Genomic DNA, 144,179 nt, shown 5'->3' with positions numbered 1-144,179 from the left:
ACCTGATGTGATCACTTCCTCAAAACAGGACCGAATTCTGTCTGCTGTGGAAAGGGCTGTGCGTGAGAAGAGGACAGCAAATACCTGAAAGGAGAGCCTGAGAAGTGGCAGAGCCGGAAAGGGGATGTACAGGGGACAGGGAGTCTAGCGGTCAGAGGTATGAACCTGGGCCTGGACCATGGGGGCTGGTGGCTCCACTTCCTGCCTTTGGGGCCATAGACAAGCTCATCACCATGGCTCCCCTGACTAACCCCCTCTCTCAGGAGGGTAATAACGGTTACCTCCCTCCTAAAGCTGTGGAGAGGATACACAAATCGACACTCAGAGCACTTGGAAGAGGGTCCACACACAGAGCAAGCACCCAGAAAGTGTTAGATGACTCTGTTTATTTGCGGGCACCTCTGAGGAACTTTGGAACAAGCTGGGGGTGTGCCATTTAAGAAAAGCAGGGGGCTTCCCTGGTGGCGCAGTGGTTGAGAATCTGCCTGCCAATGCAGGGGACACGGGTTCGAGCCCTGGTCTGGGAGGATCCCACATGCCGCGGAGCAACTGGGCCCGTGAGCCACAATTACTGAGCCTGCGCGTCTGGAGCCGGTGCTCTGCAACAGGAGAGGCCGCGATAGTGAGAGGCCTGCGCACCGCGATGAAGAGTGGCCCCCGCTCGCCGCAACTGGAGAAAGCCCTCGCACAGAAACGAAGACCCAACACAGCCATAAATAAATAAATAAATAAATAAATAAATAAATAAAATTTAAAAAAAAAAAAAAAAAAAAAGAAAAGCAGGGACTTCCCTGGTGGCACAGTGGTTAAGAATCCGCCTGCCAGGAAGATCCCACATGCCGCGGAGCAACTAAGCCCGTGTGCCACAACTACTGAGCCTGCACTCTAGAGGCTGCAAGCCACAACTACTGAGCTCGCGTGCCACAACTACTGAAGACCTCACGCCTAGAGCCCGTGCTCTGCAACAAAAGAAGCCACTGCAATGAGAAGCCCGTGCGCCGCAACAAAGAGTAGCCCCTGCTTGCTGCAACTAGAAAAAGCCCACGCGCAGCAACAAAGACCCAACGCAGCCAAAAAATAAATAAATAAATAAATTTATTAAAAAATAAAGAAAAGAAAAGCATTAGCCTCTGCTGTGTCCTTTAGGTGCATCACAGAAGTTGCGGCTTGCCTTTGCCTTCACAACTTCTGCGATGGCAAATCTGTACACACTGGTAACGAAAAAAAAAATGTTTTTACTCTTTTTTGTTATTGCAGTAAAATATACATAACATAAAATTTACCATTTAACCATTTTTAGATATACAGCTCAGTGGCATGAAATACATTCACATTGTTGTGCAACCATCAGCACTATCCGTCTCCAGAATTGTTTCATCATCCCAAACCAAAACTCTGTACCCATTGAACAATAACTTCCCACTCTCCCCTCCCTGCAGCTACTGGCAACCACCATTCAAATTTCTGTCTCTATGAATTTGACTACACCAGGTACCTCACGCAAGTGGAATCATACAATATTTATCCTTCTGTGACTGGCTATTTCACTTAGCATAATGTCTTCAAGGTTTTTATCTATGTTGCAGCAGGTATTAGAATTCCTTCCTGTTTAAGGCTGAATAATATTCCATTGCAGGTATATAAACATTTTGTTTATCCATTCATCTGTGGATGGACATTTGGGTTGTTTCTCCTTTTGGCAATCGTGAATAATGCTGCTATAAACATTGATATTCAAATGTCTGTTCAAGTCCATGCTTTGATTCTTTTGGGTATATACCCGGAGGTGGAACTGCTATATTTAATTTTTTGAGGAGCTGCCATACTGTTTCCACAGTGGCAGTGCCATTTTACATTCCCACCAACAGTGCACAAGGGTTCCAATTTCTCCACATCCTCACCAAAACACTTGAGATAAATATATATATAATGGCCATCCTATTGGATGTGAATTAATATCTCAATGTGGTTTTGATTTTAATTTCCCTAATGATTAGTGATGTGCACATCTTTTATGTGCTTATTGGCCATCTGTATACCATCTTCGGAGAAATGTCTATTCAAGTCCTTTGCCCATTTTAATAGAAATGTTTTATGAAGGCTAATTTATTAGTTTTTAATGATTAGTGGGTTTTGTGTCCTACATAAGAAAACTTTGCCTAATCCAAAATCACAAAAATAATCTCCTGTGTAACCTTCTAGAGGTTTATGGTCCTAGTTTGTATTTTTAGGGCTATGATTCATCTTAATTTTTGTGTATGTAGTAAGATAGGGGTTGAGTTTCTTTTTTTGCAGTATGATTAGTCAGTGTTTGAACGCTACTTGTTAGACCTTCTTTTCCAATTGGGTTGGTTTGGTACCTTTGTAGAAAACCAACTGACTGTGTGAGTCTGTTTCTTGACTCTATTCTGTCTCACTGGTTTGCCTATTCTTGTGCCAACCGCACTGTCCTTATTACTTAGTTTATAATAATTCTTGAAATCAGGTTAGGTAAGTTCTCTAACTTTGTTCCTCTTTTTAAAGATTGTTTTAGCTATTCTAGATTCTTTGCCGTTCTCTATAAATTTTAGAATCAGCTGTCTATGTCTAAAAAAGTCTTGCTGGGACTTCCAATGAATCTATAAATCCATTTCAGGAGAAATGCCACCTTAAATGAATCTTATAATCCATAAACATCATATACCTCTCCACTTATTTAGGTCTGCCTTAATTTTTCTCAGCAATATTTTGCAGCTTTTAGCATAGAGATCTTGTTTGTATTTTGTTAAATTTCTTCCTAGATACTTGATTTTTTTGACACTATTATGGAAAGTAATTTTATTTCATTTTCTAATTCTTCATTGCCATTATGTATGAATACAATTAATTATTTATTGGCTGTGTCCTGTGACCATACAAAATTCAAGTATTTTTCTAGTGGTTTTATTTTTATATTCCATAGGATTTTCTACATACACAACCATGACAGTGACTAATGACAGTTTCACCACTTTTTTTCCAATCTGTATGCTTTGGCTACTCTGGGGGTTAGAATGAAGATGGGAGGCATTGGGATTACTGAACAAATATTCATGTATTCCCTTACTAAATATTCTTTGAGAATCTGCTACATGTATGACACTGCTCAGTAATAAGGTTCACAGATGCACTGGGTCAAGATCTTGCTCTCGTAGTCAAGAGGAGACATGTATATAACTATTGCTAATGCAGCATAGAAAGGTGTGAGGATCATAAACTGCATACTGACAGCGCTGTGGGAGGTCTAAGGGAGAGAGACTAGTTCTAGGACCACTGGGTAACATGAAACCCTTACACACACAGACAGTCTTATGTTTTCAAAAAGTGAAACGTTACTACCAGAATTAACCTTTGCAGCTCCACGGCATAGGCAAAATCGTTGTCATTATTTGAGTCATTTAAAGTGATCTCCCCAAAGTCGCAGAAGGATGGGTTTGTGCCAGGTGTGTGATTTTTATATTTGTACACTTTCCACCATGGGGCCAAAGATGGCCCTTGGAAGTTATTTAATGATAAAAAAAATCTTTAGGCTGGAAAGGAACTTTGACAAACGTCTTCTCTAATTTAGCGCTGCTATTCTGGAAGGACTGCTTGCCCTCTTGGGGCATGGACAAGTTAGGGGCCAGCTAATTCTGCCCTTCTGAGTTTCTGAAGCACTTTCAACACGAAGAAGAGAAGCGAAGTCCCTCACTCTCCAGTGCTCCTGGAGTGGACTTTAACAGCAACCTGAGCTAGCATCTTCTTCCTGTTCAGAAATCCATTATTCTTTTCCTGGAAACTATATGAATTTACCAATTCATGCTATAAATTCCATGACTTTTTCTTTTCCCACCAGGGCCCTAGGATCTTCATTTTGATGTTCCCTCCAAAACAAGGTGGGCAAACCCAAATCTCTTTGATCCCTTCCAAAACTAACACTTAAGCTTCAAGCAGGCTGGCTCCACTTCCAGCCCACCCCCACCACCACCAACAACCACCCCCCCACCCCAGGACTGCTGCTAAAATAAACAGCCCAGAACTCATCCAGGACTTCCCAGAAAAGGGAAGGAAAAAGAAATTTTAAAGTTACTGTGCCCTCTGGTGGTCATAAGTGAAACCAAAGACACCAAAATATCTATTAAAATTCCCAAAAGTATTTGAGTTACAATTAATGATAATATTTGCTTATAATTTTACAAAATAAAGTATATCTTTGCCACACTCTCTTTTTTTAATTTATTTCTTTATTTGCCAAATGCTTTCTTAATTATAGTATTGTTTGTACATATTGATCTGTTTTTCTTGATCAGATTTTTTAGTGAGTTGTGTTTTGAGATTTATAATTTTCAGCTTTTGTATTTTCTAATTTATTTCTCCTTTTATTAATATTATTTTTGTCTTACACGTCTCTAAGTCACCCTTTCCAAGAAATGTAAATTGAATGGTTTTTTTTCTTTATTGATAAAACACTTTCTGTGAATTTTCTTTTGAGTATTGCTTTGATAAATATTACAGAATTTTATATGTAGTGTTGTCATTTAATAAATAGTATGTTGCTATATTCTTTAGTTTCCCACTTTAGCCAATTATTATTTAAGAAAGAATTGAGCAAGTTTTAAGTGGTACAATTTTGTGATAACTATAGAAACATTCATTGTTAGTAGTTTTGCTAAATTGGGAAAGGGGTTATTGCCTGTAAGACTTTATTTTTTATAATGTATTGATTCCCTTCATATCATAATGAATTATATTACTTTGTAAAGATTTCAAACTCTGGAAAGGCTCTAGGCTCTATCGATTAATTCTATTTTATTGTTTTGTAATCTATACCTACCTTTTGACTTAATATAAACTGATAATGGTAAATTCAAGTTCCTAAAGAGCATAGTTTGTCAAATATTCTTTAACTCTAAATGTTATGTCTTTATGTCAACAAAATTCATAGTTTCTTTTTTTTCAATTTATTTATTTATTTATGGCTGTGTTGGGTCTTCGTTTCTGTGCAAGGGCTTTCTCTAGTTGTGGCAAGCGGGTGCCACTCTTCATTGCAGTGCGCGGGCCTCTCACTATCGCGGCCTCTCTTATTGCGGAGCACAAGCTCCAGACGCGCAGGCTCAGTAATTGTGGCTCACAGGCCCAGTTGCTCCGCGGCACGTGGGATCTTCCCAGACCAGGGCTCGAAGCCGTGTCGCCTGCATTGGCAGGCAGATTCTCAACCACTGCGCCACCAGGGAAGCCCCCATAGTTTTTAAAACAGTGTATTTAATATTGATAGTAATTTTTGTTAAATGCTGCATATATATATATATAGTCACTTGTTGTTGACCAAAAAAATGCTTTTTAATATTCATATTAATACCAGTGCCTCTGTTCATATTTGATAAAGCCTTTCCAGGTTACTTTGTTCCAGGTGCAGTCAATGCACTCCCATGAAGACAGCCCAGTGAGTTGGAAGGAATAAGGGCGCTTGCAGTCAGACCTGGGCAGAATCCCAGATTGCCCACTTAATAGTTGTGAGACCCTGGGCATGAGATAGACACCTCTCTAAGGCGGAGGGAATGGCAATGCCTGCTACATCAGATTGTTGTTCGGATTAAATTGTATGTAATAAACATAAATGTCTGCACAAACACATCTATTCCTAAGAGCATCAGACTTGGAACTGTTCCCAAGTCCTTCTTGGGCACTTCTGTGTGTTCACTATGATTTAGTATTTATCAGGTACCTAAAATGCACAATGAATTGTATTTTTTAGACAAACCAACATTTAGGAACCTATCCTGGAAATCCAGAAGAAGGAAAAAAACTCACATATTGTGGAATGATGGAGAGTGAAGAGTGGAGGAGGCAGAGCCAATAAATAGTTAGGAGTAAAACTAGGAGGGCAAGTGTTTGACAGAACATGGGAGGGGAGAGGGAATTCTCCGCCCTCAGAGGACACATACTGTAGACTCTGGCAATCCAAGTCCAACTTTTTATTCTTCCTTGTCTGTTTGTCTTTGGATGAGTGAATGTATTCCCATCTGCTTCCATCTTTTACTATGGTTAAGCAGGAAGACAACCCAGTTTTGATGCTATGGTTGTCATCCTAAAACAGTATTGGCCTCATTTTAAACACATCTAAAACTAGCAATAAACACACCAAACTTTATTTGCTCTTTATGGAAGTGCTAAGATTTTAATGATTTGGGGCTTCTCTCAGCCCACTTTCCCATCCCTTCCTATTCTTTTACTACTCAGTCTGTGATCGTAAATGCTGGTTTAAAATGATACTGTCTTCTCTCCGTGTGTGTGTGTGTGTGTGTGTGTGTGTGTGTGTGTGTGTGTGTGTGTGTGTGTGTGTGTGTGTGGTGTTGTATCCATTTCTCTTGGTCCATCAGATTTGTTAGTAATATATCCTCTCTCCTATTGGGGGTTACTGATTTCTTTTAATCCCACATTCCTTCAAGTAGTTTTGAAGAGCTTTTACCTCCCAATAAGACAGATGGTTCTGCTTTGCTGTTTTCTGTTGGGTTCCCCAGAAAGTACACCCTGAGACAAAGACTTGAGGGCAAGTCCTTTGGGAAGCACAATCAGGCAGTAGGAAAATGAACCAGAGACGGAAGGAAAAAATCAATCCAGTGTGCATGAAAGGGTGGGTTACCACTGTGGGCAAGTGGGGCGCAAGGCCACTGGGGCCCTCTGAGAGAACATGGAACACACTTCAGAACTGCCCTGCTGAGAAGGGGGCAAGATGAGCTATTTCTCCATGAATTCCTATTCCTCACTGGTTGAGGTGGCTCCTGAAAGCATTAATCCCCTTGAGGCCTGCCACACTCAGAGGGCCAGGCAAATTCCTGTGGCCAAAGAAAGTCCTCAGGCAAGGAACTCAAGTTTTTGAGGTGAGAGCCCTCCACAAATGGAAACATTGTCCACTGAAGCTTAAGGTGAGCTCAGGCGAGATGAGAGGGGCACCAATAGCATCTGCTAAACATGTTTATTTTATAAAGTCCCACAAAGAGCGTCAGGGGCTCTGCCAACTGAATGTATCTGAGAGTGACTGCATCACAGTGCTGCTTCACAGGCATCTTTGGAGCCTCTGCCATGAGAACCACTTCCCGTGAAGACCTCCAGGTACGTGAATACGAACGAGGTCCCAAAATTATAGCAACTTCTCCTTTAGTTGTAGAAAGATTACAGAAAAATATTGTGTCACTAATTTATCAGCAAGCACTTTTAAATGGAAAATATTTTCCAATTAAATATTTTAAACTTTTATCACTGAGGACAGTTCTAAAAATGTTATTCAGAAAAACATAGGAAAATAGTGCCCAGCAGCTTGTTTTATGGGTGAAAAACAACTCATTTCAGCTCCTAGTGCAATACATTTTATTTTTAAAGCATTCTAGTTAATAAACTGGCAGGTTCAAACTCAACTACTGGGAAAGTCATAAATAAAAGTTTACCAACATTTGAAATGCTAAGACTACAGTATTTTTTAAAAGTTGGAACTTTTAAACATTTGGAAGGATTTCAGAAATAAAAAGGGCAAAAGCACAAAAAGTAATGTGTTAGTATGTGCCCACTGACATATTTGCATATATTTAAACTTTTAAGATGACAAATATGTTCCAAAATGCCATAACATAAATCATCTCCTCAGTTAAAGTCCATTTTCATAGTGCTCTGAAAACAGCAGTCTTTGAAAATGTGAAGCATCAGTTCAGCATTCACCCTATAATTTATCTTTTCTCTTTTTAAGTAAACATCGAGACTTCTGTCTTCAGAAACTTCATAACCATCAAGGTAAACTTGAGTGCCTGAAAAATACTCTGCACTTGGAGGTACCTGGTTCCCATAATGAAAAGACGCACTCAACTCAATTCTATTAGATTTGAATATTTGGAAAGATACTCTTGTTGCCAAACTATGTGCCACCATCCCCTCCACTGGAATTACATAAATGTACGTAGCACTAAGATGGAAATTTCTAAAAGAAAACAAGTCTACAAAGCTGTTCTTCAGTCCTGAGGAACTTAGATAGTGGCAAAACACACAAGACATTTTTTAAAGTTCCAGAGTCTAGACAGATACATGTGTGGCCTCCAATAAAAGGCTGCCACAGGTCATGATCAGAGTCTTTCAAGATAGTGGTTCTATGCTGGGTTTAATCTCCACTGTATTTAGAAGAACTCTAATATTTGTTATAAACCCTCATTAAAAGTGAGATAACTTAAGGTCTGAAACTGACCAGTTCTATTCTGTTGTATTCTCACAAATGAAACACACTGAAATATAAGGAAGGAAACTTTAGTTGAAACGTATCTGCTAAATATAAAATGACACTTTACTGGTAATAATCTCTTGTCTTGGGAGAAGAATTTTTTTTTTTTTTTAATTTTTGGCTGCGTTGGGTCTTCGTTGCTGCACGCAGGCTTTCTCTAGTTGCGGCGAGTGGGGGCCACTCTTCATTGTGGCGTGCGGGCTTCTCATTGCGGTGGCCTCTCCCGTTGCAGAGCACGGGCTCTAGGTGCAGAGGCCTCAGTAGTTGTGGCTCGCAGGTCCCAGAGCACAGGCTCAGCAGTTGTGGCGCACCAGCCCAGTTGCTCTGCAGCATGTGGGATCCTCCCGGACCAGGGCTCGAACCCGCATCCCCTGCATTGGCAGGAGGATTCTTACTTACTTACTTACTTACTTATTTATTTATTTATTTTTGGCTGTGTTGGGTCTTCGTTTCTGTGTGAGGGCTTTCTCCAGTTGCGGCGAGCAGGGGCCACTCTGAATCGCGGTGCACGGGCCTCTCACTGTTGCAGCCTCTCCCGTTGCGGAGCACAGGCTCCAGATGCACAGGCTCAGTAGTTGTGGCTCACGGGCTTAGTTGCTCCACGGCATGTGGGCTCTTCCCAGACCAGGGCTCGAACCTGTGTCCCCTGCATTGGCAGGCAGATTCGTAACCACTGCACCACCAGGGAAGCCCGGCAGGAGGATTCTTAACCACTGCGCCACCAGGGAAGCCCCGAGAAGAATGATTTTTATCTTCAAGTGCAAAGACTCATGGGTTTCAGATTCAGCTTTTAAAGTCATTGCAAATTAGGCCAATTGCAAAGCTGGGGGAATAGTCAACAAAACCACCCTCACTTCTGACATCAATTTCAAGTTTGGGGGTCTCCCCAAAGCACCTTCAGCTTTGATAACTTGCTAGAAAGACTCACAGAACTCACTGAAAGCTGTTGTGCTCAGGGTTATGGTTTTTTACAGGGAAAGGATAGAGACTAAAATCAGCCACAGGAAGAAGCTCATAGGGCAGAGTTGGGGGAAAGCACCAAACATGGAGCTTCTGGTTGTCCTCTCGCCATGGAGTCAGGTCAGCAATGCTTGCCAAATATTAATGTGTGATCATATGCACAGAGTATTGCCAACCAGGGAAGCTTCCTAGAGCCTTGGTGTCCAGAGTGTTTACTGGGCTCCATCACATAGACATGATTAATCACGCATGTGGCTGGACTTAGTCTCCAGTCTCCATCACCACTGGAGGTCGACTAGTAGATACCACATGACCCAAAGCCCCCACCCTACATCACACTGCTACTACCTGGAGTGTCCACATCCCAACCTAAGACTATCTAATGTGGCAGCCTGCACCCTAAATCACATTTTTAGACTATCCAGTATGACCCAAGGCCCCGGATGAAGATACTCCTATCAAGCATGACATTCCAAGGGCCGAGAGATCACCTCCCAGAAACCAAAGACAAATGTCAGACCTCTTTTGGGCAAGGGTAAATGATTTACTACACAGTAAAATCAGTTGTATGATTACTACAATTGTGTATTTTATATTTCAAAAAATGTGTCTGACTAATCCAAAACACTTTTGAAGCTTGTAAGGCCTTTACAACCATCAACTGTATTTTTTACATACTTTAAAATAAAAATCATTACTCTTTTTTTTTACTTCAGTTATACCAAATAAAAATAAAGCTAATTTTTAAGTTTTGCTTGGAAAGGAAAATGAATAAGAAGGAAAAAAGACAGTGAGGCAGACAGTTTGTATGCCCCTACATTTATCTTACATTTTAATATTATCATTACCAACAGATTTTATTTTTTTCTGTAAAATAAGGAAATGCCACAAATAGGAGGAATTTAAGGAGACACAACATCTATGCGTAATGTGGGATCCTGGACTGGATCCAGGAACAGAAAATGAACAGTAGGGGGAAAACTGATGAAATTTAAATAAGGTCAGTCACTTACTGTTAAGTTGTACCATTGCATATTACACCAGTGTTAATTTCCTGGTTTTGACTATCATATTATAATTCTGTGAGCTGTTAGTATTGGAAAAGCTGAGTGAAAGATGAATGTGAAAACTGTCTGTCTAGTTTTTGCAGCTTTTCTGTAAGTCTAAAATTATTTCAAAATAAAAAGTTAGAAGAAAAAGGTTTAAAATGATCTATCTCTGCTTATTCAAGGATTCTCTAAAACAATCATTTTAATCTTTTTGGAGGTTGACCAACTCTTTAATGAAAAGTATGTACTATCTGCCCTAAAAAGCCTCCAAGTCCACTTTTGACATTTTGCATGTTCACAGACCCACATGGAGCCCATCCATGGGCCCCAGATGAAGAACCCTGGCTCGAAAGACCACAGCTCAGGACTTGGGTGTGGTAGTAAGTAACATCCAACAAATAACCTGAGCAGGAACAACTTCTAGCTCCCACCTGCAGTCACATTCATGCTTGGGACTTCCTACAAAATGGGAGGCCTTCCTACAAAATGGGCTGTGCTCCCCCATGACATTTCCTCAGAAGGTCATTATGAAAGGACAACACTCACCCACACAACAAAATGCACCTCCTCTTTCTGGGCCAAGCAGCCCCTCCATATATCCTAAAGGGACCTTAAGGCAGCCCCACTAAATGATACCAAACAGAATAATCAGCTCTGGGCATGAGAAGCTCAGCAGGAAATGATGGCCGGGCCCATAGCCCTGGAAATAGAAGCAAATATATACTAAGTGCAGGGCATCAGTCCCCACCCCCCAAACTTTCCTTCCCATCTTCTGGTTTATAAGCAACTCCCTCAAGATGCTAAATGAAGAAAGGCACAGCTAGTTACATGGTAGAAATAAATGGCAAGAATTTAAAAATAGCTGAAGCCTGCATAAATAGATCCCTTAAGGATAAATAATTTATATTTGAATAGTTGAGGGAATTTTGAGGTTACAAAAGCTAAGACGCATACACTAGGCATTATTAAGCCCAAATTATTAGTATCCTGAATTTATAAATCAGGTAAGAATAGTGAGATCAAACACAAGACATAATTGTGCAAAGAGACAAATAGCTGCAGAGAACAGGACTGGCTTGTCCAAGGAGAGGCCAAGATGACTTCCAGCCCTGAGAAATAGCTGGCAAGTCAAGAGACACTTGTAGGGTAGGCTCTAGCCGAGGGATCAACAACCTTTCCAGAGAATTGCACTAAAGCACAGACCCCTTTCTTTCTGGTAGGTCCAGCTACTCGAGCATGGCCACTGAGCAGGAGGGGCCTGAAAGAAAGCCAGCTTTCTCCCAAGCACTGGCCTCCATGTTGGACATAGTACAATGGTTTTGAGTGATGGGAAGACTGGTTAGTTCAGTGAATGTACAGAGTAGTGGGATGGGATGGGGGTTCATAAAACACAGTTCTTAAGAGATGACTAAAGGGGCTTGCATTTCTGATGGGAGGAGTAAACACAGACTTGAGGCATAATGGAAATTATTCTGATAAACTCTTCCAGGAGGGCAGATCCTCATTCTACCACTCTAGATCCAAAGACTCTGTTGAGATTATGGCAGAAAATGAAGCCCTTGAGCATCATGCCATCTCATGCAAGCTTCTGGGGCAGCCCCTCCCTTCAAAGGAACCAAGAGTTCTTTCCAAGTCAGTAATTCACTTTAGAATTTACTGCAGAATTCTGCAGCTTTCATTCCACATTTAGGATTCAGTTACCTCATTTTTTCTTTTCCTGAGGAAAAAAACTGTGGAAGTCAAATGTACATTTTTAGGACTTTTTGAAACATATTAGCAAATGTCTAATCAGAATGACTGTCTCAATTTACACATGGGTGAAAACGTCCATTTCCCTAGTCCCCATTGCAATATTTTGCCATTCACTAGCTAGGGAAAAATTTTCTTTGTTTCAATTAGCACTTTTAAAAAATTAGTGAGTCTAAGCACTTTTCCTTAATTCTATTTTTTGTGTGTGTGAGTTGCTATCCTTTGCCAAATTTCCACTGAAATATTTTCTTTCTCTTATTGATTTGTATGGTCTCTTTAAATATGACAATTATTAATATTTTCCTAGCTTGTCATGTGTTAACTTCATTTAACGGTGTTTTTGACACAGAAGTATTGGATTTTAATGCAATCAAATCCAGCAATCTTATTCTTTATTGTTTCTGCCTTTGTTACCATGGTTAGGAAAACCTTTCCTAGGCCAAAATTATAAAATTATTAAACCATACGTTCTTCTGGGCCTTTTATGGATCTGGGTTTTACCTTTTACATGTAATCCACCTGGAGGCTATCTTGGCATAGGAGTTAGGTAAACATTTACCTTTATTTTTTTGCCAAATGGTTCGCCTTTTGTCATAACAAGTTATTGAATTATCTATCCTTCTGTGATGTTCTGAAATGCATGTGAAGTAAAGTATTAGTTCTTTGGCAATTTTTCAAATTGACATTCCTGACACCCTCGCCCAGCTTCCCTCCTTCCTGCTGAGTATGTGTTAAGATGCAGGCAGTGGTTGAGGACTGGGCCCCACGTGGGATCTGGGTAAAGACTGCTAAGTGTCTGTCAAGGGAGGGGTGGGTGGGTCTCATCTGGGTCTCATCAACTCCATTCCTAACCGCTTTCTCCTCCACTTTCCATTCAATGTGTCCACTTTCCTGAGACACCTTAAGATTTGTTGAAAAAGGTGACAACATTCCCCCTTTACAGTTACCTTCTCCCACCAAAGCTTTGTCTTCTACTTTCACAATGGGACCTGAAACGTCCTAACAACCACAGCTGATCCTGACCCCAACAGAACTGATAGGACTTCTAGGCGCATGGTGTTGTTTATCAGCAGGGGAAATGACTTCGGGCCCTGGGGTGACACACTCAGCCTTACTGACACAGCCTTGGGAGAGAAGGGAGCAGAGGTACTCGTACAGCACCACCCAATCAGGTGCAAGGACTGGCCCTTGCTTGGTGCCACCTGGGCTTTGAAAATTGTCTGTGGCTACTGTAAAAGGAAAGAAAGAGCAGTGACCGTGCCCGTCCCTTAACGCCCTACCCCTTTCTCTTTCTGACTCTGGAACAAATAAAGAAGGAGGCACCACAGGGAGCCCTGCATTTGTGCTGAGGGGCCTTTCAGGAGTGGGGCCTTCAGGGCAGTTTCCCCTCCACACTCAGGGACTTCTCTGTGAGACAGCTGTTGACCCAGGTTTTGAGGAAGAGCGTTCATTTTGCCTTCTCAACTAGACTGTCAGCTCCCTTTCTAGGAGAAGAGAGTGTATCTTGTTGACATTTGTGTCCCCAAAACCCAGCACAGTACCTGACATTTAAAATGGGCTCAGGACATAAAGGTTCAACAAACTTAAGTACTGATGTGTTGTTGGTAATAGTAATAACAGACACTTAGGAATCAACTTATAACTTACACTTTGTACACTGTGTGAAATTAAATGTTTTGTTTTGTTTTGTTTAACAGGTGGCTTTGGTGTAGAGGACAAGGACATAGCAAGCGGAAACATTCCTTGTGAAACTCCTCATTCAGTAGGATAGACTAGTCTCTGAGTGGGAGCTCTGGAGCAGGGAGCCTGGAGAGAAGTACACTGAGGAGAGCTCCAGGATGAAGGAAAACAAAGGTGATTCAAGGGGGAGGAAGTCCAAGAAGCCTAAGCCCCCAGGAACTTTAATGCCAGTCTTCCCTGACCAAATTCCCTGTCAGAGGCCAGGATCCTATAAAAATGCATTTGAAGGTGGCCTGAGGTATTTAGAGAGCCTTTAACTCATGGATGCTCTAAATCAACCTTTGTCCCCTCCCAGCATCATACAACAGGGCCAAGGATTTGACTGCCTGTGCTTCAGTGGCTCTTCAGAGAAGCCCCATGAAAAACAGCTCTTGCCCCCTGAACTGAGCGATTTTCAGGGCTTACAATTTCTCAATGCTTCAGACACACAGTCAGTTAAGAAAAAAATCTAATTTATTACCCTAGAAAATACTGTTTTCTCTCCATAATTCATGGAGTACATACAGAACGATTTTTTTCTGGGTTCACTCACATACCTGCCTTTGCTCTGAAGCAACAGGATAGCGGGGTGGCCTGGCCTGGACCCTGGCCCCTTCAAGAAGCCTTCACCTGGCCCCTGTAGCTGTCACCTGAGCCTATCCTGGGCTCTCCACCAGGTAAGAAGCCTGTCCAGAATCCTGTAGCTAGTCAATTTGCTTGTTGGCTCCAGCCTGTTGTGATGGAGCCAACAAGCAAATTCAGGACAATTCCAAACCTGATCTCTTACCCATTATTTAGTGTGCAAATTCTTACTGACGGGATCGGTAGGGCATAACTCTCCTCTCCAAGCTCTGGAAATTTTCCTGTGGTGTTCCAAGTCCTCTTTTCCCACAGACTTCGCTTGAAATATTTGCTCCTTGTCTCAGAACTCTAATTACACATTTAGTCTCTGCTCATGCAGCGGCTCAACGCAAAACCCCTAAACACCCGCGGGTTTATCAACTCATTTCTTCCCAACACTTTGCTTCAGAAACCTGGATTCCCCATTTCCTGGCTCAGCGGACGGCTTCATCAACCTGCCATCCCACGCCTGGCTAATCTGAGTGGCCGTTTGATGCTCTCGGCCCCCGCCCTACATCCGCTAACAAGTCGGCGTCTCTGGCTCGGGGCCAAACAGGAGGGACCCGAACGCCCAGCGCGCACCGGGACCCGCAGAGCCCGAGCGGCCGGTCGCATCGCCGAACTACGTTTCCCACAGTGCTCGGGGAAGCCGGGGCCGCCGAGGCGCGGCCCATCCCCCGCTCAGGCTCACGCGGAGCCTCCTGGGAGTTGTAGTCCGGGCCGCTCGCGCCGGCGCTGCTGAGGGGTCATTGTCGGCTTTTGTCTGTCTGCGGGCGCGCGCCGCTGCGGTGAGTGAGGCCGCCGGCCGGGTCCGTAGGCCCGGGGGAGGCGGGGCCCCGCCTGCAGGCCGCGGTCCCCGAGCCCCCTGCGGCCCTGAGCAGGCCTGGCCAGCTTGGACTCCCCAGGGCAGGCAGCTGCGAGGGGAGAGGTCTGCGGCCCGCAGGAAAAGGTCCAGCTGGACCAGAGAAAGGGGTGCTGAGGCCCAGCGCGCAGAGCCGGGGGGGTTTGGGGGTGGGGGCAGACCTGAGGCGGGAAGGGAGAGTCTGTCGGGAAGAGCAGGGGTCCCTCCGCCGCAGAGCACGGCCGGGTGTGGGGCAAGGCCCTGCACCCCGAGACGCGGGAGGGGGAGACCACAGGCAGGTGTGCCCCGGGGCCCGCAGGGAGGGTTTCAGAGATGGACAGGAGAAAAGTGCAGTCTCTCTGAGGTGGGTGAAAGGGAGAAAGGACAAACTTCGTTGGGTGGAGAATAGGAAAGGACAAAGTGGATTCAGGTGTGCAGAGAAAATAATCACCCCTCCCCAGAATCTCCTAATCCTGAAACTATCCCTCAAGAAAGCAACTATCCTAGTCCTCTGCTGAGGACTCTCAACTTTAGGCCTTAAATCTGTAGGTCATGTCAGAGGCCCTTCACATTTGGTTCTTTTATTCTCCCAAGAGCTACTTGATAATACAGTGTTATCAGACAATTTAGTAAGTGAGGAAATAGGGTCAGGGCTGTTTGGTTACTTGCCCAGTGCCATTTAAGGGGAGAGAAGGGTAATCCAAGTCTCTCATGGCCTAATTCTGAGCTCTTTCCACAGGATATAATGGCCTTTCTCATAGGAAAAGCAATATTTTCTACTATAAAGTGACTTTCTCCAAAACCTTCAGGAAATTGATTCCTCAGACTTGTGGAATCTAGGGAGAAAAATACAACAATTTCCCTTTATTAATCAAGGAGGTTCCTGAGACACAGCTGAGCTGTTTCTTGTTGAATATCTCACAACATGTGGAGAGGCACAGCTGTAAGTGCTGCCCACATGTTCTGACCAAACTATTTGCTGGACTAACCAGAGACAGTCCAACCTCAGGTAACAGGTACCCATATACTTTCCACTGACTCTTGGTGGATGTGCGGTTGAGCAGTAACACCTTCCACTTCCAAGTGAATGGTGTAGTTGTGTCCTGACACTCTGATAGGGCATCGCTTTGTGGCTTGTACTGCAAATTGGAGCTGAGTCCTCCAAATAAAGAGTTTAAATGCCTGTCCAGTCATCACAACATGTAGCAGAAAGGGCAGTTGTCAAGAAGACCAGGTGTTTGGGTTAACAAAGGATTGTAGTATCACACTATTTCATTAAATCAGGAGGCCAGCATTTTCATGGGACATAGTAGAGGGAAACAAAAGTTATACATTGAACCACTGTATAAATAAAGTGTAAGTATTCAGTAATTAGGGTCCTGAAATAAGAAGAATATCCCCCCCAAAATACAAAAGGATAATATGGAACAAGAGGATTCCTAGGATCTGGAAGAATAGTAAGGTCTGGTCCAGCTCTGTTCCATTCTATTTCATTTTATAAGAATTCTCACCAGCTTTTTAGTGACGAGGAAGTAGAGAATTGTCTGGACATAGGCTTTGGATCCAAAAAGTCTTGGATTTGAGCCTTTGCCTCACCTTGACTCCTTACTGGCTCTGGGAATAGGGGCAAGTTACTTACCCTAATCGGTGTGCCTTGGGCTTGGTTTTGGAGTCTGAAGTAGGTCTTCTTTTTTCCAAGAATTGGCAAGTATTTATACTTCCTCAGAACTGGTATTCTCATACCTTGAAGAGTCTGGAGCCTCCTAAGAAGTGCCAAAAGGAAATATGAAATCTCTTGTTCTGTCCTAATAACCTAGAGGGGACTGGAGAGGAGAGCTGGAGCCATTTCAATCATAGAACCAATCATGAAGGCTGAAATTTTTTTTATATTCTGAATTCCTTTGGAGGCTTGGAGGATAAAAATAGCAGGCTGTTAGGTGGGGGAAGGAAGTGGATGATTCCAATCACATGCTAAGGCTAAGCTAAGGTACAAATAGGACGGACCATTATCCTGGCACTGGCAAGAAGAGATACTTGTTTGCTTTATGTCTTCCCTGCTTTCCCACCTCCTGCTTCCTCCTGGACTCATTTATAAGTGGTCATGGTACCTTTTGGCTCATTTTGCAGTTACATTGTAGGTGACTGACATTACATCAAGCAATCAAGATTTCCTCCATTCACTCATACCCCAAACTGGAGCTCCTGTTGACTTTATTCTCCTCACTTATCAATTCTCCTGTCCTTTCTTGTTTGTTTTTGTTGTTCTGTTTTGTTTTTGTTTGTTTGTTTTTCCCTCCCCAGGTACTCAAGAACAGCCCATGGAAGAATCATATGGAGAGGTGGTGATTAAGGTCATACAGCAGGAGTGGACATGTTTGGATTTCCAACAGCTACTCTGCTGGACTGTCATGGAAGATATGCCCAGAATGTAGCATTTTTCAGTGAGTCAGTTGATTGCTGGCATGCCCTCAACTCACAATAATCAGTGTCCCTGTTCTCAGCAGTAGTCAACAGGCTGAGGATGCAGAGAAGACGTTCCTTTGGTGGAGCTCACCGTTTCTAGGGATTACAGGGAAAGCCTACAAACTGGAGTTAGTAATAGTAGAAACAGAACAGAACAGTCTTGATATGGAGGTAGTCTCTGAGAGAATGAATGAGCAGTTTAAATCTCAGCACAATCATTGAGTAACAAGTTGAAATCTCCCTAGGATGACTCCAAGAAAACTATTATTAGTGATGAATGGACCCATATTTAAAGTGCAGTAGAAGGCTCATATGCAGGGCAATACTGGACAGTACTGTCAATATCTGCATAGAAAGTATTGAGAATAACTTCCAAACCAAAACAGACTTCAGTTCCACCATAGCTTAGCAGATTGAAATAGCATGGATTTTAAAGGGAAAAATTCCTTGGATCAGATTCTGTGATAGCCCTGACTCAATCTGTGGTATCAGACAAGTTATTTAACTTTCTTGAGCTCCAGCCTCTTCATCTGTAAAATGGGACAATAAGCTATATCTTGCAGGGTGCAGGGATTAGAATTAATAGATGTAAAGTACCAAGGATTCTGCTACATATATTCTGATATCATGGAGCTTACTCCACTGTTAGGAGAGCAGACTAGAGCAGAAGTGGATTTCTCATGAAACTAATGAAACAAAGTTCAGGATCTTTCCCTTACACTGGTCTCTTCAAGGCCTTGTCCCTACTTTTATACGGTTTCTTAATGGAATCCGTCCAAAATTTTAAAGCTTTAGGCCCTACACAACCTGGATCCACACCTGTTTTGGTGTCAGAACTTGGGTATGGCACTAAATTTGATCGTATATAGTTTTCTTAATTTTTCTGAGCCTGTTTTCTTATCTGTAAAATGGAAATAACCATGTCTATATACAATACTATTTGGGAGGCTAAATTAAACTAAATTTAGAGGCAGTACACTGTTATGGAGCATGCCTGAATCCCAAGTCTGTGCTTACCTAGCTGCACAATCTTTGACAACCTCCCTATACTTTCACTTCCTTAACTGTAGCAATAGACTGTTTTCAGGATTAAATTATCTATGCAAAGTTTATAGTATAATATCTGGCACATTATAAGCACTCAAAGCATTGTTTCTTTTTCCCTGTTCTTCTCACTCAGCATATTGGTGCCTCTTACATGACTTCCCTCTCATTTTACCAGATGTGATGACAGAAGCCCACCACAAATATGATCACTCTGAGGCCACAGGATCCTCAAGCTGGGATTTCCAGAATTCTTTCAGAAGAGAGAAGCTGGAACAAAAATCCCCAGATTCTAAGACACTACAGGAAGATTCACCTGGAGTGAGACAGAGGGTCTATGAGTGCCAGGAATGTGGAAAATCCTTCAGGCAAAAGGGTAGTCTAACGTTACATGAGAGAATCCACACTGGTCAGAAGCCCTTTGAGTGTACTCACTGTGGAAAAAGCTTTAGGGCTAAAGGCAATCTTGTTACACATCAACGAATACACACAGGAGAGAAGCCCTATCAGTGCAAGGAGTGTGGGAAAAGCTTTAGTCAACGAGGTAGTCTGGCCGTTCACGAAAGACTCCACACTGGACAGAAACCCTATGAGTGTGCTATCTGTCAGAGAAGCTTCAGGAATCAAAGTAACCTCGCTGTTCACAGAAGAGTTCATAGTGGTGAGAAGCCCTATAGATGTGATCAGTGTGGAAAAGCCTTCAGTCAGAAAGGAAGCTTAATTGTTCATATCAGAGTCCACACAGGCCTGAAACCCTATGCCTGCACACAATGCAGGAAGAGTTTCCACACCAGAGGGAATTGTATTCTGCATGGCAAAATCCACACAGGAGAGACACCCTATCTGTGTGGCCAGTGTGGGAAAAGCTTCACTCAGAGAGGGAGTCTGGCTGTGCACCAGCGAAGCTGCTCACAAAGGCTCACCCTATAACCACTCTCATCAAAGGAAATTCCCTTTATGAATTAACAGCATAAAATCCCCTGAGATTAAACAACCTATTCAATTTTACGGAATGAATGGAGACTCCTTCAGAAAGACCATCATTGGGTAGAGCAAACTGACTTTTCTCCCTTCCCCCAAATGAATATGAAAAATAAATGTCTTGTTTATTATCGTTATCACGTATGATTCATAATTTGTCAACTTATTTTGACCTAATTTCCCAAGGTACCTCCATTAATCTAGTACACAATTGGAGATTTATGTAGCAGATACAGATTTTAAATTTGCAATTGACACCATCAGCCTGTTTAAAAAAGTCAGCCGCTTACCAATCCCAAGATTATTTTCTTCTCTACATATTCAAATTAATCTTGTTTTGCATTCAAAACCACTGGGCACAATTCATGAGGCAAATCTAATAATTCTCATATTGAATATTATCTGAATGGTAGTCTCAACAGCATATTCTAACAAATCACGCATGTTCATAGCAGAGGCCCTAGCCTTTCCTTACAAAAATAGGATCCTTTCCAAGCCTGCACTGTGGTTTACTTCAGTCTTCCACTCCTAACTGGGATAGAGATAACTTGCCTATAGCCAAAGAGCAGACAACTATCTACAATAGTTGACACAATGACTCTCACTCCCTTTTGGCAACAGTAGCAATATCTCAGAGTTAGAGTCACCTAGTAAGGGCATAAGTGTCCTCATTACTGAGCTCAAATTTGTAGTCAATTATGAAGTTCCAGGCCTCCAACAACACAATCCTCTTCCTCCTACACAGACACATGCATGCACACACAGAAGAAATTTGGAAAGTAATTGTTTTTTACCTCTAGTAGATGAGATTTGAGGAATAGTGGAGAGGAGAAGTTGGTTTTGAGAGGGAATTTCCAATTTTTTTAACTTTAGCCATCTCTAAATTTTCATTCTTAGCTTTTATGTAATTAAAATGATGAATGATGTAGATAGAGTGGTTTTCTTGATAAGATACCATTCCATTCTTTCTTTACCCTATAAGCTGTAGGCTCCTATAGACTATAGGCTCCCTCTAGTAGATCCTATAGGCTGTAGGCTCCTTAATCCAAGAAGCTTAACAGAAAATCTTGAGAGAGAGGTAAATTTTACCAAAGATCTTTGGGCATAGAAACACTTTAGAAACACTATGAGTTTGAATATTAATACAGTAATACTCCTAAAGATACCCTGATAATATTTTTTTTATAAATTTATTTATTAGTTTGTTCTTTAGTTTTGGCTGAGTTGGGTCTTCAATGCTGCACCCGGGCTTCCTCTAGTTGCAGCAAGCGGGGGTACTCGTTGTTGTGATATATGGGCTTCTCATTGTGGTGGCTTCTCTTGTTGCGGAGCACGGGCTCTAGGCACGTGAGCTCAGTATTTGTGGTTTGTGGGCTCTAGAGCGCAGGCTCAGTAGTTGTGGCAGACGGGCTTAGTTGCTCTGCAGCATGTGGGATCTTCCCAGACCAGGGATTGAACCCATGTCCCCTGCATTGGCAGGTGGATTCTTAACCACTGCACCACCAGGGAAGCCCTACCCTGATAATATTTGAAGATGCATACCAGAATGTTCATATCATCCTCATTTATAATAGTCATAAACTGGAAATAACCCAAATGTCCAATAACAGGCAAGGTAATAAACTGTGGTAGAGTCATATAATAAAATACAACTCAGCAATAAAAAATAACAACTGATACATGCAATAACCTGGATGAATTTCAAATATTTGTGTTGAGTGAAAGAACCCAAACACACACACACACACACACACACAAATATAGTACATAATTCCATTTATGTAACTTCACAGAACAGGAAAAACCAATCTGCGGTAAATGACGTCAAACAGTGGTTGCCTCTATGGAAGAGTGGGGAGGGGAATGACTTGAAAGAAGCACAAGGAAACTTTACAGAGAGAAAAAATGTTCTCTTCCTTTCTTCAGGTGGTAGATGCATGGGTCTATACAACTGTCAAAACTGATTGAACTCAACACTTAAAATCTATGCTTGTTATATGTAAAGTGCATTTTATATATAAAGTATAGTATATGCAAAGTTTAAATAACAATGAGGTAGTTTTAAAATATTGCCCACAAGTTCTTTGACACTCATCATGTGTTCTATGTCACCTCCCCTTGAATCTGGGTAGGCTTGTGTCTGCTTCAAACAATGAAACATGGTAGAAGTGATGCTACATGACTTCCAAGAATAGGTCTAAAAAACACTTTAAAAGTCTGAAAAGTTTCTTCATGATTCTCAGGACACTTGCCCTGGAGAAAACCAGCTGCCAAGTAAAAAATCCAACTATCTCAAGGCCACTCTGCTGGACAAACAGCATGTAAGTGCTCCCGTTGACAGGTTCACCTGAGCTCCCAACAGATAGCATCAACTCTCAGCCATATGAGTGAACCATTGTAGATGCATAGCCCAGTAGAACCTTCAGATAACTGTAGCCCCAGATGACATCTGATGAAAACTATGAGAAACCCACAAGTTAGAACTGCCTTCCCAAATTCCTAACACACAAAATCATGAGAAAAGTTAAAGGTTATGACTTTATACTATTAAATTTTCAGGTTGCTTGCTATACAACAGTACTAGTTAAAATATATATACATTTTAAGGATAAACTATTTTCAAAAATAAATGAAAAATCTGGGGAGCAACTTGATATTAACTCTGAATAAATAAAAACAGGAAATTAGGATTTATGGTTCACAAGAAAGCTTAAGGTATAAAAATAAACATTCCCTTTGACAAAATAGGAGGCAAGGTATAGATTAGTTAAGCCAGATGCAATCCAAGTTACAAAATAAAGTAGGTGTGGGTCTCCATCAGTCCTGGACTATGAGATATGTGTGCGTGTGTGTGTGTGTGTGTGTGTGTGTGTGTGTGTGTGTGTGTGTGTGTGTGTGTGTGTGTGTGTGTGTGTGTGTGTCTTAGAATCCTGGTTCTGCAGAAAAGAATCTGTAAATAAAGAACAAATAGATCAGAAAATATAAAGTATCTTTAAAAATATAATTCCTATTTTCTGTATGTATATTATTAAATTTCTTTAAAGATTGTTGGCTGCTTATATTAAAATAATAACAAAAGAGAGTTCTGGTTCCAGATGGCAAAGTAGGAAGATCCTGAACTCACTTCCTCCCATGGACACACAGAATCTACATCTACATATAGAACAATTTCCTCGGGGGGTGGTGGGGTACCTAAAAACTAGCTGAGCGACTCCTACACACTGGGCAAATGAAAAAAAACAATAACCAAAATAAACACACTGAAGCAGGTAGAAGAGGCTGAGACACAATCTCACCATAAATCCCCTGCCAGCAAGGCAACCCGCAATTGGGAGTGAACTCAAAACCCGGAGCTTCTCCCTGAGGAGTGAAGGGCTTGAACCCCACATCAGGCACCCCAACATTTAAGACCTGCACCTGAAAGACAAACCCCCTAAAACATCTAGCTTTGAAAACCAATAGGGCTTGCATTCATGAGACCCACGAGGCTATAAAGAAATGAGAAATTAAAAAAAAAAAAAAAAAAGAAATGAGAAATGGCTCTTAAACGGCTCACATGCTCAGATTGATTCACACCAGGGTCCAGCACAGAAGCAGCCAACTGAGAGGTGCCCAGATTTTATGTGAAAGAGGCATATTTGCTTATGTTAAAGTGTCAGCCTAAGGAGCAGGCATCTAACTTAATACACATATAGGAGTCTACTGGGGTGCTCTCAGGGATGGAAGCTGGCAGGTGCCATCTTCGTGCTCTCCCTCTGCCATGCTCCAGCTCACCAGTAACTCCTGAAAAGGAATGTATACCCTCCTCTGGAACACCAATTCTTCCAGCTGAGGCCCATGGGACAAATCTAGGTTGCCTGGTTCTGGTGACAAATGGGGCTTGCACTTCAGGGTCCCACGGGTCTCCAACCAAAGGAGAAAGATTTCTTAAGCAGCTACCACCCCCAGAGCACAAGAGGCAACAGACCAAGGTACCCAGTCTTTCTGTGAAAGAGGCATATTACCTTATCTTCAAAGCTGTGGCCTGAGTGGCAAACTTCTATCTAAACACACATGTAAGGGCAAACTTTAATCCTCTCCAGAGACCTCAGAGGTCAGGCACTATTTTTATGCTCTCCCTCTGACATAATCCACAGTGCCAGTGTCTTCTGGAGAGGAGCTTATACATGTGTCTGATACCCCAATTTATGTGGGTGCTACCCAGGGGACATTCCTTGATCACCTTGCTCTGGTGGCCAGCAGGGCTTTGTTCATGGGTCCCAGCTGACTGTAACAAATGGAGAGACAATTATTGGCCAGCTACCATCCCCAAAGCACTGCACAGAAAGCAGACTAAAAAACACACCCCAGTCTTTCTGTGAAAGAGGCCGATATGCTTGAGCTTCAGCCTGAGGTGCAGGTTTCTGTTTGGCACACATCCAAGGATGGAGGCCAAAGGACGCCATGTTTGTGCTCTACCTCTGCCCTGCTATAGGTTGCTGTATCTCCCAGAAAGGAACTTGTACATTCATCTAGCACTCCAACTTTTGAGACTGTTGCAAAGGGGACAACTCTAAATTGCCTGGCTATAATTGGCAGGCAGTGCCAAAAGACTGTATATAGTTGTATACTTTAAAAGCTGCTGTCTGAGAGTCTAACTTCTAATCAGCTTGCATGTAGGAGCTAACTGAGATCCTCCCCTTTGGAACACTTACAGGTAATGTCACATCCTCTACTACTGAGAGCCACTAAAAGTAAAGTCTGCTTAGAGAATCACAAAAGTTGGAGAAAAAACCAATAGCTAAGGCAGGGTTGAACAATAAAATGCACCTACTACACAAGGCCTTCAAGACTGGGAGAGATAGCTGTTTTATCTAATACATAGAAAGTAACACAGACACTCAAAGAAAGAGAGGAATATGTTCCAAATGAAAAAAAAAAGATAAAACTTCAGAAAAAGTCCTTAATGAAATGGAGACAAGGGATTTACCTGATTAAGAGCTCAAAATAATGGTCATAAGGATATAAACATGCCATCCAACAGCAGCAAAATACACATTCTTCTCAAACGCACATGAAACTCTCCAGGACAGATCACATGTTAGACCACAAAACAAGTCCTAATAAATTGTAAAAGACTGAAATGTCAAGCATCTTTTCCAATCACAATGGTACGGAACAAAAACAAACAAAAAAATCAGCTACAAAAATAAAACTGGAAAATTCACAAATATCTTCTGATTAAACAACATCTACTGAGTGAAATCAACATCATTAATCATATTAACAAATAAAACATAAAAATTATAGGATCATCTCAACAGATGCAGAAAAAGCATTTGACAAAATTCAACATCCTTTTATGATAAAAACTCTACAAAGTGGGTATAGAGGGAACAGAGTTCAGCATAATAAAGACCATATATGAAAGTCCACAGTTAACATCATACTCAATGGTGAAGAACTGAAAGCTTTTCCTCTAAGATCAAGAACAAGACAAGGGTGCTCACTCTCACCACCCTTATTTAACATACTGGAAGTCCTAGCCAGAGAAATTAGGCAAGAAAAATAAATAACAGGCATCTAAATGTGAAAGGAAGGAAGAAAACTGTAACTACTTACAGATGACATAATATTATATGTAGAAAACCCTAAATACTCCACCAAAAAACATGTTAGAATTAATTTAAAAATTCAGTAAAGTTGCAGGATACAAAATCAACATACAAAAAATCTGTTGCACTTCTGTACACTAATAATAAACTATCAGAGAAATTAAGAAAATAACCCATTTACAATTGCATAAAAAAAAATACCAAGGAATAAATTTCACCAAGGTGGTGAAAAAACTATACCATGAAAACTATAACACTTTGATGAAAGAAACTGAAGACAACACAAATAAATGAAAAAATACATCATGCTCATAGATTGGAAGAATTAATATTGGTAAAAGAGCCATGTTACCCCAAGCAATGTACAGATTCAATGCAATCCCTATCAAAATTCCAATGGCATTTTTCACAAAAATAGTACAAACAATCCTAAAATCTATATTGAACCACAAAAGACCCCAACTAGCCAAAGCAATCTTGAGAAGAACACCAAAGCTGGAAGCACCACATTCTCTGATTTCAAACTATATTTTAAAGCTATAGTAATCAATGATATAGATGAAAATACTATACAATAAAAACAGACACATCAATCAATGGAACAGAATAGAGAATCCAGAAATAAACCCACACATGTGGTCAACTAATTTATGACAAAGGAGCCAGGAATAACATACAATGGGGATAAGAAAGTCTATTCAATAGATGCTGCTGGCAAACTGGACAACCACATGCAAAACAATAAAACTGGACCGCTAGATTATACCACTCACAAAAATTTAATTCAAAATAGATGAAAAAATTGAACTTAAGACCTGAAATTATAAAATTCCCAGAAGAAAACATAGGTGGTAAGCTCCTGACATTGGTCCTGGGGATGATTTTTTTGGATCTGACACCAAAAACAAAGGCAACAACGGCAAAAATAAACAAGTGGGACTACATCAAAATAAAAAGTTTCTGCACAGAAAAGGAAATCATCAACAAAGTGAAAAGTCAACCTACTGAACAGGAAAAGATATTTTCAAACTATATATCTGATAAGGGGTTAATATCCAAAATATATAAAGAACACATACAACTCAACAGCAAAAAAAAAAAAAATCCAACTTAAAAATGGGCAAAGGATCTGAATAGACATTTTTCCAGAAGACATACAGATGGCCAACAGGAACATGAAAAGGTGTTCAACATCACTAATCATCAGGGAAATGCAAATCAAAACCACAATGAGATATCACTTCATGCCTCTTTGAATGGCTATTATCAAAAAGGCAGGAAATAACAAGTGTTGACAAGCATGTGGAGAAAAGGGAACCCTCATACATTGTTGGTGGGAATGTAAATTGGTGCAACCACTATGGAAAACAGTATGGAGATTCCTCAAAAAAATAAGCATGGAACTACCATATGATCCAGCTACTCCACGTTTGGTTATTTATCCAAAGAACATGAAAACACTAATTCAAAAAGATATATGTAACAAATTGAAGAATAAAAACCATATGATCATCTCAATAGATGCAGAAAAAGCTTTTGACAAAATTCAACACCCATTTATGATAAAAACTCTCCAGAAAGTGGGCATAGAGGGAACCTACCTCAACATAATAAAGGCCATATATGACAAACCCACAGCAAACATCATTCTCAATGGTGAAAAACTGAAAGCATTTCCTCTAAGATCAGGAACGAGACAAGGATGTCCACTCTCACCACTATTATTCAACATAGTTCTGGAAGTCCTAGCCACGGCAATCAGAGAAGAAAAAGAAATAAAAGGAATACAAATTGGAAAAGAAGAAGTAAAACTGTCACTGTTTGCAGATGACATGATACTATACATAGAGAATCCTAAAACTGCCACCAGAAAACTGCTAGAGCTAATTAATGAATATGGTAAAGTTGCAGGTTACAAAATTAATGCACAGAAATCTCTTGCATTCCTATACACTAATGATGAAAAATCTGAAAGAGAAATTATGGAAACACTCCCATTTACCATTGCAACAAAAAGAATAAAATACCTAGGAATAAACCTACCAAGGGAGACAAAAGACCTGTATGCAGAAAACTATAAGACACTGATGAAAGAAATTAAAGATGATACAAATAGATGGAGAGATATACCATGTTCTTGGATTGGAAGAATCAACATTGTGAAAATGAGTATACTACCCAAAGCAATCTACAGATTCAATGCAATCCCTATCAAATTACCAATGGCATTTTTTACGGAGCTAGAACAAATCATCTTAAAATTTGTATGGAGACACAAAAGACCCCGAATAGCCAAAGCAGTCTTGAGGCAAAAAAATGGAGCTGGAGGAATCAGACTCCCTGACTTCAGACTATACTACAAAGCTACAGTAATCAAGACAATATGGTACTGGCACAAAAACAGAAACATAGATCAATGGAACAAGATAGAAAGCCCAGAGATTAACCCACGCACCTATGGTCAACTAATCTATGACAAAGGAGGCAAAGATATACAATGGAGAAAAGACAGTCTCTTCAATAAGTGGTGCTGGGAAAACTGGACAGCTACATGTAAAAGAATGAAATTAGAATACTCCCTAACACCATACACAAAAATAAACTCAAAATGGATTAGAGACCTAAATATAAGACTGGACACTATAAAACTCTTAGAGGAAAACATAGGAAGAACACTCTTTGACATAAATCACAGCAAGATCTTTTTTGATCCACCTCCTAGAGTAATGGAAATAAAAACAAAAATAAACAAGTGGGACCTAATGAAACTTCAAAGCTTTTGCACAGCAAAGGAAACCATAAACAAGACAAAGACAACCCTCAGAATGGGAGAAAATATTTGCAAATGAATCAACTGACAAAGGATTAATCTCCAAAATATATAAACAGCTCATTCAGCTCAATATCAAAGAAACAAACACCCCAATCCAAAAATGGGCAGAAGACCTAAATAGACATTTCTCCAAAGAAGACATACAGACGGCCACGAAGCACATGAAAAGATGCTCAACATCTAATTATTAGAGAAATGCAAATCAAAACTACAATGAGGTATCACCTCACTCCTGTTAGAATGGGCATCATCAGAAAATCTACAAACAACAAATGCTGGAGAGGGTGTGGAGAAAAGGGAACCCTCTTGCACTGTTGGTGGGAATGTAAATTGATACAGCCACTATGGAGAACAATATGGAGGTTCCTTAAAAAACTAAAAATAGAATTACCATATGACCCAGCAATCCCACTACTGGGCATATACCCAGAGAAAACCGTAATTCAAAAGGACACATGCACCCGAATGTTCATTGCAGCACTATTTACAATAGCCAGGTCATGGAAGCAACCTAAATGCCCATCAACAGACGAATGGATAAAGAAGTTGTGGTACATATATACAATGGAATATTACTCAGCCATAAAAAAGAACGAAATTGAGTCATTTGTTGAGACGTGGATGGATCTAGAGACTGTCATACAGAGTGAAGTAAGTCAGAAAGAGAAAAACAAATATTGTATATTAATGCATGTATGTGGAACCTAGAAAAATGGTACAGATGAGCCAGTTTGCAGGGCAGAAGTTGAGACACAGATGTAGAGAATGGACATATGGACACCAAGGGGGGAAAACTGCAGTGAGGTGGGGATGGTGGTGTGCTGAATTGGGTGATTGGGATTGACATGTATACACTGATGTGTATAAAACTGATGCCTAATAAGAACCTGCAGTATAAAAAAACAAACAAAACAACTAATACTAAACTTTCATTGGGTTATTTGTATGGAAATATGTTAATATAAATGTTTCAGACATTACATGAAAAAAAAAAAAAAAAAAGATATATGCACCCCTGTGTTCATCACAGCATTATATTACAATAGTCAAGATATGGAAAAAACCTAAGTTCCATCAACAGATGAATGGATGAAGATATGGTATATATGAACAATGGAATACTATTCAGTCATTTAAAAAAAGATGAAATCTTGCGATTTGCAACATGGATGGACCTTGAGAGTATTATGCTAGGTGAAATAAGCCAGACGGAGTAAGACAAATACTGTATAATTTCACTCATATTATGGAATATAGAAAATGAACAAACAAACAAAACAAAACAAAACAAACAAAAATAAACATATAGATGCCAAGAACAGAGTAGTGGTTATCAGAGGGGAAGGAATGGGAGGAGAGGGCTAAATGGGTAAGGGAGGGGCAACTTGATGATGACAGATGGAAACTAAATTTTTGGTGGTGAGCATGCTGCAATGTATACAGAAGTGGAAATGTAATGTTGTATACATGAAATATACAGTGTTATAAAACCAGTATTACCTAAAAGAAATAAAAATATTTTTTCTCGAGAAAATCAGGTAAACATGAGTAAGGACTGGGTACTAAAAGATGCCAAAGTGTAAAGAAAGTAGAAATAGAACTACCATACAACAAAGGAACTCCACTTCTGGATATTTATCCAAGAAAAACAAAACCACTTACTTGAAAAGATATATGCATTCCTATGTTCATTGCAGCAGTATTTAAAATAGCCAAAATATGGAAACAACTTAAATGTCCATTAATAGATGAATGGATAAAGAAGATGTGATACACACACACACACACACACGTATACACAATGCAATATTATTCAGCCATAAAAAAGAATCACGACTTGACATTTGTGACAACATGGATGAACCTAAAGAGTATTATGCTAAATAAAACAAGTCAGATAGAAAAAAAAATTACCAAATGATTTCACTTATATATGGCATCTAAAACACAAAATAAATGAACAAACAAAACAAAACAGAAACAAACAAAAAAAAACTGGTGGTTGCCAGAGGGGAGAAAATTGGGAAGTAAGCAAAACAGATGAAGGGGATTGAGGGGTACAAACTTCCAGTTATAAAATAAATAAGCCATGGGAATGTAATGTACAGCATAGGAAATATAGTCAATAATATTGTAAAAACTTGTATACCTACAGATGATAATTAGACTTATCGTGATGATCAATCAAAATGTCTCTAGACAACTAGGGCACCTACCAGGCGCTGGTGGGGGACCAGACACGTAAGGGGACAGGAGGAACCCCCAAGTGATCACCTAGGACGTGGGAGGAGGAAGGGCGAAGGGGAAATGGAGGCCAGACAGGACGGGTGCCCTTGAGGGGCGGCTGGGGGAGAGGAGGGGTTCCCACACTAGGGAGGGGCCCACCCATGGTAAGAAGATCAGCGGGAATGAAGAGAGACCCTCGGGGGATAGGAGGATCCAGAACGGGCCAGCATTTCCCCTCCCACTCGGGGCCCAGGAGCCTGCTGAGGCACCCTCTGGCAGCACCAAGCCTAGGCCCTGCCCCCCGCCTAAGTCCCGCCCCCCACAGCCAAGGCCTCTTCTGCCTTTTATTTTTTTTTTGCTGTTATGGTTCAGTTTTACCTTATTTCATTTATATTTTTATTTTTTCTAATAAATATTTTATATTTCTAACTTTATTTTTTATTCTTTGTTATTCTTCTGCTCCTTTTTGTTTGTTCCCTCCCTTTTTTTCCCACACCATGTGGCTTGCAGGATCTTGGCTCCCAGGCCGGGGGTCACGTCTGAGCTCCTGTGGTGGGAGTGTTGAGTCCAAACCGCTGGACTAACAGAGAATCTCAGACCCCAGGGAATATTAACCGGAGTGAGGTATCCCAGAGGTCCTCATCTCAGCACCAAGACCCAGGTTTACCTAACTGCCTGCAAACTCCAGTGCTGGATGCCTCAGGCCAAACAACCTCTAAGACAGGAACACAGACCCACCCATTAAAAAAAAAAATTAAGATGACAAAAAAATATGTTACAAATTAAGGCGCAAGGTAAAAACCTATAAGACCAAATAAATGAAGAGGAAATAGGCAACCTACCTGAAAACGAATTCAGAGTAATGATAGTAAAGATGATCCAAAATCTCAGAAATAAAATGGAGGCACGGAGGGAGAAAATACAAGAAATGTTTGAGAAAGACCTAGAAGAACTAAAGAACAAACAAACAGTAATGAACAACACAAAAACTGAAATGAAAAATATTCTAGAAGTAATCAATAACAGACTAACTGAGGCAGAAGAATGAATAAGTAAGCTGGAAGACAGAATGGTGGAAATAACTTCCAAGGAGCAGAATTAAGAAAAAAGAATGAAAAGAATTGAGGACAGTCCCAGAGACCGCTGGGACAACATTAAATGCACAAACATTCAAATTATAGGGGTCACAAAAGAAAAGAAAGAGAAAGGACCTGAAAAAATATTTGAAGAGATTATAGTCAAAAACTTCCCTATCATGGGAAAGGAAACAGCCACCCAAGTCCAGGAATCGCAGAGAGTCCCATACAGGATAAACCCTAGGAGAAACACACCAAGACACATATTAATCAAACTAACAAATTTAAATTCAAAGGAAAAATATTAAAAGCAGCAAGGAAAAAGTGACAAATAAGATACAAGGGAATCCGCATAAGGTTATCAGCTGATTTTTCAGCAGAAACTCTGCAGGACAGAGGGAGTGGCAGGATATATTTAAAGTGATGAAAGGGAAAAACCTGCAACCAAGATTACTCTATCCACTAAGGATCTCATTCAGATTTGACAAAGAAATACAGACAAGCGAAAGCTAAGAGAATTCAGCACCACCAACTCAGCCTTATAACAAATGCTAAAGGAACTTCTCTAGGCAGGAAACACAAGAGAAGAAAAAGACCCAAAAAAACAAACCTAAAACAATTAAGAAAATGGTAACAGGAACATACATATCGATAATCACCTTGAAAGTAAATAGATTAAATGCTCCAGGCAAAAGACACAGACTGGCTGAATGGATACAAAAACAAGACCCATATATATGCTGTCTACAAGAGACCCACTTCAGACCTAGGGACACATACAGACTGAAAGTGAGGAGATGGAAAAAGATATTCCATACAAATGGAAATCAAAAGAAAGCTGGAGTGGCAATAAAATAGACTTTAAAATAAAGAATTTTACAAGAGACAAGGAAGGACACTACATAATGATCAAGGGATCAATCCAAAAAAGAAGATATAACAATTATAAATACTTATGCACCCAACATAGGAGTACCTCAATATATAAGGCAAATGCTAGCTGCCATAAAAGGGGAAATCAACATTAACACAATAATAGTGGGGGAGGGGTTAACACGCCACTTACACCAATGGACAGATCATCAAGACAGAAAATAAATAGGGAAATACAAGCTTTAAATGAGACAATAGGCCACATAGATTTAACTGATATTAATAGGACATTCCACCTGAAAGTAGCAGAATACACTTTCTTCTCAAGTGCACACAGAACTATCTCCAAGATAGATCACATTTTGGGTCACAAATCAAGCATCAGAAAATTTAAGAAAAGTGAAATCATATCAACCATCTTTTCCGACCACAACACTATGAGATTAGAAATCAATTACAGGAAAAAAAAACCTGTAAAAACACAAACACATGGAGGCTAAACAGTGCTGTGCGAAATAACCAAGAGATCACTGAAGAAATCAGAGGAAATAAAAAATACATAGAAACAAATGACACTGAAAACATGACGACCCAAAACCTATGGGACACAGCAAAAGCAGTTCTAAGAGGGAAGTTTAGAGCAATTCAATCTCACCTCAAGAAACAAGAAAAATCTCAAATAAAAAATCTAACCTTATACCTAAAGCAACTAGATAAAGAAGAACAAAGAAACCCCGAAGTTAGTAGAAGGAAAGAAATCATAAAGATCAGGGCAGAAATAAATGAACTACAAATGAAGAAAACAATAGCAAAGATCAATAAAACTAAAAGTTGGTTCTTTGAGAAGATAAACAAAATTGACAAACCTTTAGCCAGACTCATCAAGAAAAAAAGGGGGGCTTTCCTGGTGGCACAGTGGTTGGGAGTCTGCCTGCCAATGTAGGGACACAGGTTCAAGCCCTGGTCTGGGAAGATCCCACGTGCCACGGAGCAACTAGGCGTGTGAGCCACAATTACTGAGCCTGCGTGTCTGGAGCCTGTGTGCTCCGCAACAAGAGAGGCCGCGATAATGAGAGGCCCGCGCACCATGATGAAGATGCTTGCCACAACTGGAGAAAGCCCTCACACAGAAACGAAGACCCAACACACCCATAAATAGATAAATAAATTTAAAAAAGGAAAAGAAAAAAAAGGGAGAGGACTGAAATCAGTAAAATTAGAAATGAAAAAGAGGAAATTACAATTGACACCGCAGAAATACAAAGCATTATAAGAGACTACTACAAGCAACTATATGCCAATAAAATGAACAGCCTGGAAGAAATGGACAAATTCTTGCAAAGGTACAACCATCCAAGACTGAACCAGGAAGAAACAGAAAATATAAGCAGACCACTCACAGGCAATGAAATTGAAAATGAAATTTAAAATATTCCAACAAACAAAAGTCCGGGACCAGATGGCTTCAGAGGTGAATTCTTTTTTTTTTTTTAATTTATTTTATTTATTCATTTTTTTGGGCTGCGTTGGGTCTTCGTTGCTGCGCGCGGGCTTTCTCTAGTTGAGGCAAGCAGGGGCTACTCTTCATTGCGGTGCGCGGGCTTCTCACTGTGGTGGCTTCTCTTGTTGTGGAGCACAGGCTCTAGGCACGCGGGCTTCAGTAGTTGTAGCACGCGGGCTCAGTAGTTGTGGCTCGCAGGCTCTAGAGCACAGGGTCAGTAGTTGTGGCGCATGGGCTTAGCTGCTCCGCGGCAAGTGGGATCTTCCCAGACCAGGGCTTGAACCCATTTTCCCTGCATTGGCAGGCAGACTCTTAACCATTGCACCACCAGGGAAGCCCCAGAGGCGAATTCTATCAAACATTTAGAGAACAGCTAATACCCATCCTTCTCAAACTCTTCCAAAAAATTTCAGATGGTGGAACACTCCCAAACTCGTTCTATGAGGCCACCATCAACCTAATACCAAAACCAGACAAAGATATCACAAAAAAAAGAAAATTACTGACCATTATCACTGATGAACATAGACTCAAAAATCCTCAACAAAATACTAGCAAACAGAATCCAACACATGGATCATACACCATGATCATGTGGGATTGATCCCAGGGATGCAAGGATTCTTCAATATACGCAAATCAATCAATGTGATATACCATATTAACAAATTAAAAACTAAAAACTGGGACTTCCCTGGTGGTCCAGTGGTTAAGACTCCGCACTCCCAATGCAGGGGGCCCAGGTTTGATCCCTGGTCAAGGAACTAAACCCCATATGCCCCAACTAAAACCCCACACAGCCAAATAAAAAATAAAATAAAACATTTTTTAAAAAAATAAATATAAAAAATAAAAACCATATGATCATCTCAATAGATGCAGAAAAAGCTTTTGACAAACTTCAACACCCATTTATGATAAAAACTCTCCAGAAAGTGGGCATAGAGGGACCCTACCTCAACATAATAAAGGCCATATATGACAAACCCACAGCAAACATTATTCTCAATTCTCAGGGAAAAAGTTAAAGCATTTCTACTAAGATCAGGAATAAGACAAGGATGTCCACTCTTGCACTATTATTCAACGTAGTTTTGGAAGTCCTAGCCATGGCAATCAGAGAAGAAAAAGAAATAAAAAGAATACAAATTGGAAAAGAACAAGTAAAACTGTCACTGTTTGCAGATGACATGACACTATACATAGAAAATCCTAAAGGTGACACCAAAAAACTACTAGAGCTAATCAATGAATTTGGTAAAGTTGCAGGGTACAAAATTAATACCCAGAAGTCTCTTGCATTGGGACCTCCCTGGGGGGTCCAGTAGTTAAGAATCCACCATCCGGGCTTCCTTGGTGGCACAGTGGTTGAGAATCTGCCTGCCAATGCAGGGGACACAGGTTCGAGCCCTGGTCTGGGAAGATTCCACATGCCACAGAGCAACTGGGCCCGTGAGCCACAATTACTGAGCCTCTGCGTCTGAAGCCTGTGCTCCGCAACAAGAGAGACCGCGATAGTGAGAGGCCCACACACCACGATGAAGAGTGGCCCCCGCTCGCCGCAACTAGAGAAAGCCCTTGCACAGAAACAAAGACCCAACTCAGCCATAACTAAAAATAAATAAATTTTCAAAATATAAAAATAAAAAATTTTTAAAAAAAAAGAATCCACCGTCCAATGCAGGGGACACGGGTTCAATCCCTGGTTGGAGAACTAAGATCCCACATGCCACAGGGCACCTAAGCCTGCACGCTGCAACTACTGAGCCAGCGTGCCTCAACTAGAGAGCCCGTGTGCTGCAAATTACTGAGCCCATGTGCTCTGGAGCCTGCACACCAAAAGAGAGAAGCCTGCGCGCTGCAACAAAGAGCCCATGTGCCATAATAAAGAGCCTGCACACTGCAACTAAGACCCAAAACAGCCAAAAATAAATAAATAAATATATATATATATTAAAAAAGAGAAATCTCTTCCGTTCCTACACACTAACAATGATAGATCAGAAACAGAAATTAAGGAAACAATCCCATTTTCCACTGCAACAAAAAGAATAAAATACCTAGGAATAAACCTACCTAAGGAGGCAAAAGACCTGTACACGGAAAACTATAAAACACTGATGAAAGAAATCAAAGATGACACAAACAGATTTAGAGATATACCATGTTCTTGGATTGGAATAGTCAATACTGTGAAAATGACTACACTACCCAAAGCAATCTACAGATTCAATGCAGTCCCTATCAAATTACCAATGGCATTTTTCACAAAATTAGAACAAAAAATTTTACAATTTGTATGGAAACACAAAAGACCCCGAATAGCCAAAGCAATCTTGAGAAAGAAAAATGGAGCTGGAGGAATCAGGCTCCCCAGCTTCGGACTATACCACAAAGTTACAGTAATCAAGACAGTATGGTAGGGCTTCCCTGGTGGCGCAGTGGTTGAGGGTCTGCCTGCCGATGCAGGGGACACGGGTTCGAGCCCTGGTCTGGGAGGATCCCACATGCCGCGGAGCGGCTGGGCCCGTGAGCCACAGCTGCTGGGCCTGCGCGTCTGGAGCCTGTGCCCCGCAATGGGAGGGGCCGCGATAGTGAAGGGCCCGCGCACCGCGATGAGGAGCGGCCCCCGCTTGCCGCAACTGGAGGAAGCCCTCGCACGAACCAAAAAGACCCAACACAGCCAAAAATAAATGGATAAATAAATAAAGTAGCTATAAAAAAAAAAAAAAAAAAGACAGTATGGTACTGACACAAAAAAGAAATATAGGTCAATGGTACAGGATAGAAAGCCCAGAGATAAACCCATGCACCTATGGTCAATGGAGAAAAGACAGTCTCTTCAATAAGTGGTGCTGGGAAAACTGGACAGCTACATGTAAAAGAATGAAATTAGAATACTACCTAACACCATACACAAAAATAAACTCAAAATGGATTAAAGACCTAAATGTAAGACTGGATACTATAAAACTCTTAGAGGAAAACATAGAAAGAAAGCTCTTTGACAGAAATCACAGCAACATCTTTTTTGACCCACCTCCTAGGGTAATGGAAATAAAAACAAAAATAAACAAATGGGACCTAATGAAACTTAAAAGCTTTTGCACAGCAAAGGAAACCATAAACAAGACAAAAAGACAACCCTCAGAATGGGAGAAAATATTTGCAAACAAAGCAATGGACATAGGATTAATCTCCAAAATATACAAGCAGCTCATGCAGCTCAATATCAAAAAAACAAACAACCCAATCAAAAAATGGATGGAAGACCTAAACAGACATTTCTCCAAAGGAGACACACAGATGGCCAACAAACACATGAAAAGATACTCAACATCACTAATTATTAGAAAACTGCAAATCAAAATTACAATGAGGTATCACCTCACATCAGTTAGAATGGGCTTCATCAGAAAATCTACAAACAACAAATGCTGGAGAGGGTGTGGAGAAAAGGGAACCCTCTTGCACTGTTGGTGGGAATGTAAACTGATACAGCCACTATGGAGAACAGTATGGAGGTTCCTTAAAAAACTAAAAATAGAATTACCATATGATCCAGCAATCCCACTACTGGGCATATACCCAGAGAAAACTACAATTCAAAAAGACATATGTACCCCAATGTTCATTGCAGCACTATTTACAATAGCCAGGTCATGGAAGCAACCTAAATGCCCACTGACAGACAGACAAATGGATAAAGAAGATGTGGTACATATATACAATGGAATACTACTCAGCCATAAAAAGGAACGAAATTGGGTCATTTGTTGAGACGTGGATTAATCTAGAGACTGTCATACAGAGTGAAGTAAGTCAGAAAGAGAAAAACAAATACTGTGTATTAACGCACATATGTGGAACCTAGAAAAATGGTACAGATGAACCAGTTTGTGGGGCAGAAATTGAGACACAGATGTAGAGAACAAACATATGGACACCAAGGGGGGAAAGCCGTGGGGGGTGCGGGTGGTGGTGGGATGAAATGGGTGATTGGGATTGACATGTATACACTGATGTGTATAAAACTGATGACTAATAAGAACCTGCTGTATAAAAAAAATAGAAAAAACTTATTTATTAAAAAAAAAAGAATTGTAATTCAAGATCTGCAACCATGGCAAGCCATGTGGAAAAATATATATATATCAACTCTATAGTGAGGTATCTCAAGATTATATTTCTAATCAGGACATTTCCACTGAACTCCCATGACAGTCACCTCGTCTCTCCACCAATAATCCCTAGAAACTCCTGATCTGTTCTTCATTCCTATAGTTTGCTTTTTGAGAATGTCATATAAATGGAATCATGCAGTATATAACCTTTCCACAGTGGCTTCTTTCATCCAATATAATGCCTTCGAGATTCTCCCAAGCTGCTGTGTGGATCAACAGTTCCTTCCTTTTTATTTTTTAATATTTATTTATTTGGTTGTGCCAGGTCTTAGTTGTGGCATGCAAACTCTTAGTTGCAGCATGCATGTGGGATCTAGTTCCCTGACCAGGGATCAAACCTAGGCCCCCTGCATTGGGAGTGGGAAGTCTCAACCACTGCACCAGCAGGGAAGTCCCCTAGTTTCTTCCTTTTTAATGTACTTTTATATTGCATGGATTTACCAGTTTATAATTCACCTGTTGAAGGACATTTGGATTGTTTCCAGTTTTTTTACTACTGTAAATAAAGCTGCTACTAATACTGTTGCACAGGTTTTTATGTAAGTATAAATTTCTTTTTTCTAAGGCAGATACATAGGACTGGGGTTGCCATGCTTAACTTTATAAGAAAAATTTTTATATGTTATATTTTTATTGGAGTACAGCTGCTTTACAATATTGTGTTAATTTATACTGTACAGACAAGTCAATCAGCTATACGTATACACACATCCCCTCTTTTTTGGATTTCCTTCTCATTTAGGTCACCACAGAGCATTGACTAGAGTTCCCTATGCTATACAGTAGGTTCTCATTAGTTATCTATTTTATACATAGTATCAATAGTGTATATATGTCAATCCCAATCTCCCCATTCATCCCACCCCCTTTTTTCCCCCTTGGTATCCATACCTATGTTCTCTACGTCTGTGTCTCTATTTCTGCTTTGTAAATAAGATTGTCTATACCAAATTTTTCAGATTCCACATATATGTGTTAATATACAATATCTGTTTTTCTCTTTCTAATTGACAAATCATTTTCCAGAGTGACCATATCATCCTGCATTCATATCAGCACCATAAGAGAGTTTCGGTTTCTCTGTATTCTCATCAGCACTTGGTATCATTAGCATTTTTTTTATGTTGGTTGTTCTCCTAATTGTGTAGTGGTCTCATTATTTTAATTTCCATTTCCCTAATGGCTAATAACATTGAACAACTTTTCATGTACATGCTTACCACCTTTATATTCTCTTTGGTGAAAACTCCTTTGTATGAATATCTTTTACCCATTTTTAAATTGGGTTGCTTGGGTTTCATTTTGTTTTGTTCAGTTTGGGGTTTTTTGTTTGTTTGGGGGGGTTTCTGTTTTGTTTTTGGTTTGGGTTTTTTTTTTTTTTTTTGGCCATGCCACACAGCTTGTGGGATCTTAGTTCCCCGACCAGGAATTGAACCTGCGCTGTTTGGCAGTGAAAGCACAGGGTCCTAACCACTGGACCCCCAGGGAATTCCCTTGTTTTCTTCAGCTTTAAAATTCATTTTATATTCTACATATAAGCCCTTTAGCAGATATGTGATTTTCTTCCATCTATAGGTTGTCTTCTCATTTTTCTTGTCTAGAGCAAAAGTTAATTTGGATGAAGTGCAATTTATAAAATTTTTTCTTGCATGGATTGTGCTTTTGGTGTCATGTCTAAGAATTCTTTACCTAACCCAAAATCATGAAGACTTTCTCCTATACTTCCAGAAGTTTTATAGTTTTGTGCTTTACACTCAGATCCATAATCCTTTCTAATTTATGTTTAAGATGTGAGGTTTAGGTCAAGGATTTTTTTTTTTAATGAAATGTCCAACGGTTCCAATATCAATTGTTGAAAGGGCTATGCTTTCTGTAATGAATTGCTTTTGCACCTTTGTAAAAAAGAAATTAATTGGCTGTATTTGTGTGGATCTATTTCTAGGTTCTCTACTCTGTTCCACTGATCTGTTTCTATGTCTTCACCACAGTCTTAATTACTGCATCTTTAGAGTAACTCTTAAGTTGTATAATGTAAGTACTCCAAGTTTCTTCTTCTTCTTCGTTTTTTTTTTTTTTTTTGAAAACTGTTTTAACAATTCTTACTTTGCCCTTTCATATAAATTTTAGGATCAACTTATCTACATCTACAAAACAAGCCTGCTAGAACTTTTTTTTTTTTTTGTATTTTGTTAAATCTATAGATCATTTTCTGAAGAACTGACATCTTGATTATGTTGACTGTTCCGATCCACGACCATTTATTTAGGTCTTTTTTTCATTTCTTTCATCAGCATTTAGTAGGTCTCAGTGTACAGACCCTGTACATCTTTTAGATTTATACTTAAGAATTTTTTATTAATTTTTATTGGAGTATGGTTGCTTTACAATGTCGGGTTAGCCTGCACTACACAACAAAATGAATCAGCCATACACGTACAGATATCCCCTCCCTATACTTAAAAATTGTTTTAAGCTGTTGTAAATTGTATTTTAAGTTCAGCTTTCAACTATATATTGCTAGTATACAGAAATTGAGATGATCTTTGTGTGTTGACTTTGTATCCTATAACCTTGTTAAACTCACTTATTTCTAGCAATTGTTTTGGTTTTTTTCTTTTGTTTTTGCAGATTCCTTAGGATATTCTACATATTCAATCATATCATCTGCAAATAGGGACAGTTACATTCCTTCCTTTCCAATTTCCTTTTCTTGCTTTGTTGGACTGGTTAAAACTGCCAGTACTATGTTGATTAACTGTGGTGACAGCAGACATCCTTACCTTGTTTCAATCCTAGAAGGAAAGAACTAATTCTTTCACCATGAAGTATAATGCCAACTCTAGGGGGTTTGTAGTTGCCCTTTATTACCTTGAGACAGTTCCCTTCTCTTCCTAGTTTTCTGAAAACTTTTGTTACGACTGGATGTTATATTGTCAAGTGCTTTTTCTGCATCAATTGGTATGATCACGTGGTTTTTCCTCTTCAACCTTTAATCTTCTTTAATGTAGATTACATTGTCTGATTTTCAAATCTGGAACCAGCCTTAAATTCTTCGGATAAACCCCACTTGGTCATAGTGTATCATTCTTTCTATATTCTTCTGGATTTGATTTGCTAATATTCTGTTGAGGATATTTTGCTTCTATGCTCATGAGAAATATTGGTCAGTTTTTTTTTATTGTCCTGTCTTGTCTTAATTTGGATAAATGCCACACTTTTAAAATAGAAAAATCTTTGAAAAATACAGAATTATTTTAAAAATCCAATAATTACTATTACCATTTTGTAAGATTTTATTATTTTTCATATGCTAAATTAGGTTACCTCAAGAAGATAAGCCAGTACCCAGGCTATGTTCATGGTGCTTGACCACTTGCTTCCACTGAACTGTGTACATGATGTAGGTAATGGTAGAGCATGCTCTTCTGAGACTTTTAACCAACTCAGTCAGATACATTTTATATATTCATATGTACACACGTTATACATACATATATGTATGTGTGAATATATGTATGTATATACATACATATTTATATAAATAAATATACACACACACACACACACACACACACACACCCCAAAAGGACAATAATTATCCCTAACATGGCACCAGTTAACATTTACCTTAGGCTTACTATGAACCTGGCATTCAGTTAAGCATTTTAAAAGTTTCTCCTTTAAGCTAAGCCAAGAAAGGTGTTTTGCTTTCTTTTGTTTTGTTTTACCTACACAAGGTAGATACTTTGATATGCTACATAACTTGAAATGGTCTTACAAAGTAAACAGAAGTGAGCTACATTTTGCACCCTGACTTCAAAGTTTATGTTCCTAATTGCTGTCACACAGCTTTTAGATACTATTCTGTAACCTACTTTTTTCACTCAACATATCTACTCCATCTTTTTTACTGGCTGTATCATATTCCAGTGGTTAACTGTATTTTCCAATATGGGCACAACAATGTCTCTCTTCTAACATGCTCTTCTTGCAATGTGATTGTAACACTCCTCCCATGACGAAGTGTGGTTTGTGTTCCCTCCCCCTTTGAATTTGGGTCAGTTTGACTACAGAGGAAGTAACAGTTATTTCAAGGTTAGTTCACAACAGATAATATTGGTTCTCTGCCTGATTCCCTTGGAATACTCTCTTGGAATCTTGGCCATCATGCTGTGAGGAAGCTCAAGCAGTCACATGAAAAGACCATGTGTAGGCATTCCTGCAAACAGCCTTAGCTGAGATCCCAGCCAATAGCATCTACCACCAAATTTGTGAAAACGTCTTGGTATCACTATCAACCAATTAAAAATATTATGTGAACCCCAAATGTGGGTCACAGATGTAACTTTAAATTTTCTAGCAGCCACATTAAAATCAGTTTAAATAATGTAAATATATTTAACCCAACATATCCAAAATATATATAAATATATATATTTATATAAATAAATTTGACATGTGATCAGTCATTTGAAAACTGAGATATTAGTTTCTCTTTGTCATACTAAGTCTTTGTAATCTGGTATATGTTTTACAGTTACAGCACTTCTCAATTCAGACTAGCCTCTTTTCAGCTGCTCAATAGCCACTTCAGGCTACTGTGCTGTGGCTGCTTCAGATTATTCCACCAACTGTCAATTCCAGCCTAGAGTTTTCCCAGCAGAGACACAATCATAGAGTTATAAAGTTGTTCCTGCTATACTCTTTCTGAATTCTTTCCCCCGCGCGCGTGTGCGCACGCACACACACACACACACACACACACACACACACACACACACACACACCATGCAGAATGTGGGATCTTAATTCCCCAACCAGGGATAAAATCCTACATTGGAAGGCAGAGTCTTAATCACTGGACCGCTGGGAAATGCCCTTTCTGAGTTCTTGATCCACAAAATCTATGGGCCTAACAAAATGATAACTAAGTTTGGGGTTGTTTATTATGCATCAATAGTAACTAGGATACCAGGCTATGAAAATCCTATAAACATTTCCCTACTTGGATCTTGGATGTTTTTTCCATCTCTTTCCAGGATTTTATTACAAACAATGCTATGATGAGCAATACAATCTCTTTAAGCTAGTCTAATTATTTCCTTAAATAGTTTGAGAGTGGTTTTTCTGGGTCAATGGGAACATACATTTAGTAGACTTTCATTCATATTGTGAAACTGGTATCCAAAGATTAACCAGTTTTCACACTAACAATAATGCACATATGCCCAACTGTGCTTCTTCTGATTTATTCTGGCTTTTTTCTAGGTTCTTGAGTTGAATGCTTAGTTCCTTTCTTTTCTATTTCTCTATAATATTGCTTTATTTTATATTTTAAACTACCAGTGATATATTTTTATTGTAAAAGATTCAAATAATGTGTAAACTATATAAAAGGGGTACCATTATTGAATGATTTGGCTTTTTTTCCCCCACTTAATGTCTTAGACATCTTTCCCTGTCAGTTCATAAAGTTTAACTCATTAAATGTTAATTGATTAATTAAATGACTGCATGACAGCCCAAAGAATGTATGGGCTGTATTTTAAACATTGCCCTGGTGATATATATTGCAGTGACTTCAACTTTTCATTACTATAATTATCTAAAGACCATTTTACTATTTATACAATTTTAGAAATAGAAATGTTAGGTCAAAGAGTAAAAGCTTTTTAAAAGTTGGTGTATATAGTAAAATTTATGCTTCTCACCATCACACCATTAACTCAGAATTCTTTCAACATGTAAGTGTGCCTGTTTTCTTGCACCTTCAAAAGCACCAAAGGGACTTCCCTGGTGGAGAATCTGCCTTCCAATCCGGGTTCGATCCCTGGTTGGGAAACTGAGTCCACATGCCATGGGGTTACTGAGGCCATGCCTCAACTAGAGAGCCCACGTGCTGCAAATTATAGAGCCCATGCACTCTGGAGCCCATGGGCCACAACTAGAGAGAGAAAACCTGCACGCCACAACTAGAGAGAAGCCCACATGCCACAATGGAAGATCCCACATGCTGCAACAAAGACCCGACACAGCCAAAAAAAAATTTTTTTTTAAAGCACCAAATATCTTATTAATTTTTGCCCAATAGGAAAAAAAAAATTGTGATCATTTTAATTCATCTCTCTCTAAAGCCGGTCATCTCTTTTTAAATTTGACCATTTGGGGGTTGTTTTTGACAACTGTACAATCATATCCCACACAACTTCTCCCCTGAGATTTTTATATTTTTCTTATGGATTTTTTTTAATTTATTTATTTTTGGCTGTGTTGGGTCTTCGTTTCTGTGCGAGAGCTTTCTCTAGTTGTGGCAAGCGGGGGCCACTCTTCATCGCGGTGCGCGGGCCTCTCACTATCGTGGCCTCTCGTTGCGGAGCACAGGCTCCAGACGCGCAGGCTCAGTAATTGTGGCTCACGGGCCTAGTTGCTCCGCGGCATGTGGGATCTTCCCAGACCAGGGCTCGAACCCATGTCCCCTGCATTAGCAGGCAGATTCTCAACCACTGCGCCACCAGGGAAGCCCCTTTCTTATGGATTTTTAAGAACTCTTTAGATATTCTAAGTATTATTTGTTACATACAATGGTGGTAATATTGTCTCCAAGTCTGGTTCTTTGTATTTTAACACTGTGAAGCCACTGGTCATACAAAATTTTTTAATATTTATGTGTTTTTTATGGCTTCTGAAGTTTCTAATTTAGAAAGACAACTATGTTAAATGATAGAAGATACATGAATGTATGCTTCATTAAATATTTCAAAAAACACAGCCAAAGTCAAAATTTCACTTCATCAAATCAATATCACAGTCTTCTCAAAGATAACAACTGTTTTGGCCTTTATTTTTCCAGATCTCTTTCTATATATATATGTGTGTGTGTGTGTGCGCATGAGCGCATGCATGTGCACGCATGTATATATTAACAAAAAATAGCTTCATTTTTTAAAATATAAATAAGACCATAATATATAAAAGCAACTTGCTTTTTTTAAAGTTTACTTACAACGTTGTGTTAGTTTCAGGTGTACAACATGATTCAGTCATCATATAAATATATATTCTTCTTCAGATTCTTTTCCATTATAGGTTATTACAAGATATTGAATATAGTTCATTGTGCTGTACAGTAGGTCCTTGTTGTTTATCTATTTTATATATAGTAGTGTGTATCTGCTAATCCCAAATTCCCAATTTATCTCCCCCCCATCCCCGCCTCAGCTATCCCCTTTGGTAACCATAGGTTTGTTTTCTATGCCTGTGAGTCTGTTTCTGTTTTGTAAATAAGTTCATTTGTATCATTCTTTTAGATTCCACAAATAAGTGATATCATATGATATTTGTCCTTCTCTTACTTTACTAAATATGATAATCTCTAGGTCCATCCATGTTGCTGTAAATGGCATTATTTCATTCTTTTTTATGGCTAATATTCCATCATATATATGTGTATCTATATACCACCTCTTCTTTATCCATTCATCAGTCAGTGGACACTTAAGTGGCTTCCATGTCTTGGCTATTATAAATAATACTGCAATGAACATTAGGGTGCATGTATCTTTTTAAATTAGGGACTGCTGGATCATATGGTATCTATTTTTAGTTTTTAAGGAGCCTCCATACTGTTCTCCATAGTGACTGTATCAATTTACATTCCCACCAACAGTGTAGGAGGGTTCCCTTTTCTCCACACCCTCTCCAGCATTTATTGTTTGTAGACTTCTTGATCATGGCCATTCTGACTGGTGTGAGGAGATACCTCATTGCAGTTTTGATTTGCATTTCTCTAATAATTAGCATTCCTGAGCATCTTTTCATGTGCCTATTGGCCATCTGAATGTCTTCTCTGGAGAAATGTCTATTTAGGTTTTCTGCCCATTTTTTGATTGGGACTTCATTTTTATTCTTTTTAATTGAGCTGTATGAGCTGTTTGTATATTATGGAAATTTAGCCCTTCTCAATCACACTGTTTGCAAATATTTTCTCCTGGTCCACAGGTTGTCTTTTTGTTTTGTTTATGGTTTCCTTTGCTGTGCAAAGTTTGATCAGGTCCCATTTGTTTGTTTTTGCTGTCATTTCTTTTTCCTCAGGAGACTGACCTAAAAAAACATTGCTATGACTTATGTCAGAGAATGTTTTGCCTATGTTCTCTTCTAGGAGTTTTATGGTGTCTTACATTTAAGTCTTTAAGCCATTTTGAATTTATTTTTGTGTATGGTGTGAGGGCATGTTCTAACTTCATTGATTTATTACATGCAGCTGTCCAGCTTTCCCAACACCACTTGCTGAAGAGACTGTCTTTTCTCCATTGTATATTCTCACCTCCTTTGTCGAAGATTAATTGCTCATAGGTGTCTTGGTTTATTTCTGGGCTCTCTATTCTGTTCCATTGAGCCATGTGTCTGTTTTTGTGCCAATACAATGCTGTTTTGATTACTGTAGCTTTGTAGCATTGTCTGAAGTCTGGGAGGGTTAGGCCTCTAGCTTTGTTCTTTTTTCTCAGGATTGCTTTCACAATTCTGGGTCTTTTGTGGTTCCAAGTAAATTTTAGGATTATCTGTTCTAGTTCTGTGAAAAATGTCATGGGTAATTTGATACAGATCACAATAAATCTGTAGATTGCTTTGGGTAGTATGGCCATTTTTACAATATTAATTCTTTGCAATTTGCTTTTTTAACTTATCCAGGTATCATGGAGATATACCTATGGTTGTATATAGAGCTCTACCTCATTCTTTTCACTTGCTACATAATAGCATTTAGGTTCTTGCTACATTTAAGTTCTTCAAATATTTCACTAGTACAAACCATACTACAATGAACATCCTCACAAGTGAGAAGTTTTCCAGGATACAGGCTCACAGAATATATTCATTAAGTGTATAATTTATTGAATGTCTCCTCCTTGATGGTAAAAAAGGAATAAACTATCTCTGCATGATTTACCAAACGAACTACATTTGATGGCTCTTTCTTTGTTATGAATTTTCTTATGTTGTTTGAGGCTTGAATTCTGAGGAAAAGCCTTCCCACATTCATTACATTCATAAGGTTTTTCTCCTGTATGGATTTTCTGATGTTCAGCAAGGCCAGAGCTATGCCTGAAGAATTTCCCACATTTCTTACAGCGATAGGGCTTTTCTCCAGCAAGAATTCTCTGATGTTCAATAAGGGCTGAGCTCTTCCTAAAGGCTTTCCCACAGTCATTACATTGATGTAATGGGGTTTATTGATGGGGTTTATTTCCACTATGAGTCTTCTGATGTCCAGCAAAGGATGAGCTATACCTGAAAGATTTTCCACATTTACTACAGAGGTAAGGTTTCTCTCCTGTATGCATTCTCTGATGACTAAGAAGACTTGAGGTTTTCCTAAAGCATTTTCCACATTCATTACACTGATCCAGTTTCTCACCAGTATGTATTCTGATGTTACAAGACAACTGAGTTATCCAGGAAAGTTTTCCTACATTCATTACATTTAAATGGCTTCTCTCCACTATGTATTTTCACATAATGAGCAAGGCCTGAATTCTGAGCAAAGGCTTTCCCACAATCATTGTACTTGTAGGGTTTCTAACCAGTATGAATTCTATGGTGACTTAATAGAATTATTTCTGAAAGTTTTCGACATTCATTGCATTTATGGAGTTTCTCTCTAGAATGAATTTTCTGATGATTAACAAATGTTGAGTGCTTCTTGAGGAAATTTCCCACATTTAACACATCTGAAACATTTCTTGCCTATGTAAATTTCATGATGATTTAAAAGGGATGAGCTGCTCATAAAGGCTATCCCACATTCTTTACATTTATGGGGTTTCTCACCAGTATGATTTCTCTGGTGGCTAATAAAGGAGGAATTATATTTGAAGACTTTCCCACATTCCTCGCATTTATAGTGTGCCTTCTCTATGCAACTTCTGCCTTCCCAATCCAGGCTTCTTTCCATCATGATACTTTTTGTTTGTTCTCCCAAATCAGATCTCTCAGAAGTATTTTGCTGTAGGGCTGACATCTTTGTTTCAAATATGTACTCCTGAACTGAAAAAAAATTTTTAAATTCAGATGTTCTCTATGTTGAAACACTGAAAATGAGAGCTGCACATGGATAAGAATAACGTTCTATTCTATACAACTAAAGGTTATGTAAAATTAATTCATCCCACTTGTGATTCTTGCTAAGAAAAGATGGCAAGACTAAAGATGGGAGAAGTAAATAGGATCTAAGGAAACAGAAGTTATAAATATTGTGTTTAAAGAATGCAAGGAGCATCTAAGAAGTTGGTAAGTTAGGAAGGTAGCACAGGAAACACCAAAAAAGAAAAAAAGATAAAAATTTGAGGATAAACACAACTTTGGGGAGAAAACCAAGTATCACAAAGCAAACCAGGATTACTAGGACAGACTCCTATAAGGAGGTACATTTGAGAACATTGTAATATAACACTGTACATCTCCAAGAATTTGAGAATAACATTCCTCTGTGAGAATTTAGCAGAGAACCAACATTTAATGGCTCAGAGATAAAGATATACACACACACACACACACACACATATATTTATATTTTTATTTTTATATACATTTACATTTATTAGCCTGAAGAGAAATTCCATTCATCAGATACTAGAGCTAAAACTTATTTTTTTAATGCAAAATTGGAGGTGAAGTCTGCTAATAAACAGCCCAGACCCTTCAAATGGCCTTTGATGGGATATGTATTTAATGTGTAATGATTAAGCTAGAGAAAATGTCAAGATTCTGATTGTAAAGGTAAGTGGAGGCAAATCAGTCATATGAAGAGAAAGGCACTCATGGATTCATGTTCTGTGACAAAGGTAACTTTGCAGAGCAGCGGTGAAAAGGAGACTACATTGGCATATTGGGGGGAGGGAGGAGTAAACATGCACCCTATCTCATCCAATCACAAAAATCAATTCTAACAGGATGGCAAATCTAAATGTAAAAGACAAGCAATAAAGCTTCTAAAAGTTAACACAGAAGAGTACCTTTATAAACTTGAGGAAAGGAAAGATTTATTAAACAGTACACAAAACACAATGACAAGAAAGGAGAAGATTAATAAAATAGAGCTCATTAAAATTAAAACCTCCTATTCATCAAAAGGCCACTATTAGTGAAAAGCAAACCACAGAGAGAAGGGCAATACCACATATATAATCAACAAAGAGTTTTTTTTTAATAGACACTCCATAAAAGATGACATATAATGGCCAATAAACATTTGAAATATCCTCCACCTCATTAGATATCAGGGATATGGATATTAAGACAAAATGAGGGACTTCCCTGGTGGCACAGTGGTTAAGAATCTGCCTGCCAACGCAGGGGACACGGGTTCAAGCCCGGGTCTGGGAAGATCCCACATGCTGTGAAGCAACTAAGCCCATGCACCACAACTACTGAGCCAGTGCTCTACAGCCCATGGGCCACAACTACTGAAGCCCGTGTGCCTAGAGCCCATGCTCTGCAACAAGAGAAGCCACCGCAATGAGAAGCCCGCACACCGCAACAAAGAGTAGCCCCCGCTCTCCGCAACTAGAGAAAGCCCGCGCGCAGCAACAAAGACCCAACACAGCCAGAAATAAATAAATAAATAAATAAATAAATAAAAGTAAAATAAAATTCTAAAAAAAAAAAGACACTATGAGATACATGATACACCCAAAGAACAATTAACTTCAAAGGACTGATGATATTAAGTGTTGACAAGGATATGGAACAATGAGTACTCTCACACACTGATGATGGAAATATAAATAGGTACAAAACTTTGAAAAACTATTTGGCATTATGTACTAAAGTTGAATATATGCATATCCTATAAACTAGAAATCCCACCCCAAAAGAAATGTATCCACATATGAACCAAGCAATAACATATATGTTCATACCATTTGTAATTCTCAAAAGCTAGAAACATCCCAAATATCCGTTCAAAATATGAGATAATGAAATACTCTATGGCAGTAGTTTTAAGAGCCTGGTCTCCAGATCAGTAACAACAGCATCAGCATCACCTAAGAACTTGCAGAGATTTTCAATCCACATTTCAGACCTAATGAATAAAAAGTGCTGAGGGTGGGGCCTAGCAATTATGTTTAAACATGCATTCTAATGATCCACAGGAAGGACAATGACGAAAATGAATGAATCTCACAAAATGTTATGCATAAAAAGCCACATCAAAAAAATATATAGTTCCATTCATATAAAGTTAAAAAAACAGGCCAAAATAAATTACAGTGTTAGTTCAGGGGGAGGAGGAGAGCGTGGCTAATGATTGGAAGGGATCAGGTATGATTTAGTAGAGTACTGCCAGTGTTCTCTTTCTTGAGCTGAGTGCTGGTTACATGAATATTCATTTCAAAAATACCAATTTAGACCATATATACATAAAATCGACTCTTCTATATATGTGTTAAATTTTAAAAAGGTTTTAAGAAAGAAAAAGGAAGGTTAGCTTATGACTCTCTTAATACTTTGATCAGAGAAATCAAAATGCAAATTGCAAAATATCTAAAAAATAATGACAATAAAAACTACAATATAACCAAAACACTGCACAAACAGAAGTTTACAGCTTTAAATATTTATGTTACATAAATAAGAAGAAAAATCAATGAATTAATTAATGAATCAACTATAAAAGGTTAGAAAAAGTAAATAAACCTAAGGGAAAAAAAAAGAAAAAGGAGTTAAAGATTAAAAAATAGAAAACAGTAACACTAGTAAATACACCTAAGAGTCTATAAAAAGTAAAACAGAGCTAATGAAGGGGGGAAAATGGGAAAAAAACAAATAAATAATGTAAGAAATCATAAGAAAGTAACCATGAATATACAGGATATATGTAGAATCATAAAAGTCTACTTTGTTCAATACTATGCAGATAAATTTGAGAACTTTAATTACTGGATATTTTTTAGGAAAATGTAAATTACCAAAACTGTTTCAAGAGAGAGGAAAAATCTAGTTGGCCAAGTTACTATATAAGAGAGAATACTGCTAAAGAATTACCCCCCAATTCCTCTCCCCTGATCCCTACCACAAAAAACAAGCTTTAAAAAAACAAAAACAAACAAAAAAAACCCCAAACCTTCAGGGAACCAGTTATCATGTGAATTAAATTTTAACAAAGAATGAAAATAGGAAGGATCAAAAATTTTCACAAAAATTATTACAAAATTTAAATCAAAACTCAATGAAAATGGCCCAATGAAAAAGAAAAATATAAACAAATTTCTTGTAAGTATCAATGCAAAAACTTACATAAAACATTAGCAAAGAGTATCATCTACTGACATGTTAAAAGAATAATGTAATATGCCATGACCAAGTGGGGTTCTACTAAGAATGCCAAGTCATTAAGATAATTAAGAATAAAATTTACCATATTAACAACCAAAAGGGAAAAGACAGATGTCATCTCCATATATGTTGAAAAGGCATTTGATAAAATTCAATATCTATGCTGAATTTAAAAGAACAAAAATTTCTTAATAAAAGACGTGGATTAAATACTTCCTTGTATAATAACGTATATCTATCCCAACCCAATACCAAAATTAAAACAGAAAGAATAAAGAATAAGAAAGACTGAGTTACTACTGTTACTCTATAAATCTACACAAGCATTAGGGGGGAAATGTTCAACATAGTGAAAACAAATGGAATTACTGAAAAGCATTAAAACACACACACACACACACACACACACACACACACACAATTCCAGTTATAAAATAAGTCATGGCAATGTAATGTACAGCATGGCAACTCTAGTTAATAACACTGTAGTGCATATTTGTAAGTTGCTAAGAGAGTAAACCTTACAACTTCTCATCACAAGAAAAAAAATTTTTGTAATTATGTATGGTGACAGATGTTAACTAGACATATTATGGTGATCATTTCCCAATATATACAAATATTAAAACATTACATTGTACACCTGAAACTAATATAATGTTATATGTCTATTATATTTCAATTTTAAAAAAGAATAGTTTAGAGGTCTAAAGGAAAAAAAAAAACAGTTTAAGCAAGATTATGCATCACTCGTATTTTCCATGAAACACAATTATAAAAGTTTCCCTGAAGATGATATAGGAAAAATGACAATTCACGTTTTAAAAGAAGGATACACATTTTAGGTGAGAGAAATATCCATGTTTAAAGATTTAGAAGTGAACGATGACATGGAGAAAGTGACATACATAAATTTATGAAAAGTATACACAGAAAAAAATGAGAGCCAAGAGCAAATGATAAAAGAGAAAAGAAATAAAAGAAGACCCGAGGGAAAGGGAAGAAAGTGCTTCCCTATCAGTTTCTTTGCCAAAAATAGTAATCACCTGATAATCAGGAAAATATGCTTATAACTGGAATCTGCCACTGCCCCACTGTATGATCAGGGATATGGATATTAAAACTAGAAAGGGGGGCTTCCCTGGCAGCGCAGTGATTGAGAATCTGCCTGCCAATGCAGGGGACACGGGTTCGAGCCCTGGTCTGGGAAGATCCCACGTGCCGCGGAGCAACTAGGCCCATGAGCCACAACTACTGAGCCTGCGCGTCTGGAGCCTGTGCTCCACAACAAGAGAGGCCGTGATAGTGAGAGGCCCGTGCACCGCGACAAAGAGTGGCCCCCGCTTGCCGCAACTAGAGAAAGCCCTCGCACAGAAACGAAGACCCAACACAGCCATAAATAAAAAAATAAAAAATTAATTAATTAATTAAAAAAAAAAAAAAACTAGAAAGGGTTAAACAGCCATTCGTCTAGCTAACCATAGGAGAATTTGGAAGACATTGAGAATGGACAGAAGGTAGAAACAAAGTGTAGCTTGACAAGTGCCTGAAAATGGGGAGGGAAACAACACATAAAGAGACTGATTTCAGGGTGAGAAGTCAGAGGCCTGAGGCCCTTGTGAAAGGAGCAAGAGTAGAAAGAATGAGAAAAATGGCAAGTCATTTGACATGAGGATGACGTCAAAAAGAGGCAACTAGTGTCAACTGCCACAGCCCTTCTGCATGGACATGGACTCTCTAAGATGAGCCTTCTGACCAAGAACTCCCTCCTCACTGTTCTGTGTGCTGAGCTCCAGGCTCACTCACCTGCATAGGTACCTGATGGAACCTCTTGTACTTCCATCCATGGCTCTTCCATCCAACTGGGTTATTAGCTTGGGTTTGGAAGAGAGAAGCCCTGTTCACAGAGAAATAAAAGGAACATGACTGTGGTTATGAGCACAAGGAGTTATCCCAAATCTCAGTCTCAACTTAGGGGTCTACAAGGAGCATGGATATGTCAGGAAGGCCTAGAGGGTGATATCAAGGACATCCAAATCACAGTCATAGAAATGTAGGAGTGGAAGTCAGTTAGAAAACCAGGCCTCTTCGAGAACAGGAAACTCCTATTGTTGGTGGCAGATGAATGGTGACATGCAAAATTTAGAGAACTGGGCTAGACTGCACACAAAGCTGCCCATCTTAAACTCTGTATGGCTCTGACCTTTCTGAGTGAAAGGCGCATGAACTCCAGCCTCTAAGCCCATGGTAAAAACAAACAAACAAACAAAAACCTCCCATTTTAAGAGTTTAAGTACCCCCAAATCATTAACCCTGTGAAAATGCACAATTGCCCAGCAGATCAATTTTGAGTTAAAGAGAAACAAATCCTTACCCACAAACACCAGATTGCCATAGTCCTCCAGGATCACATCCCTGTACAGAGCCCACTGAGCAGCATCCAGGTGTCTCCCTTCAATCTGGGTAAAGGCCACAGCCACATCCCCAAACGTCAGTGATCCCTGCAAAATCAAACCCAATTCCATTCACCCAGGAACCGTTGACTCCCTTGCCCCTGAGGTAGGGAGCCAGGAAGGTCTCACTGGAGAAGGAAGGCAAGACATTCAAAGTCAGCTTTTGATAGCTCAGATTGTTTATGAGGAGAAAAGTGGGACACAGTTAATGAAAGGACCAACGAGGAACGTATATGACATCCTCAGAAAGCAGACTTGCTTCAGCGGAACGAAATATTAAAAGATGAGAGGCTGGAAAGTGAAGTGATTCGTGACCCCTCACTTCAATCACACTGCCCTCCTCGTGTTCTTCCAATACGCCTATCATGCTCGTTCCTCCGGGCCTGGTGTTTGCTCATCCCTCACTTAGTAGGGATGAAGTGAAATTGCTTAAATGTCACTTCGTCAGAAAGTTCTTCTTTTCTCTTCTCCCATCTTCTACTACTTTCTATCCCATGACCCACTTTATTTTTTTTTTCCACAGGGTTTCTCACTGCCAGGCAGGAGAGGTTTAGATTTATGGTCAGTACACTCTATAATGAGAGCTCCAGGAAGTCAGGGACCACTTGGGTCACTGCTGTCTCCCCAGCCTAAAACACTGCTTGACACATGGGCATGTTCAAGGATGTGTCATTCAACAAATGAATAGAAACGCTGAAAGACATGCAAAATGATACTGGCTTTATCCTAGAATTTACAGCGATAAATATGTATTTGTTAATTGCCATTCATGGCAATAACAACCTAATATGTACCAGGCACAGTGCTGAGCCCTAAGACATACAACATCTCTCTGTATTTCCACCAAAAATGTATAAAGTAAATCTATTTTACAGCTAAGAATACTAAGGCTCAGAGAGTTGAAAGAACTTGCTCAAGGTCACAGGCTGGTTGAGTATACAATATTAAAAAGGAGCTATAAAAAGTGGTAATGAGACTATGGAGCAAACTAGAATTAATGGCTAGGGTATATTAAAAGGAAAAAATGGGTGAGCCTAAAAAATACACATGCAAAGGTGTTTCAAATGAAATAATTTGATTCGCTAGGGTGATAAGAATATGGGTAATCTTTAATTTTTAAAAATTTTTGTTACTCTTAGTTTGCATAATAAATACTCAACTATTTACTACTTCCTTCAAAATGTTCATTACCTCCTGTCAACTTCTCAAAGTCCTTCAAAACCCAGTTTTCTCCAGGATTAAGGCAAATTCCAACCTGGCATTCTAGACACTGAACGTTTCCAACTTTCTCTGGGGCTAGCTCATTCATGGTTCGGATGTAACGGCTTCACTCATGTTGCAGCGCCTTCCCCTAGTCACCCCAAACTCTCCAAATATGCAAATTTCATTTATTCTTCAGTAAGAACCATAATGATCACCACCACTACCACCACCCCACCCTAAAGACTCCTCTGACTCCTGAAGGTCAAGAGAGCACTACCATGGCTGTGTCATGTGTATCATTCATGATTAACGTAAAGCCTGTTACATCTTTTTATGCTACGTGTCTGTTTTTCCATTTTCTGAGTTCGCAATGTCTTTGAGGCAACAGCTGTACCTTATTACAAAGTATGTTTCACTTTCTAGCACTCTAGAAAGCATGGGTACCAATAATCTATTTGGTGAATGACTCTGTAATGGGTAGAGAGAAGGACATGAAGGGATGACAGTGGGGAGAGGGGCCCCTTCTCTGTAGAGCTACACCGCTCCAGGACTGGCTCAGGCAGCTTGGTCCATACACTGGGCAGAGCATTTTCCAAGCAAGAGGCATAAACCCAACTTCACTTTGAAACAACAGCGATTTCTCAGGAAAAGGAAAAATCAAACTTGCCTGGATCTGGATTCTTGGTAGTCTTGGGGCCGTCTGTCCCCTGAACTGCTCTCCCAGGCAAGGACAAAGAATCTTGACTAAGCCAACCTGGGAAGAAGAAAGGAAATGTGAGGAAGTCCCTCCATGTTCGGTACTAGCTAGAACTCGCTCTCTGCACGCTGAACGAGAACAGTCCGCCACCCTCCCTACTCCCCACAAAGGTCGAGAGGTTAAGGTGGTTACGGGCAGGAAGAAAGGGCACGGAACGCCTGCCTGGAGTCCGGCCTTGCAGCAAGCTCCAGGCCAAGCTCTGACCGTGAGTCAGTCTGGCACCTTCGCCAACACATGTGGAAAGTCTCGTCGGAGATTCAATCCCTGGGCCTCAGCGCAAGCCTTTAAACCTTCTGGGACAGCACGGCTCCTGGGGTTGGGGCCCCGCTCACACCTGCCCGCCCCTCCTAGCCCGCTCTTTCCTCAACCTACCCCTCGGGGAAAGGAGGAGCGCACCAGGTCTTTGTGCCCCAGTCCGGCGGCAGGCGTTCCCGACCAAGCTGGGAGGGTTGGGTCAGAAGGCTGCGCGCGCTGAGGAGCCGTGACCACCCTCACTGTAGTTACAGCCGAGACACAGGTGCAAACCGGGAATGCCGGAGCCGCGCTCTACTCAAACGGAGGCGGGCAGGGCCGGAAACGGAAGTGACCGCGGAGGCCTCTGGGAAATGTAGTCTGGGATACAGTCCGGCGTCTCAGGTTCTTCATCCTATATGCGCACGTTGGCATCACCTGGGGAGCTTGAAAAATTAATTGCGCCTTGGTCCCAACTCCACAGATTTTGCGTTAATGCTCTGGGTGTGGTCCTGGCATCGGGATATTTTAAAGCTCCCAAACGATTTTAATATTCAGCCAAGATTGGCACCCAGAAACTGATTGCTAGAAACTGATTTGGATCTGAAAAACATGTTTTAGGTTACTTTGGGGAAGCTATTTATGGTTTGTTCATTTGTTTGTTTCCAAGTAATCCTGTTTTAATTTCAGACAAAGAAAAAGCATGTTAGAAAAGTATAGCACCCAGAACATTAAAAATTAGTTTCTCACCATTAACTGACACAGAAGATGGAACAAGATTGAATCAGTTTTAACAAATGTATTATTAAAAACTTCTACTTATAAAATCCAGCAATTTGACAGCTTAGGAAGGAAAAATATATCTTTCATTCAATTAGGACCTTTTATTTAAAAGAAAATTCCTCTGAATGGAGCATTCATTCACCAACCTAACAATGATTAACCAATGCCCCAGTATGTGCCACTCACTGTTCTAGATGCTAAGGATAAAGCAGTTGTCAAGGACTCCCTCCTTCACCAAACTTTGGTCAGGATCCTGTGAATCCTCTTCTCCTCTAGACCTTGTCTTTGGCCTGCTGAATCCAATTTTAGTAAAGAATCCTGCTAAGCCAGTTCATCAAGAATTCCCGGGCTTCCCTGGTGGCGCAGTGGTTGAGAATCTGCCTGCTAATGCAGGGACACGGGTTCGAGCCCTGGTCTGGGAAGATCCCACATGCCGTGGAGCAACTAGGCCCGTGAGCCGCAACTACTGATCCTGCGCGTCTGGAGCCTGTGCTCCGCAAAAAGAGAGGCCGCGATAGTGAGAGGCCCGCACACCGCGTTGAAGAGTGGCCCCCGTTTGCCACAACTAGAGAAAGCCCTCACACAGAAACGAAGACCCAACACAGCCAAAAATAAATAAATTAATTAAAAATAAAATAAAATAAAATAACAAATGTTCAAGTACAATTGGTGTCTAAAAAAAAAAAGAATTCCCCCACCCTTGGTATCTAATCAAGTTCCTTTCTACCTCCCCTTGATACCTAACCGATTTCTTAGTAATTTTCCATTTACTCCCTCACCCTGCCAGTTGGCTATAAATCCCCACTTGTCCCTGTTGTACTGGGGGTAAGTTCAAGCTCTCTCCCTATTGCAGTAGGCTTGAATAAAGTCTTCTTTGCAGGTTTCAACCAGTGTCAGAATAATTTCTCTTTAACACAGTGAAAAAATAATGTTCCTCCCCTCAAAGACCTTACATTCAAATAGGGGGCAGGAAGACAGAGATTAAACAAATGCAAGGTAAGGAGATGGGAGGAGGATTCTTATCCAATACAGAGCTGTATGAACTGCCCTCTTTGATAAGAGATCATACAAGCAGAGTCCGAAGGAAGTAAGGTAACAAGAAGGAGTGTATCTGTGGGAAGTCTGGTCCAGGCAGAGGAAACAGCAGATGCAAAGCCACTACAGAGAGAGCGTACTTGGTTTATTTGAGGAACAGAAACATGTCAATGAGGTTGGAATTCTAAAGACATAAGAAAAGACCAGATCATGTTTGTGATGACTAATTTCATGTGTCACCTTGACTGAGCTAAGGGATGCCCAGATAGCTTATAAAATATTATTTCTGGGCCCACCTATGAGGGTGTTTCCAGAAGAGATTAATATACGAATGGTGAACTGAGTAAAGCAGACTGCTCTCCTCAATGTGGGTGGGCAACATCCAATCTATTGAGAGTCTGAATAGAATTTAAAAAGCGGAGGAAGGGAGATTGGTCTCTCCACTTGAGCTAAGACATCCATCTTCTCCTGCCCTCAGACCTTCAGATGCTGGGACTTACGTCAGCATACCATTCCTCCCTTCTCAGGCCTTCAACCTCCAACTGGGAGTTACGCCATTGGCTCCCCTAATTCTCAGGCCATCAGATACAGACTGAACTACACCACTGGCTTTCCTAGTTCTCCAGCTTGCAGACATCAGATCATTGGACTTCTAAGTCTCCATAACCACAGGAGCCAATTAATTAATTAAATACACTATTGGTTCTGTTTCTCTAGAGAACTCTGCTTAATACAATGTTGGTCCTTTCAGTCCACTGTAAAGACACTGGCTCTTATTTCAACTGAAATAAGAAGCCATCAGAATCTGGAGAAATCAGAATCCTCATTGGTTGTTAGTAGGATCATAAAACACTGCAGCCACTTTGGAAAATGCCTGGCAGTTCCTCGAAATGATAAATATGGGGTTACCATATCACTCCGTGATTCCATTCCTAGATACCTAACAAAGAACAATGAAAATATACATCCACACAAAAATTTGTATATAAGTGTACATAGCAGTGTTATTCATTAGAGCTAAAACTGGAAACAACACAAATGTACAACAACCGGTGAATGGATAAACAAAATATGATATATCCAAACAATGGAATAATATTTGGCAATAAAGTTAATGAAGTACCAATACATGCTACATAATCAATGAACTTTGAAAATATAATCCTAAGTGAAAGAAGACAGTCACAAAATATAACACACTGTATGATTCCACTTATCTGAAATGTCCAAAATGTCAAATTCTATAGAGACAAAAATAGATAAATGGTTGCTAGTGGATGGAGGAAAGGAGGAATGGAGAGACACTATTGATGGATATGGAGCTTCTTTTGGGAGTAATGAAATGTTGTAAAATTAGATAGTAATTATATTAGTTTCCTAGGGCTGCTGTAACAAAGTGCCACAAACTTAAACAATAGAAATTAATTTTGTCACACTTTTGGAGGCCAGAAGTACAAAACCAAGGTGTCAGCAGGGTTGGTTCCTCCTCAGACTTTGGGTAGAATGCTTCCTTGACTCTTCCTAGGTTCTGGCGGTTGCCATCAATCCTTGCCTTACATTCTCCCTGTGTGTCTCTGTCTTTATGTGGTACTTCCTCTTATAAGGACAGCTACTTATATTGGATTAGAGCTCAACCTAACAACCTCATCTTAACTTGATTACATCTGCAACAACCCGATTTCCAAATAAGGTCACATTTTAGAGTACTGGGGGTTAGAACGTCAACGTATGAAGGCGGGTGGGAACACAATTCAACTCATAAAATTTAGTTTTGTGTTTTGTTCCTTAATGTTTTGCCTTTAATACTCTGTAATGTAGTCTTTACAGTTCTCATCTTATGAGATAGGATCTAAGTTTGTCTCAAATGAATAGATAACTTTTCAGCACCATTCATTGAAAAGTCTTTTTGTTCCTCCACTAAATTGAAATGCCATCATTATCTTATGTCACACTATACAGTCTCCTAAACAAAAGTTGTGGGGATTTCTTAACCTGTGCTGTTTTCCAGAAGCAAAGGGCTCAGATAAAGTTCAACACTCTTGCTATTAATAAGGAGTGGTTAAATATATTATAGTAAATCTATATGACAATACTAGACAACCATTAAAAATATCAACATAGATATAGACATATGTTACATAAATGTGCTGACAAAATATTGTTGAGTGAAAAAATCAGTTTCCAAGACAGCCTGTATAGTTTAATCCCACGTACTACCTCACATAATAATGAGAAATGCCAGAAAAGTACTCAGCAAAGATCTCCTGCAAGATATGACTCAACCTATGCCAAGTCCTGTGATAAACCTTCTATTTGAATTATCTCTTTTAATCCTCAAAGCAACCCTATGAGGTAGGTACTATTACTATCCTCAAGAGCAAAAACTTTTTGTTATAGAAATTTCAAATTATACACAACATAGAATAATACAATGAGCCACTATGTATCCATAACCCAGATTCAGTAAATATCAAGATCGTGCCCATTTTCTTTTATCTATCAATCTCCCCTCCCTTTTGGTATTCTGGGAAAACTGGACAGCTACACGTAAAAGGATGAAATTAGAACACTCCCTAATACCTTATACAAAAATAAACTCAAAATGGATTAAAGACCTAAATGTAAGGCCAGACACTATAAACTCTTAGAGGAAACCATAGGCAGAACACTCTTTGACATAAATCACAGCAACATCTTTCTGACCCACCTCTCAGAGTAATGAAAATAAAAACAAAAATAAACAAATGGGACCTAATGAAACTTAAAAGCTTTTGCACAGCAAAGGAAACCATAAACAAGACGAAAAGACAACCCTCAGAATGGGAGAAATTATTCGCAAGCGAAACAACTGACAAAGGATCAATCTCCAAAATACACAGCAGCTCATACAGCTCAATATCAAAAACAAAAACAAACAACCCAATCAAAAAATCGGCAGAAGACCTAAACAGACATTTCTCCAAAGAAGACATACAGATGGCCAACAAACACATGAAAAGATGCTCAACATCACTAATCATTAGAGAAATGCAAATCAAAACTACAATGAGGTGTCACCTCACACTGGTCAGAATGGCCATCATCAAAAAATCTACAAACAATAAATGCTGGAGAGGGTGTGGAGAAAAGGGAACCCTCCTGCACTGTTGGTGGGAAGGTAAATTGATACAGCCACTATGGGAAACAGTATGGAGGTTCCTTAAAAAACTAAAAATACAACTACCATATGACCCAACAATCCCACTACTGGGCATATACCCAGAGAAAACCATAATTCAAAAAAACACATGCGGGCTTCCCTGGTGGCACAGTGGTTGAGAATCTGCCTGCTAATGCAGGGGACACGGGTTCGAGCCCTGGTCTGGGAAGATCCCACATGCCACGGAGCAGCTGGGCCCGTGAGCCACAACTACTGAGCCTGCGCATCTGGAGCCTGTGCTCCGCAACAAGAGAGGCCGCGATAGTGAGAGGCCCGCGCGCCATGATGAAGAGTGGCCCCCGCTTGCCACAACTAGAGAAAGCCCTCGCACAGAAACGACGACCCAACACAGCCAAAAATAAATAAAATAAATAAATTTTTAAAAAAACACATGCACCCCAATATTCATAGCAACACTATTTATAATAGCCAGGACATGGAAGCAACCTAAATGTCCGTCAACAGAGGAATGAATAAAGATGTGGTACATATATACAATGGAATATTACTCAGCCATAAAAAGGAATGAAATTGGGTCATTTGTAAAGACATGGATGGACCTAGAGATTATCATACAGAGTGAAGTCAGAAAGAGAAAAGCAAATATCGTATAATAACGCATATACTGGACTCTAGAAAAATGGTATAGATGATCTTATTTGCAAAGCAGAAATAGAGACACAGACATAGAGAACAAATGTATGGATACCAAGGGGAAAGGGGTGGGGCAGGAGGAATTGGGAGACTGGGATCGACACATATACATTATTGATACTATGTATAAAATAGACAACTGATGGGAACATACTGTATAGCACAGGGAACTCTACCTAATGCACTGTGGTAACCTAAATGGGAGGCAAGTCCAAAAGGGAGGGGATTTCTGTATGCGTATGGCTGATTCATTTTGTTGTGCAGTGGAGGCTAACACAACATTGTAAAGCAACCATACTCCAATAGAAATTAATTTTAAAAAGTTTAAAATTTTTTTAAATTAAAAATTAAATAAAAATAAATTTCAAAATATACACAACATAGAATAATACCACAAGCTTCTATGTATCCATAACCCAGATTCAACAAATATCAAGATTGTGCCCTTTTTTTTTTTTAATTTTATTTATTTTATTTTTGGCTGCGTTGGGTCTTTGTTGCTGCGCACGGGCTTCCTCTAGTTGCAGCTAGCGGGGGTTACTCTTTGTTGTGGTGTGCGGGCTTCTCATTGCAGCAGCTTCTCTTGTTGCAGAACACGGCTCTAGGTGCATGGGCTTCAGCAGTTGTGGCACGCGGGCTCAGTAGTTGTGGCTCACAGGCTCTAGAGTGCAGGCTCAGTAGTTGTGGCGCACGGGCTTAGTTGCTCCGCAGCATGTGGGATCTTCCCAGACCAGGGATCGAACCCGTGTCCCCTGCATTGGCAGGCGGATTCTTAACCACTGATCCACCAGGGAAGTCCCGTGCCCATTTCCCTTTATCTATCAATCTCCCCTCCCTTTTGGTATTCTGGATTTTTTTTTTTTTTGGCCATGCCACGCAGCACATGGGATCTTAGTTCCCCAACTAGGGATCGAAGCCGCACCCCCTGCAATGGAAGTGCAGAGTCTTAACCACTGGACCGCTGGTGAAGTCCTGGTTTTCTGGCTTATTTAATAATGAGGTATATACCTGACTCAGGGCATTTTATTTTATTTTTTACATTGTACCATTGTCACGCTGTAAAAAAATAAATACTTTGAGAGACTGAATATGTAAACGGACAATAGCAAGACCACATGAAAAAACAAGCTGCAGCAACCAGCCCAGCAAATCAACCCATTATCTACAGTAACTAGCCCAGGAAACCAGCCTGCTGTAAGTCAGACTTGTAAGAAGTCAGATCACCATCTCCAGCACAATCAGTCCAAGCAGCCAAACTATCAATCACCCCCAAAATGTCTGGTCTTGATGAATAACTGTCAGTATCCCTAATTTTTGTGCCCACTTCCAACTTAGGACCAACCAGAGAAAACCAAATATACTCCCCTAACCAATCACATAAGATGCCCTCTTGTAGTCAGCCCCCTCTAGTTTCCTTTCGCCAACAACCTGCAAACAGGGTGTACCTGAAGCCATTTCCCTCTTTTCCACTCTAAAGCCTTCCGACTCAGCTGCCTGCCTTTGAGTCTCTGCCAAAATGCAAATCATGGTGGCTGACTCCCTTTCCATTAGCTCCCTTGCCATTAGCAAGCTCTGAATAAATAGCCTTTGTTTATTCTCATTTGGTTGGTCATGTTCCCCACAAATTCTTTAATATCTAATATCCAGCCCATATTCAAATCTCCCTGAGTGCCTCACACATTTTTCTACCTGGTTTGTTTGAATCAGATAGGGGAGCACTTCAGGTTGGCCCTGGGTCCTTATGACATGATAGTAGTCATCTTTGGCACTTCCTCACTCTCTGGAAGACAAGTTGTCTCAGGATAACGCTATGCTTTGCCATGAAACAGCCATTTCTCCAGAGAGCCCTGGCTTCTGCAGTTTCCTGCAGTTTTGTGGATTCGTCCACAAACTGGAGCTTGTGGAGGAGCTTGTGGAACCTTAGCTTCTTGCTGATGATTCCACTCAGAATGGGAAGCTAGGCTATTTGTTGGCAGTTTTGAGGTTCTGGGTTCCACAACTCTCACTATCTCAGCACAGCTGCTGAAACCTAGTGGTGGTTTGACCTGACCCATTCTGGAATTTGAGGGGAGACCCTGACTCTGGTTTTGTTAAAGATATTGTCCAGTGGGATGTTTCTCTGCTATCCTGGTGACTCAGCCCATTTTTATGAGTGACTTGAGGAGATTCAAAAAACTCTGCTGCCAGCAACATGGATGAACCCAGAGATTATCATACTAGGTGAAGTAAGTCAGAAAGAGAAAGACAAATACCATAGGATATCACTTACATGTGGAATCTAAAATATAACACAAATGAACATATCTACAAAGCAAAAACAGACTCACAGACATAGAGAACAGATTCGTGTTTGCCAAGGGGGATGCAGGGTAGGGGAGGGATGGATTGGGAGTTTGGGATTAGCAGATGCAAACTATTATATATAGAATGGAAAAACAACAAGGTCCTACTGTTTAGCACAGGGAACTATATTCAGTATCCTGTGATGAACCATAATGGAAAAGAATATGAAAAAGAATGTGTATATATATATGTTTACATATGTATAACTGAATCACTTTGCTGTACAGCAGAAATTAACAAAACTTTGTAAATTAACTATACTTCAATAAAATAAATTTTTAAAAAACTCTGCTGCCAAAAAAAAAAAAAACTCTGCTGCCATAAGGATCTTTCCCTACTCCCCATTTTTTGTTGTTGTTGTTTTTGTTTGTTTGTTTTAGCAGATGAGGAAGGTTTAGAGAGGCTAAAAAATGTAGCCTCAGTTTGCTCACGTGCAAAACAGTTAATAATCTCTGCTTGCCTACTTCCCAGGGCTGTTGTGAGAATTAACCGAGATAACGGAAATGAAAAGTCAGAGATTCAAGGAGAGGGACGCCGCAGACAGCAAGCGCAAGGGCAGACACACCTGGAGCAGGTGCAAAACATCCTCCATGGTGCCTCGGTCTCCAAGGGCATGCCCCTAATGACCGCTGCCACCCGAACGTCAATAATGAGAATGGTACAGCTAACTTATACCGCCCAGCACGGTGGTAAGCACCATTCACACATTATTTTATGCAGTCCTCACCACAGCCTGAAAGGGGAGAGTATCGTAAGCCTCATTTTATGGAGGAGGAAATCAGGGCTTAGTGACTGATAAACTTGTTCACAATGGTGCAGTTTTCTGTTGGCAGAACCTGTATTTAAACCCAGACTGTCTCATCCACAGCCCCTGCCTTTAGCTGCTCTGCTTTGGCTTCTGAAATGGAGAAGGTGTGAGTTTTCACTGAAGACGAAGGAAAGACAGAGGACAGAGGACAGGATGAGCCAGCAGGGGCTGGTTAGGACTCTCCCTGTTGAAGGGTTTTGGGCAGCTAGCTGCAGAGCCTCTTTCTCTGTGGCAGGTGACTGAGTTGAAGGCAGGGCTTAGCACATCTTTTGGGTTAGCCTACAAGAGATCAATTACCCACTTAGAGTCTTTCAAGTAGTTCTTGGAAGCATATCCCTCCTCTAGGGTTGCCAGATAAAATACAGCATGCCCAGTAACATCTGAATTTCAGAAAAACATTGCAGGGGACACATTTTCTTAAAAACTATTCATTGTTTATCTGAAATTCAAATTTAGCTGGGCATACTGTATTTTCATTTGCTCAATCTGGCAACCCAACCCTCTTCACTCCATACAGATCTTTGTTTTAAAACATCTCTATTATCCTAATACAACATCTAAAAAGCCACAGTTTTTTGGTTTAAAGATTTCTAGATCTTTAGGGATACCCTACGATACATTTAACCTTGGATTGAGGGGACAACCTTTAAGTTGTTATCTACTCATTAGAGTCCTTAGTTGGCTATACCCAACATCTTTCAGAAAATCAACATGTGGAGTGTGAATAAAGGTGAGAAGCGCAGCAACAGCACACAATAAGGGAGAAGAGGATGGGGGAGAAGAGAGGATTCATAACACTGAAAACCACTGAACCCTCCTCATCCCCAGTGCTAGTGGAGCCCTGCAGAGAAACATCATTTCATGTGACAAGGTAGAAAGAATATACTCACTGAGTGCTTTTGAATGAGTAAGTGCAGGAATGCTGAGTCACTTCTAGCAGCATGTGAACTATAATGATGAGTTTCTACAGCCCTGAGGCCATCTTCCCTGAACCCCGAGCAGAGCAGCACCAAGAGCCCTTCATTACTGGGCAAGATTAACTTCCCTCCTCCCTCCCCTCTTGCTTGCCTGGGTGCACCTGAACAATTCTCTTCTTTTCTCTGGGCCTCAATTCTCAGTCTGAAAAGTGAAGAGAGCTGGATGAGACCCTGCTTATCACCCTCTCCATTTCCATGGCTTTTGAGGACATTTTGGCAACAGTATGGGTAATAGAGCTGGAGACATTCTTAGAACTCACAGAGATCTGGAAGGAGGGAGTTCTGTGTGCCCCTGCTCCAGTCAGAAGCCAGCCTGGTTGGGGAAAGGGATCAAATCTACATAGGAGCCCTGGACTACCTTTTCCAGCTCCAACTGTGGTTTCTCCAGCTTTCCTAGAAGTCCACTACAGCCAGAATTGCATCTGCCACCAACCAGCTTGGTCAGGTGCATTTCTGTGTCAGAGTGATCCCTAGTAGGCTGGACTGGGAGGCAGGGCCCAAGGGGGCCAACAGAAACTCCTTTCCTCATCTCTAACCTGATCTGTTCCAATTGTGATGCCTTGAAAAGATGAGGTGACAGATGTGCTACAGTGAAAGTGACCCCAGTTCAATACCCAAGGTGCTGAGTTTGGACCCTGGCTCTGCCATTTACCAGAAGCAGGATCTTAGGCAAGTCACTGCCTCTCTCTCTCATCCTCTGTGACTTCATTTTAAGAATAGTGAGGAAGAACCCTACTCCGCAGTGCTGTTCATAGGCAAGGATGAACTTTGGGCCATGAGCCCAGAGCAGGTCACCCAGGAGGAAATGGAAGTGCCTCCACCTTTCTTTCTGTGTGTCTCCCAAGGGCTCCCCAGGTAAGACCTAAAGACTCAGGTGCTCCCTGACTAATGTGCCACCAGATCCCAAGACCTTAACATGTAGAAGATGTAGGCCCCAAATGAAGACCTCCCAAGTTTTTATAGAATGAAAATTGATAATACAAAAGAGAGATGGGAATGCCCTGATGTGTGAGAAAGGGGATAAGATTCAGGGTACAAATGGAGAGTTTTCTTAAATAGAAACTGGGGCTGTTCATTCAGAATAGAAAGTAGAGCATACAGACTCCATTGGAGAGAGGTGGGCAGATGCGCTCGTGTAAAGGTATAAAAGCTCTCTTTTCTCATAGAAAGCAAAAGTCATCAGCTGTGAGTGAGATGGAAGGAGTTGTTGGAGGCTTGAAGAAATAGGAGAAACTGTGAGATAGTCATTTAGGAGAATGGATGGACTAAGAAAATGTAATAGGATAGTTGGGCAGCATTAAGGGCCCACTTGACCTTAGCAGTCATAAATTGAAAGTAAGACCAATCATCAGAGCCATGTGTTTTTCTCAGGCCACATCTGCTACACAGGTACAGGTGTGGAACAGGCAGGGAGTTGGATTCAACTAGATTTGGTGTGTGATCAGGAGAATAAAACCAAGTAAGTTAGGGTCAAGAGACTGATCATGATAGGCCATTACCTCTAAACTGGGTGAGGCGGGAAGTGAGAACATGAAGGGGTGAGAGTCAGAGCCAAGAGTAGTAGAATCAATGGATAGAGAAGCAGTAGGTCCTGGCGAGATAGTTTGTGTTCCCCAGACAAAAGGCAGAGGAGCCTCAGAAATATGTCTTAGGCCCCCCAAAAGTGTCCATGTCCCAATCCCCAGAAACTGTGAATGTTACCTTATAGGGCAAAAAAAATTTTGCAAATGTGATTAAAATAAAGGTCGTGATGTTGAGAGATTATCTTGGATTAACCAGGTGGGCCTGATGTAATCACATTAGTCCTTAAAAGAGGGACACAGGAAGAGTCAGTGCCAGAAAAGGTAATGTGATGAGGGAAGCAGAGATTGAAGTCATGGGCTTTGAAGATGGAGGAAGAGACCACAAGCCAAGGAATACAGGTTGTGAACGTACCTTGGAAAAGGCAAGGAAACAGATCCTCCTCTAGAGCCACAAAAAGGAACCAGCGGTGCCCACATCTTGACTTTAGCCCAGTGAAACTGATTTCAGACTTCTATCTCCAGAACTGTAAGAGAATAAATTTGTGTTTGCTGTATGTCACTAAGTTTGTGGTAATTTATTACAGTAGCAGTTGGAAACTAATACATCAAGAAGGGGAAAGATACAGAGGAGAGGTCTAGGTAACAGCTCTTTCACCCCCAGGATAAATCTGCAGGGAAAGTATTCTGGAAAGACCTAGTGGCCCTCTGTCACTCAGTGAAGGATGAATGGAAAAGCCACTGGGGAGAATTTTGGTGCCACTCCCTTAAAGGCATTAGCAACTAAAAGGGTCTCAGCGAGCAAGGTTTCTGTGTAAATCAGTGAGACACAGTACTATCAAATTTTAAAAAGCAAACTGCAGGCCTGTATACACACAGCATGACCCCATTTTTGTTTAAAAAGTGCATCTGTTTGTATAAATAGTTATGTCTGTGTACGTTTAGGAAACAGGTCTGACTGCTGAGTGTCCCATGACTGATTCCCTCATCTCCTCAGTCTTTGTTTCAATATCCCCTGTTTAAAATTGCAAAGCAACGACTTCCCTCGTGGCGCAGTGGTTAAGAATCCACCTGCCAATGCAGGGGACACGGGTTCGAGTCCTGGTCCAGGAAGATCCCACATTCTGCGGAGCACCTAAGCCCATGCGCCACAACTACTAAGCCTGCGCTCTAGAGCCAGCGAGCCACAACTACTGAGCCCGTGTGCCACAACTACTGAAGCCCACGTGCCTAGAGCCCGTGCTCTGCAACAAGAGAAGCCACCGCAATGAGAAACCCACGCACCACAACAAAGAGTAGCCCCTGCTCGCTGCAACTACAGAAAGCCCGCGGGCAGCAATGAAGACCCAACACAGACAAAAGAAAAATAAAAATAAAAAATAAAATTGCAAAGCATATCCCAACGAACACACCCCAGCACCATCACCCTCAATGCCCCGACTCAACTCCACTTTTTCCATAACACATATAACCTTATAACACATTATACCTTTTATCATAATTACGTATTGCTCTAGTGGGAAATGCCACTAGAATTTAACATACACAGTGATTTTTTTTAAGTGTCTTGAACAGTTCCTGGAACATAGCAGGACCTCAAATAATGTTTGCCAAATGAACTTCAGAGGTGAGAAGGGGACACTCATTCCAGAATATTTTTTAAGGTAAAGCGAAATTACGGGTGATATTTACGTTCTTTTCCCCCAGTAGCGCTTTACCAAAACGAAAAACATTTTAATGGGCATTCCTAATATAATTCTTACGCGTTTGCAATAAAAACCAGGAGAACCACCTGAAGGACCTAGCCGCAGGCCTCATAAACTGTGAAAAGTACTCCGCGTTGGACTGAACCCTACCCTTGGGCGCAGCGCCTCGCGAAGCCTCAGGGTCGACGCCGGAAGTGGGCGAGGCCCACCCGCTGCTTTCTGGGACTTGTAGTTCGGGGCTGTAGGCGCTGGAGCGGGGCCGTATAGCGAATCCTGGGCTTCCAGGTGTCGGATTCCACGTGGGAGGTGAGAGGGGTATGGCCGCCCGCGCAATCCGTGCGGCCTGCAGAGAGGCGTCTGGCGGTCGAGTTGTGGGAGTGCCGCGGGGGAGGCGCTGGGCCACAGGGGCCCGGAAGCCTGGCGGGCGGCCGTGGGAGGGCGCGCGTCCTGGCGGAGGTGCGAGCCCGGGCCGCACGTGTGTCCGCTCGCCGCGGCCGCCGCTGCGTTCCCCGGTCCTAGCCGCGGTCACCTGAGACCAGGCGGCCCCTAGCGCTAAGCCGGCCGCGGCTCCGAGAGGCTCTTCTCTCGCCTGCCTGAGCTCCGGCCTTGGCCGGCCTGGGAGCTTCGCAGTTGGCCACACCGGCCTTTTCCGCGCCGGTGACTGGCCATATTCGAAGGAGGATTTCAGTGGACGTTAGGGGACCGAGAGGGGCTCCTGTGAGAGACCGAAGTTTCCGTCCCCACAGCCCTGTCCTCGCTGAAAAGAGGTTGCGTCAGAGCCCCCGCACCCCAGAAACGAGTCAGGCCTTCAGGCGTCTCGGGCAGCCGAAATCTCTGCCGAAAGACGACACATCCGACCAGAGAGCTGCTACTGCTCTAACTAGAACGTTAGGGCAAAAATCGCAAAGCCTGGGGAAATGGGCACATCTTAGAGCTGCTGGGGCCAGTGGGATTTTCTTACCCTCATGGGTTTGCGGGGGAGGCTTGGCCTGTTTGGTCCAAAGCCTAGTGGAGAGAGGCGAGGGAGGTGCAGCTTGGAGAGACAGGAAAGGCACCCCAGGAGAGGGTGTGTGAAGGTAACAGGAGCTGATTAACTTTTTTCCTACAGTTTTGCTGGACTGCTGCTTAGTCTATGTCCTGCAAGGTGGACTTGATTTTCATGGTTTTTTCGCTTTCCCTAACTCTACTTTTCCAGGCATCTGTCCTTCTTGAGAGGAGGAAATGACCAAGTTCCAGGTAAGCTGGGGTTTCTCTTCTCTGAGAATGGAAATAACCTTTCTTTCTTGGGAAGGACATCAGCATTAATTGAGTGCGTTATCTGGTGTCAGGTCCTGTCTTGGTTGTGTGTTTTTTTTATTTATTGTCCGACTTCAGTGTGAGACATACAGTATTCTATAAATATGGGTGTAGGAACATTAAGATACTAAGAGCATGTAGCTATCAAATGATGTCACCAGAGTCTGCACAGACAATCTGCTGACTTTAAATTCCACCTCAGTTTTCAGTGAACTACTCTGCCTCCATGAATTTGGCCCACTCCCCAGAGCACTGGGCTATGCTCTTTTATTGAAAGACTCCACACAGCATCTTTGTCTGGTCCTGTCTCTCAAAGCATGCCTTTTCCTGCCAGGCATTCCACGCACACTGAAAGTCATTCAGAGCTGTTACATGCTCAGTCCAGTGCTAAGTGGTCTTAGGAAAACAAATAGAATTATAAACTACGGTGCTTTTCTTCATGAGCAGGTGATGTATATGAAAAAAAGTATGCACATTACCAGTAATCATTTATTAAACCTGAATGAGTTAAAGACATGAGAAAATTTGTTATATAACAACACCGTAATTACCATATCACTCCCAAAAATGCTCCTCAACCAGGCTGTGCATCAGAATTATCTGTGGTGTTCTTTCAAGAATTAAAGGTTCCTAGGCACCATTCCCCTAGACCTACTAAAAGGAGAATTTCACTTTTTTATCCCTTTGATCTTTTGTACATCCAAAGATTTATTGCATTTATTGTGAAATACTTCTCTACATACTTGATATGAACATCACTAAAGTAGATAAGATGGGTTGCTCATCTTGTGTGCTCTGGTTGTTTTGTTCCCTTTACCAACATATCCACATGTTTAAGTGGTACAGTAAACTGTTGAATTACTTTTAAAAAGTAGCACTTTTTTAAAAAACAATTTCTCATTTGTCTCCACAAAACCATTTCTAGAAAGTTACGTCAAGACTGACACTTAGTATTATAGAATGTTGGAAAAGGAAAGGGTCAGCCAGCCCCTCCTCTGCCTTGGTGCCATCCTCTTACAGAGGAGAGCCCTAATGCTGAGGGGAAGCACCATTTCTCTTATTGCAGAGAGCAGCAAAGTCAGAAGTAAACCCCATGTTTTCTAACTCCATGCTGTTTCTTCTCTGTAACTAAACAGGTCATCACACCAGAAGTGATTTGAATAAAATATCAGGCTGGATTTTTTTTTATAGTTAGATGACATTATTTTTTGTTAATTGAAGTATAGTTGATTTACCATGTTTCAGGTGTACAGGCTGGATTTTAAGGAAAAAAAAAATTAGTTCTTAACACCACCACCAGTAAGACCATCTTTTTGCTTGGCAAAAACAATCCTCACATCCATAGGAAGACAGCATGAGCTCTTATAAAAATTGGTTTGTTTAGAGGACAGTAAGCTACTTCAGGGTACTGAAAGCATGACATCTCTGTGCCTTGAAAATAATTGAGAACGTCAGCGAAGATTGACATAAGTAAGACCCTGTGCTCTTTTTATTTTCCTTCTCTTCTGTCTCTTCCCTAATGAAGATTATTCACGGTGATGGAGTTGGGGATTGCTAGTATAGTGAAATTTTGAGATTCTGGCATATGTTAATAATTTTTTGAATTTAAAGAAAGGACTTCATTCCACCAGTACTTACTGTTTTCTGTGTACCAGGCGTTGTCTTTGAGTCTGCTGAAAGGCAGGAGTCCCATTTAACCCCACTCTCCCTCTGTGATCTTGGATAAGTCACTTCACAGTTATGAACCTTAGTTTTCTCATCTTTAAAATGAGAGTGCTGAGTTTGATGATCTCAAGGTTTCTCTTATTTCATTATTTAAATTGAATGTGAATTTATAAATATTTACCATTTAGATTTTGAGTCAGTTGTGCTAGTTGCTGAGGATTTAAAGATTAGTTGAGTGTGGTCCCTATCCCTGAGAATCTTATAGCCAATTTGGGAGACAAATTTAATAGCTATAGTAGAGGTGTATGTAAGATACTGTGAGATCTTTGAGAAGGAGACATTTAACATACCCTTATGCTTCAGAAAGGAGGTTGTTGATTGTCCTGAAACTGAAGTGGATGGGAGGATGGGAGAAATATGTCAGGGCAGGAGCAACGTGTAAAGGGCTCTTCTAGACTAGAGCATGACATTCGGATGACTACAGGTAATCCAGGGTGATGACAGCTTCTGCCCATCACTGCCTTCTGCATCACTGTTTCCTGCCCCTAAGTAAATTGTTGGATCTAGCAGGGGTGGGCTCTAGAAAGGAAGTGGTAAGTTATGTGATATATGTAGTTTCGAGGAGTTTGACATTTACATTAGTACAGAAACTACTGTGTCCTGTAGCCTTATACTTTGGTTGGCCTTCAGGATACTGAGTCCATTCTCCCGCAGGAAGCACAAGTTCCACCTTGGGGTGACTGAATAGCTCCACTGGTACCTGGAGAGATTATTCATTATTCAGATTCTTTCATTTCCAATTTTGTCTTGCTTTAGCAAGACCACTGTTGCCTCTTTTTCCTTTCCCCTGACACACTGAGTCCTCTAATTTGGTCCACTGTCATACCATTTCTCATCTTGGAATTTTCAGCCTACTACAAAGTTGGTAGTCCATCAACATATCCTTTCTGTTTTCAGCATGGAATTCTCCCTACCACTTTATCTGTGGGATCTTAAAAAATTAATAACTCTTGACTGTCCGATCCTTGGATTGAAACATGACAAAACTTGTATTTTGAAGATCTGGTAAAGAGTTATTGTGGCCTAGCTAAGAAATGAGGGCCTTTCCTAGAATAGTAGGAGCAGAAATAAGAAGTAACATGCTGGAGGGAGATTTAGGAGATAGAATTGACAAGAAGTGGTTTGATTATGGTTAAGGTAGGAAAGGAGTCTTAGATATCTCAGATGACAAGGTGGAAGATGGATTTAAAAAAGAAGAAAGATCATTGATGGACTTGAATCTCAGAAGGGAAGAAGATTCCATCTAGAATGCGCAAGGAGAGGTTAGCCATGGACAGAAAGAAACCTTTTGTCTCTGAAAAGAAAAAGTCCAAAAGAGGAGTAGCTAATCTGACTGCTGATACTCCCCAGCCCTGTTTTCCTAACAGCCGTGTTTATGCCTCTAAGGCCACAGCCTCTGCTTCTGCTTCTTCTTTGTCCCACCTTTGCACAGGGCCTTGCAGCCTTCTCTAGTCCAACCTCATCCCTCTTCCTCAGACCTTTAGAGGAGAGCCTGGGAGCAAACAGCTGCTGCTTCTTTGGTGACTAGTGGGGTAGAGTCACTCCTGCCGGGGCACCTGGTTGTCCTCAGTTTCCTGAGGAGGGTGTGGGTGGTGCCCCTTCAGGCTGAGGCCTATGGTGTCAGCACTTCTGAAGGTTACTGGGTACTCCCCTGGCCCCAAGTTGAACCGCTGCTTTGGGCTTCACTGGCTCTCAGTTGTTTTGTGTATATTCCATTCTCTGCTTTTCAGGGTGTGGCCTGCAGACTGGTGCCAGCCCACAAACTGCTTGTTACCAGTCTATAAAGATATAAGGACAGAAATTGGGAGTTTTTTTTAATTTTATATCTGTTGAATCTCATTTTAAAAATTGGCATTGGTATTTTATATGTCTGCATTCTTATTTTCTAGTAACTTTTTAAAAATTGTATTTTAAAAACTACGTCTGTGACATGTTAGAAAAATCTTAAAAGAAACTGGTCCTTCACCAGAGGTAGTTCAAGAAGTGTTGCTCCATCAGTAGAACCTTGAAGGGAACCAGACTCACTGTGAGGTTAACTAAATAAGTACTTGGACTCTTTTTACATGCCAGGCCCTGCTGGAGGCCTTGGGGATGCAGCCATGAACAAATCAGGCAGCCTCTGTTCTTGGGGAACTTAGTAGGGAGAGACAGACTGTAAATAAGAAAGAAAATGTATAAATTAGAAAATGAGATAAGGCATAAGTACAAAGATAATAAAACAGGGAGAAGTGATGGTTACTGGATGCTCCCATGGATTAGGCAGTCAAGGAAATGCTTCTCTGAGGTGGCGGCGGTTCAGCTGAGATCTGAATGATGTAGAGAAAGAACATTCTGGGCAGAGGGGATAGCCAGTGCAAAGGCCATAAGTGGGATGAGTTTGACGTGGTCACAGGGGCCAGGTGACTTGTGAGGGAGGAGGGACTCAGGCTGAGATTGGAGAAGTGACAGGACCCCAGTCTGTAAGACCTTGCAGGCCAAGATGAAGAGCCTGGATTTTACTCGGTGTCCATGGAAACGCCTTTGGAGAGTTTCATGCCTTGAGTGGTATGTGTTTTGAAAGATCACCCAGGCTGCTGTGTGGAAAATCCATCACGTGGGGGAGCAAGAGATACAAATTTAGGAGGTTAGTGCAGGTGGAGAGTTAATGAAGGCTAGGACTTGTAATGATAACAGGGCGAGGTGAAAAGAAATGGGTAGCTTCAGATATGTTTTAGAGGCAGAGTTTAGAGGACTTGGTGATGGATAAAATATGAGGAAGTGAGAAGAGAATCAAAATGACTTCCAGAATTTTGGCTTGAGCAATTGAGTGCGTCGTGTAGCTCTTTACTAAAATGGGGACAACAAGGGAAGACCAGATACTGATGGAGATTATTGGGAGCAAGAATTCTGTTTGGGGCTTGTTGAGTCTTAAGTGCCTTTTAGACATCCAAGTGTAGATGTAGGTGGGAAATTGGAGCCTGGAGTTGAGGAGAAAGGTTAGGGCTAGAGGTATATGGGAATACCTAAGGAGAATATTTTTTGGTTGTGTGTAAATGTGCTATTTTTATTTCTTCCAGGAATGGTCAACTACTTAGTTTAGAAGAAGAAAGGACATATGATTTATATGACTAGGGAAAAAATTGAGATCAGAAGTGTACTTTGGCTGAGAGGAAAAAAGAGGAAGGATCAAAGGATGGTGATCTTGATAAAGCAGATGTCATGGAGGAGGAAGAGGAGAAAAAATAGGAAGATGTTTTTAAGGTGTGAATTTTGAGATATTAATATTTCAAAAGAACAGTGGTCCAAATAGTGAAATGGCCCTAATTATGGTTGTTGAGGCAGAGATCATTGGCATTAAAGAGATTAAGAGGGATTCCCTGGTGGCGCCGTGGTTAAGAATCCGCCTGCCAGTGCAGGGGACACGGGTTCGAGCCCTGGTCCGGGAAGATCCCACATGCCGCGGAGAAACTAAGCCCGTGCGCCACAACTACTGAGCCTGCGCTCTAGAGCCTGCGAGCCACAACTACTGAAGCCTGCACGCCTAGAGCCCATGCTCTGCAACGAGAAGCCACCGCAATGAGAAGCCCGCACACTGCAACGAAGAGTAGCCCCCGCTCGCTGCAACTAGAGAAAGCCTGCCTGCAGCAACAAAGACCCAACGCAGCCCAAAAAAAAAGAGACAGAGAGATTAAGAAATGTGAGGTTAGCGTGTTGGGTAATTTGTTCTCATGAGTGTTGAGGTTGTCAGGATAACAGTAGGAATGGGGCGGAAAGGACAACTCAGCAGTGACCATGAGATGACACTGATAAGGAGAGATTCAGTAGTTGGATAGCTTGAGCTTGGGTGAGTTGTGGGCAGGAGGGGAAGTATTGGGAAGGAAGTAGCAAAGGAGATGAGAAAGGAAAGGTTTTCCATCCAAACTTGACTTGGATCACCCCGATGCTTGAACTGCACACTTCCTCTGTACCCTTCTCCCCTCTTCCAGCGCTCCCAACCTCACCTTCCTTCTGGGGCCTTTGTGCAGATGGTTGTCAGTTGAGGAGGAATATGCTTCATCTTTTAGGAACCAGTAACCTTCAAGGATGTCTCTGTGGATTTCTCCGAGGAGGAGTGGGGTTGCTGGACCCTGCTCAGAGGAAGCTGCACACAGCTGTGATGCTGGAAAACTACAGTCACTTGGTCTCAGTGGGTAAGAACATGAACCTGGACACCAGTGCACTGGAGTCTCTGTTTCTTCAATTTTAAATATCATTTGGGCTTGGGCCCCAGAAGCTGTAGTTCAGGAATCAGTTTCCTAATTTCTTTTTGGCAGAAAAGGATGTTTCTGATTATTCTAAGCAGCTAAACAACTTTACTTGGTAAGAATTAGAGAATGGTAACCTTACTGAGTTGTCCAAGAAACCATACCTGGTCCATCACTTACAAGCCAGAGTTTGGGACTGAATTTTTTTTTTCCCCCCCACACAGTCACCCAATCCCTGTGTGTTTCTCAGATGTGCTCTCTCAGTTGGAGCAAGTTGAAGATCATTATATAATGGAGAATTCTCCATGCCCATTACCTTTAGTTCCTGGTGTAAAGCCTCTAAACTCCCCACCTGGCTTTCAAGGCCCTTCATGCCCTACTTTTACCTATAGAGCATTATTCTCTGCTGCCCCAATGTCACCCTCCTTTCCAGCTAAGCCTGTTTCCCTGAGGTCCTCCATGCTTCCTTGTTCTGGGACCTTTGATTACCATGCTCTGGTTTCTGGTTAATTTTGTCCGTTAAGATTTTATTTGAACTCCATTACCTGTGTGAAATCTTTGACTACCCTTCCCTTTCGACCTCCTTCTTTTCTCAGAACTTTCAATTTATATCTAACGCAGGCTCAGACCTGATTACATATTATTCTATATGCTTTTATTTTAACCATTGGATCTGCAAGTCTGATTTATTTTCTTGTTTCCAGCCAGGTTTCTGGAGGGAAAGCAATGTATCTAATACTTCCGCTGCTATATGTACATAGTCAAGATTTAAAAATTGACTGCTGTAGAGTTTAGCAGCAAAGAAATATGTCTTACAGTCTTGTAAAAGAGACATTATGGTAAACACAGTATGTTACTATAAATAAATCCAGTAAGTCCTATGAAGGACAGAGAATTGTGCTCTGAGAGAATGAAGGCATGGGATGGGACAAGGGTGAAGTATGTATTGTTGAGAGTTTCAAGGAAAGCTTCTGAAGTGACATTTAAACTGAATTCCAAAGGATTAATGGGCATTAAACAGGTGACTGGGTAGGGGAAGAATATTCCAGGCAAGAGAATAGTGCGAGGGAAGACCCGAAGACCTAAAAGAAGGAGTGTGGCTAGAATACAGGGAGCATCTGGGAAGAATAGAGTGGGGCCTGGCACATTCATGGCATTAAAGGCATGGGTAAAAAATGTGAATTTGTGTTGAGGTCAGTGAGAAGCCATTAGAACAATGAAATGGTATGAACTGATTTACCCAGGATCACTGGGACTGCTTTATAGCCTGGTTTGCAGAGAGGCAAAAGTGAGGTAGGATATATGCTTACAGTTTCAAGCTCTGCTCTAGGTTTTCCTTTTTCTTTGATATAAAATTGCACATAGTTTTCCAACTTTTTTTTATGCAAGTAAGATATAAAAATCACAAAATTCCAAGAACACAGATGAAGATTATGAAGTAAAATCACTAATAATAGCTTGTGTATCCGTTTTTTATGTGTTCTCCATGTATGCATTTTACAAATACATGTTAAAATTTTATGAGGTTATACTGTATGTATTTTTCAACTGGATGTTTTACATCGTATGTCTTAGAGATCTTTGTTATGTCATATTAACTCCCTGTAAAAGGACCCCTTTTCTCATTACGTCAGCATTTTCTTCTACTATTACATACTCATTCTTGATAATATTTAAATATTTTAAAAAACAGTATCACAAGATTTCACTACTGCTTATAAAACCTACCATTAATACAGTTCCTCCTCCACTGATTTTCATAGACCTGTCATTTCTGCAGCCGTTCCCAAGTATTGTACAGCAAGGATGTTGAAGCAGTGTCCTTTGACCATTTAATAACTTCAGCGCACCTCCTGGTTTAACTGCTCCAAACTGCACAGCTTTTCTCAGTGTTATTTTTTTCCTTTTTCTTTTTGCCATGATTTTTAAACTTTGCACAAAAAGTAAAACATTCACCTAGGTAAAACAAATCGTATTGAAAGGCTTATAATATAAACCAGTCTCCCTGCTCTGCTGCTCTTCATGCCACAGAGTGGCTTCTCAAAGCCCTCAGTTTGAATCCTTTCACTTGTTCCTTATGGTGTTTGCCTTCATATTTACAAATACGCTCATGCAGTTACTTATTTTCCTTTTTTTAAAGAACAAATGCACTCACATGGTTAAGAAAAGAAGCATTAAAATATGCACAATGTTACTTGCAGTTATGCCTAAAAAAGCCGGGAAAAAATGTACACTGAGGATTTTGGACAAGCTGGAGAAGGGCAGAAAACAAATTATACATGAGTAGCAAAGAAAAGATTTGCAAATGTACTAAATGTTTTTAAATGATTAAAGTTATACTATAAAAATTAAAACAAATTAAAAGGTGCACAGTGAAAACTTTCTTTCATGTCCCTAACTCCACTCTACCCAGGTTCTGGTCATTTGCTGTCACAAACTGTCTGCAGTGACTAAATCTTGAGCAAGCATCACTTCACAACTGTGCCAGGAAATCTGAAGAATAAAACCCCCAAGCTGGACTGCTGAGTGCATGCATTTGTGATTTTGATACATAATTGTTAAAGTGTCCTTCTGGGAGGGGGGTGATACCAATTTACACTTACAAGCTGTGTCACCACGCTGTGGGGTTTTGCCAGTGTTAACAGGTAGAAAATGGCACCACATTATAGTTTTAATTTGAATTTATTATATTATGGTATACTGCAATTTTTTTCAGTTTATCAATATTTGATATTTTGTATTGACTTCTTTACGTCATAGATGAGGATTTAGCTCTTTTACATTATTTCTCCCAACATGCCCATCTTTCCAAGAATTTGTCAGTCGCATCAGTGGTTAATGCTTAGTTGCTTTGACTTCATAATTCTTGTTCCTGCAGAGTCAAATAGTATACTATGATTACAGTTCCTTTTCTTATTTGTTTTTTCCCTTTCCTAAAACTAATACTTGTTTTTCAAAATATATTTTATTTGGGGTTTTTTCCTTTCCATTCTGTTTTACTGTAAGAGTTTTGGTTGATTTGGTTAATTATTGTTTTCTTTTATATATCAACGATTGATTCAGCTTGTCTGTTTTATTGACTTCTTTGCTCACTGCTATTTATTGTATATCATCTTATTCTTAAAGTAATTTAAAAATTTTTTGCTACAGTACATTGCTGAATAATTGTTTCAGTAATTGTTTAAATCCTTTCTTATCTGACAAAGTGTCTATCCCTCCCACTGAAATGTTTGATTGGCTGGGTATAGAATGGAATGCTAATTTCACAATCACTTTACCTCCAAAATTAGAAGATACTGCTCAGTTAACTTCAGGTATACAATATCGCTGTATAGTAGTTCATTGTCAATATAATTCTCATTTATATTTGCACATAACCTGGCTTTTCTGTCTGGATGCTTTTAGCATTTTCTGGGTTTGTTTGGGTTTTTTTTTTCTTGGCGTCCTGAGGTTTCACATTTAGTGACCTCTGAATCTTGAATTCTAGGAAACATTTTTTTCCTGTTCTTTGATCATTTATTTCCCTTCATTCTACCTCCACTATATTCATCGAACTCCTACAAGATGGGCTTTTAACTTTTACCTTTGCATCTGTCTACCCTTTACTCTTCATTCCAGGAGTACCCCTCAATCTTCCACCTTAGCCAGATGTTCGTTTTGCTCTTCAACCCATCTAGATTGCAGGCCTTAGAATCAGACTGCCTGACACCTGGGAGCTATGACACAAGTTACTCGATCATTTCAACCTTGGTTTCTTCTGGTGTAGAATGGGTGTCCTAATAGTTCCTCTCACATAAGATCATGCAACCAGTGTCTGAGTGCTTCAGATGAGCATAGTAGATCTTAAATATTATGATTAACATCTTTTTCAGTCCTTTCATTAATTTAGAAAAATTCTGATTATTCTTCATAGCAATGTGTTTATATTTTATTATTAGATTGTCCCATTTTTTTAGATGTGATATCCCCTCAGATTTCTCTGGGATTTTAATTATGAACCTTTTAAATTCTATTTCCTCTGTTTACTGTTTCTTGAGTTTGTGTCTCTCTTTATTGATGTTAGTTTTCTACATTTTTTTTTTCTCTCCTTATGTTTTCTCAATTGTCTCTCTTTTCTCCCCCCCCACCCCCCAAAAAGTCTTATGTTCACAGTGATACTGGAGTGTACATCCTCAGCTGATGCTCATCCCTTTTTGGTGCATGCATGTTCTACTTACAGGGGACACCTCTGCTGACTGGGCTTGGGATGGATCTAATAAGAATCCAGATGGTGAGTGATGTAGACCCTTTTTTTTTGAGGTTACCTCTTCAGGCCAGTAAGTTATCTGGGACATGCCCTGCTTCAGTCTCCAGCTCTGGGGGTCCTCCTTGTCAGAAATTCCACTTCACAGGTTTTCTTGAGGCTTTATCCTGGATACATGTGGAGTCAGTTGCTTCTTTTTGTACCTCAATCCTGTCATTGTACAGGTTTGGCATTACCTCAGCTTCTGCTTCCCTCTTCAGCCCAAATAATACTATTAGGAGTCCTTCTTTGGCGGACAATTTATTTTGTTTTTGAAGCTTTATATGAGGCCGCTACCCTTAGCCTCCCAGTATTTCATTTTTTGTGGGGAAGAGGGTCGTTGGGAGAGTGGTGCTGCAGCAACTAGTTGAGCCATTAGAAATGCCTAACGTGATTTGATAACCTCCTTCCAGAATAAATCTCTCTTACTTTATAAGTGTTGATTCTGAGCTTGGAATTTCTAGGACTTCTTGAGAATTTCTCCTACTTCTTTAGGAGGCTTTTTTTGTACATAATTTGAGCTGTGCATTTGTTTTTTTTTTTTGTTTCTCCACTAGACCTCATCCAGCTGCTCTTTATCACTAGGAATTCCCCAGCATTCTAGTGATGACAACCTTTCTTTTTTTTCCAAGCCCATTGTGTTTTTGTTTTTGTTTTTTTGTCATTTCAGTGTAATATGAGGATCTTCATGCTAATTGTTTTGACTAACATACATACCACAGATCTTCCTTGACTTACAATGGGGTTACATTCCCATAATCCCATTGTAAATTGCAAATAGTGTTAAGTCAAAAATGCATTTAATACACCTAATCTACCGAACACCATAGCTTAGCCTAACCTACCTTAATCATGCTCAGAACACTTAAATTAGCCTACAGTTGGGCAAAATCATCTAACACAAAGCCTATTTTATAATAGTGTTGAATATCTCCTGAAGTTTATTGGATACTATACTGAAAATGAAAAACAGAATGGTTATAGGCATATTGCTTGGAGCTGTGGCTCCGTTGCCCAGCATCATGAGAGAGTATTGTCCAGCATACTGCTAGCCCAGGAAAAGATCAAAATTCAAAGTACTGTTTCTACTAAATGCACATTGCTTTCACACCACCATAAAGTTGAAAAATCGTAAGTCAAGCCATCGTAAGTCAGGGACCGTCTATAGTAAGTCTAAAATCTGTATTCCTAGCACAGTTCTCTCCCAGGAGTTCCAGACCCATGTATCTCACTGCTTACTGAACAGTGCAAGAATGTTCCACCAACAGCACAAATTAAACAAGTCAGATTCTGAGTTTGTTATCTGTCACCCTTCCCCACTCCAGCCTTGGAGATTGATTCCCTATGTTATGGTATAGTACCCCCATACCTAAGTCACTCAAGGAACTTGAGGATCATGCTTGGTGCCTCCTTTCCCTTTTGAGTTTAGTCAGTCATCATGTGATTTAGAGTGAATCTCTCCCTTTCTCTCCGTAACTATCCTCCTAATCACTTTTCTTCTGATTCACTACAGCAGCTCTCTCTCTCTACCTTAAAGTCTTGCTCATTTCTGATGGTGTTTATAATCAAAGTCAGTCGTTTCATTCCCAGTTGTAATCCTTTAATAGCTTTACATCTCTGAGGGGATCTCTGAGTACACACCAAGCCCTTTGAACATGTCATATTTTCTCTCTCCACATTTCACTTTTTTTTTTTTCCTTACATTTGCTCCCAGAAATCTTCCCCAAGGTTTGAGCTGAATGCTCCTACTCTGTGCTCCCATGACTGGCTGCGCATGCATCTGTAGTAGCACTTACATGGTATTATTGTTGACCTATTTGTCCTTCTTCCCAGTAGACTCTAGTGTGTCAAGCAAAAGGATTTCTATTTTCTTCTTTGTATCCCCGGCACCTATTAGATTACTAATTAAATGCAAATTTAATTAAAATGAAGTAAAGTGAAATGAAATGTGGCAAGAATGTGGGATCCATAGCCTTCTGCAGGGCTAGGGTACGAATACTTTTATTGGCTTTACTTAAAAGCAGAGACAAGATTTCTGTCTTGTGTACCCAAGCCCTCTCCCTTCCTGACATTAACCCAAAGGACATGACTATAAGGACAAGACTGAACTTTTTGCTAGTTACCTTAGGCACTCCAGTTCTGAAATCTTGAAATCTACCCTTTGTTTGTTATCATTGAATTCTCTTTGTTCCCTAGGAGACTTGAATGAAAATTCTGTGGAGAATCAACAGAAAGGACTTAGGTTATCTCTTACCTGAATAGCTTTCCTCCTGGCAAATTTTGGAAGAGATGGCCAGTACAATAACTGGGAGTCAGGATTAAACTGTGAATCTTCAGTGTACAGGAACCCTGAACTAGGTCTTCCCACCTGTCAAAAGTGGGGAGAAGCATCTTCTCATATTTCCAAAAACAAAAGCAGTTTGGTGACTCTTCAGAGTGATGATTTAAAAAACATGGAAAGTGAAGAATATTTGTCTTTGAAAGTCCCAAGCCAAATGGCCACACAGGACTCCTCAGTGACGTTCTGTAAGAATGAGCCCCAAGATCCTCAGGAAAGCAAAAGTCTGTTTGTAACTGAAGAAAGCACTGAGAGGAAAATCTCAGAGGGGAAAAGTCCTCCCATCGACCATTGTTCAGAGAAACTTCAAAATAAACTTGTGTCTGATGTAAAAGAAGTGGTCTCACCCTCATTCAGAGGTGAGACAATATGCCAGATTGGCCAGTCAAAAGAATCCTTGGATCCCTTTGACTGTAACCGCAAGGACATTTGTGGTTGGAAATCATGGGTGATCAGTCGTAGTCATCAGAGAGCTCATACAGAGGAGAAGCCCTGTACCCATTATGACTGTGGGAAAATACGTACCACCAGCCCAGGTGGTCACCCAGGTGAGAAAATCCACACTGCCGAGAAACTATACAGATGTAGTCAGTGTGGTAGGGACTTCAGTGAGCGCTCAGAGCTAGTCCTTCATCAGAGGGACCACACAGAAGAAAAGCCCTACAGATGTGATCAGTGCGGGAAGGGCTTCACGAGAAGCTCAAGTCTCCTCATCCACCGCGAAGTCCACGCAGATGAGAAGCCTTATAAGTGCGACAAGTGTGGGAAGGGCTTCACGAGGAGTTCAAGTCTGCTCATTCATCACTCAGTCCACACAGGCGAGAAGCCTTACAAATGTGACAAGTGCGGGAAGGGCTTTACCCAGAGCTCCAAACTGCATATCCACCAGCGAGTGCACACCGGAGAGAAGCCCTATGAGTGCGGGGAGTGTGGTATGAGCTTCAGTCAGCGCTCCAACCTGCACATCCACCAGCGCATCCATACAGGGGAGAGGCCCTACAAGTGTGGAGAGTGTGGGAAGGGCTTCAGTCAGAGTTCAAACCTTCACATCCACCGGTGCTCACACACGGGGGAGAAGCCTTACCAGTGCTATGAGTGCGGGAAGGGCTTCAGCCAGAGCTCAGACCTCCGCATCCACCTCAGAGTCCACACTGGAGAGAAGCCCTATCACTGCGGCAAGTGCGGGAAGGGATTCAGCCAGAGCTCCAAACTCCTTATCCACCAGAGAGTCCACACTGGAGAGAAGCCCTACGAGTGCAGCAAGTGTGGGAAGGGCTTCAGCCAGAGCTCCAACCTCCACATCCACCAGCGGGTCCACAGGAAAGATCCCCATTAAATGAGGTCTTCAATCGCATGCTTGTACACTAAAGACTTATTTTTAACATCACTCTTTTATATTCTCAGGATATAGTAAGAGTTATTCAGATAAGTTCCCTCACTGGAAAATCATTCATTTAAAGTATTTAAGTACCAAGCACTTTATTATGCTACACAGTGAATTGATTGCCCTTGTTCCTCAGATGGGTAGAGTGAAAACGTCTGTACTTTGCTGTTCAGCCAGTGTTACTAGAACTATGTATCCTACCCAGCATTTTTAAGTGCAAGAACCTTATATTTGTCCAAGCAGAACATGTTTCCTTTGTTCACATTCTCTGAGAAATTGGAACTTTGGCTTCTCTTCAAATCATGTGCCTTGTGTTTTCCTATTTCCTTCCAGCCCTGAGTAGCCCTCTCTAAATTCTGGTTATACAATATGTTAGTTTTAGGTTGAGGGGGTGGTTGGAGATACAATGGGCATGGAAATCTGTTACTGCACACACGTACTACAGCCTGTGGCCTCACAAGAACGTGGAGAAGAGCTACTCGTGCAGTACACCCCACGTACTACAGGATGTGGGACCCCTCCCCCTCCTCCCCACAAGGCAACTGCTCAAGAACATAAGTAGTTCTTTTTCCTGGGTGCAGCTAGTCTGTTGGGGTGCTTCCAGGTCTTGCCACCTCAGATGACACCCCCACCAAATTAAAGCCAAGTAGGGTACCTACACCATGTTGAAACATGTTAAATGAAGTTGAAATATATTTAAATGTATTTAATCTGTCTCTCAACACTGAACCTCTCTTATTTCCTTAATTTTCTTCACCACCCATGTTCGGAACCAAACAAAGGAGTCAGGAGAGAGAGTTCTGATATTTTTCTCTTCAGACTTAACTCGTTTTAATATTTGATATACCCCCAAAAAGTCATTTGTTTTTGCAGCATTGTTACTGAACCAGACTTCGGTCTGCTTGCCCATGCACAATAAAGCCAATCTACTGACACTGGGTTGTGAAGGAAGTGCACCATTTATTGCAGGGCACCAAACAAGGGGTCCAAGCAGCTAGTGCTCAAAAGGCCTAAACTCCCTGATGGCTTTCAGGGAAAGATTTTAAAAGACAGGGTGAGGAAGGGGGGACTGTGGGGTGCATGATCAGCTCGTGGACATTCTTCTGATTGGTTGGTGGTGAGTTAATTGAGAGTCAACATCGTCAACCTTCTGTTTCCATCCTGTCTGGGGTCTAATTGCTTGTGGGCAGCATACAGTTAACTTCTTCCACCTGGTGGCAGATTCAGTATCTGCAAAACAGCTCAAAGGACATTGCTCAGATATTATCTATAGCCCTTCAGGAGGAACTATAGGTCCTTGACTTTATTTAATGGCTAAACTATTGTTATTTTGTCTTGCTTCACTGTTTTCCTTTCTTTCTGCATTTTCTCACTTCTCTGATTAAATTTACTCTTTGGAACTCTGGGAAGGCTTGGAGAGTATGTTTGGGATGACCAGGCTTAAAATATGCACATATAATTCACTTGGGGTGTGGCGCTAGGACACCTCAAAGGGTTAAGCTAAAACAAGAAGTTAAAACGAAGCTTGTGCAACAGTTGAGAGAAACGTGATTGGAAATACATAACTAGAGTGGAAGTTACTATACAATGAACTCCTGATCGCAGCCCTGATTTTCTAAACAATGACTGATGATTCCCCAAGCAGTGCTCAGGAGGCTGCCCAGTCACCTATATTTCATTTATCCACCAATGACTAATATCCATACATGAAAAATGGTGGCGGGGGGGAGGGGGATATGGATGCAATATTCATTACCTTGAGAAGGTGGGGTTGTAACTGGTATATCCTGATCAAAGGTAACCTGAAGCAGTTAACTGGACATAGATAACAGGGAAGTGACATGTTAACTTAGGGGAAACATAGTTAATCTCAAAGAAGGAATGGAGGAGGGCCACAGATTGAGACTTGCCTTCCTTCAAGAGATAGTCCCAGAATATTTGACTCCAACTCAGAGCAGCCCACATGGAATGGTTAGGGTGGTGACCCAGCATCTGCCCTTTGGCATTGCGTAATACACTCGTTTGGATACCGTAAGATGGCATCACAAGTGATGTGATTCTGCTTCAGTGACCTCTAGAATGATGAATGCCTCCCAGTTTCTCCTGCCCTCATAAGATTATATCTGAGCATCTGTTCTGGATTTGACTCGTTTATCATATATGTCTTCTAATTGGCTGATGTATATAATCTATCTGGGACTTGGAGTCAAATAAGATCACAAGAATCCATGTGCACTGAGACCAGAGGGTAGATTTGAAGTCCAAGTCTCAAATGCGTATAAATTAGCCTGTTTTCCCAAGTCTCCTTTTATACATACCTTATCAATGTTTTTAATTATGGTTAGCTTTTACTGTTCTCTTTTAAGCATTACCTTCCTTAATACAACTGAAATGTGATCAGAGTCCTTGGGAAGCATTTCACTGATTGTAGTAAGAAAGTCTGGGGGAAAAAATTAGTTAGAAAAAGAGACTTTTGCATGAAAATGCAGGAAGAACAACAGGGGATGTGTCACATTTCATCAGATCTTAAAGATGCCAATGGATTGAGAAGGAGAAAACACTTTGTTAATTTTTAAGACACACCCCAGGTTCAGAGATGTGAAAATGAAAAAAAAAAAAGATGTTGCAAAATGGTTCCTTTTCAGAATTCAAGGGTTGCCCTAGGATTGATCCTTTACCAGTACTTGACTTGAACAAAGAGCTTTGGAATTCAATAATTGTATTCAATTGATAATTCTAACACTAACTTAGCAAAGAATCTAGGTTACAGATTACTTGTTGAGTACTTAAGATTTTACAATTCTTAAAATTCTTACCTATTCGGTAGGTGCTATTTACTTTCTGTGTGGATCATTTAAGATCTTAAGGTCAAAATACTGGTGAATATGTGATCACTACTTGTAGTCACACTTCTAAATTATAACCTTTTAAATTCTTCCTTTCTCATCCCCCACCCTGATAGCCAGAGTTAGGGGATAAAAAGAAATATGGACGTTCACTTTTGCAGCTCCATGACCTTTCTCATTGTACTTTCATTGAAGAGAAAGGCACATAACTGAGCATGAAGGGCAAGGCTGAACCGTAGGTACTGAGGACCAGGGAAAGTCCAAAGCAACATGCCCGAAGTAGTTGCGAGAGTAAAACTGACATTGGGTTGGTACCTGAGAGCAGGTGATACCAACAAGTAGGTTCAAGAGGTAGAGCTGGGAAAAGCTAAGACATAGGGAGTGTGTGGCAACTGATCGGCAGGGGCTACAAAAATCATTCAGGGTTTGGTCAGCTAAGCAAAATGCTTAAGGGGAAAGGACTAGAAAGTGTGCTTTTGTTAAACATCTCTCTGGACAGCATTAAAATCCTTGAAAGTTTTTACATTTATAATACCACAGCAATAAAGAGAACAAATGAAACCACCAGTAAATAGGAGGTCTCAATAAAAATTTGAAATATGGAAGGAGGACAGCTATTGTATCAGAGCAGAAGCAGACACCATTTATACTACTTGCATTAAGGACAAAAAGGAACCAGCTTGGCTCCAGACTCAGAAATGCTTAATACTGTGGAGGACAGGAGTGAGACATGAAGGGAAAGCAGTGAAATTAGTGGCCAGTCGTATACGGGACATTCCCCTCATTCCATACACACTTGCCCTCCTCTGCAACCCCTGTGCATTGTCAACCAGGGACTTACCCTCCAGCAGGAGATGGGAAATTTCTTCTCTGTAGAAATTGAATGGCCCCTAGAGACAGACCTGTATTTTGACTTTTGTGAATCCAACAGCAAAGCAGTTATCTTCTAGCTCCAATACATTTATAACAGGGCTTCAAAATTCATGAAATAAAAACATGAAATAGCTGTAGACAATTTATCAATTATAGTTAGATATTTCAACACTCTCAGGTAATTGATAGCACAAGTGGACCGAAAATGAGTATCAACTAACTCAACATTTATAGAATACTCCAACAACAGCATAATACACATTCTTTTCAAGTGCACATAATACGGGCTACAAAACAAGTTTCAAACGATTTAAAAGAATGGAAATCATACAATGTATATCTAGCACCAGAACAGAATTAAATTAGAAATTGCTAACAGAAAGATATCTGAAGAGTCACCAAACATTTGGAAATTAATGGCTCCTAAATATGCCATGGGGTAAAGAGGAGGTAACAGTGAAAATCTGAAAATATTTTGAACTGAATGAATATATAAAAATTTGTGGGATGCAGCTAAAGCAGCATGGAATTTTATTAATAATTATCCCAATAAATTCAGCAACTTAGTTGAAATAGAAGAAGTCCTTGAAAGGTACAAACTACCCAAGGTCACTCAAGAAGAAAGAGAAAACCTGAATAGCCCTATTAAAAGATTTGTAGCTGACAACCTTCCCACAATAAAAAGTACAGGCCAGACGGCACAAGTGAATTCTACCATTTACGGAAGACATAGTAACAACTGTACACCAACTCTTCTAGGAATAAACATTTTCCAACTTATTTTACGAGTCAACATTACCTACATACCAAAACCAGACAAAGACATCACAAGAAAAGAAAATCATAGATCAATAACTTTATGAACATAGATGCAAAAATTCTTTTAAAAAATAGCAAATTGAAACTTCTAATCTATAAAAGATGGTAATGCATCGTGCCCAAGTAGGATTTATCCTAGAAATGCAAGGTTGCCGTAGCATTCAAAATCAATGTATTTCATCATATTAACATACTAAAAAAGAAAAACCATATCTTTATAATGTAGAAAAAGCATTTGAAGAAATTCAACACGTTCATGATTTAAAACTCTCAATTAATTAGGAATTAAAGGAATCATCCTTAATCCAATAAAGGGCATTTATGGAAGAACATATATCTGACATCATATTTTATGGTGAAATAAAGAGCGGTTTCCTCCTAAGACTGGGAACAAGGCAAAGATGTCTACTCACCACTTGTAGTCAACGTTGTCCCAGATGTTTAGCCTGTGCAACAAGGCAATAAAAAGAAAAGACCCCCACCCTCCGCACACCTCGTGCTGCCATCCCAGTGTTACCAAATCAGGTCTGGATGCTTGCTGCTCAGAAATCAATACTCAAGAGAGACAGATGTTGGTAGAAAGGAAAGTTGCTTTTAATCAGAATGCTGGGGAGATGGTGGACTCCCCAAAAACCACCTCCCAAGATTCTGCTCAGCCATGAGAAGTTCTTAAAGGGAAAAGGTAAGTAATCTCAGTTAATCCTTGAGATAGGAGGTCAGAGGCATCGCCATCCCCCACTGCATGCAGGCTTGTCATGCAGGCTTGTTGACTTCTTGTGATCTTTCTTTCAATACTGTCTTGTTCACACAGTTCGTTCGCAAGATTACTGAAGGGGAAGCTAGGGAAGAGATCGGGTCATCTGTTAATTACTTATGCTTCATTTCTACTTCTTTGATCTATGGAAAGAACCAACAGATTAGGCAAGGTATTATGTGATCAAAAGATTTGAAAGTGTGCTAGGGTCAGAGATGAGTAGAGCATGGGGGCACCTGGTTTAAGGTTAGTGACAAGATAAAAGGGGCCTCCGGCAGAGAGCTCTTTCCTGCAAAGAGCTTTTTCCTGCCAAAAGCTGCTTACAAATCCCCACTTGTCAGAACATCATTCTATTTTTATTGGATTATGGTCGAAGGTCTGTCTTCTGTAACTTCATGCTGACATAGGGCACCATATCCTTAGAGTGGAAGATGTCGACGTGGGTTCTGTAGTATCTCTTTGCTGACAATTGTAGTTGCTCATTTACATATACGGGCAGAACAAGCTACAATTATTTTGATGCCCACAAAGATATAGATTATTATGAGCAACAGTGTTAATCCCATTCTCTTAAGGCCAAGTTCTTGAAATTGTGCTAGCCATAGATCTAGTACTTTTATATAAACAAGAGGCAGGGGATATGGAGGGGCCTTTGTACTTGGCAGGGGGTGGGGGTGGGGGTGGGTGCAGGATTCTGCTCAGTTCCACCAGTGCGTGCTGCGCGCCAGCAGGAGCTAGGTGAGGTTCTGGGCAAGCAGACAGTTAAGGGCCATGGCCTTGCTGGCTCCAAAAGAGGCACAGAGACCTAGACACAGGAAGGGAGAATGCATGTGTCAGTGGAGACAGAGATTGGAGTTATGCAGCTGTAAGCCAAGGAACACCAAGGATGGAGAGCCACCACCAGAAGCTGAGAGAAAGGCATGGAAGAGATTCTCCCCGATAGCCTTCAGAGACTGCATGGCCCTGCTGACATCTTGATTTCAGACTTCTAGCCACCAGAACTGGAAGAATAATTCCTATTATTTTAAGCCACCCAGTTCGTGGTACTTTGTTACTGCAGCCCTGGGAAACGAATATACAGACCTTCAAAAGTGGCCCTGAGACAACTGACTTTTCCATTTGCAAAAAAAATGAAAGTAGATCACTAATTTATACCATTAAAAAAAAATTCCAGACAGATTTAAAAATATAAACATGAAAAGCAGAACTTCAGTCTTTTGGAAGAATATCTTTGTAACCTCAGTCTAGAAAAGAATTTCTTAAACAAAGAGCAAAAAGACCTAAGAAAAGATTGTTATATTTGCATCAAAACTTAAAACTTCTATACAGTATAATATAGCATAAATAAAATTAAAAGATAAGCCACAGTCTAGGAGAAAGTATTTGTAACCTAATGTAGTCAACAAATAAATATACAAGTTATATAAACAAATCCTGGAAATGAAAGAACAGATGATCCAATTAAATACATATATATCTCCAAGCTCATGGTATTGTTGCCTATATTTCAATTATCTGAATGCTGCAGCATATGTTATTTTTCTATGTCTAAGATATAGAGACTCTTGAAAAACATAATTATAATACCGGAGAAACTAATAACCCCTGAATATCATGAAATATCTGTGGTCGTAGATACCACAGTCAACAGATGCCACAACCAATGGTGGATACATAAACCTAGACATGTGATAAAATTGCACAGAACTAAATATACCTACACATAAGTGAGTACAAATAAAACTGAGAAATTCTGAACTAATTGGTGGATTATATCAATAATGTCATTATCCTGGCTGATATTTGTACTATATTTTTACAAGATGTTACCACTGGGGGAAACTGGGTACAGGGTACATGAGGTCTCTCTGTACTACTTCTTACAACTGCATCTTACAATCTACCATTATCTCAATAAAAATTTCAGTTAAAACCAAAAATTACATAGGTATTAAGTATGGGACAACTTATACATTTCATATTCATATTAAAATTATGAAATAAAAACTTTGAGTTATTAAGCAAATATATATATATATACTTCCTACTACAATGCTGCATTCCAATAAGCAAACGTATCATGAAAAGTTTCTCTACATAGCATACTTATACATATTCTGCAAAAGAAAAGGCCTCCTTTTTAAACTTTTTTTGACACTGTAACATTTTCAAAATATTAATAAAGTTATCAAATATTAATTATTTGCTACTCAATGAAATGTCACTTCTAGGCAAAAGATTTCTCATATATATTGGGTCCCCCACCTCAGCCCCAGGTTGTTTCTGCTATGCAATGAGTCCAACAAGAGGGTGAAGGTTTCAGGATGTTGACAGGGGTTTCTTCTTAGTACTGTTTCTCTGCTGTTTACTGAAATCGAGATGCTGGTGAAAGGTTCCATTACACCTGTAGTGTTTCTCCCTAGTGTGTTCTCTGATGTGTTGTGAGGAGTGACTCTGATAGAAGGTTTTCCCACATTGGTTACATTCATGGGGTCTCTCCCCTGTGTGGGTTCTCTCATGTACTGTGAGGGATGACTTATGGTAGAAAGTTTTCCCACACTCATTACATTTATAAGGCTTCTCTCCTGTGTGTGTTCTCTGATGTTCCCTCAGTTTCGACTTCACAGAGAAGGATTTTCCACATTTGTGACATCCATAGGTTTTCTCTCCTGTGTGAGTCCTCTGGTGATTAATGAAGTTTGGCTTCTGGGAGAAAGTTTTCCCACATTCCTTACATTCATAGGGTTTCTCCCCACTATGTATTCCCTTATGTACTGTGAGAGCTGACCTAGCACTGAAGGTTTTCTGACATTCATTACACTCATAGGGTTTCTCCCCTCTGTGTGTTCGCTGATGTACACAGGGATTTGACTTCTCACAGAAATTTTTTCCACATTCATTACATTCATAGGGTTTCTCCCCTGTGTGTGTTCTCTGATGTACTGTGAGGCCTGACCTATACCCAAAGGTTTTCCCACATTTGGTGCACTCATAGCGTTTCTCCCCTCTGTGTATCCTCTGATGTAGGATGAGAGATGACTTATGGCTGAAGGTTTTCCCACATTCCCTACATTCATAGAGTTTTTCTCTTATATCTGTTTTCTGATATGTAGGAAGCTTTGGCTTCTTGTAAAATGCAGTAGCACACTGATTAATTTTATAGACTTCTTTCCCTATATGTGTTTCTTGATGCTGAATGAAATTTGGCTTCTTGCAGAATACTTCCCAATCTTCAAAACAGTTAAAGGTTTCCTCTCCTTTATAAATTCGCTGAAGGAGTGACTTCTTTCTGAAACTATTCACTTTCAATACACTCATAGTATCTCTTCCCCATGATAACTCCATGGTGCTTACTTAAAGTTGACTTCTCACCAACAGACCACCTCCCACAGTCATTCAATTCATAGTGATTCTCCCTTGTATGAGTTCCCTGATGAACAGTGAATGTTGGTCTATCAGAAAAGGCTTTGACATGTTCATTACATCCATAGGGCTTCTCCCATGAGCTTGCTCTCTTATGGGTAATGAAAGTTGCCCCCTCATTGAAGGCTTTCCCACATTCATTATATTCAGAAGAAAGCTTCAGAATTTGAGTATCTTGATGCTGAAATATGTCATTTGGACTAATGGCTTTTCCAGTTCTATCATATTCTAAAGATTTCTCTCTAGAATGAGAATTCCTGTGCTTTGTACAGAGGAGTAATTTCCCATGTGTATTAAACTCATCAAGCTGCCTTACAAAGGAGTGTCTATTACTAATGATTAATTCTGAAAGAGAATCCAAATTCATTCCATATGAGTCATATTTACCAGGTATCTTTCTTGATAAAATAGAGTTTGTATCCAGAGAAAATGTTTTCCCTAATACACTATTTCTCTCTTTAGTCGGTGTTTTGTTGCTGACAAAATCAACTTTCCACCAATGCTGGACTTCCTTTTCCTGGCTCTTCTCCATCAGGTCAACTATGCAGAAGTATGGAAATGAAAATAATTTACCATAGTTTATACATGTTAATATATTTCTTATGAAGAGAAGAGATATTCATATGTCTTATTCTAGCCCAGTCATTTGCTATGAAAGTAATCTCAGGGGCATACTGCCTCGCTCCTCTAGGTTTGCAAAATAAATAAATAACTTGCAGTAGTGAAAAATGGGGAATCTGGCAACAAAACGCAATAATTTGACACTTCAGAAATGTTTATTGTGGTGATCATTTTGCAATATATACAAATATCAACTCATTACATTGTACACCTGACACTAAAATGTTGTATGCCAGTTATACCTCAATTTTTTTTAAATGTGACATTCAAAAATAGATAGAGAATTTGAAATAAACACAAACAATAAATATAAAATGTTTGAATGACTGCTTAATCTTGGGGTAGGGAACTGCACAGGTAATAGAATCAGCCCAACAACTCAACAAATATTAAGTAGAATCACAAGGAAAATTAATAGACAATGATAGTAAGGGGAGATATCAAAGGAACAATTAGACTTGGAACAATTAAATCAGGGCCTAGTCGTTATCGAAGCAAGAGCCTCACTAATATACATGCTTACAACCTCATCCTCCTCTTTTCTATTCCACATAACACCACCAAATTAAATTTCAGAAAGTACTCATTTTCATTAGAGTTAAAAGGAAAACTGTATTGCCTAGGCTATACTTGCATTCTCATGGGGATTCACAATGAATAGTAGTGCCTAAATGAAGTATATATACATTTAGGCTATTCTTACAACAGGATCAGAGGCACATCTTTATTCATCTAGCATATCATCACCTAAAACTTACAGTCTGGGGACTTCCCTGGTGGCGTAGTGGGTAAGAATCTGCCCGCCAATGCAGGGGACACACGTTTGAGCCCTGGTCCAGGAAGATCCCACGTGCAGCGGAGCAACTAAGCCCGTGTGCCACAACTACTGAGCCTACGCTCTAGGCCTGCAAGCCACAACTACTGAAGCCTGCGTGCCACAGCTACTAAAGCCCACGCGCCTAGAGCCTGTGCTCTGCAACAAGAGAAGCCACCGCAATGAGAAGGCTGTGTGCCGCAACGAAGAGTAGCCCCCACTCGCCGCACCGAAAGAAAGCCCGGGTGCAGCAACGAAGACCCAACGCAGCCAAAAATAAATTAAATAAATAAATAAAATTTATTTTAAAAAAAACAAAACTTACAGTCAGAATTTCACTTATACAATCAATTATCCACTGTTATTAGAGTCTAGAGTGCTTCTCCATATCTCTTTATACTCATCTTCTGATTTGTCTAATAATTATGGAAAGTCTTATGTCAATTTTCTGCCCTTTGCAATTAAAGGCAGAAAATAAAAATTCTAAATTCTCAACTATATTCAGTGAAAGCTAAAGAAGGAAAGAAACAACAAATAAGGGGGACTTCCCTGGCGGCGCAGCGGTTAAGAATCCACCTGCCGGGGCTTCCCTGGTGGCACAGTGGTTGAGAGTCTGCCTGCCAATGCAGGGGACACGGGTTCGAGCCCTGGTCTAGGAAGATCCCACGTGCCGCGGAGCAGCTGGGCCCGTGGGCCACAACTGCTGAGCCTGCGCGTCTGGAGCCTGTGCTCCGCAGCGAGAGAGGCCGCGATAGTGAGAGGCCCGCGCACCATGATGAAGAGTGGCCCCCGCTTGCTGCAGCTAGAGAAAGCCCTCGCACAGAAACGAAGACCCAACACAGCCAAAAATAAAAATAAATAAATAAAATTATGTATAAAAAAAAAAAAAAAAAAAAAAAGAATCCACCTGCCAATGCAGGGGACACGGGTTTGATCCCTCGTCCAGGAAGATCCCACGTGCCACAGAGCAGCTAAGCCCATGCGCCACAACTACTGAGCCTGCACTCTAGAGCCCGTGAGCCACAACTACTGAGCCCACAAGCCACAACTACTGAAGCCTGTATGCCTAGAGCCTGTGCTCTGCAACAAGAGAAGCCCGTGCACTGCAATCAAGAGTAGCCCCTGCTAGCTGCGACTAGAGAAAGCCCACACGAAGCAGCGAAGACCCAACGCAGCCAAAAAAATAAATAAATAAAAAATTTAAAAGAAAAGAAACAACAAATAAGGTCTCCAGACTTCTTTCATCCCTTCATTACAGTTGATGCAATACTTCAGAGAACTCAATAAGAAAACTGAAGGATGATATAATGGTGAGGATTTACTTCACTATTGCATTATCCTTCCAAGAAATTCCATCATCTATTTTCTTATATTTTAGTGTATTTTAGCACTATTGGACATAACTGATGAGTAATGTTGGAATAATTGCTAGAGGGATGAAGTAGCAAAACATTTCAAAATACATTAAAATAAGATCACAACAATCCCATATTTCTTAGATTTATAAATGGGACCAAGTCACCCATGTGGAAACTACAAGATAAAATGAGTTTTATTCCATTTAAAAATATAAGTAAATTTTCTCTTTGTTCATTCAAGTTAAAATTATATTTTAATTTATAAGAAATTATGAAAGTCATAAAACAACAACCCTTGCAAATAATTAGAACTGCTTCAAAAAGAAATTCAAAAACAAAAATTGGGTGGCGCAGTGGTTAAGAATCTGCCTGCCAATGCAGGGGACACGGGTTCAAGCCCTGGTCTGGGAAGATCCCACATGTCGCGGAGCAGCTGGGCCCGTGAGCCACAATTACTGAGCCTGCGCGTCTGGAGCCTGTGCTCCGCAACAAGAGAGGCTGCAATAGTGAGAGGCCCGCTCACCGCGATGAAGAGTGGCCCCCACTTGCCACAACTAGAGAAAGCCCTCGCACAGAAACGAAGACCCAGCACAGCCATAAATCAATCAATCAATCAATCAATAAATAAATAAAATTTTTTAAAAAAACAAAAACAAAAATTGGGTACACTGGATCCCTGATGGTATACCAAGGGTTAATATTCTATTTTGTTTAATATTTGAAGTATATCACTATTCCTTTCTACATTCCAATAATGGAATACAGTCTATTATTTCTTTTTATATTTCATATGTACTTTTCAAACACCATATACCTATATTTGTAAAAAATCCAAATTGACAATATCTGTCTTTTAACAAGAGGGTTTAGTCCTTTTGAATGTATTGTAATTACTAAAATATCTAGGATGGTTTCCTTCATTTCACTTACAGTTTCCACTTATTCTAATTTTTACTTGCTTTTCCCCTCTCTTTCATTGTTCTTTTTTGGTCTGATCTAACATATATATTTTTTTTCTTTTCTATTTTCTTCCCTTCAGAAGTTTAGAAGTTATACATTACTTTCTTCTAGCATTTACTCATTAAATTTTACCATTCATATTTAACTCAACAACACTTCTAAAAAATAAAAGGATTTTAGAACACCAGTCTGGTCAACTGATAAATTACTTACATGCTATTGTTTTTCAATATTTTATTTTTGTTGTTTTTATACTCAACAGAATAAACATTGCTACTACAGATCTTCCTTGCCTTACAATGAGGTTATGTCCCCATAAACCTATTGTAACTTGGCAATATCAGAAGTTGAAAATGCATATAATACCCCTAATCTACTGAACATCATAGCTTAGAATAGCCTATCTTAAACGTGCCCAGAGCATTTACATTAGCCTAGAGTTGGGCAAAATCATGTAATGCAAAGCCTATTTTATAATAGTGTTGAATATCTCATGCAGTTCACTGAATACTGTACTAACAGTTTTATGGGTACAGGATGGTTGTAAGGTTGTTTACCCTCATGGTCATGTGGCTGACTGGGAGCTACGGCTCACTGCCGCTACCCAGCATCACAAGAGAGTATCCTACCACACATCGCTGGTCCAGGGAAAAGATCAAAATTCAAAGTACAATTTCCAGTGAATGGGTATTGCTTTTGCACCAGTGAAGTCAAAAAATCATGAGTTGAATCACTGTAATTTGGGGATCATCTGTATTTTTTACAGATAATATTTGTATAAACTTACCCATATCTTTACTTGTTTCCTCCCAGAACTGCTTCTCCTCAAGTTCCCCTGTCTGAGTTAAAGGTACTACCAGGTGTCTAGTGCCTCAGGAAAAAAAACCTTTCAGTTTTTCTCTTGATTATTCTTTTTCTTGTATCCATAATCCAATCTAACAGGAAATCCTGTTTTGGCTACAACTTCAAAATACATCAAGAACCCAATCATGTCACTTTACTTTCTATTTCCAAGCCGGTATAAGGCACCACAATCCCTCACATGGAGAACTGCTAACTGCTCTCCTTGACTTTACTCGTCCCTCCTCCCCACCCCCTCTGTCAACACTTCCACTGTAGCAGCCAGGGGTATACATGAAGCAAATCAGAACATGGGCTCCTTTGCTCAAAACCTTCCAATGACTCCAACTCAATTAGAATTAAGGAGCTTTCGGGACTTGCCTAGTGGTCCAGTGGTAAAGAATCCGCCTTCCAATGCAGGGGATGCGGGTTCAATCCCTGGTCAGGGAACTAAGATCCCACATGCCACGGGGCAACATGCCACAACGTGCCCGCGTGCCACAACTACTGAGTTCATGCGCCTCAACTAGAGCCTGCGTGCTGCAAACTACAGAGCCCATGCACTCTGGAACCTGCACGCCACAACTACAGAGCCCACGTGTCCTGGAGCCTGCAAGCCACAACTAGAGAAGAGAAAACCTGCTGCCACAACTAGAGAGAGGCCTGTGCACAACAACAAACAGCCCACACACCACAATGAAAGATCCCACGTGCCTCAACAAAGATCCTGCGTGCCACAACTAAGACCTGATGCAGCAAAAAATAAATTAAATAAATAAATAAATAATAAATAAATCTTAAAAAAAAAAAGAATTAAGGAGCTTTCGATGGCCAGTAAAGCCAAATAACCTGGCACCAACTACCTCTCTGACATCATCTCTAACTCTCTGATCTCTATTCATCCTGGCAAACGCTATCCTGTTCTGCAGACACTAAACACTCCGGCCTCAAGTTCATGGCACAGGGTATACCATCTGGCTGGAATATTCAAAATCCACTGGCCCCCTCCATTCAGATCTGTGTTATAATAACACAGATATATATTATTATTAATAACACAGATATAATTATATATTATAATATTGACCTTAAAGAGGCTCTTTCCTGATCACTTTCATAAACAGCACCACATTTCATTCTCTTTTGCCACTAAAATGCAGTCATTATATTGTTAGCAGTTGCAACCCCAGCACACAGACAAACCTGGCATATGGTAGATGTCAAATTAATACTTAGTGAATTAATACATAATATATGATTAAAAGACGACAAATGAAATTGATGTAGAAAGAATAACAAATATCTAAAATGAGAGAGGCAAGGATTGGATTTTTGGAAGAAAACCCAAAAAGAAACCATTTAGCTCTTATCTGCCAGGGTGATATATGCATCTGAGGCATGAAGGCCAATTATTCTTGGTCACTTCCAAAGTTCTATTAACTCTAAAAAAAATTTCCTAAAAAATCTCAAACATGCCAACATCTGAACTAACTCCCTGGGATCCAGTTTCTCCCAGGTTACAGTAACGTCTATGCCCACTAACTCACCTGGGTGGCTCTGACTTTGGGACTCTTCCTCTAACATCCATGGCTCTTCTCCTTGCTCCAATTTGAAAATCGCCTCTGGTTTGGTAACACAATACCCTGTGAATGGAAAATGACACAGGACTTGGACCAGGTGCCCTGAGGTTCAGGACCTTTAAAGGAGGACAAAGTTAGCCTGCATGAAAATAAATCCACTGGAACATTTCACTGGGGAAGAGAACCCAAGTGTTCTTTGTAGTGCCCAAAAGGGATCACCTTTGACTCCTGAATTTCAAATCTATAAATTATTAATCTCTACAAAGAAACCACCTATATCAGCAGCTAAAAAGGAAACAAATATTGTTTGGAGTTACAAATTATACAATCCCTACCCACTGAGATGAGGTGGCTATAGTTCTCCAGCATCACGTCCCTGTACAGGGTCCTCTGAGCAGGGTCCAGGTGCTGCCACTCCTCCTGGGTGAAGCCCATAGTCACATCCTCAAATGACACTGGCCCCTGAAACAGCACATCTGTGTTCAATCTACAGTGACCAGAACTGGAGAGCATGCAATATGTTGGGGATCTAACACCTGGTCATGTTCACAATTAATAGTTGAAGAGAAAATGCAATGTAGGATCCCTTCTGTCAGTACTATATGTTGTGGGAAAATGAGGAATCATGGTATAAGGACTTGCCAGTGTTTTAATTTCTTAATTCATACAAAAAGTATAGGAGTTCCTGCCAGTGTTCCAGGAACTGTCCCAATTTCTGGGAATACAAAGAAAAATAAAAGATTAATCCTGCTCTCAAGGAGTTTATAATCAGGTCAGAAAACATATTTAAACATAAATATCTGCAACAAATTTTATAGAAGCAATGCTAAAAAGTCTCTGAAAGGTAAATGGGTAGTTGCAAAGGGGGAAGAAACGTTAAGTTCTATTTTGTATTATCAGGTTGAGTTTTATTGAGGAGTAAAGTATTAAGTCTTGACACATGAATTACATATTCTTTATAAATATGGGCCAACGACATAAAAAAGGCATGGAAGCATTAAAAAATACTTGATAAGTTAATGGAACTATACAGTAGGAGAAAAGGGTTTGAGATGTATTAAGATAAAGCCTCACAGACATAATTAAGAGCAAGATTATAAGCAAGATTACAAGTAATTGTGGATATGTCCTCCAGCCTAAGGGTTTCAAAACATTTGATCATTGACCCCTTAATTAAAGTTTGAGCACTCATCCAGCATTGCTATTTATATCTTTATATGTACATGAAATCTCATTCTTATTTTTAAAGCACAAATATCTGAACATCGATACGCTAATAATTCCTTCCCACATTCCAATAGCTTTTCTTGGGTACTCCCTGGGGCAGTGTTCTCAAAGTGTGGTCCATAAGTCAACAACATCAGCATCAGCTGGGAACTTGTTAGAAATGCAAAATTCTCGAGCCCCATTCCAGCCCCTATCCAGACACTTGGATAGCCAGTGTCCAAGATGATCATCACCTCCTCCCCCAGTGCCCTTGTACAATCCTCTCCCACATTAAATAGGGCTGACCTTTGTAACCAATAGAATGTTGCAGAAATAACAGAGTATGACCAATGAGGCCAAGTCACAGAAGAACACTGGTGCTTCCACTTTGTTCCTTCATGGATCACTTTCTCTGGGTAAAGCCAGCTGCCATCTCATAAGGACACTCAAGCAGCCCTATGGTGAAGTCTACATGGGGAGGAAATGAGGCCTCCTGCCAAACATCAATACTAATTTGCTAGCCATGTGAGTGAGCCATCACAGAAGCAAATCCTCCAGCCCCATTCAAGCCTTCAGATGGCTGCAGCCTCATGAGACCCCTACATGAGGCAATAAATGTTTCTTGTTGTCTTTAAGCTGCTAAATATTGGGGTGCTTTCTTATGCAGCATTAGATTAAGGCATCTACAGAAACAGATACTCTGGGCATGGGACTTAGTGAACAGTGTTTTAATAAGCCCTCCAGGTATGAGACACCAAAGCTGAAAAACTCGTGATCTAGGGAAGTCAAAAACAAGGACACTAAAGGAATTTGAAGGCTCTGGCACCTACAGCTACAACAAACATTAAACACAGCCCAACTCCTAGCCAGAGTAACACAAATCCTCACACTAAAACTTTATTTACCTTAGTTCTATTACCAGATACAGGTCCAGCTCTCAAAAAACAATTGCAAGACATACCAAAAAGTAATAAAAAACACACGGAGAAGAGACAAAGTAATAATCAGAACCAGACTCAGATACAACACAAATGATGGAATTATCAGACAGGGAGTTTAAAATAACTATAATTAACATGTTAAAGAGTTGAATGGGAAAAATTAGACAACATTCAACTATAAATGAGTCATATAAGCAGAAAAATAGAAATTCTAGAAAAAAATCAAAAGTAAATGCTCAAAGTCAAAACCACAGTAATAGAAACGAGGAATGCCTCTGATGGACTCACCATACAACAAGCCAAGGAAAGAACCAGTGAACTTGAAAAGAGGTCAACAAAAACTTCACAGACTGAAATGTGAAAAGAAAAAGAATGAAAAAAACAGAACATCCAAGAACTGTGGCACAACATTAAAAGGCATAATATATGCATAATTAGAATACCAGAAGAAGAAGGAACAGAGCAGAAGAAATATCTGAAGTAGTAATAACCAAACATTCCAAAATTAATGACAAATCCAGGAAACTCAGAGAATACCAAGCAAGATAAATGCCCCCAAAACCACATCTCATCCTGTCATACTCAAACTGCAGAAAACCAAATACAAAAGATCTTGAAAAAAGCAAAGAAGGGGTGGGGGTGGTGTTGCGCCCCAGGGGTTGGTGGAATGTGAACCTTACCTACAAAGGAACAATGATAAGAATTACAACCGACTTCTCAGAATCCATGCAAGCAAGGAGAGAATGGAGTGAAATATCTAAAGTGTTGAAGGAAAAAAACCACCAACACAGAATTAATGAAAAGACACACTGAGGCATACATTTATATAATTCTGAATGACAAGGATAAACTCTTAAGAGCTTCTAGATGAAAGAACAGCTGACTCACAAAGTAAAGAAAAGCATCCTAGCTTCGGACTTCTCCTCTGCAGTGGTGAAAGCAAAAAGACAATGAGATTATGAGAAAAGAATTTCAATCCAGGAATATTATACATAAATAAATTGTCTTTCATATGACAGGCCCAAAACCAGATGTGTTCAAATGAGCAGGGCCTCGAGGAATAAATCACCCCTGTAATCTCTGCAGAGAAAACACTAAGGAGGTACTAATGGGCTACCAAGCAAGTCTCAAGCAAGGGGAAGGAGTGAGAAACAATAGAGCTTGTTACTGAAACATGGTTACAACTAGATGGATAATATTAACATGATTTGAAATGTATAACATAATATTAAAGAAGACCTCCTGAAACAGAAGAGACTCTCCATAAGAACAGAGCCAGTAATATACTGATAAATTATTAAAATGGAGCCTGGGTGTGGGGAGGAGTAATGGGTGGATTAAAACTTTCGAAGGTCATCTAAGAGGGGCTGGAGGAAGAGGAGTAGCAATCACTACACCATGAAGCAGCAGAAGAGCAACAAAGTAATCTGATATGCTAGTAGATATGGCTCAGTTATAATATTTAGGTGTGGGTTGGTAGCTATGAGAACTGAAAATCAGAAAACTACCAAATTAACAGAGAAGAAAAATGAAACAATGACAAATTTGAATATACCAGAAAAAGTAAAGATTCTAAAGAAGTATAATTAATAGTATAAATTATGATATATATTGCATTATGTTATACTCAAAAATAATATGTAGTAAACTAAGACAGATATATAAAACCAAATATACGAATTATCACAGAAAATGGGAATGGATATATTTCTTATGCAAGACTAACATGCCATATTAGTCTTAAAAAAAAACCCCAAATGTTGCCATTTGTTGTTTACAAAAAATAAACCTAAAACAAAGTGATAAAGAATGGTTTAAAAAAAAGGAATGGACAAAATACTACAAGAAAAAGCAAATAAAAGGGAAGCAAGCATGGTCTTATTTATATCAGATTAAGGAGAATTTGCAGCCTTAAACTTCAATGGGGCAAAGGCAGATACCATGTAATGATAAATGGTAAAAATTAATCAAGGTTTAAGTCAAATCTGTATATATCCAAATAGATAAAAGAAAAACTGCTACAGTTACAAGATAAATTGGTTAAAGAAAACAAACCACAATCACGGTAAGAGGCAATATATCTCTATCAACAAGAAAGGACTATCAAATTGAGTTTGTTAAACTCACGTGTTCAGGTAATTACTAATGATAGTTAAAATTCAGTTATTTAGAAAAATGTCTTTCATAGAATATTTTAAATACATACTATCTCATACTCAGGACAAACCTATAACATAGATACTATTTTTCCCATTTAACAGATAAGAAAATTGAGGCAGAAAGAGGTTACCCAACTTCCCAAGGTTACCCTAAATTGGAACTAGGTCATCTGAAAATAAAGCACCACTTATAATCGTTATGTTATGCTGTGCTTTCAGAGACAATATTGCTAAACCCTACAAATCAGAGGTTTTACAAGCTACTTTGTCTGATTATGACCTATAAAACCAAAAATTTTAAAACTCACTAAAAAGTCATTAACTCATAAAATAAGACATTCTCCAAATTAAAAACTTTAGATCAAAGAAAAGTAACCAACATCCAAATTACTACTGTCCTGGAAAGAAACAAAGGGGGAAATTCATTACATGAAAACTTAAGACCTAAAACTAAAGCTGTCACAGAGAAAAATTGTCTTTATTTTTTAAATAAAGACTGAAAATAGGGCTTCCCTGGTGGTGCAGTGGTTGAGAATGCGCCTGCCAATTCAGGGGACACGGGTTCGAGCCCTGGTCTGGGAAGATCCCACATGCCGCGGAGCGGCTGGGTCCGTGAGCCACAACTGCTGAGCCTGCGCGTCTGGAGCCTGTGCTCGGCAACAAGAGAGGCCGCGATAGTGAGAGGCCCACGCACCGCGATGAAGAGTGGCCCCCGCTTGCCACAACTGGAGAAAGCCCTTGCACAGAAACGAAGATCCAACACAGCCAAAAATAAATAAATTAAATAAATAAATTAAAAAAAAAAAGACTGAAAATAATTATGAACTTTATGTTTAGCTAAAAGAAATATGAAAAATAAAAAACAGATCAAAAAAGCATGAAAAAATAAGGATAAAATCTTAAGTGAATAAAATTAAAATAAAGCCAAAATAAATGAAGAAGGCTAAATTAAACCCAAAGCTTTTTTTTTCAGTATGTCCCATACATAAAATGGGCAAAATTGGTGGGGGGAGGGGGGGGGGAAGAAAACTAACATAAAACTTTAAGACAATTTAATTTAGCAAACAATTTTTTTGGTTGTTGTGCTCAAAAATTTTTACAGGAGGGGGAGGAAATATACCAGATATAATGTTTTTAATTCAAAAGGGGAAAAAGGTATGTTCAAAATAAAAACTGTAAAGGGATATTACTTTTTATTACAAAGCTCCTCTAATCAAAAGAAAAATACATCAGTGACAAGAAAAAGTCCCAGAATTGAGTCAAATATACGTACAGTGCCTACTTGTAAAAAAAAAAATTACACCTCACACTATATAAAAATATGTATTTGAATGAATAAGTATAAAACACAAAACAAAAGACAAGGAAGCACCCAAGTAATAACATATTAAGTCTGTTACAAAAAAGTAGAAAATCTTAGATTGGATTAAAAAGATTGAGCTACATGGTGCTTACAAAGGAGACACCTAAAACAAAACGGCACATGAAAGTTCATTCATTCATTCACTTAGCGACTTTTCAATACTTATTATGCACTTAGACTACAACAGTGAAAAACAATGATGTCCCCCCCCCCAGTCTTCAGGAGAGTTATATTCATTCAGGAAGGGAAAAACAGACAATAAACAACATAGTAATAATGAAACTGTTGTGTCGGATGAGAAGAAGTGTTTTGGAAGAGTGTGTTGGAGAAGTGCCTTAATACACAATACATAGTGTATTAAGGTAAGGGGGATGGGAACACTGGGGGTTAGTGTAGCAATTTTAAGGTGGAAGTTTGTGTAGAGCAAAGCAAAATGTGAGAAACCCTTGGTGTGATTGTGCTTTGCCCTGGGACAAAAAGCACTTGCTCCCAGCTGGGGATAACAAATGACAAACTGGGAAGAAGCAACTACAACTTACATCATGTTCTAAAAAATAATTTCCCCAATATAAAAGAATTAAATCTATAATTTAAAACTTTCCATAAAGAAAATCCAGGCCCTATATAAATTCACTGGTGAATTTTTACAAACCACTAAGTAATAAATAACACCAATCTTCAACAAACACTTCCAGAGAATAGACAATGAGGAAATACTTAACATGTTTCTTTGAGGCCATATACAATTGATACAAAACATGACAAAAACATTATAAAAAAGGAAAATAAAAGTTTCTCTCATGAAGAAAGACAAAAATCCTAAACAACTTATCATGAAATACATTCAAAGATGACAGAATATCAAGGCCAAGTGGGAATTTTTCCTGGAAAAATAGTCTGGTTTAACACTTGAAAATCAAAACATTAATAGAATTATATCAATCAGTATGTTAATATCAATCCATTAAAAGAATAAAGGAGAAAACCATACAATCAACTCAATAATTAAATTCAACAACATTGGATGATAAAAACTTTCAGCAAACCAGGAGAATGAAACTTTCCCAAGAACATCTACCAGAAATGTTACAGCAAGTATCATCCTAAATGATAAAATATCAAAAAGCTTCCCTTGAGACTGGAATGAAAACAAGTACGTACTATTCTATTCCATGGAAGCTCCTAGCCACAGCAATAAAGAAAAAGAAATTAAAGTTTTAAATGGGACAAAAAGTAAGAAATATCCATATAACATAATTGTGTGGAAGGAAACTCCAAAATAATCTACAGATAAAATATTAGAGTTAATAAACGGTAAGGTCACTGAAAACAAGTTCAGTATACAAAATTTGACTATATATACTAGCAACGTCAAAATAGGGAGAAAATTTTTCAACTACCTAAGAATAAATCTAACAAAAGAAGTAAAAGATGTACACATGGAAATTATCAAACGTTCCTGAGAAAAATTAAAGGAGACCTAAGTAAATGAAGAGAAATGCCATGTTCATGAGTTGAAAATTCAAGCCAGTATTAATATAACCTAACTCCCAAATCAATCTATAGATCCAGTGCAATACCAAATTCCAGCAGATTCCCAGGGCAGGGTGTTGACAAGATGATTTTAAAGTTTATACAGAAATGCAAAGGACTGGGACTTCCCTGGGGGCGCAGTGGGTAAGACTCTGCGCTCCCAATGCCGGGGGCCTGGGTTCAATCCCTGGTCAGGGAACTAGATCTCACATGCACGCCGCAACTAAGAGTTCACATGCCACAACTAAGGAGCCCATGTGCCACAATTAAGGAGGTGGCGAGCCACAACTAAGGAGCCCTGGAGCCGCAACTAAGGAGGCTGCCTGCTGCAACTAAGGAACTCGCATGCCGCAACTAAGGAGATGGCGAGCCGCAACTAAGGAGCTCGCCTGCCGCAACTAAGACCCAGCGCAACCAAATTAATTAATTAATTAATTTTTTTAAAAAAAGAAATACAAAGGACTTAAAGTAGTTATGGTAAATCTTGAAGAACAAAAGTGGACAACTTATATCCACAGATATGAATACTTTTTATAACGCTAAATAATAAGGCAGGGCAGTACTGGCATAGGGTAGACAAAGAGGCAACTGTAACAGAAATAAGAATCCAAAAAGAGATACACACATATGGTCACCTGATTTCTAACAGACACCACTGCAATTCTGTGGGGAAAGGAAGGTCTTTTCAATAAATGGTACTGTGGGAACTGACTAGCCATAGCTCAAAAAAAGATATATACATGTTTATGTATATGTATCTAATAATTCAAAATAGATCATAGACATAAATGTGAAAGCTAAAACAATTCAAATTTTTAGACGAGAATATAAGAGAATTCCTTTATGACTTTGGGATGGGCAAAAATGTTTTTAAACAGGACACAAAGCACTAACCATTAAAGAAAATATTGATAAACTGGACTTAATTAAAATTCAGAACAAGTCTCAAACTTAAAGAAGATATCTGTAGTACACATATCTGACAAAGGACTCATATCTAGAACATATAAACATCCAACTTAATACAGCACAGAAAAACTATCAATTTTTTTAACAAACAAAACGAATACATGCTTTAAAGAAAAAGACATCAAAATGGTTAGAAAACATGAAAAGATCCTCAGCATGATCAGCAATCTGAGAAATGCAAATTAAAACTACAGTGAGATACCACTACACTCACCCACCAAATACTAAAAAAGAAAAAAGAAAAAGAAAACCTCACAAACAATACCAAATGCTAACAAGGCGATGGCACAAGAGAACCTCTCACATACCGCTGGCGGGAGTGTCAAGCAGTACAACTACTTTGTAAAGTCCGTTTGGCTGAATCTATCAAAGTTAAACATATGTATGTGTGCTATGAGCCATCAATTCCACTCCTAGGTTTCTATCCCTCAGATTCAAGTGCACATGTGTACAAAAGCCAGAATTGTAAACAACCCAAATATCCTTTCAGAGCACAATAGATAAACTGGTATATTCATACCATGGGGAAAAAACCAAACTACTACTTCACATGGATGACCTCAAACATAATGTTGAGTAAAAGAAGTCAGACATAACAGATTATGTATTACATGATTCTATTTGAAGTTTAAAATGAGACAAAACTAATATATGATAACAGAAGTCAAAATAATAATTACCTTTGACTGAGTCGGCAAGTACAGTCTTGGAAAGAAAAGAAGCCTTCTGCGGTACAGAAAATGCCCTTTATCTTGAGCTGGGTGATAGCTATCCAGCTGCAGCGCGTATGAAAAATTCATCAAGTTGTACCCCAAGGATTTGTGTGCACTTTATTTCAATTTCAAAAAAAGAAAGAAATATTAACAACTTGAATGTAACAAGATTTGATCACTGACTGGATGTGCGGGTAGCAGGTAAAGGACAGCACTTAGAAATAGATACTGGGTTTTTACCCGGATGATGGGTTTGCTGGTGATAACATTTGATGGGAAATAAAGGAGAAAGTGGGGGGAGCTGTTAATAACAAGTTTCCTTTTGGATTGTAGAGTTTGATGGGCCTTTAGAAGAGCTACACAGAGATGTCCAGCAGAGAGTTGGCCATTTGGGTCTAAGGTAGGGGAGAGGTCTGGGCTGGAGAGCCAGAAAAGCATCCCAGCAAATGATGCATCCCCAGACAGGAAAGGAGATCACTCAGAAAGACCAGGAGAGTGAGGACAATAGGGGACCAATAATGGACACCTTGGGAGAAGCAGTAATAAGAGGCAAGAAGAGGAAGAAGACTCCATGGAGAAAATAGAAAAGAAAGAATCACAGAGGAAGAGACCAGAAACCAATCAACATTTTCTAGGAGGGACTGAACATGAGTGTCAACAGGATAGAATGCTCAATTAAGGCAAATACTATAGGATCAATGACATTTGTCATAATAAGGTCACTGGTGTCCCTTACCAGACAGATCCAACAAGTGATGCAGTTTGAAACGTAAAAGGGCACTGGGGAAGTGTGTGCCAGAAAATACAACTTTAACCTATCTGCTGCACAATCTATACATAATATTAGAGAAGATTATCTGAAGGTGACATAATCCATTCTTCCTTGCAGATATCCCTGGTTCTATGCCCGGATCAAGCGGGACCATGAGAAAGAGGTCTACAAGACCACGGTGAGCAGCCCCTGGAAACCTCAACTGACTGAGTTCTCCTTTGGCACAAAGTGTCCTGCTTCCCCTGAGGAGCAATTACAGGCAGCTGGCTGCACCCATTTCCCATAGTCACTGAAAGATTATTTACTATGATACCTACAGGAAGATTAGGAAAGGAACATCTTCTTTAGAATTCTAATGCCTCATGAGGAATTCACATGATGATTTCTTTAAGGGCCAATGCAAATCATGTAACAAAGAACATCTGCATTTTTGCTATGACTATCAGAAAAATCAGACAAATTTGGTCAACGATAGCACAGAATAGTCTAGTAATAGCATAGAACTTGCATATATCTGCATAGTACTTCATCCTGATACTGATGTGTTCCTGCATATTATCCCTGAAGTTGACTTTCATCTATTTCTATATTTCCATTCTAATCTACTAACCCTAAAAAGTCTCATGTAAGACACTGTCAACAAAGGAGGGAAAAAATAAACAAACCACCTGAGATCTGTTCATTTTCTGTGGATCAAGGAAACACGTAGACAACTACAAAGTTGGGCTGGAGGAAGAAAGGATAGAACACAAGAGATCTGATCTGCCTTGCATCTCCTGGATTCTCCTGCCTATAAGCTCCACACACTAGCGGGATAAAATGTCCTCCTGTAGAACATCTTTTGGTCCTGAACTACTTTGGCAGTAGTTTCTCAGTCTTTTAATAGAAACTGGGTTTGACTTAACTATGTCGGAAAATCTGACTATTGGCTAGGTTGCTACGAATGGGATGACCTGGTCATTCATCCTCTTGGGCTCAGTGGTTTTCATCTTTCATCCTAGGCAGAAACAAGTAGTCCAGGAAGCTCTTTCCTTCACTACTTCCTGTGTCTGTGAAGTCAGGATGGAGGAAGCACCCACGGCTCTCAATGTCACGTGTGATAAAGGGCATAGGGTGAGGCCCCCTCAGGCACTGGAAAGAATAGAGAATCTGAAAGAAGTCAAAGGCTGTCAGGAAGGTCTGAGATAAGTTTTCTTAATGGTAGGTAGTATTTCTTTCCCCCAGACTACGCTCTCTCAGAAGTATAATTTCCTGGGCAGACTTGCCCCTTGCCTTAGCCCAGCTCCCTCTCCTGAAACCTGGCTCACACCTCACGTTCTCACAGTCTGACGGGTGGCTTGCGAAGCATAAGGATCACATAGTGCAATCGGCTGTGCAAATCTAGGGCCTGCTCTTTCTTGGCCTTGATCCTCCTCTGTTCTGCAGCCCTGGTGGAAGGTCTCCACTCATATGAGCCATCTTCCAGGTGGGATTCCTCTTTACCTCACAAGATCGGCTTTGTTCCTAGGAATCAGGACCTGAACCTAAGGGACAAAATCATTTTAATTGGAACCTATATGAGCGCCCCAAATCTTGGAACACCCTATGCCCCCAAATCTTGGGTGGGTCCTTCAGTAAACTCAAATCAGAACCACTGAAAACACACAGGCTGGACAGTTCATACCAGCCCCAGAACTAACCATTATGAACTATGATCCCAGACCCCCGAAGAGACACCTAGAATCCCAGAAATACAAGTGCCCCATGAGAAAAGAGTCCACGTTATACTTGACAGCGATGTCCTTTGGCTCAGTGCAGGGACGGGCACAACGTTTAGGCCGAATTGTTTTTTAGGGAGGAAGCAGATGTGGATGTGCCTCCTCCGCCGGCTCTGCGGTCTTGAGGCACTCGCTAGCCACTCTGAGTCAGTTTCCGGGCCTAATACAGTGGGAGGGGGAGGACTCCCTGCCTTCCTCACCGAGTGCGCGGCGGCCTCACAACAGTGGCCGCCAACACTACAGCGGCCTCTCTGGGGACCCGCAGGCGCCGGTAAGCGCACAAGGACCAGATTCGAACAAGCCACCGCAGCACCTGCCGCTGGCCGGGATAGGGGCCTGAACCCCGCCCCTCCCTCAAGCTCTGCCGCTTTTCGCACCGGCCAAGCCCCAACCGCGCTCCAGTGCCCGCCGCACCCCGACTGAGGCTGCGCGCGGGGCGGCGCATGCGCCAGAGCGCCTGTCGACCCCGAAGGTGTTACCCCCGACCGGCCTCGCGGCTGGAGCCCCGCCCCGGAGCTGGGGGTGGGACCTGAGCCACTTTGATCGCAGCCAGGGAGCGGGTGTGAGGCGGTTGCTGCGCTAGCCCAGACGCTGACCCGGGTGGAAGAGAAGACCAGAGAAGAGACACGCAGTGCAAACTTTGAAAACAAACCTGGTGGTAGCAGGGCTTCTCCCAGGAAGGCACAGCAGCCCAGTGCTGGTGGTGTTGGCGGTAGTAGTAATCATGATAAACTGTGATGATGCCAGCTTCTCAAAATTACTTGTGAGAAATGGAATATTGCCTGCCATGTCAGTAAACAAAGGGTGTCATAGTCATCAACGGTCATAGTCACCAACGATTGCAGCCACCTCCGAGGGTGAGCCGGTGAGCCCTGAGGGAACTTAGAAAGGAAACAAAGAATACCTGCCATCTAGCAGCCATCGGATTGCAGCCACTCCCCACAGTGAGACCTGAGGAAACTCGGGATGAGAAAACACAGGATACTGGCCCCAGATCGCTGAGGTGCGTATCAAAGGAATGGTTTCAGTGAGCCCAGACTCTTGCATCTTCCCATACGTAGAAAAGCGCTAAATTCCTTAACTTGAGATACCTAGGGGTTTTTTTTGTTTTTTATTAACGGTAATCTTTTGTTCCGACGACCTGCCCTTTGAGGCAAAACTCCTATATATCCTGGCTTCCCCCTTGCCTCCTCAGAGCAGTTTTCTCACGGTTACTTGAGATGCTGCCTCCCCGGCTTGAAGTCCTAAGAATGTCAGCCTCATAAAACATAACTCCCAACTTTTAGGTTGTGCATTCTTTTTCAGTTGACATTTGCAATACACAAAATTGTTAGATGAGTAAAAATACAAACTGAAAAAAACAGGTTATCACACACAGCCTCATCTCCCTTAGATAACATGCACAACTATTTGACGTTTTACACAAATGGGATATTCAAGCCATAACTATTTCAGTAAACGATATAAACATTTTCTTGGTCAATATATTTCCCAGTTCTTCCTTATCGAAAATTTCAAACAAATAGAAAATTTGAAAGATTCAGTGAGCAGACATATCTCATCTAGAGTCAATAGCTGATTTTGCCATATTTGCTTTATCTAGATGTGTCTTTACTTGTGATGAAACTTCAACCCTAAGTGTGTCATCATGTATCTTCTAAGAGTAAGGACATTCTCCTACATAATCACAATACCATTATCACACCTATAAAATTTAACCATAAAAAGCATCTAATATTCAAGTCCATGGACTTGCCTGGTGGCACAGTGGTTAAGAATCTGCCTGCCAATGCAAGGGACACGAGCCCTGGTTTGGGAAGATCCCACATGCCGCGGAGCAACTAAGCCCGTGCGCCACAACTACTGAAGCCTGTGCACCCTAGAGCCTGTGCACCGCAACTACTGAGCCCATGTGCTGCAACTACTGAGCCCACATGCCACAACTACTGAAGCCCACGCACCTAGAGCCCATGCTCCGCAACAAGAGAAGCCACCGCAATGAGAAGCCTGTGCACCACAATGAAGAGTAGCCCCCGCTCGCTGCAACTAGAGAAAGCCTGCGCGCAACAATAAAGACCCAACGCAGCCAAAAAAAAAAAAGCATCTAATATCAAGTCCATATTCAAATTTCTCGTCCTGAGAGTGTCTGTTACAGAAGTTTTGTTAAGTTTTTGACGCTGTCTTTTTAAATCCAGGATTCAACAAAACCCACGTAGTAGTGATGTGAGGAATGTGTAAGTGTAGACATGGCAAGATTCACTTAAGAATCACTAGATAATCAAGTACTAATTTTCCCATTGGAAAAAAGTGTAAAGAGGGCATTCTCAAAAAGCATAAATCTACAAATAGGATAGAGAAATTTTGTTTTAATTCTGCTTCATATTTTCTGAGTATTCCAGACTATTATCTACCATCCAACTGCACAGTGCATCAAAATCAAATTTTATTAAAAACATAATTCTGTTCCAGAGTTATCAATTTTCAGGCATGTTTTACAGCACAAGCATTAACACTACTCCTTAATGAATATTTGGGTTAGTTGGTTAAAAAAGAGATTTTGAATTTTAACAACACTGAATATTAAAATAGCAGTACAAGTCAGCAGATCCTTTACAAAACTTTCAAGGCATATTCACAACATTTATAGGAGACTGACACAGGATAGAGTTAAATTTTGTGTGTTAAAGGCGACTACATATAGTAATAACAAACACTGCCCTCAATTTGCTGTTCAAGAGTTTTGAAATTCTGTGACTCCCAACCATTTTTTTTAATTTTAAGAGAACTGCACTATTTTAAATGTTGTACATAACATACAACTTTCAAATATTTATTCATATTATTTTAAATTTGCACAATTTACATTCCCATAAAATGTGGCAGCACTGTACTCAACAGGCAACCCTTTGGAGGGCTCAGATATGCATGAATTTCATCCAACATGGTTTGGTTAAACACCACTCCCCAATAACACAATTCAAATTTCAGTTCCTACTTTACATTAATTGTGAGAAATCCCATAAAGTACTACAAACTTTCCTGCTAGCTCTTCAGTCTACAAACCACTACATTAATAATGGATGCACACCATGATCAGTGACCAGTCACATCATTTCTTTCAAAGTCTGTTGGTGACTGGTCACTGCAAATCTGTTATTCGATTCAGGCAGAAACAGCAAGAGTTGTAGTTGCATGGGCCCTTTGTCTCCCGGTGATGAACTGTTGTGGTTACTATGAGCTGCAAAACTTCCTGTATGTAATGACTCCATCCAGGCCTCTGCAGAGAGACAACCAAACTCTAGCAAGCCTTCTAGCAGCATAAGGCAGTGTCCCTAGGATGAAATTCCTGACAACCCTGCCACCCCTGCCCCAACACACACACACAATTAAAATGCCTGCCTGAAAAAAACGATGCCAGAATTTACTGTTACTTCCACCATACACCTAATGATAGTCCCCTGTATTTACTAAAAAGGACTTAAAATTATGAATCTTTCCTCTGTATACTTAACTTGCAGTATTATATTACTTTCAGGTGTACAACATAGTGATTCAATATTTTGTAGATTATACTTCATATAATAAAATGTTGGCTGTATTTTCTGTGCTGTAAGTTACATCCTTGTAACTTATTTTGTACCTAGTAGTTTTTACCTCTTAATCCCCTTCACCTATCATGCCCCTCCTCCCACCCCTCTCCCCTCTGGTAACCACTAGTTTGTTCCTCTGTATCTGTGAGTCTGTTTCTGTTTTGTAATATTCATTAGTTTGTTTTATTTTTCAGATTCCACATATAAGTGAAAACATACAATATTTGTCTTTCTGTGACTTACTTAACTAAGCAATGGCTAAATTTTATTCTTTCTATGGCTGAATAGTATTATGTTGTATATATATACCATGTCTTCTTTATCCATTCCTCTGTTGATGGATCCTTAGGTTGCTTCCATATCTTGGCTATTGTCAATAATGCTGCAATGAACATTGGTGTGCCTATATCTTTTCTAAATAGTGTTTTCCTTTTCTTGGATATATATCCAGGAATGGAATTGCTGGGTCATGTGGTAGTTCTATTTTTAGTTTTTTAAGGAACCTCCACCATCTTCCTTAGTAGCTGTGCCAATTTACATTCTCACCAACCATATATTAGGGTTCCCTTTTCTCCACACCCTCACCAACACTTATTATTTCTTGTCTTTTGAATGATGGCCATTCTAACAGGTGTGAGGTAATACCTCATTGTGGTTTTGATTTGCATTTCCCTGATGATTAGTGATTTTGAGCATCTTTTCATGCGTCTGTTGTTCAACAGTATGTCTTCTTTGGAAAAATACCTATTCAGTTTCTCTGCCCATCTTTTAATCAGGTTGTTTGTTTTTTTTTGATATGGAGTTGTCTGAGTATATATTGATATTTTGGATGTTAACCCTTTATGACACATATCATTTGCAAATATCTCCTATCAGTAGATTGCCCTCTCATTTCGTTGATGGTTTCCTTTGCTGTGCAAAAGCTTTTAAGTTTGATAACGTCCCATTTGTTTATTTTTGCTTTTGTTTCCCTTGCCTGAGGAGACAGATCCAAAAAATATTGCTATGACCTATGTAAAAGAGCATACTGCCTATGTCTTCTTCTGGGAGTTTTATGGTTTCAAGTCTTACACTGGTCTTTAATCCATTTTGAGTTTATTTTTGTATATGGTGTGAGAAAGTGTTCAAATTTCATTCTTTTACATGTAGCTCTCCAATTTTTCCAGCACAATTTATTGAAGAGACTGTATTTTACCCATTGTATATTCTTCCATCCTTTGTCATAGTTTAATTTACAATATGTGTTTGGGTTTATTTATGGGTTTTCTATTCTGTTCCATGGATCTATGTTTCTGATTTTGTGCCAGTACCATACTGTTTTGATTACTGGAGCTTTGTAGTATAGTCTGAAGTCAGGGTGCGTGATACCTCTTGCTTTGTTCTTTTTTTCTCAAGATGGCTTTGGCTATTTGGAGTCTTTTGTGGTTCCATACAAAATTTAGAGTCATTTGTTCAGGTTCTTTGGAAAATGTTATGGGTTTGATTTAATCTGTAGATTGCTTTGGGTAGTATGGATATTTTAACAATAGTAATTCTTCTAATCCATGAACATGGAATATCTTTCCATTTATTTGTATCGTCTTCAATTTCCTTCATCAGTGTCTCACAGTTTTCAGAGTATAGGTCTTTCACCTCCTTGGTTAATTTATTCCTAGGTATTTTAGTCTTTTTGATGTGATTGTAAATGGGATTGTTTTCTTGATTTCTCTTTCTGATATTTGATTATTAGTGTATAGAAATTCAACAAATTTCTGTATATTAATCTTGTATCCTGCAACTTTACTGAATTCATTTATTAGTTCTAACAGTTTTTGATGGAGACTTTAGGGTTTTCTATATACAGTATCATGTCATCTGTAAATAGAGACAGTTTTACTTCTTCCCTTCCAGTTTGGATGCCTTTTATTTTTTTTCTTATCTGATTGTTGTGGCTAGGACTTCCAATACTATGTTAAATAGAAATGGCAAAAGTGGGCACCCTTGACTTGTTCTTAATATTAGAGAAGGAAAAGCTTTCAGCTTTTCATCATTGAGTATGTTTAGCTGTAGGTTTGTCATAAATGGCCTTTATTATTATGTTGAGGTATGTTCCCTCTATATCAGCTTTGTTGAGAGGTTTTATCATGAATGGATGTTGGATTTTGTCAAATATTTTTTCTGGATCTACTGAGAGGATCATATGATTTTTATCTTTTGTTAACATGGTGTATCACATTGATCAACTTGTAGATGTTGAATCATCTTTGCATCCCTGGTATAAATCCCACTTGATCATGATATATGATTCTTTTCATGTATTGTTAAATTCAGTTTGCTAATATTTTGTTGAGGATTTTTGCATCTATATTCATCAAGGATATTGGCCTGTAATTTTCTTTTTCTGTAGCGTCTTTGTCTGTTTTGGTATCAGATTAATGCTAGCCTCATAGAATGAGTTTGGAAGTGTTTACTCTTCAGTTTTTTGGTTTTTGTTTTTTGTTCTTTTTGGGCGGGTGGGAATAGTTTGAGAAAGATAGGTATTACTTTTTAAAATTGTTTGGTAGAATTCCCCTGTGAAGCCATCCAGTTCTGGACTTTTGCTTGTTGGGAGTTTTTTGATTACTGATTCAATTTCAGACTAGTAATTAGTCTGTTCAGATTTTCTATTTCTTCCTGATTCAGTCTTGGAATATTGTATGTTTCTAGGAATTTATCCATTTGTCCACTCTGTTGGCATATAATTGTTTGTAGTATTATCTTATGATTGTTTGTATTTCTATGATATCAGTTGTAAATTCTCCTCTTTCATTTCTAATTTTATTTGGGCCCTCTCTCTTTTGTTGTTAATAATGAATCTGGTGAAATGTTTATCAATTTTGTTTATCTTTTCAAAATACCAACTCTTAATTTCATTGATCTTTTCTACTGATTTTTGTTTTCCATTTTATTTATTTTCTCTCTGATCTTTATTATTTCCTTCCTTATGCTGACTTTGGGCTTTGTTTGTTCTTCTTTTTCTAATTCCTTTAAATGGTAGGTTGGGTTGTTTGAGATTTTTCATGTTTCTTGAGGTAGAGCTTTATTGCTGTAAACTTCCCCCTTAGTACTGCTTTTGATGAGTCCCATAGGTTTTGGAAAGTTGTGTTTTTATTTTCATTTGTCTTCAGGTATTTTCTGATTTCCTCTTTGGTTTCTTTATTGACCCGTTTTTTTTAGTAGCATATTGTTTAGTCTCCGTGTGTTTGTTTTTCCCATTTTTCTTACTGTAATTTATTTCTGCTTTTATATAGTCATGGTTGGAAAAAATGGTTATATAATTTCTACCTTCTTAAATTGGTTGAGGCTTTTGTGTGTGTGTGTGTTCTAGCATATGATCTATCCTGGAAAACGGTCCATGTGCCCTTGAGGAGAATGTGTATTCTGCTGTTTTGGGGCAGAATGTCCTATAGATATCTATTAAGTCCAAATGATCTAACGTGTCATTTAAGAATACTGTTTCCTCGTTGATTCTCTGTCTGGATGATCTGTCCATTGATGTAAGTGGGGTGTTAAAGTCTCCTACTATTATTGTATTAGTGTCAATTTCTCCCTTTATGTCTGTTAACATTTGCTTTATATATTTAGGTGCTCCTATATTAGGTGCATGTATGTTAATGAGTGTCACAGCTCTTCTTGTATTGATCCCTTTATCATTATATAATGCCCTTCTTTGTCTTTTGTTATAGACCTTGTGTTAAAGTCTACTTTGTCTGATATGAGTATTGCCACCCCAGCTTTCTTGTCATTTGCATTTGCAAGAAATATCTTTTTCCATAACTTTACTTTCAGTCTGTGTGCATCTTTAGCTCTGAAAGTAAGTCTCTTGTAAGCAGCATATAGATGGGTCTTGTTTTTTTTAATCCAATCAGCCACGCTCTGTCTTTTTTTTGTTGTTGTTGGCTGCACCAGGTCTTTGTTGTGGCATGTGGACTTCTTAGTTGCAGCATGAATGCAGGATCTAGTTCCCTGACCAGGGATCGAACCTGGGCTGCCTGCATTGGGAGCACAGAGTCTTACCCACTGGACCACCAGGGAAGTCCCCACCTTATGTCTTTTGATTGGAGCTTTAGTCCATTGACATTTAAAGTGATTATTGAGGGAATTCCCTGGTGGTCCTGTAGTTAGGACTCTGCACTTCCAGTGCAGGGGGCATTGGTTCGATCGCTGTTCAGGGAACTCAAATCTCACATGCCTCGTGGCACGGCCAAAATAGATAGATAGATAGATGATAGATAGATAGATAGATAAAGTGATTATTGATAGGTATGTACTTATTGTCATTTTGTTACTTGTTTTCTGGTTGTTTTTGTAGTTCTTCTTTGTTCTTTTCTTCTTCTTCTAGTTCCTTCCCCTGTGGTTTGATGATTTTCTTTAGGGATATGCTTGTGTTCGTTTCCAGTTTTTTTTGTATCTATTGTAGGTTTTTGATTTGTGGTTACCGTGGGGTTCATATATGTTGAACTATATCTACTTGCTTTTTTTTTTTAAGAATTTTTTTTTAAGATTTAATTTATTTATTTTTGGCTGTTGGGTTTTCTTTGCTGTGTGCAGGCTTTCTCTAGTTGCAGTGAGTGGGGGCTACTCTTCGTTGAGGTTGCACAGGCTTCTCCTTGCAGTGGCTTCTCTTGTTGCAGAGCACAGGCTCTAGGTGTGTGGGCTTCAGTAGTTGCAGCTCTCGGGCTCTAGAGCACAGGCTCAGTAGTTGTGCACATGGGCTTAGTTGCTCCGCGGCATGTGGGATCTTCCCAGACCAGGGATTGAACCCATGTCCTCTGCATTGGCAGGCAGATTCTTATACACTGCACCACCGGGGAAGTCCTATATCTACTTGCTTTTAAACTGATAGTTATTTAAGTTCAAAGACATTCTAAAAGATCTACATTTTACACCCCTCCCCCAAATTAGTTTTCGGTTTTTTTGTTTTGTTTTGTTTTTGGCTGCACCATGCAGCATGTGGGATCTTAGTTCCCTGACTAGGGATCAAACCTGCGCCCCCTGCAGTGGAAGCATGGAGTCTTAACGACTGAACTGCCAGGGAAGTCCCCACATTTGGTTTTGGATGTCATATTTTACATCTTCATGTTTATCCCTTCATGTTTACTGTAGTTATAGTTGATTTTACAATTTTTGTTTTTTAATCTTCATACTAGTTTATTCATACTAGCTTGATCCTCAATCTTTACTGTATTTTGCCTTTACTAGTGGGATTTATCCTTTCCTATAAATTCTTGTTGTAGCATTTTCTTTTCCATTTAGAGAAGACCCTTTAACTTTTCTTTTAGACTTAGTTTAGTACTGATGAACTCTTTTAGTTTTTGCTTATCTGAGAAATTCTCTCTCCTTCAATTCTGAATGACAGTCTTGCTGGGTAGAGTATCCTAGGTTGTAGGTTTTCCCTTTCAGCACTTTAAATATATCATGCCACTCCCTTCTGGCCTGCAAAGTTTCTTCAGAAAAATCAGCTGATAGCCTTGTGGGGGTTCCCTTGTATGTGACTCTTTGTTTTACTCTCACTGTCTTTAGGATTCTCTCTTTAACTTTTGTCATTTCAATTATGATGTCTTGGTGTGGGTCTCTTTGGATTCATCTTGTTTGGGACTCTATGATTCCTGTACCTGGACATTTTTTCCTTCCTCAGGTTTGGGAAGTTTTCAGCCATAATTTCACCAAATACATTTTCAACCCCTTTCTCTTCTCCTTCTGTGACCCCTATAATGTGAATGTTTGTATTCTTGATGTTGTCCCAGAGGTCTCTTGAAATATCCTCATTTTAAAAAGTTTTTCTGGGCTTCCCTGGTGGCACAGTGGTTGAGAATCTGCCTGCCAATGCAGGGGACACGGGTTCGAGCCCTGGTCTGGGAAGATCCCACATGCTGCGGAGCAACTAGGCCCATGAGCCACAAATACTGAGCCTGCGTGTCTGGAGCCTGTGCTCCGCAACAAGAGAGGCCGCAATAGTGAGAGGCCCACGCACTGCGATGGAGGCCCCCGCTTGCCGCAACTAGAGAAAGCCCTCGCACAGAAACGAAAACCCAACACAGCCAAAAAATAAATAAATAATTTTATGTTTTTCTTTTTGCTGTTCTGATTTGATTTCCTGTATTCTATCTTCCAGATTGCTTATGCATTATTTTTTATCACTTAATCTCCTGTTAATTCCTTCTAATGTATTTTTGTTTCAGTTATTCTTCAGTTCTCTGACTGGTTCTTTTTCATGTTTCATAGTTCTTTGAATTTCTCACTGTGTTCCTCTATTCTTTTCCCAAGTTGTTTTTGTTTTTTGTGTTTTCTGTTTTGTGTGTGTGTGTTTTATTGTTGTTTTTTGTTTTACTATTGCTTTGAACTCTTTATCAGGTAAATTATGTTTCATTTTTCCCCCCCTGGTGTTCCCCCCCCCCCCGTTCATTTGAAATATATTCCTCTGTCTTCTCATTTTGACTTCCTCTATTTGTCTCTATGAAATTAGGTGAAACTGTTACCTATTATGGTCTTGTAGGCATGTCCTTCTGTGGGAGCATCCTTATGCAGTCTGTGTTAGCCCAGTGGCTTTGGTGGGAGCTAGATCTGAAGTGAGCACAGGCCGTGTCTTCTCCTGGTGTGTGCTGATGGCAGCTGCTTTGATGGGAGGTATGGCTAGCATCCAAGGGAATAGAGCTGGAGTCAGATGTGAGCTGGGACTTGTCCCAGGCTCAGTGGTGGTTGTCACCCTATTGGGAAGCGGGACCAAGTCCAAGGGGCTGGAGCAGGAGCCCTAAGGGAGTCAAGTTTCCTCCTGGCATGATGGCAGTCTCTGCCTTGGTTGGGGGTGGTGTTGGGGCTGAGGGGTTGGAACAGCACTTCTGAGCTGGCTTTGCTTCTTCTCCAGTGCATGCACACATGCGTGATGGCAATGGCAGGCTCCACCTTGGTCAGAGGTGGGGTCAGCGCCCAAGGGGTTAGAACCCCACCTCTAGGCTGGCTTGCTCTTTCCCTAGTACATTCGCACACGTGCAATTGTGGTGGCAGTCTTTGCCTTGGTCAGAGGTGAGGTTGCGGCCAAGGTGTTGGAATTTCACCTCTGAGCTGGCTCTCCTTTTTTCCCAGTGCATACATGTGTGTTGGCAATGGCAGTCTCCACCTTAATGGGGAATGGTGCCAGTTCAGGTGGGACTGGAGTGGGATCCTGGTGCAGACTGGAGTGTACCCTGGGGTGTCCTGGCAGGCTGGCCAGAGCACCAGTTTTCAATCTGCTGGTCTGTGCTGGGACTGGGAGCAAATATGTGTGTGCTCTTCAGAGTGGAGTCTCAGTTTCTTACAGCCCTCCAGTAAGCCCCAGTGGTCTTCAAACCAACTAAGAGGGCTGTCTTCCTAGTGCCAGACCCCAGGACTGGGATGCTTCATATGGGGTGTGAATTCCTTGCTTCTTAGAAAGGATCCCAAGCCTGTGACATCCCAATCTTCTGGATCACCTGCTAGGGATGTGGATCCTGGCTAGGATGCTTCTCCTCCCTACCAGACTCTGTGTACAACAGCCTTGGTTGTACAAGAGCTGTTCTGCTAGTCTTCAGATCTCCTTCATGAAGAATTGCTCTATACATAGTTGTATTTTTGATGCGTTGATTGGGCTAGGTGAGTTCAAGGTTTTCCTACTCCATCTTGATCCCACCCTGTCTCCAGATCAAATTATTTAAATAGAATCTTAGAGTTGGGTATAACCAATCAACTTTTTAATGTGAAGGCTGATGGTTGGTAGTCTCTATAGTAAAAAGTCACTGTGTCAGAACTGTATAATTGACCCTGAACATAATGGGTTTGAACTGTGTGAGTCTAACTTATATGCAGATTTTTTTCAACAGTAAATACTACAGTACTACATAATCAACAGTTGGCTAAATCCACAGATGCAGAACTGCGTATATAGAGGAACCGTGTATACAGAGGGCCAACTATAAGTTATACATGGATTCTTGACCACATCCCTAACTCCTGCACTGTTCAAAGGTCAACTATACTGCCTTCCTTATTCTCCTCTTATACATGACTTGTGGGGGTGGAGAAATGAAATTGGATAAATCTTAAATTAATATAGGCAAAAAAGTAAATTCAATTATTTTCTTGCACATCACATGTAAATCAGACACCATTATGTAACGATGATTTAAATGACATTAGGGTGATTTTTAAATGTTTAGCTTATTTAAAATTCTTGTTTAGGGTCAATTTTAAGTATGTAGCTTCTTAGCCAGTAAAAAAAAAAAAAAGTTTTTTTTAGTATTTTTTAATGTGCTAGAAAATAGTTTCATGTTTCATGTATTTTCCATTAAATATAATCAATTATTTAATCAATTACCAAAAGTACTTTATTTGTGAACAATGTGAGAGACTGATGATACTAGCTTTGTATAGTTTTACTTTCTGTTTGGAAGGTTTTACAAATTCAAAGTAATAAATATGTTCATTTCTTATTCTTCCCAAAGGTTCAATTTTAAAAAAAGTATTTAAAAAAAAAAAAAGTATTACTGCTTTAAAATTTCAAAACATACAGTCTGTGCTTATAACATTTTCAAATTTGTAAGAGCTTGGAGCTTTGAAAAGAAGGAGGGAGAGTGGCTATGAGGAGAGGAAAGTAAGAGAGTATTCTTGAGAGAATTCTTATAGTAAAAAGATTGATAAAATTAAGAGAAATAATGGGTATTTATTACTTAACTATATAAGAACTTCCTGCTGCTTTAGCACAACCTGGTGGTGATTAATTTTAGGTACAGTAAATGTCAGAAAAATCAATAAAGTTTTCTAGTTACTTTAACTCTACTTGTAGTAATATCATTTTAATTCAGAAATTTAAATATACACATTCATAGCCAACTATTTAAAAAAAGAAAGTGGCATTTCCAAAAAAGGAGTTAGCCAAAAGCAACAGCAAAATTACATGATTACAGTAGGCTGAATCTGCACATTAATATCCCTTAAACATCAGAAAGTAAAATAATTACACACATACCCATCATCAATTTATTTCAAAAAATCTAATACTGGTACTCTAATGAACAAAAGTATAAACATCTCTTTATGACCAACTGCTCAGAAAAGCATAAACACTGCTTTCATTTCCTCAGCATCTTTTCCCTGGCACTATTCTTTAGCTCTTACAGCAATTACTTTGTTGGGTCAATTTAAGAAAAGTCTAAAAAGTAAGGTGTTATATGACTGGCCACTGGTTATTGATATAAGCTCTCATTCTTTATAACAATAGAATATTTGTGTATATTGTTAAACTGGATGGCATTTGATATATGGCATGCCAGTCTTCAACATGTACTGAAGTTTATTAAGAAAGGTGTGAAATCAGATTATCCTAATATTTAAAGTATTAATGGTGACATTCTTTTAGAAACAAAGAAAAACCAATAAAATGATATTATCATAAAATGGTTTTGCTCTAGCTCCTTTCACTGTTTCATACTTTTCTTCCCTACATTAAGATGTAAATATTTAAGAACTTCCCAGTATATTCGGGAAGATAAGATTTGAATGTGTTTGGTATAAAATGATATAGGTAGTTAAATGCTAAAAGAGCTCAGAAAGTAATTGCAAAGATGTGTTTTATACGACACTTGTCCTGCAGGTGTTTACGTAACTCATTTCTCTACCTCACCCATTCTATAATATTCATTACAAACACTGACTCCTATCTGCTCCCTAGGCTCATCTGAAGCACAGAACACAGTAAATTATTTGAGTGATTATTTTCTCCATTCTCCTGAGGATGATACAAAATCAGTACCATTCTAGATGCCATAGGGAATTAGGGCTTAATTCTCTCCTGGAAACCTAATTGAGAAAAGCTTGTGATAGACACTAGCACACGTCCTTTTCTTCCCTAACCCTTACTCCCCAAAATACTCTAGCCTCAGACCCATGGTGCCTATCTACCTAATGGCAGACTTTGTCCTGTATTCCTATCCACAGGGGAAAGTTGTTTGAATACACTCAGCTTCATATATTTAAATCTTAGGCTTCTCTTAAGCTATATTTTTCTCTACAGTCCCTACCTTTGCCAAATTCGGTATGTAAAAAGTCATTTTTTCATGACTTTTAACTTATTTTCTATCCACAAACTACAAAAATCTTCATTTGTTTCTGGAGATCTAGAATACACAATTTTTTGGCATAATATTTTGTATAATATAAATATAAATTTTGAGTTATCTTACTCCTGTGAACTGATGATGACAGTTGAATATTTTGCTCAAAAAGCTGGTGAGGGTTTTGAAAACCTTTGCTTGACTCTCCTAAGAGGATAAACAAATGCTAAAGGATGGTAAGGTTTATATGCTAACTGGCAAATTCTTAAGGTTTATTTTACTGAGCCATAGCAAATAATTTAAGAGCATCTCATTCCACACTGTACGGGTCAGTCCTTGCAGGCTATCCATCTCTGTAACAACTAGTCAACTCTGTCACTGTTGCACAAAAGCAGCCATAAACAATAAGAATGAGTATGGCTGTGTTCCAATAAAACATTATTTATGGACACTGAATTTCATATTAATTTTCATGTGCCTTGAAATATTCTTTTTTTTTAACCATTTAAAATTGTAAACACAATTCTTACCTCACAAGGCCATGAAAAGCAGGCAGTGGGCTGGATTTCGCCAACAGGCCAGAGCTGGGTCCCGTACATAGGCTTTTATATGTTACGCAAAATGTTTAAAAATTACAGGCTCCAAATCTAGAGACAGGAGACTTATGTTTTTTTAGATCTCTCATTTTAAAACTTGTACCAAATAAGTTCTCTACTTTCTGGATAAATATACACACATAAGAGAAAAAATAATTCAGAATACAAATTCCTACTTTAAAAAAACAAACAAAAAAAAACCCCCAGAAAGCTGTAAAATGAATGTCTCACCTTAAAACATATAATTAGGAAACACTTAAATTTTTACTCTATGCAATATAAAACAATATGCATAGATATGGTACATAATTTTTTAGTTTTTAATTTAGGAAAAAAGACAATGAGGAAAAGATTTATAAATTTCTCTATCCCTTTTATAAAAGTTGCAACTGACACCAGAAATCTCTTGCATGTACAACCATCAACTCTGACTACAATATGAATTATAGCTAGGATTTGGAATTTGCCAACATGAGTTCTGGATGCTCTATTAAAAACAAACAATTATATCACAGAACATTATGGCTTCTACAAACTTTGAGACACTTTTGAAAAGGAAACGCCTGCCTCCGTAATATAAGGAAACAAGAATATTCTTTCCATAGTCACAGAGTATAAAAAAACTTCACAGTCTGATTTACCTTTATCAAAGGTAAAATGATTCACGGTTACATTTCATGGATTATTTTGATGCTCAGTGGTTCCTAAACACAAAATACATTCCGCATGAACTCTTATCTGTTTGGGTTTTCCAAAGCAAGACACCAATACAAAATGTATTGAATTGGCTGGCAGAAGTCAATGGGCTAAAGAAAAGAAATTAAATATAAATGTTTACCAACTTTTATCCATCTTAATTTTAAACAGCTTTGGGTATTGAGACCTAATTGGTTTCTTGTGTCTATCCATTATGAACATAATTCAATCTTCTATTTTAAGACTTCTCAGGGTCACTATTTTGCTGTGTATTTCACTGAACGTCGTACAAGATCATCTCGTCCAACTTCAACCATCTGTTCTTCCCAAGATTTCATTTCGTTATAATAACGAACTTTATCATCTTTAGCAAGTTGAATATATACCTGAGAAAAAGTGTAATCGTTAAAATGATTTCTTTAGAGGAATCTTTGCAATTAATTTCTGGAATGCTTTCCTATATATACTCTAGAAATTACCTTACTATTCTACATATATAAGGGGGGATTGGAAACGAATGTTTTTGTGAGATAAAAATTAGATGAAGAAAGGTAAGAGATAAAGATTTTAAATATTAATGAAGTTGTTACAATTTCAGGGCTTGGAGTATGGAAAAGGAACAGGGGCAGGGTGTGACCATCACTGGATACAGTGACACTAAGTTATGAGTGACACTGTTTTAAATACCAATTTTATTTGCAGTCAAAAGCTACCAGGGGGCTTCCCTGGTGGCGCAGTGGTTTAGAATCCACCTGCCAATGCAGGGGACACGGGTTCCATCCCAGGTCCGGGAAGATCCCACATGCCGCGGAGCAACGTGTGCCACAACTACTGAGCCTGCACTCTAGAACCCGCGAGCCACAACTACTGAAGCCCATGCCCTAGAGCCCCTGCTCTGCAACAAGAGAAGCCACCGCAACAAGACACCCACGCACCGCAACAGAGAGTAGCCCCCACTCGCCACAACTAGAGAAAGCCTGCACAGCAACGAAGACCCAACACAGCCAAAAATAAATAAATTAATTTAAAAAAACAAAAACAAAAAAAACCTAGCAGGGACCTCCCTGGTGGTCCAGTGGTTAAGAATCTGCCTTCCAGGGGCTTCCCTGGTGGCGCAGTGGTTAAGAATCCGCCTGCCAATGCAAGGGACACAGGTTCGAGCCCTGGGCTGGGAAGATCCCACATGCCGCGGAGCAACTAAACCCGTGCGCCACAACTACTGAGCCTGTGCTCTAAAGCCCGCGAGCCGCAACTACTGAGCCTGTGCGCCACAGTACTGAAGCCTGCGTGCCTAGAGCCCGTGCTCCGCAGCAAGAGAAGCCACCACAATGAGAAGCCTGTGCACCGCAATGAAGAGTAGCCCCTGCTCACCGCAACTAGAGAAAGCCCACGAGCAGCAACAAAGACCCAATGCAGCCTAAATTTATGTATGTATGTATGTATGTGTGTATTTATTTACTTATTTATTTATATATAAATAAATAAAAGAATCTGCCTTCCAATGCAGGGGACGTGGGTTCAGTCCGTGGTTGGGGAACTAAGATCCCACATGCCTGCCGTGGTGCAACTAAGCCCACGTGCCACAACTAGAGAGAAGCCAGCACGCCACAAGTAGAGAGAAGCCCGTGCACTGCAATGAAGAGCCCATGCCGCAATGAAAGATCCCGTGTGCCGCAATGCAGCCAAAAATAATAAATAAATACATAAATATTTTTTAAAATAAAATAAAATGAAGCCAATTAAAAATAAACTACCAAAACAGAAAAGCCAAATTGGTTCCAAGAATATGAAAATAATTTTAAAATACTTTGTGTAATATAAGTATATCACATGAATCAAGCCTTGCTCTAACATATTCTCATAGATATTCTAACTAGACACTTGAGACTAAAACCATACTACTTACTTGCTTTTGAGAACTAGAGAGATTTTTCCAGCTTTCATTTACAGCTTTCAGCTTTACCTGTAAAACAACATATCTTTAAGTACCAGATATAGGGATTTCAACGATTAAAGAAAATTTTTTTTTATTATTCATTCCAATAAAACAGATATCAAGAATCACAAGCAAAGATTCATCAATTCTTAACATCTTTTCTAAGTAAAAATTATTAAACTGTTAAAATGTACAAAAATTAATGGTATGAAGGTATTTAAAAAGGTATCTTTTTAAAATCTGAGATATAATTGACATATAACATTAGTTTCAGGTGTACAACATAATGATTAGGTATTTGTATATATTGCAGAATGATCAGAGTAAGTCTAGTTAACATCCATCACCTTACATGGTTACAAATTTTTGTGTGATGAGAACTTTTAGGATCTACTCTCTTAGCAACTTTCAAATGTGCAGTACAGTATTTACTACAGTCACCATATTGTACATTGCCAGGACTTATTTATTTATAACTGGAAGTTTGTACCTTTTGACCTCCTTCACCCATTTTGACCCCCACCCGCCAACTCTAGCAAATACCAATCTGTTATATGTGTCTATGAGCTCTTTTTTTAAGATTCCACATATAAATGAGATTATACGTTGTCTTTCACTGATTTTTTTTCACTTAGCATAATACTCTCAAGGACCATTCATGTTGTCACAGATGGAAGACTCCCTTATTTATGATGGCTGAATAATATTTCACTGCATATACACATTTTCTTTATCCATTCATCCATCAATAGACACTTAGATTGCTTCCATGTCTTGGCTACTGTAAATAATACTTCAGTGAACATGCAGGTGTATATATCTTTTTGAGTTAGTGTTTTAGCACAAGGGTTCTTTCTACCACATCCTTACCAACACTTGTTATTTCCTGGGTTTTTTTGATAATAGCCATTCTAACAGGTATGAGCTGATATCTCATTGTAGTTCTGATTTACATTTCCCTGTTAGTGATGTTGAGCACCTTTCAGGTACTTGTTAGCCATCTCTATGTCTTTCTTTGGAAAAATGTCTATTCAGATCCTTTGCCCATTTTTTAATCAGATTTTTTTTTTTTTTGCTGAGTTGTATGAACTCTTTAAATCATTTGCAAATATCTTCTCCCATTTGATAGGATGACTTTTCATTTTGTTGGTGGTTCCTTTTCCCATGAAGATATTTATCTTTTTGGATTCAGAAACATTAACATTCAAGTATAAACTACATTCTGTCATAGACTAACTTCAAAGACTAAGTGTTTTATTTCCTCTCTGTAGCTTAATGTTTTCTTCTAAAATTTGTGCCAACATGTTTAGGTGTAGTCATAGGAAAAATACAACACCAGTTCTTATTCTACTTAGCTGAACTTAACTATGTGACTTGGAAAAAGTCATATTACCTCCCTTAGGCTTGGTTCTTCATCTATAAAATTAAAGGGATGCAGGGATTCCATAGCGGGAGGAGAGGCAGAGAGGAGAGTGAGTACACTTCACACAGCTTGTGCTGTTGCTACCAGAGAGCAAAGACTGAAGGGAAAAATGGGTGGGTGGAGAACAAGGGGCAGAGAAGAGACAGAGGGACAGGAGAAGGAGAATGTGAGGGAAAGAGGGATATGGTTTGAAAAGTACCTGTTTAAAGCTAGGAGAATATCATCAGTGATTTTAAGGAGAAGTGGAGTTAAAACAATGAACTTTACTATTCTGACCAGAACTTTGACTGAATTTTATTTTCCTATTAAGAAAAAATGAGGTACCAGATGGTATCCGAGCCTATGTTTTGAATATTTTAAACTTAACTTTTATAAACACATTTAGTATATTCAGGGACAGTTACTAAGTAACTGTTCTCTTAGCTTTGGAAAGAATTGCTTTGGGCTTCCCTGGTGGCGCAGTAGTTAAGAATCCACCTGCCAATGCAGGGGACACGGGTTTGAGCCCTGGTCCAGGAAGATCCCACATGCTGCGGAGCAGCTAAGCTTGCGAGCCACAACTATTGAGCCTGCGCTCTAGAGCCCACAAGCCACAACTACTGAAACCCGCACATCTAGAGCCCGTGCTCCACAACAAGAGAAGCCACCGCAATGAGAAGCCCGCGCACAACAACGAAGAGTAGCCCCCGCTCGCCGCAGCTAGAGAAAGCCCACGCACAGCAACAAAGACCCAACACAGCCAAAAATAAATAAAATTAATTAATTAATTTTTTTTAAAAAAATTGCTTTAATGCTCTCAATTCTTTCTTAACACATCTTTTTGCTTATATTTAATCCATAGGGACTTCCCTGGTGACGCAGTGGTTAAGAATCTGCCTGCCAATGCAGGAGACACGGGTTTGATCCCTGCTCCGGGAAGATCCCAAATGCCACAGAGCAACTAAGCCCGTGTTCCACAACTACTGAAGCGCACGCGCCTAGAGCCCGTGCTCACAACAAGAGAAGCCACTGCAATGAGAAGCCAGCACACTGCAACAAAGAGTAACCCCCACTCACCACATCTAGAGAAAGCCCATGTGCAGCAACGAAGACCCAACACAGCCAAAAATAAATAATAAAATAAATAAATTCAAAAAATATATTTAATCCATAAAGTTTCACACTCAATGCATTAAACAATAATTTATGAAGTTGCATGAATAATCTTTCAACTAAAAAAATAAATCATGAAAAAAATTAAAGGGATGGAAAGATATTTACTTTTGTTGCTTCCTAAAACCCCATTAAATGAGCCCTTCCACCATGTGAGGACACAGTGAGAAGGTGCCAGCTATGAACCAGAAAAGGGCCCTCACCATGATGGTGCCTTGATCTTGTATTTCCTAACCTCCAGAACTGTAAGCAATAAATTTCTGTGGTTTATTTATTTTTTTAAAATTAAACTAAAATTTCTTAAGGCATAAAAACCACATGGACAAAGACAACAGGAGAGGGCAGTACTAACACAGCATTTTGGAAGCTGAAAAGCAGGTGGAGAAATGATACCTAAACCCAAAAAAGTAAAAGGCAAATTGATTTACAATGCAGCACCAGACAGGTATAAAATAGAGGTGAAGGTCAGGCTAAAACATGAGGATCGACTGAAAGTCTGTTTAAAACAGAGGTTAAATCCCCATCATGGGCAGATTCTATGATATTCATCCTCTTAAAAGGGTAAAATAGTTACTCTGTGGATACCCAGTACAGTTAGGGCAATGGTAACATGCTGAAAACAGGGAGATTTAGTGAAAATGTATATCCCAGAAAGAATAGCAAAAAAGGCCAAGAGAAAACAATACAGAAAAGCTAAGAAAACTAGAGGACCAGTTCAGAAGATGCATAAACAAATAATAAGAGTTCCAGAGAGTCAGAACAAAGAAAAAAGAGAAGGGGAGAAAAAAGAAAACAGATCACAGTCAAAAGACCAACAATCAAAACGGCTTTACACTTCTCGAAAGCAATTTAAAAAGCTACCAGAGAAAGGAGCAATATTTTTAAATTTTTCAAAGAACATGATTTCCTAGAATTCTATGTCAAGTCAAACTATCAAACAAATGTAGACATTTTTAGACATGTAAGAACTTAAAAAATTAATCTCCCATGTACTCTTACTGGGGGAGATGCTCTAATAGAATCAGTAAACCAAGAAAGACAACAGAAGAAGCAAAAGCACCACAAGGATGATGATGAAGATCCAGGATGTCAGCTATGCACTAAGCATAGAAGGCAACAACCAAACTGGAACAAACAGAATATTTAATGGAACTGACAGAATATTTAATGCATCTAATGTACTCTAATGTACTCAAGCTAGTGAATATTGAAGAATTTGGGTGGAATTATGGATAGTACATAAAAAACTAAGCAAATACAAAAACAAGACATAATCAATTTCAGTGAAAGTTTTGCAAGAAAGGAAAAATAATCATAGCAAATGGAACACCTTAGCTATGAATATGGTTTACATTATCATAATAATGTTAAGTACTCAATGTTGATCTAAACAAAATTATGATAACTATATTGGGAGGTAGGATGATGGAAATGTGAACAGTGGAATAAGAAAGAGTTAAATGTTCATCAAATAGTGAGAGGTAATGCCTAAAATATATGTAATGCTTAGAATTTAAAAAAAAAAATCAGGAAGTAACGATACAGAACATTATTTAGAAATATGGAGGTAAATACCACAAGAATCGACTAAAACAGAATGTATTAACTCTGTAGTAAGGAATACACGGTAAAACTAGTATCTTTCATAACAAGCCTTACTTTGATTCTTTAAACTATGAGGGTGTATTTTTTACATGAATAAAAATGATATAATTGAGTTAATTTTAATTTCCAGGGATAAGGCCCAGCCATGAAGCTTCTGAAGTGATTCCAAGATGCAGTCAGAGTTGAGAACCACTGATTCAGGATTCTCAAGCATATAACCTTCTTATACTAATAAGAAAACTATCAATAAATCCAAGGTAAGTTAGTGACTGAGCAAATTCCAACTAAAAAAATAAATAGGCTTGCTTTTTTAGTAATGCAGGGCCATGGAAACTAAATTTAAAATCCCAAGGGGAGTAAATCAGTAAAAGTATATAGCCAGGAAAAAGTACATCACATATATACATTATTTAATCATATGTTCAACAGGATTTGTAAAATGATCTAAGTAGCCCAAAGAAGCAGAGTGGCAAAAAACCTATATCTCAGATTGACAAGAATTAGGAATCTGAACAGACAACTTCTCTTACCATGGCTTATTATAAAAGGAAAAATAGAATTGTCAATTTGGAGCCTCTAAGAAGGAAATAAACGAAACACTAAGCCACAGCAGGAACAACAAGCTTTTTTTTTTTTCTGCACATTCATATGACATTCACATGTGTAATACATTGCTGTGGGCAAAACTAAAATTTTATTGAAGGATATAACATGAAGCCATAGGTTACACTCAAATCCCAGTACAAAATATTACACCTCAACCCTACTTTCCCAGTGACTGTAAAACAGTTAAGAACTGCTGGATAAGAAGTCTCCAGAACTTTAACAACCCTATAAAGCTGAAAATTTTATATGTTTTTTGAATTTTAAAAGTTGACTCTCTCTCTATATATATAAGCAACTACATATTCAAATTAATTGTATGTGGTAAGAAAAAGGATTCATCTTTAAAAGAGATACAAGAAAGAGGGCCTTATTTGTATATAGTATTTGTTTATAGTAATTTACCACTTTTCTTCACCATTTGACATGTGGCACCCCTAAAATTTCCTGTCTAGGTATTTTAAAACTTAGAATAAACAAAAATTTTAAAAATAAACAGTTCTGTTTTACCTGTGATGTACCATCCTTAGCTTCCTGAAAGCGTTCAGCTATAAAAATGTTATAAGCTGAGCGAGGTCTTTTCGGTTTTCCAAGCATTGTTAACTCCTAAGTAATAAAAATGGAACAGTGAGATAAAGTTTTAACCTCTATGAGACTTAATTTCACCTACAGAAAAACTTTATTCACTACTATGCATTACAGAATGTTCTTTAAAGTGAACATTATGATTCTTATATAAAGTATGTGATTGTTCCCTCTTGGGGTCAGAATTTTTATAGTACTGTTTTGAAAATTCTAATAGATTTTGTGAGTTATTTTTCATACAAAAACATTTCCTTTACATATTATTTTCATGGTCTCCATGAACTGAATAACTGAGCACATATGTACAAAATCTTTTTGTACACTACCATCTCCTTGGCCAAAGCACTACATGTCTCCACAACTCAAGAACATAAGAGTATCTGTTTAAAAATCTCTCATTTCATTTCCTTCCCTGCATGTCTCTCAACCTTTAACCCTCAACAGATATGTTAATTTCAATTATTTTTACTAGGTATCAAAAGGGGTCAGGGGGATGCATTATCTAATGAAAGATATTGCATCATCTTAACTTATTTAGTTGCTGAATTTGATAGTAATTTGTAAAATGATGGCGCTTTTAATGGCAATTTGGTTACAGTCAATAACAAACCCAACTTTCATTCATAAGTAAAAGTAGGGCTTCTCTGATTTACATGTAGAGATCACTTTCATGGCCCTGAACCTCTCAGTCAGGAAACTAGGCATTTTACAACTTAACTATGCATTTCCCCTTTTGTTTCTAGAGCTACTGCTAGGGATTTCTCTCCTAGGTGCTTCACCTCCAACTTCCTGGTTCCCACACTTCTCACCTACTCTCTAACCAGTTGGAACTGGGAATCTAATGGAAAGAAAAATTCTAACAGAGAGAAAGAACAGAAACACTCAGACTTCAGGTTTCCGGTTCCACATGTAAGAAGTTTGGAAGTCACCACTCCATCCTAACAAGTATAAAGCTGAACAGACTGGAAAATCAACAAATCCTCTTGGATGCACAGAAGAGAGGACACATGGCAAACTGCTGCCCCCAAGACTGAAGAGACAGACACAGACAAGTGAACACAGGGAGTCTAGGCTTACCAGAGCAGAGACTCAGGAATGGAAACCAGTGCCGGGGAGGAAACTGAACCGCAGTTAACAAACTGCTGGAGGCTCCATGCGGACAACTCTGAGTTACCCAGTCATAGGAAGGACCTCACATTGTGAGGTTTATCCCCAGGAACCTGACCAGATTGCAACAGTAAATATCAAGAAAAATCCCCTCTTGCTTTCAGCAGGATGAGAGGAAAAGGAAACACTTTGAAATGCCTGAGCATTTTATTATTCTTAACAAGGCCTGCCCTCAGGGGAAACTAGTTAATCAGAACCTAACCTGCTGGTATACTATCAGAGCCTAACTGACTTCAATGAAAGGAAATACCTGACTACAGCTTATTCTAGCCATCCTGTTCCACCTACAAAGGGGAGAAAAAACTGAGAAACACTTGTGAACTTCACAGTGCCAAGGCATAGGCTCATTAAAAGACCAAGACGTAATCACAGGACTGTAGAATGCTTCCCTTGTCCCCATGCCTTACCACATTACTAAGGCCTATATACAGCATTTCCTTTTACCCAGCACATCATGTCCAGCTATCAAGAAAAAATTTCAAGGCATACTAAAAGGCAAAAAACCTAATTTGAAGAGACAAAGCAATCCTCAGAACTAGATATGGCAGGGATGCTGTAATTATCAGACCAGAATTTTAAAACAACTGTGATTAATATGCTAAGGATTCTAGACAGCTTGCAAGAACAGATGGGCATTGTAAGCAGAGATGGAACTCATAAGAACCAAAGAGAAGTGCTAGAGGGACTTCCCTGGTGGCGCAGTGGTTAAGAATCCACCTGCCAATGCAGGAGACACAGGTTCGATCCCTGGTCCGGGAAGATCCCAAATGCCGCGGAGCAACTAAGCCCGTGAGCCACAACTACTGAGCCTGCGCTCTAGAGCCCGCGTGCCAAAACTACTGAAGCCCGCGCACCTAGAGCCTGTGCTCCGCAACAAGAGAAGCCACCGCAGTGAGAAGCCCCCGCACCACAACGAAGGTAGCCCCCACTCGCCGCAACTAGAGAAAGCCTGCACACAGCAACGAAGACCCAACGCAGCCAAAAATAAATAAATAAAATAAAATAAGTGCACAATCATTTTTTTTAAAAAAAGAAGTGCTAGAGATAAAAAACACTAACAGAGGGAATTCCCTGGCAGTCCAGTGGTTAGGACTCCGAGCTTCCACTTCAGGGGGCACGGGTTTGATCCCTGGTCAGGGAACAAGCTGCATGGCGCAGCCAAAAAAAACAAAAAGAATCCTCAAAAACCCAAAAGCAAAGAGAACAAAGACTGAAAAGAAAAGAAAACATAACAAAATATCCAACAATTATGGGACAACTACAATAGGTATAACACACGTGTAATGGGAATATAAGGAGAACAGAGAAAGGAACAGAAGAAATATTTGACTAGGAAACCCCTTATATCTGCCCAATCCTCATTTCTGGTCCTCCCCACTCTAAGTACTGGTTTGGGTGCATTAAGTAGAAAGGGAGAGCAAAAAAGGGAGAGTAAACCCTAGTTCTCAACCCTCCAAATACCATCCCTATGCAGAGACTCTTATTTCTCACTCTTAGTATCTTTTCTGGCTTCCTTTTACTAATTGGATCAGCAGTCTCAGATTACTATCATTGAAATGAAATTGGGTGAGTCCTCACCCGAGTGCTAGGAGGGCTTAAGACATTAGGGTTAGGGAGAGAGATCCTAGCACCTCACATTAAAGGCTAGAATCTACTTTTCCAGAGAAATAGTTTTAACTCTGATGACGCTTTTCTACTGTGTATGTACTGGACCAGCAAGTTCTCCACCTCACACCTAATACTACAGAAAGATGTAGTCTAACTATCAAACAATGGAATTTATATGGATTAATACCTTAAGCTGGAAACCACTAATTTTGAAACATGTGGGGTTTTTAATGAGGAAAAACAGGATTTCATCCTAAAGGCACTTCTTATTTGATAAGATACAATAGGCACTTTTTAAACATTGTTAATTAATTCAGTCTATTAAGCAATATTCAGAATCAAATTCACCATTACCTATAGAACAATTCAAATCAGTAGGTTATTCTAGACAAGACCCAGAAGCAAGATTCTTGCTATTCGTGATTTGGCTGTTTCATAACTCTGTTCCTACAGCTTTCATGCCAGTCCTGACTATATATCTTAAATTCAGATGCATCCAGAAGTAGCAAAAAGGGTTTCCAAAACAGACTCAAAGGCAAGTGGTTCTAGTGGCAGAAGGGAACTATCCTATTTTTTCCTAACTAGAGTACACTTGATGACATTCTACCATATCATCAAAATAAGACAAAAACACCTATACTCATAGATATATATATTTCAGTTATTTGCCAAAGGAAAAGCATATTTCAATGATACTCACTCTCTTTTTTATTAACGCTTTCTTTTTTAAACGTTTCTGCATGATTTCTTTTTCCAAAGATACAATTTGACTTGGAGTTAGTTGTTCTTGAATTCTGTTTATCTCTTCTTTGTATGCCTGCCAGTCTGTCCTGTAAGCATCTTCATATATCTATAAATAGAAAACTCATATAAGAAGTCAATAAACTGTTGTTGACTAATTAAACATAGCACACCTGTCAGGGAAAGACAACTGCATGACTTCAGGTAAAAGACTGAATCACCAAGTGAAAAATGTGCTCTCGGATCACATTTATAAGTCACGTATTTTTCATATACATGATTACTGAGGGGAGAGTCCAGTAATTAGCCTTCAACTTCAAATTGCTGCCAACCCTTCATCGCCACTCCCATACATCCATATTCTCATCATTTATGTGGATCAGAAGGTATGAAGTTCCTTTGTAGATAATGGATGTTAAAAAAAAAAACTCTGGGTCATCTGGTTCCTTAAAGGACATGACAATTATTCTTAACTACAGAATAACTGGTCAGCAATGTTTAAAACTTATATGCTTACCTTTTTCTCTGCATCAGGAAGTTCCCTCCATAGCTCAGCGATTTTTTTAATTAGTTCTGAATTTTTCGCATCTATGAAATGAAATAAAGTAAAAATTGATGTCACAATTTTATGTCTCAGGATCAATTTCTAAAGACTTCCAGGAAAGCATAATCCATTAGCTCTAAAATTAAGTATTTTTACAGATACCTCTATACCACACACAACTTAATACAATGATTTAGCTTTTCTCTAACCAACTAACTTAAATACGATAAATAATTTAATATTTTCTAACATTGTTAAAGTCTGTTATCTAATAATTAGGGATTATCACTTACCACCAAAATGGTCCTCAGAAATTGATTACTAGTTTAAGTCATTGTGTAATCAGTGTCTACAAATTTTTTACTTCACATTTCAATCAAAACATTTTTTTCAAGTCTTTCAGGAATTATCAAGTTCATTAAACCTGACTAAACAACAAAATATAGTCTTGATTCATGTAACACCACCTTGTATATCAATTACAGAAATACCATTTGCTAACAAACTAAATTATACTAAAACCAATTCATTATTCCCCATTGCCTTCCTCATCTTAACTGGAATGACAGGGTAAAAATGATTTAACAAACCACTTGTTAGTTTCAACTCCTACATTTTAAAAGATATGAGTACTGAAGCATGTCTCTTAAACCAGTTCTGTATAATGTAAGACTATTAACAGCTCATTTGATTTTCACAAGTGCCCTGTGATGTACGGCATGTGAAAAGGCTTTTGAAATCATAAGCAAAGGTCAGCAATTACTAACTTAGTCATTATCTTTACACTGTAACCTAAATAAAGACCCACACCCTTTCTAGGGAGTCAACAAACCTCCTAACTGGAAATCTTTCAGGAACTCAAGAACTGACTTTCAGTGAAAAAGCTCCTGAAATTAACAGTAATTTGTGTAGAGCTTTAAAGTTTACATAACATGTCCACATAAGTTATTTCATTGTAACTTTATTAATAATTCCCAGTGACAGAAGCAGGAGCTAAGCAAAAGCTAAAATGATTCATCAATGGTCCTCTGGGCCAATGGCAAAAAAGCCCAAAATTCAGCTTTTTCATCCTCTTCCCTGGGTGCTTTCCACTTTGCATGCTATTTTAAAAATACCTTTCGCTAGATGTCAATTACATTTAAAGCATTTTTATTTGGTAAAAAATATGTTATACCTCCTATTTTACAGAACATCAAACAGAATGGTTATGTTTCTGCATTCACTGGATGCTTTGGTAGTGAAAATCAAGTTTCCAATTTAACTGCTTAGTGGCCTCTTTATTACATCAAAGAAGAGTATATAGCCCAAACTCCTCACCTGGGTTCTGAGCTTTAAATATGGGTAGCTGTTCTTTAGAAAATCGAACGTATGAAGTCATAGGCTTCTTTGGATAACCAATGAAGTTAGATGAAAACCATCTTGGTACATTCGCAAAACTACATACAAATAAAAAGAAAATAACCAATGTTAAGCATTTAAGTGCCCATATTCGTAAGGATCTGAACAGAGATGCCAAACAAGATGTCATCAAAATGCTATATATCTGACACCTTCGACAAGAAAGATAATGACATTTAAAATCCTGTCCTATCCAGAAGCAAAAGCTTCCAAAACTTAAGTCTCAAAGCCCTTACCTCCTAGGAAGGGCAGACAGTGGAGGAAAGCGTGTACACTCCAGCTCCTGGGCCCCGCCTCCTTAATGCCTAGATGAAGGCAGGAGACTCTAGGAGCGACTTCGTAGGGAAAGCAGAACGGGGTGCTCCAAGGTTAGACAGTAAAAAGGGGCGGGGAGGAGGGGAAAGGTAGCCGGAAGCAAGGCACGGGGTACTGATGCAGTAAGGCCTGGTCTCAAAGCCACCATCCCCGTGGCAAGGTCGAGGTCTGAATCACAGGGCCAACTCGGCCCTGACCTTTTAGGAGGGGCAGAAAGCGCAGAAAAGCGTCTACATTCCAACCCCAGGGTGTCCTGAGCCCTGCCGCCTCCGGAGGCGCAGGCGAGCAGTCCTACCTGAGAGGAGAGCGCAGTCGACTGCCACATCCCTTGCAGAGGTCCGCTCCTGACTTTCCCAGAGCACTCAGCACGCCCCACACGCCCCGGAGAAGCGCCATTGCATCCGCAGACGAAGCACTGACCAGGCCCCAATCTCGTACAGCGCCCGGGCACAATAAAACAACCCCAACAAAAACGACTTGAACCCGTAGCTACCCCCCCAATTTTGCTATCAGGCCCGCCACTCGCAAGGCACTATGGGACGTCGGTTAACATCCGGTTTAGGTGGGGGCGGGGCAAGGTAGAAAGCGCAGGCGCTGTAGTGGGTTCCTTGGTGGGCGGGACTACGAAGAAGTAGGAGGAACTCGGGGGCGGAGAAGGGAAACGGCCGCCCGGCTCAGCAGTGCCTCGAGGGGGCACTGCTGAGCAGCTTCTGCCCCCATCCGCAGCCCGCCCTCCGCAGCCTGTTCAGCCGCTGGCCCAAGAGGCTGACGGAGGCACGGCGGTGGCCTCACCCGGACACGGTACTGGCTGGCCTGTGACGACGGGAAGGACTAGTACGTAACAGACAATTTTACCACAGTGTAGCTGTGCCGCCCACGCTTCTCTGAGGTCAGGTTGCTGGGTGCTACGCGCCCAGCAGAGTCCCTCAGTTCAAGCAGGAGCTGGAGCTCAGAGTCCAAAATTACTGCCGAGGAGGGGGGGTGGGGCATGGTTGCAAACCTTAAAATGCAGATTCCCAGGCCTTGCAGCAGAGCCAGATTCAGTATGTCTGTGTGGGTCCCAGGTTCCTCAAGGTTTAACAAGTTCTAATGCCAGTGGTAATGGGACCACATTAAAGCAATACCGATCCGGACCATCACCCCATCCACTGTGACTACCACTGACGCAGTCTTCAAGCTTGACATCCAACCCCTGCTTAATTTGTGGGGAGGAGACTTTGGCTAGTTAGTTGCCCAGAGACTAGAGTTCTAGCCTCAGCATTAACGTCTTGATCCGGGAATGTCGCATCCCCTCTCTAAGATTTAGTTCCCCCACTGCAGCTGAGGACGCTGGACTAGGTCAGCGTTTTCCCAACCAAAGCCCTGAGAACGTGTGACAAGTATGCCTTGAGATTTTTTCTTTTTTTTATAAATTTATTTATTTACTTTTGGCTGTGTTGGGTCTTCGTTGCTGCACGTGGGCTTTCTCTAGTGGTGAGCAGGGGTTACTCTTCGTTGCGGTGCGCGTGCTTCTCATTGCGGTGGCTTCTCTTGTTGCGAAGCACAGGCCCTAGAGCGCGTGGGCTTCAGTAGTTGTGGCACGCCGGCTCAGTGGTTGTGGCTCACGGCTTCTGGAGAGCAGGCTCAGTGGTTGTGACGCACGGGCTTAGTTGCTCTGCGGCATGTGGGATCTTCCCGGACCAGGGCTCAAACCCTTGTCCCCTGCATTGGCAGGCGGATTCTTAACCACTGTGCCACCAGGGAAGTCCTGCCTTGAGATATTGATAGATGTGCTGTACAACCATTTTCCATGTGGACAATGGCATGAAGAAGTTGGAAAGACCTAAACTAAAGCTATGGAAGGGTCCTTCTAGCTCTCACATTCCATTTATTTCAAAGATAGCCACCTCCTGAAACAGCCTTTCCTCTGTTGGATAGCTTTGTTAGAAAATTCTTACCAGTGTAATATTGAGCTGAGAGTCTGTAGCTTTGAAACATTGGTCCTTCAGTGCCATAAAAGATTAAGCCCACTTCTTCTTTTAAGTGGTAAGCAACTATCACCACTTCCTTTTCACAGGCTCTCAGGATTGAAAGGGACCTTCCAGGTCATCTGTTCAAACCTCTCACCCTGTCATGGAAGAAACAGGACTGGGTTTTATTGTTTGTTTTTTTCTGAGTACATACTATGTACAAGGCCCCAAACAAAGATAGACACAGCATTCTCCCCACCTGCAGTGAAAACTAGTGGCAGAGGCAAAGAAAAGAAGAGTTGCAGTACAGTGTCAAGATAGAGGTAAGTATAGGCTAGAATTCCTTATAATTACATTTTAGCTAATTTCTGAAATAATTTTTCTTTATATTTTTCTAGAGTGTTTTTATTCTTTCAGATGTTTGATATAAAGTTAAACTTCTTTTGGATATTTAAAAAGCTTTTTGTTGTTTTAAAGTGTCATTTTCATAAATCTTGCTATAAAAAGTTCTTATAAATCTGATCTATAACATTTCTGTTTTCATCAGATTCCAATATTCTTTAAAACTCATATACATTGCAGTGATAATTTTATTCCAAACTCAGCATTTACACAGAAAATATAATTCTACCTACTTACTCACACTGTCTTTGAACAAAAAGGCATATGGCTTCATGTATATTTACTTTATAAAACTTGAAGACTTTTCCAGGGTTCTATACCTTTATTTTGTTTTAAAATTTCCTCTGCTCCCAGTGTTTCAGTCCCAACTGACTTCAACTATCAGTTACATCCTCATGGTTCCCTATTTCATATTGAATCCAGACCTCTCCTTTTACGCTCACATCTATCGGGTTGGCCAAAAAGTTCGTTCGAGTTTTTCCGTAGCTGTAAAAGCTTACGGCAAACCCGAACGAACTTTTTGGCCAACCCCAATATATAGCCACGGGCATCTTTACCATCATGTTTCACAGATACCTCAGTTTTCCCTGAACAGAATTCACTATCTTTCCCCTATCTTGAACTCCTTCTGTTGGTAAGAGGCACCAGTATCCCGTTGGAATCATGGAAGCCAATAACTTGATAAACTATTATATAATCTCCCTCATTCACACTCCTCACCCATCAACCAACTAATGATAAGTATTGCTGATTCTATTTCATTAGCCCTTCTAGTAAGTATTTCCTCCTCTTCCATCACATTGCTATAGCTTTTGATCAGGCCAGTAGTGTGTTGGTAAATCAGCTCTCCGAAAAGAGAGCCCTAATTTGTAGTGTTTGCTGAGATCTATGGTGTAAATAAATACTCGCATGGCTGATTTCAAACCACCAACTGAATGTCACTGAACCTGAAGTTGGGAAGAGATATACATAATTGGCTTTTCAAGCCAGTACCAGTCAGCTCCTGTATGCCACTGGTTCACAATGGCTCTGCTATCTTTTCCCAAAATCTTACAGTAGTTTTCCTACTTTCTTTCTTTTTTTTTTTTTTTGGCTGCGTTATGCAGCATGTGGGATCTTAGTTCCCAGACCAGGGATTGAACCCATGGCCCCTGCAGTGGAAGCGTGGACTCTTAACCACTGGACTGCCAAGGAAGTCCCCAGTTTGCCTACTTTCAGTCTTACTTCCTTCCAAACCGTATTTCACACTGTCACCAGGTCAGTCCTTCTAAAAGGCAAATCCCATTCATTCATTTGTTCATGAAGTATGAATGGAGCAGCAACTCTGTGCCAGGCAGGCAATGATCACATTTCTGTACTTGAAACCTTCAATGGTTCATGATTACCCACAGAATCAAGTTTAAATTCTCATATATGGCATACAAGTCCTCCATGAACTGGCCTTTCTCCTCCCTCTAAAGCTTCATTCCTCACTTCACCTTTGCTTGAAATAGTTTATTATTTAAATATCCATTTCTTGTCTGTTAATAAATACATCAAAGCACTTCAATTTGGCTCTGAGTTTACCATTGCATTTTGTGGGATATGCCAAAGTTATGAAAATTACTGGATAAGCATACAGACTTAGAAGTTAGACAGATCTAAGTTCAAATCCCCTGCTTGTTACTACCTGTGTGACCTTGCTAAATGACAATCTCTCTGTCCCAGAGTTTTCCCCTCTGTGAAATGGGAACAGTGATAGTTGATTCTTAGGATTGTTATGAAGATTAGAGAGTGTATAAAAAGTTCTTACTACAGTCCCTGGCACAGAGTAAAAGCTCAATAAATAATAGCTATCTTTTTTTTTTTGGCCGTGCCATGTGGCGTGTGGGATCTAGTTCCCTGACCAGGCATGGAACCTGTGCCTCCTGCGTTGGGAGCACAGAGTCTTAACCACTAGACTGCCAGGGAAGTCCCAACAGTGGTTATCATTATCCTTACGTTATTCATAACAATTATTATTAGCTTCTAAATAATTATAGGTGTAGTATGGATTGTATCCAAACAAAAAAGTCATATTTGCATCACAGCCCTGTCTTTTATTTTGTCATTTCCTCTCCCGATTAAATAACATACGAATTATATACCAGCATTGCTCCTCTCTTCCTATTGAACTTTTAACACTTCTTAATTATTAGTGATGTTTTGAGCATAAACACTATGGTAGGTGATGAAAAATTAAAACAACACACACTTAGGTTGGAATTGTTCTTTAATGTTTTCAGAACATCTTTATATAACTGTATTTGATTATATGATTCACGAATTGAAGAAGTAGACAGAGCAAGTATTATCATGATCACGGTTCCCAATTTACAAATGAGAGAAATTAAGTTCAGAAAGCCCACGTCACAATGTTACAACAGTTAATAAGATGTGGAAATGAACACCTGGTTCTTCCAATTCATTGTCTTGCACTTTTCCCATTATATCAGACTATCCCTCAGACTCAGTCAACACATCACATCATTCCAGCCCCAAATATCTTGCTTGGATCTTCTAGACTATGTGAACTCATATTATTTACTTGTGACATATCATATAGCACTCTGGTTGTTAATCTTTCTTTATGTGTACATATTTTTTTCCTCAATAGATGGTAAGCTATACTTGAGGACAAGACTAGGTCTTATGCTTCTTTCTGTCCCCTGTAATACTAGCATAGTACACTGAGCATGACGGATGGAGGGAGGGAAGGAGAGAAAGAGAGAGAGGGAGATTAAAAAATGTAAAAAGATTAGTTTTGCACAAATTATTTATATACAAATTTGGCACCACAGGAAACAGCAACTACCTGTTAGAAGTGTCATTTGCCAATAGAAGGGACAGTTATGTGTGTAGATGGGAACAATGTAAAATTTGGGAACATATATATGAAAGCAATGATCATGGTTTATTGATATTGCACACTAGTAAAGCTGAAAGTAGCACCAATAAATAGCAGCAGCAGCAGTCAGAGACCACGATAATTCCCTGGTGAATAAGAGTTAGATCCATAGTTATCACTTGAAGAAAAAAATATTCCTAAGAGAAAGCAGTCTTGCTTTTGTAATTATAATGGACAAATAATCCAGCTACAATAGGAACAATCACCTAGTAGGTTTAGCATGAGGAATAGACGTAATTCTGAACTCATAAGTAAAATATATTTCTAGAAATAAGGTTATACTGTAAACACCACATCTAAAGACAATGTACTCATCAGCAATTAAATAGCACTG

General features: G+C 39.8%; 5 protein-coding genes across 8 annotated transcripts; 2 read left to right on the top strand and 3 right to left on the bottom strand.

Moving 5' to 3' along the window:
• Window positions 1-15,061: 15,061 nt before the first annotated feature.
• On the top strand, window positions 15,062-19,824 carry ZNF32 (zinc finger protein 32). Of its 2 annotated transcripts, none has more exons than XM_007176318.2 (3): window positions 15,062-15,146; window positions 17,501-17,640; window positions 18,885-19,824. In XM_007176318.2, exons 2-3 carry the CDS (start codon window positions 17,571-17,573, stop codon window positions 19,634-19,636), a joined length of 822 nt encoding a protein of 273 aa, XP_007176380.1. In that variant the 5' UTR covers window positions 15,062-15,146; window positions 17,501-17,570; the 3' UTR covers window positions 19,637-19,824. The 2 variants fall into 2 exon arrangements, with proteins under 2 accessions (XP_007176380.1, XP_007176379.1); XM_007176317.2 differs by having other exon boundaries at window positions 18,843-19,824.
• A 25,381-nt stretch (window positions 19,825-45,205) lies between these two features.
• ZNF485 (zinc finger protein 485) lies at window positions 45,206-56,367 on the bottom strand. Its single transcript, XM_028164991.2, is given in 9 exon segments — window positions 45,206-47,400; window positions 47,402-47,682; window positions 47,684-48,018; window positions 53,116-53,165; window positions 53,167-53,206; window positions 53,684-53,810; window positions 55,633-55,719; window positions 56,095-56,268; window positions 56,344-56,367. Coding segments are annotated over 9 exon segments (1,656 nt in total). The 3' UTR covers window positions 45,206-46,862.
• Window positions 56,368-69,296: 12,929 nt separating this feature from the next.
• Window positions 69,297-85,631, top strand: ZNF239 (zinc finger protein 239). 2 transcript variants are annotated; one of them, XM_057530511.1, is made up of 5 exons: window positions 69,297-70,214; window positions 75,056-75,239; window positions 76,043-76,168; window positions 80,361-80,492; window positions 82,701-85,631. In XM_057530511.1, the coding sequence occupies exon 5, from the start codon at window positions 82,958-82,960 to the stop codon at window positions 84,176-84,178; it is 1,221 nt and encodes a 406-aa protein (XP_057386494.1). In that variant the 5' UTR covers window positions 69,297-70,214; window positions 75,056-75,239; window positions 76,043-76,168; window positions 80,361-80,492; window positions 82,701-82,957; the 3' UTR covers window positions 84,179-85,631. The 2 variants fall into 2 exon arrangements, with proteins under 2 accessions (XP_057386494.1, XP_057386495.1); XM_057530512.1 differs by lacking the exon at window positions 80,361-80,492.
• A 3,502-nt stretch (window positions 85,632-89,133) lies between these two features.
• On the bottom strand, window positions 89,134-109,755 carry ZNF487 (zinc finger protein 487). Of its 2 annotated transcripts, XM_057530514.1 has the most exons (5): window positions 109,724-109,755; window positions 107,966-108,113; window positions 99,450-99,576; window positions 99,082-99,177; window positions 89,134-89,603 (listed from the first exon to the last, which is right to left on the bottom strand). In XM_057530514.1, the coding sequence occupies exons 1-5, from the start codon at window positions 109,729-109,731 to the stop codon at window positions 89,518-89,520; spliced, it is 465 nt and encodes a 154-aa protein (XP_057386497.1). In that variant the 5' UTR covers window positions 109,732-109,755; the 3' UTR covers window positions 89,134-89,517. The 2 variants fall into 2 exon arrangements, with proteins under 2 accessions (XP_057386497.1, XP_057386496.1); XM_057530513.1 differs by lacking the exons at window positions 89,134-89,603; window positions 99,082-99,177 and adding an exon at window positions 92,705-93,481 and having other exon boundaries at window positions 99,432-99,576.
• A 13,166-nt stretch (window positions 109,756-122,921) lies between these two features.
• TFAM (transcription factor A, mitochondrial) lies at window positions 122,922-139,103 on the bottom strand. Its single transcript, XM_007176320.3, has 7 exons — window positions 138,864-139,103; window positions 138,173-138,291; window positions 136,829-136,899; window positions 136,271-136,420; window positions 132,721-132,816; window positions 127,398-127,454; window positions 122,922-125,877 (listed from the first exon to the last, which is right to left on the bottom strand). The coding sequence occupies exons 1-7, from the start codon at window positions 138,962-138,964 to the stop codon at window positions 125,749-125,751; spliced, it is 723 nt and encodes a 240-aa protein (XP_007176382.1). The 5' UTR covers window positions 138,965-139,103; the 3' UTR covers window positions 122,922-125,748.
• Window positions 139,104-144,179: the final 5,076 nt, after the last annotated feature.

Source organism: Balaenoptera acutorostrata, chromosome 16 (genome assembly GCF_949987535.1).
Source record: "Balaenoptera acutorostrata chromosome 16, mBalAcu1.1, whole genome shotgun sequence".
Classification (NCBI taxonomy): Eukaryota; Metazoa; Chordata; class Mammalia; order Artiodactyla; family Balaenopteridae; genus Balaenoptera; species Balaenoptera acutorostrata.
This window is presented reverse-complemented; position numbering and strand designations above follow the sequence as displayed.

Excerpts from the sequence above, each read along its gene's own strand:
- ZNF32 (XM_007176317.2), top strand. The coding sequence starts at position 17,571 with ATGTTTGGATTTCCAACAGCTACTCTGCTGGACTGTCATGGAAGATAT. Across the intron at positions 17,641-18,842 it reads CCAGAATGTAGCATTTTTCA|CATATTGGTGCCTCTTACAT; the intron begins GTGAGTCAGTTG and ends CTTCTCACTCAG.
- ZNF239 (XM_057530512.1), top strand. The coding sequence starts at position 82,958 with ATGGAAAGTGAAGAATATTTGTCTTTGAAAGTCCCAAGCCAAATGGCC.
- ZNF487 (XM_057530513.1), bottom strand. Across the intron at positions 99,577-107,965 it reads ACTTGCCGACTCAGTCAAAG|GGGCCAGTGTCATTTGAGGA; the intron begins GTAATTATTATT and ends GTGCTGTTTCAG. Across the intron at positions 93,482-99,431 it reads GGGTAGGGATTGTATAATTT|TTGACCTGATGGAGAAGAGC; the intron begins GTAACTCCAAAC and ends ACTTCTGCATAG.
- TFAM (XM_007176320.3), bottom strand. The coding sequence starts at position 138,964 with ATGGCGCTTCTCCGGGGCGTGTGGGGCGTGCTGAGTGCTCTGGGAAAG. Across the intron at positions 132,817-136,270 it reads AAGCGTTAATAAAAAAGAGA|GAGTTAACAATGCTTGGAAA; the intron begins GTGAGTATCATT and ends TTTATTACTTAG. Across the intron at positions 127,455-132,720 it reads CTAAGGATGGTACATCACAG|GTAAAGCTGAAAGCTGTAAA; the intron begins GTAAAACAGAAC and ends GTTGTTTTACAG.